Raw genomic sequence first — 113,261 nt, 5'->3', positions numbered from 1 at the left:
AGCTACAAAAAAAGAAAAATAAAAGGAAAAGGAGTAGATACTGAACTAAACAAAGGTATTAAAAAATCCCCACAAATTTTTTATTCATTTATTTATTTACTTATTTATCGTGGTGCTGGGGATCAAATCTAGGGGCTCACACATTCTAGGCAACTACTGTATCATTTAACCACATCCCCAGTACCCTACAAAGTTTTAAATATTCCTAAGAACACTTAACACAATTCTGAAAATGAGCAGCCTGAAGGATTTCCCAAGGAGGCAGTCATTCCACAGAGGTGGTTGGAGCTGGCATGGCAGAGATGTGTAACTGCAGATCATTGGGGACAGGATGAATTATTTACCAAATGGGGTTAGAAAAATTGAATGGGGTTGGGGCTGTAGAGCGCTCGCCTAGCAGGTGTAAGGCCCTGGGTTCGATCCTCAGCACCACATTAAAAATAAATAAATAAAATAGAGGTATTGTGTCCAAAGCTAAAAAATAAATTTAAAAATTTGATAGCTAAGTTCCAATAATAATCATAATGATAACAGCAATAACAGTAATAATAAAAATAATGGACACCACTTATTGACATCTACAAAGTGCTAGAAATTGACTTTTATATATTTATCACAGTTTATTCTCCCGCCATGTATTATCATTTATTAGTCCCATTTAACATACGAGAAAATCAAACTTCAAGAGGACGAAGATGGTGGCTCATGCCTGTAATCCCAGCAGCTCTGGAGGAAGGAAGATCATGGGTTCAAAGTCAGCCTCAGCAAAAGCGAGGCCCTAAGCAACTCAATGAGACCCTGTCTCATAACATACAAAACAGGGCTGCAGATGGCTCAGTGGTTGAGTGCCCCTGAGTTCAATACCCAGTACACCCCTCCCCCCAAATAGAGGACAAAGACGGCTTCTCAAGCTTCCTGAGCACAGTTAGGAGCCCTGATTTCCCTCTCCAGTATAACAGAGCCCCTTCCTGAGAGTTCCTGCCCTTCAGCAGCCCTGGCCAGGACAGAGTCTGCCTCTCCAGAGGCAAAGCCCTCCATCCCAAGCCGGGCCCCCAGACCGGTTACTTCACCCCCACTGACACTGGGGCAGGCAGATCTACCTGATTAGACTTCCTGCTAAAAGCACTGAGGCCTCTTTGTCATTCCCCTAATGAGAAACCAATCACCCGGTCATTAGTGGGTGGAGGTGATGAGGAGTCTGGTGCTGGGGTGGGAGGGCAGGAGATGCTCTTGGTTATCTAGATGATTTATAGCTGCAGTGGCCAGGCTGACCTGGGAAGGGAGCAGAGAAGCAGCAAGACAAAAAGTTAATATCCAGAGAGGAACTTCTAGGAGTGAGGCCCCCAAGCTAAGAGCCTAACATGCTGTTTTCTTTAATCTTCCCAATAAATCTGATGAAGAAGTATTATTACACACCCCCATTTTATAGACACGGAAACTGAGCCTCAAAAAGGTTAAGCATCTTGCCCAAGGCTATAGTACTAATAAATGATGATCTTATTCCAGAGCCCTCTCCAGAACAACCACTCTGCTGTCAGGTGATAGGGGCATTGCAGGTGAGTGCAGGTGAAGGACTAACAAATATCTCGGCTTTAGACTAAGAAGGAAGAGCATTCAAGAAGTGCTGGATTGGCTGGATGCAGTGGCGCATGCCTGTAATCCCAGCGGCTCCAGAAATTGAGGCAAGAGGATCAAGAGTTCAAAGCCAGCCTCAGCAATTTATCGAGGCCCTAAGCAATTCAGTGAGACTTGTCTCTAAATAAAATACAAAAAAGGGGGGGAGGATGGGGATGTAGCCCCATGGTTAAGTGCCCCTGGGTTCAATCCCCAGTTAAAAAAAAAAAAAGAAAGAAAGAGCAGGTCAAATGTGTGCATGAATTTGTAAGAACCCCTGGGATGTTGAGAAAGCTTACCAGAAAAAGGATAATAATAATGACAACTAAATATTCATATTATTTTTTGAGGTAGTGGGGATTGAACTCAGGGGTGATTTACCATTAAGCTACATCCCCAGCCCTTTTTTATTTTTGATTTTGAGACAGGGTCTCACTAAATTGTGCAGACTGGCTTCCAACTTGCCATCCTCCTGCCTCAGCCTCTAGAGTGGCTGGGAATACAGGGATGGACCACTGCACCCAGCAACAATTAAATATTATTGTTTACTATTTTCTAAGTCCCATACTCAGGATTTTCTGTGCATGGTGTCATTTAATTCTCACAACTTTATCAGGTGCTCATCAATTTATGTATTTATTTTGCAGTGCTGGCAATCAAACCCAGGGCCTCATGCAAGCCAGGCATCTTGCCCAAGGCTATAGTGCTAATAAGTGATGGTCTTATTAGCTACCACTGAGCTACACACTGCCCATCAACCCATTTTACAGATGAGGAAACCAAGAGTCTGGAGGTTAAGTTACCTGCCTCAGCTCTTGAAACTGGCAAATGGCAGGTAGAGGGGATTGGCTTGGGAGTAAGAGGAGGAAAGGGTGGTTGCTTACTCTCTACTCTAAGTTGTCAGGATTCTTGGTTTGAAACAACAAAATCCAACTCTGATCACATAAATAGAAGAGGGAATTATTGGGCAATACTGAATTAGCTCATCAAATCACTGGGAAGAAAGGCTGGGAAATTACTTCTGGGAAACTCATAGGAATTCCAGGATCCTGGAATTCTCTGACACTGAAGGCCATCAGCCCTGGTATTGGCACAGTGATTTCTCTTTCCACCGCTGCCTGTTATTCTGGGACACCTGCTTTAGACTCAGGTTTCCTGGCCAAGTGCCTGAACTCCTGTGTGTCCTAGCTGCCAGGAATCTCTACCTCCCAGAGCCCCACCACAGAGGCGCCCCTCCCCAAGATAAGCGACTAAGCCAACAACAGTGATGGAAACAAAAACATTCTTGTCTGTAAGTCTATTGATGTAATGAATGATGTTTATTGATTTCTATGTAGTGAACCAACCTTGCATCCCTGGAATGGACCCCCACTTGATCATGGTACACTATTTTTAAAATGTGTTTTTGAATGCAATTTGTCAAAATTTTATTGAGAATTTTTGCATCTATGTTCATCAGGGCTATTGGTCTGAAATTTTCTTTCCTTCATGTGTCTCTGTCTTGTTTTGATGTCAGGATGATACTAGCCTCATCGAATGAGTTTGCAAGGGTTCCCTCCTTTTCTAGTTCATGGAATAATTTATAATTTGAGGAGTATTGGTATTAATTCTTCTTTGTAGGTCTTATAGAACTTGGTCAAGAATCCATCTCTGGTCCTGGGCTTTTCTTGGTTGGTAGGCTTTTTTTTTTTTAAATATTTTTTAGTTGTTGATGGACCTTTATTTTATTTATTTGTATGTGGTGCTGAGAATTGAACCCAGTGCCTCACACATGCAAGGCAAGCGCTGTACCACTGAGCCACAACCGCAGTCCAGTTAGTAGACTTTTGATAGCATCTTCTATTTCCTTGCTTGAAATTGATCTGTTTAAATTGTATGTGTCCTTCCTCCGGGTTCAGTTTGGGTAGATCATATGCCTCTAGAAATCTGTAGTGCTTTCTACTGTCATGTATAACTGACTAGAACTAATAATAATAATAATAATAATAATAATAATAATAATAATAAAAGAAAACAAAAACATTGACAAAAATATTGACAGGTTCCTAGCCACCCAGGAAGAGGTGTCCTATGTTCATAATTAGACCCTAGTTCAGAGAGCCCATTGCGAGAGAGAGAGAGAGAGAGAGAGAGAGAGAGAGAGAGAGAGAGAGAGACTGCTCAGAAACCTCAGGTCTCCAGTCTTGAAGGAGGATATGGAAATAATGCCTCTCTTTTGTTATCTGTTACATCCAGTTCTATTATCTGAATAGGTGTTTAGGTGTTGACTCCCTCCATTCAGTCTCTCTCTGCAGGTCTCAGGCCCCCTCCTCTCTCCTGGATCCTTATCTCCTAACTGGAGTTTTGTCTTAGTCCACCCTGTTCAAAGGCAGTCAAGCCACAATTCAATAGAACTATGTCACTACTCAGTTTAATAATCTTTCCTTTCTTTTATTGTTTTTTTATTTATTTATTTTTGCTTTGTTTTATTTTTTGTGGAACTGGGAACTGAACCCAGGGCTTTGCACATGCTGGGCAAGCACTCTACCACTGAGCTACCTCCCCCGTGCTGCCCCTCCACCTTTAAATTTTATTTTGAGAGTGGACTTCACTAAATTGCACAGGCTGACCTTGAGATTGCAGTCCTCCTGCCTCAACCTCCAGTGCAGTTGGGATTACAGGTGTGTGCCACCTTGCCTGGCTCTGTTTTTTTAATGACTTTTTGTAGTTCTTAGTTATTTATAGGACAAAAGAAGAGGAAGAAGAAGAAGAAGAAGAAGAAGAAGAAGAAGAAGAAGAAGAAGAAGAAGAGGAGGAGGAGGAGGAGGAGGAGGAGGAGGAGGAGGAGGAGGAGGAGGAGGAGGAGGAGGGGAAAGAAAAAAAGAAAAAGAAAAAAAAGATATTTTGTCATGTCTAGGTACCGTGGCCCATGCCTATAATCCCAGTGGCTCAGGAGGATCCCAAGTTCAAAGCCAGCCTCAGCAACTTAGCAAGGCTCTAAGCAATTTAAGGAAACCCTGTCTCAAAGTAAAAAATAAAAAGGGCTGGGGATGTGGCTTAGTTGTTCAACAGCCCTGGGTTCAATCCCTGCATGCCCCCCCCCAAAAGAAAAGTCATGATGCCAATGATTCCCAGCCTCATCTCCCATCATTTCCTGATTTCCCACTTCATGATTTGGCAGAGTCAATTTCCTGTATTTTCCACATCATCCCTACAGTGGTTTAACCTTCCAGGCCTTGTCACTTGCTGTTCACTCCATTGTCAAAGCCCTTCCACTCACTGTCTGCTTGGTAAATTCCCATCCATCCTTTGAAACCCAGTTCAGGCATAATTTCCCCTGTAAAACCTTTCCTGACCCCTCAGAGTTCATCTTCCTTCCTCTGTATCACTTGCTAACCTTGCACATTCTTTTGATTTCATGCTATTGAGACAATTGACCTTTCCCACTAGGTGGTAAGCTCCAGGAGGGCAGGTACTGTGTTGGTTTTGTTCACAATGACTTCTTCATTACTTAATCCAAGACTTGGCAGATGGTAGGTGTTCCACAAATACAGAACTAAATTGGCCAGAAAAAGCAAGGTCACTGGATGAATTGAAAGAAGAGAGTTTCCAAAAACTGGGGTTTGGGAAGTGGCAAGAGTCAATTTGTAAGTTGAGGCAGAGAGACAAAGGGGAGAGAAGGCATAAATTCCAGGAAGTAGGGAAAGACTAATTTGGACAAAGCCATCTGAGCACATTTATATTTCCCACAAAGGAGCCAGTGTTGAGGGAAAGCTGCAAAACCAAGGGAGGGGCAATTGATGAGGCAGGGTCTCCAGAAGAGATGGAATGGAGGTAGGAGGGAAGAGGAGGTCACCACCCAGAAAACATGCATGGACACCTGGGGAGGCAGGAAGGACACAAAAACCAAAGCTGGATGCTGCCTGGAGAGGGGTTCAGTGAAGGGAGTCCTCAGCCTGCAGCAGAGCAAGAGGCTAATGGGTTTTCTGTTGTCTGTTTTAAGATCCATAAGTGGAAATATTTAATGACTTCCCCATCTCCTGCCAAAGAAAAGTGGATGCTTCAGTGGCTACATGATTATGCACCGTCTAGTCCCTGTCATCATTCTGAGCTCATGTCTTACTCAGCCCAGGTCCCCTGGACACCTTGTACTCACTAGAATCAGCAAACATCCTGCCTCAGAGCCTTTAAACATGTTGTTCTTTCTGCCTGGACTCTGTTCCCCCAAACAGCTATAGTACCTTGCCTTTTGTAGGTCCTTACCCAGATGTCACCTTCTTGGGTGGGCTTTCTGGACCTCCCCTCCCTTCACCCCACATATGCCTACTCAACACTTTCTATCTTTCCTTGTGTCATTTATTTATTTATTTATTCTGCAGCTCTTATTGCTGTTTAATATAGTGCCCCCAGCATACCAGGGATTGAACCCAGGGGTGCTCTATCACTGAGCTACATCCCCAATCCTTTTGATTTTTTTTTTTTTTTTGAGACAGGGTCTCTCGCAGTTGTTTATGCTGGCCTTGAACTTGTGAGCCACCTGCCAGGCCCTCCAGGGTCCCTGGTCACTAGGCTAGCCTAATATGCTGCTAATATACATCTAATAGTACTTATTTACTGCATACGTTATCTATTTTCTTTATTATTTGCTCTCACCACGAGAAAATGACCTCCATGAGGACAGCTTTTGGGCTATTGTATTCACTGGTCTATGCCAGTAACTGCACCAATAAGCAGTCCATAACTTTTTTGTTGAGGCTGGGGACTAGGTCGGTGGTAGATCGCTGGCCTTGCATGCACGGGATGGGATCTTGGGTTCCATTCCACGAAATATTGTTGTTGAGTGACAGCACGTAGGACCAGAGTCTAACACTGAGCGCAAATCTGGATTCCAAATGTCTTCTACACTAAGCCAGAGTCTGAGCTGAAACCCGGAGGGTCGGGGTTGGGGAGGGAGGCTCCCACACTCCCCAGGGAGGCAGCTGGGGATGGGGAGACCTGGGCTTTCTTCCAAGGTGGGAGTTCTGCCCTCCCTCGGGGGAGCAACGCCGGAACTTCCAGAGAAGAGCAGGAATTTCTGAAATCCGGGCCCGGCCGAGCGGTAATAGGCACCTTCGCGCCGCCAGCGGAACCGCCCAGCCCTAAATCACGGCCACCTGCCCTCCTCCCGCCGGCCGGCGCGGGCAGCGCTGCTCCCGGGCATGGGCGGTTCCAGCCGCGGCGCGCACCGGCCGTGCAGGTGCCGCGGAAATGCCTGCCCCGCTGGCCGCTTTGAAGTCGCGCTCGCGCCGCAGCGTCCTACCGGGTGCGGGCGACCCGCCTGCGTCCCCTCCGCGCTTCCAGCCCCCAGTGGGCAGAGGCCTGGGGCGGAGGCGCTTCCCGGGAGCCCGGCCGCCTGTCAAGAGAGTGTGGCCTCAGAATTATGGATTGGAGCCCTGGGTCCTTGATCTGTGCAGGGGAAAGGGATGGGAAGGTGACCTGTGCCCAGCACGGGGACAATGGTGCGGTTCCACATTTTCCTTGCTTTTATGGACGCTTTAAGAGTTCGTGTTAGGGACCAGAGAAGTTTGTCCAACTCACTATTTTTTTCTTACTGTTCCCTTTGAGCCCCATAGATGTCTATTGCAATGGATTTTCCCTCCATGCGATGCAGGGATGGGGATGTTCCAAAGTTAATGAGCAAGAATGAAATTGTGTAATCAAAATTATCCTTAAATAGAACTTAAATTACAGTACACAACAGCATTATATATTTAACCCTGAACAATGTTTTTACACAAGTTAACACTTAATAACTACTGAAATAGATTCTAAAGAGGGAAATGAATACACACACACACACACACACACACACACATTTCCTTTCTATGCATTCAAACTGCTTTGCTGTGGAGGCAGTTTTGAATTCAGTAGCTCTTGGATGGGGTGCAAGGTTTTGCTTGATGCTGTAACCACTACAACCATAATTTGGGGACCATAGCTTTAAGGCAACTATCATGGGGGAATCTAAAAACACTTTTACATGGATGCAGTTTCCTCCCTCCTGTTTTAATATTGAGCTTCATAAAGTTACCTTGAGTTAATACATTGGTTTGTGGTCATCTGCATACAGGTCTAGTGTGTAGTAGGTGTTTAATAAGTGCTTGATCAGACTTAGATGGGATTTCCAGTTTCATGATTATCTTCATATCAGGGATTGTACCATTTATTGAACAGTCAGCAAATATTTCCCCACACCTCCTGCATACCAGGCACAGTGCTAGGAAATTAGAGGTGACCTAGAGGTGGCCCCAGCAACAGCACAGAAGTGCAGTACAATATGCAGCTAAATTCTAGACAGGATTGGGAACCCTGTGGGAGAGGCTCAGGGCTGACTTTACTGAGGAGGAAAGGGCAACAAGCAACTGAGGCTGGTGACTCACTGAAGGCACCTGAACTCGGTCCAGAACTCTGGCAGGCAAAGAGCCCTGAAGACTTCCCTGCAGATGCAGTCAGGGAGCCTCGGGCTGATCCTGTGTCCTTGGGCTTTACCTGGCTGACTGGGCCCTGACTCACCTGCTGGAGGGGTCAGGGGTAGGCATGGGCTGTTCACTTCTGTTCTCTGGTGCTTTCTCTGGGATCCCAGGGGCCATCAGTTCTGCCTGCATGGCTCAAAAGGAGTTAAAGAAATCTCAGGCAGCAAATCTCAATCGCAGCAGGCAGGCATTTGGACCCTCTGGACTTCTGCCTTCCAGTTCACGTTCTCTTCTGTTTGTTTCTGCCCATTGCCCCCTGTCTTTCCAAATTTCCTCTATATTAGTCAAACCCTTTTAAAATTTTCATTCTCAGTTGAAACTACTTAAATCTCTTAAAATTCCTATTTCAAAGGACAGATGCAAAGTCTCTAAAAATGATAGGAGTGGGGGGGATTGGGGTGTTGGTGGGTACTCCCTGAGCTGAACATGGAGGCCAAGCCCAGACGGGTTAAGAACCTGGTCTTGGAATAGGAAACACACCACAGCTCACCCTCTGACTTGGGTCAAGGTCCTTAAGTCTGTTTCCATCTGCATCATAATAATGAACTTTCCATATGGGACTCTTGTGAAGCTAAGATAATATATGTTTAAAAAGCACTTAGTCCAATGCCTAGTCTATGAGAAGCACTCTATCGAATTCAGTACCATTATTATTAAGATTATTATTGCTATGGTTAATTATCACCAAGCAGCATCCTATCCATAGTGGTATGTGAGTTCTAGGATACTGAGTCACTGGAGGAAAAAAGGTGCTAGATGTAGTCTAAGCTTGTTTGTCACCCACTGGTACCCTCCCCTCAGCTCCTGGGCTGCCCCAGGAAGGTTCTTCTCCCTTGAGGCTGCCCTGGAGATCAATGGGCCACCTCCATCCTTCTGTGAAGATGGGGGTTGCTCATGGCTCATCCATCTACTTTTTGGGGCCTACAAGGCTCTTGATTGTAGGTCAAGGTTCTCATAAGTATCCAGGTGAGTTTAAATCCAGAGCTTGAGCTTAGTACCTACCCTCAGGATCAGCTGTATGGGCATGGGATTGGTGCAGTGGTTTAGAGGCACTCTAGGTTTGATTTAGTGCTGTGCTGTCTCCATCTTCAAATTCTTAGTACTTTGGAACAAGGGGCTCCAAATTTTACTTTGCTCTGGACCCAACAAATCACTTAGCTGGTCCTGCCTACACCTTCATAGAGAAGATAACTTCCATGCAAAGGAAAGTGAGGTGCAGAATCAGGGACATGAATGGCACAGGTCACAGTGTGAAGAGCTGTTGGCTTGCAGAGGGTGGGAGGAAGAGATCTCCCACCTCAGGCTTCCTTTCCCACCTGGAAGGTCCAGATCCTCTGCCCTCTGCTGATAACAGGGGCTTTTCTGAGGATTTGGACAAGGCCCTGAGTTCCACAGTGTCTGGGTGAACAGGGCAGTGATTCAGCTCTTTCTAGGGTGGCTTCTAAGGGCTAAAGGATATGGATGAGGGTGAGAGGAGAGGTGGCCATGGAATGTGACAGTAAGGAATCAGATGCCTGGGCTTTGGCCCATGCCCTGCTTCCTACTCTGAGACATACCAAGGCTGACATTCTGCTACTTGAGCTGGATGGGTGGGCATGGGTGCTAAGACACTTGTGGCCCAAGAACTGCATAAAATTCTGCATGAGGAATACAGGTGTATGTATGTTGTGGGGGAGGCTTGAATTAAGAAGAGAAAACCTCTGGTTTTAATGAATTTATTTATTTATTTAATTTGTTTAATTGGTACTGGGTATTGAACCCAGGGACACTTAACCACTAGGCCACATCCCCAGCCCTTTTTTTGTATTTTATTTAGAGACAGGGTCTTGCTTAGAGCCTCACTAAATTTCTGAGGCTGGCTTTGAACTCTGGATCCTTTTGCCTCAGCCCCCTGATCTAGCTAACTATTTTCCCCCCACAATTCCTTTTATTTCATGGGTTTATTTTTCATGTGGTGCTGAGGATGGAATCCAGTGGCTCACACATGCCAGGCAAGTGCTCTACTGCTCAGCCACAACTCCAGCCCTCTAGCTGACTTAATTCCACATAATACTGCTCTTTTGGAAAGAACAAAAGCCAGGAAGTACAAAAAGTCCTTAGGCTACTTCTAGTCTAGTGAACAAGACTGACAATCACACAAGTAAATATATATGGTTTGTTTCCTAGTGCCCTGCACTTTCCCTCTGTGGAGAAATTCAGTTGAAACGATGGGATTGTTGCTGCTGATGTTCTCTGGCACGAATGCAAACTGCATTCTCATCCCCGCTGATGCCACAACAGGCCTTGGCATTCAGGTTATGGCTGGGAATGAGATTTACCTTAAGGAACTCCAAATAACTCCCTATGGATGCCTGAAATTCCACTGGGAGTCTTTCTCTAGGATTAAGCATTTTTCTTTTCTGAGACCCTGTTTAAAATTCAAATCCCTGGTGGTAATAGCAGGAAAGATTTGGTGAGTCCTTAACAGGATAGTACTGTGTCATGAGTAGAACTGTCCCAGGGCCCTGGGCTTCAAAGGATGCCGCTGATTGGTACTACCAGGAGAGCTAGAGGAAAAAGAAGATCTTCACCATCTTCTCTGCTGATTCAGCCCCACTCTTTCTGAAGGAAAGGAAGTCAAAAGGAAGTAGGAGGAGAGTTGAGCCCAATCAAAACCCCAACTCAAAATCCTGACCAACCTCAGCTGGTAGCTGAAAAAGCCTGAAGCTCTACTCAGCTTAGGAAGGGGGACTTAAGACTGTGTCAACTCTGCCCCTTCCTTATTGATCCTCTGGGTTGGTCACGCTTTTCCTCAATGACAGCTCTGTAGTTGTCCATGAGACTTGACAAGAACTTTCAAGATTCTAAAGAACATTCAATCCACCATTGCCACCCTTCTATGGTCTATCAATTCTCCTGCCCAGAATCCACATTGGGGCACTCTATCTGGGGTCAGCGGAAAGAATGTGGATCCCAGTCAACCTAGAGAGACCCCTGGAGTGAGGCACAGCAAGTTCCTGGTGGCGATTGGAGTTCTGCCCCGGGCATGGCCTGGCTTCCCAGCTGGTCCCCGTGTGTGTACAAGAATCTGCATGCTTCCTTCCTTGCTTGCTTCCTTCTCAGTTCCTCCCTCGCCAACCTACCTGGGGGCAGGTAATAAAGCAGGAGGAGGGAGATGGATGGATGGGGAGGGCGGGGAGCCACGTGGTGCCATAAAGCCCAGGTAGAGAGGGCCGTTCAGGGAGTGTCCAGACCACAGGAGCCAACGCTCAGAGGGTGGACTGTCAGCCTCACCTTCCCAGCGCCGAAGCAGCGGGGCCTGGGAAGTGGCCATGCTCCGAGGCTCGCCCGGGCTAGGCCTCAGGGGCCTGAAAGGAGCCGAGGGCTCTGCAGAGGACTTGGGAGGCTCTTGCCCTGAGACTGGGAGGAACTTTGGGGTGCTGAGGGAAAACGGCGCCCCCCGGAGCCAGGGAGAGGCCGGGGAGGCTGCGGGCGGAAAGCGGGCCAGGCCGGTGCGGTCCAAGGCGCGGCGCATGGCCGCCAACGTGCGGGAGCGCAAGCGCATCCTGGACTACAACGAGGCCTTCAACGCGCTGCGGCGGGCGCTGCGGCACGACCTGGGCGGCAAGAGGCTCTCCAAGATCGCCACGCTGCGCAGGGCCATCCACCGCATCACTGCGCTCTCCCTCGTCTTGCGTGCCAGCCCCCCTCCCCGCTGGCCCTGCGGCCACTTGGAGTGTCACAGCCAGATGGCGCGCGCAGGAGGCACTGGGGACGCCCGCTCCAGCCCCGCACGGCCCGCGCCGCAACCCGCAGGGCCTAACCTCGGGCGCCGGGACGCCACAGGCCCCTTCCTGCAGCCGGCGCCGCGCTGCGCCTCTTGCTCGCCACACACGTATATGGGACGGCCCAGGGCGGTGGCCGACGTCCCAGGCTGGGGCCAAGCCTACGGAGGAAACTGGCGCCGATGTCCCGGGTCTCCCTCTGCTGGGCCCCTTCCCTGGTGCCGAGGCTACCTGCGAACAGGCACCGGGTTGGGCTACCAGCACTCCTGAGCCGGACACCAAGGAAAGCTGGGCTGGCAGGATGACTATAAAAGGGAAGACGCCAAAAAATATTGTCCTGGACGGAGCAAAACGGAATGAGCTGAGACCCGTGGAGGAAAGGAGGCTGCTTGGCAGCAGGAAGGAACTCTGGGGGCTGGGGCGTCACCTCCACATCCCAGTCCCTGGTAGCGGCTCTGCGAAAGAAGCAGGATCCTGTTTGGCTTTTAGGTTTGGACTTGTTGAACTCTTCTTGGAAAGTGGCCTTTGCATTCCTGTGCCTCTGAGCCGTTTTCTCTCTCTGCTTTTGGACAGGGGGACTTGTGTGGGAGTATGGGTGGCCACCTGTTTGGGTCTGATGGCACAGTGTCAGGACTCTTCCCCCTGTGGCTGTCTCAGGTCTGATCTGAGAGAGGCAGACAGAAGCAGCCAAATAAAAAGGAAAATTGTCATTTCTGTCTGCTGTCACGACTCCACTGGCTCAATGGGCTAGGATGACAGGAAAGCCTGAGGGATTGGGGGTTACTGAGAAATTTTGGGGCCAGGGACTAAGTTCCACAGATAGACCTCAGCAATGGCTGAGCACAGTGAGGAGTCCAAGGGGAAGGGAGCCATCCAGAGAGGACATTCCTCCTGTGCCACTGGAGGGAATTATCTGGAGAAAGTTAATGGGGAGGTTAAAGATATGATCAGTCTCATCTGTGGACCTCCCTGCAGAACTACCATCTGCAGGGAGCCACAGCAGGGGCTACCATGACGCCAGAGTCTGGCCATTCACAGGGAAGGAAGCTGAGGGCAGGACCAAGGATTGGGGGCCAGGAAGTCCTGCTTATACTCGGAGTGGCAGGTAGAGCTCTCAGGGAATAGTGGGTCAGCACCTCTGTGATGAGGGGTAGGCTTGGAATCCAGGAAAGATTATGGGGAAAGGGTTAGGGAGCCCTTAGGCCAAGGATGCAGAGAGAGTGGGAGGCACAGGAATGTCCCCTCCTGGAAAATTCTGGAAAACTTTGCTATATCTAAGATAGGCTCATGCCTAGCCCAATCAGACCGACAGGGATAATTTTGCAGGTGGTACTTGCAGGGCTAAGGGTCCAATGTGCCAGGGGAGGGCTGAGGACTTTCTGGTCCCTTTGGAGAACTGGGCTCTTGCTGTCTGAGGGGAAGGGTTAAATATAGCCATCTCAAAATGGGGAACCCCACAGAAGCTTGGGAGATGCCCATGGGCACAGACCCAAGGGAGCGTGAGGTTCCTCAGAACAGTTAAGGTGAGGCTCGCTGCTGTAATTAAAAATGTCTTTGCTTTGTGCAAGCCTCAACACTGCTGGCACACTTGGCATCCTATCCCTAGCCACAGGCTTAGGGCTCCTGATTTCACAGTCAGGGATATGGCACAGACCACAGGAAAGCTTTAACCCTGAGTCTAACCAGGAGCCAAGTGTGGGACCTGGGCCCCAATCCTGACCACTGAGCCTGACAGTGACAGACAGTGGAAAGGAAAGAGCTAGACCTGCCTGGGATCTAGTTCTGCTCTGCCATGTCCTTGGCCTCTAGTTTCTCACCTGTGACATCGATAATGATGCCACCTCAGGGTGGCTGTAAGGTGAACATGCTTCATAATGTACAGTTTGGGGCAATTAGAAGGAGTTCACAAAGTGTTACTGTTTGTTTCCTATTATAATCTTATGATGAATCAGCCTGGACAGTGCTTTAGCCTTCTTTTGGCCTTAGGGATTTATTCTCTGGAAACATGATAAAATCACCAGCAAATCCTGCTTTCCTAAATTCCAGGGTTAAAAGAGGGTTCTTTTCCCACACCCAGCAGCCCTCTCTGCCCAGGAATGGTGAGGGTGCCCCCTGCAGGTGAAATAAAAATGTGGCGAGTGAGGGAGTTCATCAGAGGGGCGTGACCACTTGCCTCTCATAGTTTATCAGCTGCATGACCTTGTGTAAATAAATCACCCAACTGATTTCAGTTTGGGGGTTCCCATTTGTATAGTGGACTAAAATAAGTACTTACATCCTAGGCTGTATGGACTAAATGAGACAATGCATTTAAAGCGTGTAGCATAGGGTTCAGCCCACATAATCACTCACTATAATAGTAATTAGAGCATTTTTAGCAGCTTTACAGTTCACTAGGCCTCATATACTCAGTCTCTTTGGCTCTTTTTAGAAGTATGTGCCTTCTTACACCTACACTTTTACACCGGCGGCCTTTGTCACAAGGAACCAGTGCCTGTCATGGTGCTAGCAATGAATGAGACGGAACAGCAAAAACATAGAAATATAAAACCCAGTGTTGTCAGGGACATGGAGAAAGGGGCACATTTTACAGATTTCTCGCTGTACTGTATATTTGTTCCTTTTTTGTAAATATGGAAAGATCATGATAAAAATACATTAAGGAAGCAATCCAAAAGGATTTTTTCCCTTAATTTGCAAAAAAAAAAAAAAGCCATCACAGCAGTCTGGTTCATTATAGTGCAAGGTTTTAAAAAACACATATGCCCAACCATAAAGGCAAACTCTGCTACTTTAACAGAATGAACATAATAGTGAGTTAAAAGGGCAGATCACAAAATGGTCCATGCCCACTAATTATCATGCAGGCAAACATGTAGGTGCCTGCACAGATGGGGAGAGGATTTGGAGAGATAAACATGGTTTTTAATTTTCACTAGATTCTTCTTAACTTTTTTTATGATTATTAGAAGATTTATTAAGCAAGAATAATATATTAATCATCATTGCCAGACTTAATAGGAGATATTAAATTTTAGGTCCAATTTTCCTACCTGGATAAGTTTTTCCTTCCTATCCCTATCAGTTTTGAAAACATAATACCAGAAGAAGAGGGGTCCAATTCCAAACAGAGCTCCTAAGAGTGAGTTCTTGGGAGTGGGTCTGAAATTTGGGTAGATATTTGCTGATCTTGCGTAGGTCCAGCGAATTAAGGCAGGATCTTCGATGAGCCCTTGGCAGTTGGGGTCATTGTACTGAAGCAGATAGTCCCATTTAAGCCGGGCTCTTATGGCCTACCTCTCGGCTTGTGCCTTCCAGGTTTCCGGAGATATGTCTTATCGGGGTCGAGGGTCGGGGTAGAGTGGCCTGACATGAGGGCTTATACTTTGGAAACGACATCTTAGCGCCCTAACGCAACTGAGCCTGCCCTTCTTAACTATTTTTTGAAAATGAAAGATCTGCTGGGTGCAGTGGCACATGCTTGTAATCCCAGTGGCTCAGAAGGCTCAGGCAGGAGGATCATGAGTTCAAAGCCAGCCTCAGCAAAGTTGAGGTCCTAAGCAACTTGGTGAGACCCTCTCTCTCTAAATAAAATACAAAATAGGGCTGGGATGTGGTTCAGTGGTCAAGTGCCCCTGAGTTCAATTCTCGGTAGCCCCTCCCCAAAGTGAAAGATCTGTCCCCTTAGGATAACCCCAGAAAGAAGTAGGTTCATATTTTGTGCAAGGATGTCAAGAATAATGTATCCCCAGTGGGCTCCTTTGGAAGGACTCACTTCACTAGATGTGAAATTTTGGGGTTCTTACTGATGGAAGCTTCATCAGATTAAGTTTTCCTTGCCTTTCATGAATGTGCACATACATGTGTGACCACAGATGTCAGGAGACTTTTGTTGCCTCTAAAGAAGGGGTGACTGGGCCCCAGAAGGCTTCAGTGAGACAAGATATTGGCTCAATGATGCCTACCCTGTCAGTTCTATAGGGCTTCCAGACACCCAATCAGATGCCCAGAGTAAAAAGGGCTGCAGAACAGATAAGAGGAGGCTTTATTTCCTCTTCACCTTGAATTAGGCTGGACCTAACTTGAAACTTCTGAGGTTTCTTTCCTGTTCACCCCACCACCCAAAGCACCCCTAGTATGCAGGCCCACTTCCCCCTCCTCTGTTTGTATCCCTAACCTCTCTCAGCATCTGTCACACTTAGAGCACACAGGATGGGGGTGGGCAGAGGTGGGATCAGTGTCACTGGGGACACACTCTAGGCGCTTGGTTAACATTTCCTGCTTCCTCCAATTCATCCGGTTGGCCTTGATTGTGAGCCAGGCCCTGGTTGAGGGAGCTGGGGTCACCACTGCCTCCTTCAGGCGCCTAACACCGAGTTGGGAATGGGGAAAGAGAGAGGAATTCCTTCCTTTTGTTCCCTGTGTCCACCCCAGAGATCAGTGAGGCCAGCCAGCTGTGAAACAGCAAGAGGCTGACCCAAATGTCTAGCTGGCCCAGGGCTCGTCACTCAGATTCCCAGGCAGGCAGGGAACATGGAGTTGACCAAGGAGTTCAAAGCCCTTCTAAAGGCTGCAGCTGGCCCGGTTTCTGTAGGAAATTTTCCCAGAGTTCCAAGATTTTATGTTAAAAGTCTGAAACTCTAGCCAGGTGTGGTGGTGCACACCTGTAATCCTGGTGGTTTGGGAGACTGAGGCAGGAGTATCACAAAGTTCCAGGCCGGCTTTGGCAACTTAGACCCTGTCTCAAAATGATAAAAAGTAAAGTAAAAATAAATAAATATGGCTTAGTGGTAGAACCCCCTGGGTTTAATCTCTAGTGCCATAAATAAATAAATTAATTTATTTTTTTGAAAGTCTGAAACCCCAATTTTTATGTGGAATGAAGTTTTAAAAAACACTGGTTAAGTCAAAACTTGTGCAGATCAAACCTACTTTGTAGGATTAATATAGTCCATGGGTTTCCATGAACCATTTAGATGGGAACCTACCTGGTTTAACTGCTGGCAGGGTTGGGCTCCAACTCCGGTTATTCCCCTTATCACACAGCCCACTAGGTGGCGCTGCAAGCCAGCATCTTGCACGGGCAGAGCAAGCCTGGTCTTCTAGTGCCCTGACTAAGAAGGAAACGGTAACCAACTCATTCAGGCAACCTTGCTGCCACCAACTAATCTGGATTTTTTTTTTCCTTTGCTTACAGAATTTAAAAGGTTTATTTATGTCTGTTTTTTCTGTCTTCTAGGCTAGACACTGCGTAATAAAAATATATAATGTAAGACACATTTTAATTTTAAATTTTCTACAAGGCACAGTAAATTTTTTTAAAAAGGTAAGACATAGGTGACATTAATTTTAGTAACATTTTACTTAGCCTAATATATCCAGATATTATTATTTCCACATGCAATCAATATAAAAATATGAATGAAATAATTTACATTCTTTTTTCTCTGTTGTCTTCAAAATCACATCTCAATTTGTCTAGTCATATTTCAAGTGCTCAGTAGCCTCATGTAGCCAGAGGCTACTGAATTGAGTTGGGCAGATGGAGGTCCTGCAGAGGACCTGAGTCCCTCTACCCAACAGCCAGCTCCTGGATTGTAACATGAAATTCTGTGTACCTGGATACTGATGGGGACCAGCAATCTCAGGGGCCCAATTTGCTACACTTGGAAGGAGATTTCACAACTGAAAGGCATTGACATATCTGTGGAAACCCTTGGGCAGAGGAACCCAGTTCACTCCTCTGGCTGGGCTACTGGCCTGGGGGTTAAGGGGCTTCCTGAGGTCTGTGATGTAGACACTCCTCCCCTGAGGGGGGCATTTTGCAAATAACAATGCATTTACCTTATTGTGCAAAAATTCTTAATTTAATACAGTTGGATTTATTAAACCTAAAAATTTTACCCTATAACCACAAATATTTTTTCCAAATTTATTATTTTCTAGGGGTCCTTTCAGTTCCCTAGAGCTCGTCTTAGGTCAGCCCTGCATATGGCTCTTCTCCAGGGCTCTCCTTTCTTCCCTCTGGCCGGTTCTCTGTGTGTACATACTTCCCTCCACCTGTCTGACCCAGCCTTTACTGGAAGCAACATTTTTTGTTTTTTGTTTTTTGTTTTTGTACTGGAATTGAATCTAGGGCCTCTTAACCTCCACATCACATCCCCAGCCCCTTTTCATATTTTATTTAGAGACAATGTCTCCCTGAGTTCTTAGGGCCTTGCTAAGTTGCTGAGGCTGCCTTTGAACTAGCCATCCTCCTGCCTCAGTCTCCAGATCCACTGGGATTACAGATGTGCACCACCACACCTGGCTGGAAGCAGCATTTCTGAAACCAGCTTGATATGCAACCCAAAGCCATTTTTTTCCCACTAACATAGTTGGTTTTGTTCCTAGTTTGCCTCATGAACTAGACCAAGGATTGATATCTAACTGAGATACAGTTTGAGATGAGCATCTCTTCCCATGTCTGGGCCTCAGTTTCCAAACTGCAGTACCAACAGATTTGAACTCCACAGTTTCTGAGGCCCTTCCAGCATCATTTCCCATATCATGCATAACCCTAGGATTTTAGATGATTTCATCACCCCCTTCAAACTCTACCCCTGACACACCTCTACCTCTAGTGGCTCCAGATCATCAAAGTAAGGAGAGAGGTCAGGGATTTAGAAAGGAAAAGATACAGAGAATAAAGGAGGCAGAAACAGAGGGAGGGAACATAAAAGGGAACAAAGATGAGAGAGAATCTGGAAAGGCAGCCACAACCAGAGCTGGCATCCGCCTGAGCAGCTGCTGAGCAGCAGGGTCTCTGCCTGCTGCTCTTCACCACCATGGAAAAGTCCTGATGGGCATGAGATGAAGCTACTGTTCCCCCCCCCCCCCGCCCAACCTCTGCTCCAAGCCTTGGTGAGCTGCTTAAAAACCCAGTTAGTGGGTCCTCCGGGGACCACCCTGCTGCTCACATCTCCTTTTCCCTCTTGGAGCGAGGAAGAAGACTTTGGCCTAGAGGTCTCTAAGGGCTGAGGGTCAAGGTCTGGGTGGGATGTGGTAGACCCAGGGCCCAGCATTTCCTACCAGATAGGAGGAAGCACGAGCCTGCTGGGTAGAGAGGCAGGAGGCTCAGTGCCCAGGACGGCTGAAGACATGTCTTTGTGACCCACCTTTGTTTTCCCCATCCAGAGCCCCTGGCCCAGATGAGCAGGTCCTGGGGTTGCAATGGAAACCAGAAGCCAGCCCAAGTCCCTCTGGGCTGGGCTGGGCTGGGCTGAGGCAGAGGCGGGATGCTGCCGGGTAGCTCTCTGGGGAGAGGGGAATTGAAAAGGAAAGGCATCTCCAAGGAGGGTGGAGAGGGAGGGAGGCTGAATGGGCACACACACGCGCACACACACACACACACCACACACACACACAGCCTCCCTGCCTCAGCCTAAGCCTCACTTCAGAGAGGAAGGAGCATTCTTCTCTTTCTTCTGCTTCCCCGCCCATCTGTGCTGTCAGCAAAGTTGGCCTCAAACTTGAGCAGAGCTGAAGGCTGCAGCTCCCTGGGAGCTCTGCAGGGGTGGCGCAGGCCCTGGCCTCTGAACCCAGCTGGCCTTGAGAACCCAGCTGGCTCCTTCTCACCCTCCCAGCACCCAGTTGGCCCTTGGGTCCCTGGGCCACCCTTCTATCCCTGCGCTGGAGGCTCCCACTCTGGGCTGGGGAATGGTGCGCTGAGGTTCCTCTGAAGCCCCTTGTCCAGGCCCTGGAGCTGAAGCAGTCCAAAGCCCAGGCCAACATGGCTAACCCAGGGCAACCTCAGTTTCCCCGGGTGCAGGAGACAGGTTCCACCTCACCTTTGGAACTGCCCGAGATGGAGAAGCTCCTCACCAAGGTAGAGGGCAAGGATGACAAAGCCCTGAATCTGTCCAAGTCCTTCTCGGAGGCTCTGGACTTGGAGAAGAACGGCCACAGCCTGCCCTTCAAGGTGATCTCCGAGGGGCACCGGGAGGCCTCCCTCCCTGGCTCCCTTTCCCGGGCCAGCTCAAGGCGGGCATCCTCTGTCGCCACCACCTCCTTCGCCCAGGACCAAGAAGCCCCCAAAGATTACCTCATCCTTGCCATCGCCTCTTGCTTCTGCCCTGTCTGGCCCCTCAACCTCATCCCCCTCATCTTTTCTATTATGGTAAGTGCTGCTGTTTGTTCAGGGGCAGGGGCTGGACCTTGGGGTTAGCAGGCATGTCCCCAGGCAGGCACCAGACATGCCTGGTGGGATGCCGAGGAAAGAGCCCCAGGGGCTGGGGTCTTGTGGGAAGAAGTCTGCTGGCTCAGCTTCCTACTTCCAGAGAGGCCAGGGGCTGAGAGCTCTTCTTCCATCCTTGCTCCTGGCATTACGGCTTGATTTTGCCCCATTCCTGCCAGGGAAGGGGACTCAGGGAGCTGCCTAGAGCTGAATTCTGTAGGGCAGAGAGTCAGCCAAGTCAGGGGTCTTGCTTATATGGAGGGGGTGGTTGCCCCAAGGAGCCATTCCTGAGCAGCCAGAAGGGGGTCTCAGCCCACCCCCCTCTATGTCCAGGAGAGGAGCCAGGCATCCGGGCCACCTGGGCATTCTACCAGCCTCTGCCAACTCTGGTTTCTAAGAGCTGGTAGTGACTTACGTGCCTGCACTGAGGGCCCCAGGGATTCCCCCAACCCCACCCCAGGGGCACACAAGGAGGGACGAGATGGCTGCCTGCCCTTGGAGCCTTGTGGGCCTCAATGGTTACACAGACTCCAGCATCTGTCTTTAAGGTAGGGGAGGTTGGCCTGGCACAAGAGAAGAATTTGAGAGTCAGAGGGCAAGGACCTGCCTCACCAAGAAGGGGCAAGTGAGCTAGGTCTTTACTTCTGTGGGGTTTAAATTGGCTTAGATTGTTCCCCAGCCAAGTCATTTTGGGTAGAGCTATTTAGGGAGGATCCCACAGAAAATGTCAATAGATGTTGGCAGGTGACCCTGGAGGTTCAGGAAAGAAGGAGGGAGAGTGAGACGCATGTCAATAATGTTTAGAACGAGGTTAGGGGCAAATGGGAGCAAACTCTAGCTCCCAAGGCCGGTCAGGGCCAAAGGACCAGGTGGGGTGACACTGTTTCCCCTGGAGTGACATGCTGCTGCCACATCTATCACCAAGTTCCTAGGAGTTATGGTTACTCTGGATGTCCTCTGAAAAAGACCACATTTCTTCACTAAGGCTCAGTCTCCATCTAGAGGAGGACTTCCCCACCCCCATCAAAAAACAGTAGCACCCCCAGGACATCAGGGGACACTGACAGCATTCTTTTTTTTTTTTTTTGTACCGGGAAGTAACATCCCCAATCCTTTAAAAAAAAAAAAAAAAACAACTTCCTAAGGTGAACTCACTCTCCTCCTGCCTCAGCCTCCCAAGTTGGTGGAGCACCACCGCTCCTGGTGGCATTCTTGAGTATGAGGGATTTGGCATGGGCTCAAGAGGCAGGGCTGGGCAGGGCTCCCTGGTACATCCCCAAGAACTTCCTGTGCTGCTTGCTGCACTTGGGGACTGCTAGGGGACAGAGCCAGGCTCCAGGTGTGCAGCCGGTGGCTCTGGGCAGGGCCAACCTCTTGGTTACAGAGAAAGGTCCCAGTAGGGGAGAGAGACTTTGGAGGGGGAATTCACACAAGGGCTCAGGAGAAAACAGACTCTAGAATCTGTCTCCTGGCATGGGGGCGGGGGTGCAGTGTCCAGGAGCTGCACAGGAGCTGCCCTCCTTAAAGGGAACTGGACCTGAGATGGTAAGAACACTGAACCCACCTCCAGCATTTCTACGTCCTTGTAAGGTTCTTGAGTCAGGTCAGATGGTTGCAGGGCCCAGTGCAAGAAGTCTAGCACTAAACCAGACACCATTTGCCAAGTTGCGGTGACCTGTCATCCAGTGGGAAGAAACATGTAAACAAGTCCTTACAAAATACTGCACGAAGTGCCCCTGCTAGCCATAACCACAAGGGAATTATAGAGTCCTGGACAAGTCTCTCAAGCCTCTTATCCTCAGTTACCTCTCTGAAAAGGGGGTATAACCATAATGCCTGCATTAGGGAGCTACTGGAGGGTAAAGTGGGATGGGCCATTCAAAGTGCATAAGAGCAACACTCAATGCATCCTAAGTGCTATTCCATGGTAATAGTAACTAAGTGGCAGCTGGGAGTCTCCCTGGTGGGGAATGGGAAGCCATTGTAGGTTTTGTTGTTGATGCAGTGCTGGGATCAAACCCAGGGCCTTGTGCATGCTGGGCAAGTGCTCTGCCACTGAGCTACATGCCCTGCCCTTTTATTTAAAAAAATTAAAAAAAAAAACAGTTTCATTGAGATATGTCACATAACATACAATTCACCCATGTAAAGAGTGCAACTCAATGGTGTTTTTAAAAATATTTGTAACTGATACATAAAAACACAAAATTTGATATATTGGGGGGGTGCCATATACTATTTCAATACATGTATACTTTGTACAAACATGTATCATTTCTTTTTTTTTTTTGGTGGAGGGTACTGGGGATTGAACTCAGGGGCAACTCTACCACTGAGCCACAGCCCTAGCCCTTTTTTGTATTTGGTTTAGAGACAGGGTCTCACTGAGTTGCTTAGAGCTTTGCTTTTATTAAGGCTGGCTTTGCACTCACAATCCTCCTGCCTCGGCCTCCCAAGCCACTGGGATTACAGGAATGCATTTATTTATGGTGGTAACTTTCAAAATCCTTTCTTCTAGCGTTTTGGAACATGCTGTGTTATGTTATCGAGAGTCACCCCACTGTACAGTAGCATCCCAGAGCATCTTGCTCTGAACTCTAACTTAGTACCCAGTGATCAGCCTTTTCCCATCCCTACCCACTGCTGTCCCCAGGCTCTTGTAATCACCATTCTACTCTCAGCTTCCGTGAGAGTGACATTTCTAGATTCTGCTCCTTGTCTCTCTGTGCCTGGCTATTTCACTTAACACAATGGCCTCCAATTCAAATGATGCAAATGACAGAATTTCATTGTTTTTCTTAGCTGAATAGTAATTGAGTAGTTTTTAATGTCCTCGAAGATTGTTACAACTTAGCCACAGTCAACTTTAGGATATCATCTCCTAAAGAAGCCCTTTCCGCTCCAGCTGTCTTCCTCCATCCTTCGAACCACCCAGCCCTAAGCCAACACTGATCTTGCTCTCTATAGATTGGCTGATTCCGGGTGCTTTGGGTCAATTGAATCCAAGAATATATGGCCTTTGTGACTGGCATTTTCCGCTTAGCACCATTGGGTCCTTGGGTGGACCCAATGTCCATTCTACAAACCTACACCAACACCGTCCCCTTTGAGCTTCCTCTCTGAGGTAGCATGCTCCACAGCAGGGTCTGGAGCTGAGGTATTGTGGCCAGATTTCCATTTTGCTGGATCTGCCTGGCATAGGGTGAGAGGAGGGGCTGAAGGAGGATGAGCCTGACACAGAGACGAAGAGGCCTGAACCAGGGTCAGGTGCAAGGGCAAAGGGAGCTTCTAGAAACTTTAAGAGTTGGCTACATTACCATTCATTCATTCATTCAACTTGACTTGGAGGGCAGGTTGCTTGTTTCGAGGATACCTCGCCCCTGTCAATACTGGGCCTCTTTATGAACCAGGCACTGTGCTAGGCATTTTGGGAGTAGAAGGCAGATGTAAGTGGATGGCATTTGGGGGTATGGCAGAAGGGTACAAGAGTGTGACAGGGATTGGAGGCAGGCAGGGACTTGTTCCAGGAATTTAAATTTTATTCCCGTGGCTCTAAAGAATGGGTTTTAAGCCGAGGCAAGATGTGGTCAGTTCACATTTTAAAACCAACCCTCAACTGCATTGTGGAAATGGACTACCCGCAGGGAGACCCCATGTCCTAGCAGAGGTGATGAAGGTCTGATTTCAGCCATGGGGTCAGAAGGAAGGACAGTGAGAGGAAAATGTTAGGAGGGAGGAGCCCTGTTTACCTCAGGCTGCTGACCATCCAATTCAAAACTCTCTGCGCCATCTTAGAGAGAGCTCTGAGGCCCACAGCACTTAAGGCAGAGGGAATTGGCCAGAAAAGGGTTAATAAAAGATTCCAGGAGGCAGGAGGAAAGCTAGAAAAGAGGGAGAGAGACCTAGAGCACAGTGAATCTGAAGGAGGAGGTGGACAAAGGCTGTGGAGAGGCCAGGTTCAAAGAGGACAGGAATGTCTTCTGAGCTGGCCATTCATAGACCTCTGGAGAAACTCAGGGGTGCCCCTGGTGATGGAGAGGCCTGGACTAAAGGAGGGGTGGTGATTGATGGGGTGGGGTTCCTGAAGAGAAGAGGCCATGAGTGCCAAGACAGGCAGATATATCAAGAAAGGGAGGTGCTCATGCTCTGCAATCTCCATGTTACCAGGGACATGAAAGGCCAGGGGATTTGCTGAGAAATAGGGGCATGGTGGCAGAGGGAAGGTGACAGACAGGTCAGTGGCTAGAAAGCTTTGCTTGGGTTAGAGACGATGGATGGGGGTTGTCATCAGCCTACAGGGTGGTGTGAGTTTCTCCAGATGTTGGTGTAGGTTTGTAGACATGGACATTAGGTCCACCCAAGGATAAAGATAGTAGAGTGGCCATGAAAGCAGGACCAAGTGGCACAGGTGAAGGAGGTAAGAGTAACTGAGATGACATGACAGAAACAGGGCTGAACAGGGAGCCAGTGAGGCCAGGAAGGTGGTGATAGCTGGACACCAACCTCATGAGACAGCACGCTCTGCAGATGTTAACAAGCTCAAGAGAGGCTATGGGGGTGTGGGTCTCCTTCCATCCCTGGGGTCAAGGACTTGATCCTGCATTTGGGTAACCAGTGGAGGAACTTCATCTGAGTTTGATGGTCTGGTTAATTGTGCACATTTAACAGATGAGGCAGCTGAGCTGTGCAGAGCTGGGCTCATGGTCACACAGCTGGGACAAGGCTCATCAGATGTATGCTGAATTTATTATTCTCTTAAGGCCTCACCTTGCATCTGACTCTGGCGACAGGGATGGTGTGAAACCCTTCGGAAAGCCAAACCTCTCAGCCATTTGTTCAGGGAAAGGAAAATCCCACTTCTTTCTTTCTTCATGCCCCCCCTCCAACTCTCCCTCCATCCTCACTAAATCCAGCAGCATCCTGTGGCTTTGACAGGGGGTCAGTGTGACCCACGGCTGCTCAGTCTCTAGGGCTCTGTCTGAAGAATAATGGTCACAGGTGTCCAGATCCAGCTCTGTTCTGTCCTCCTATGAGCCTCCTAAGGTGGTCAGATTTTTCTTCTGGGTCAGGCTGAGAGGTAGCCATGTTCTTGCATGCCATAGTTCTCCACCTATGAGGGGAGCTAGACCCTGGGCAGTGGGCCTTCAGCCAGCAATAGTGATAGAACCAGCATCCATATCACTCATCCTTCTTTCTTAGCCTGCTTCTTCATTTATAAAATGGACACAATAGGCTGGGTACAGTGCAGCATGCCTGTAACACCAGCAGCTCAGGAGGCCAAGGCCAAGGCCAAGGCAGATCACAAGTTCAAAGCCGGCCTCAGCAAAAGCAAGACACTAAGCAACTCAGTGAGACTCACTGAAAATCAGAGCTGGGGATGTGGCTCAGTGGTTGAGTGCCCCTGAGTTCAATCCCTTGTACCCACCTTTCCCCACTAAAATGGACACTATAATACCATCTACCTCGGGGGGCTTCCGGGAAGATCAAGCAAGCTAATGTATGTGAGGCACTTAGCACAGAGCCTGGCACATAGCAAGCGCTTAATAAGTGCAAGTGGTTGCTGTTGTCATTATTTATTCATTTTTTGATACAGGGGATTAAACCCAAGGGTGCTCCACCACTGAGCTATGTCCCCAGCCCCCTCCATCACATTTTTTAAAAATTTGAGATGGGGTCTGGCTAAGATGTCCAGGCTGGCCTTGAACTTGTGATCTTTCAGCTTCAGCCACTGGAATAACTGGGATTATAAGCATGAACCACCATACCTGGCACTTGCTGTTCGTATTAATATTAAATAAAACTTTGTAATGTCAGAGGAAAGGGCAAATCCCTCATGGATGGGCAATTCTGACTTTAACCAATTTTGGGAGAAGTGTCTCACCCTTCCTCACATCATCTGGGGGAGGCACTGAGGCCTGTCTGTGGTTTTGGTGGAAGTCACCAATGAGCCCTTCCTCTGTGGGTTGTTCCTACAACACGTGGGAGCAAGGCAGAGATCCAGAGTGGCTTTGATGCTTCCTTTCTTGGGCATTGTTGGTAATCTAATGATTCTTCCTGGTGTATTGTAGGCAGAGCCCATTCTTTCACCCCTGTGTTCGTTTATGCATTTATCCATCCACAGTGTAAGTGCGCTGAGCTCAACCAGGGGCATCTGCTGCAAACTCGAGGGGGTCTTAGGCCCAAAGGCACACGCCTGACTGAGATGTGTGGGCTCATGGCTCTGTGGACAAAGGAGAGACTGGGCTTAACATTGCTGAAAAAAAGAAAAGAGATATCTTTCTCTTTAAGACCTTTTCCCCACACCCAAGCAAATGCTCACGTGTCTCTCTCCATGGTCCTGAATCATTACTAAAAGCACAGCTAGTTCTCTGGAAATTCAGGACAGTTCTCATCTCAAATCCTGCTCCTGTCCCCCTTCCTGTCATGCTTACAGATGAGAAGTCCCTGGTAATCATCCAAGGTAGCCCCAGAATCTCTAACGCTGAACTTCTTAAAAATCTCTGAGTCCTTTCTGCATGCTGCCTTCTCTTCCTCCTAATGCTGCCAAGTCTTAAGTTCAGTGACCTGAGCTGACCATCGGGGGAGCTGTAGGTGACATGGGTTAGTGGGTGGGGCCCAAACCCAGATGCCAGGTGTCTTCCCAGGGGGACCCACTGTCCTTATCTCTCTCATGAATCCTTCATTGACTTTGAACTTTCCACTGGTGAAGTTCAGCGGTTAGAAAACAGATTCTCCTCTCATTCTTTGTCTTGGTCCTTTTATTCTTTTCTTTTTTTCCTCAAACATTTACTGAGGACCTACTGGGTCCTGGCCTTAGGTTAGATGTAAGGGATACCAAGATGGAGGCTGCATGGTCCCTGCAAGTGATATGGCCCCAAGAAATAATGACACAGAGTGATAAGAGAAAGAGAGAGTGGTACACGATGCCATGCCATGGGACACCCAAGGAGGGGCCCACTAACTGCGTACCCATGACCACCCAGTAAAGTAGGTACTTCTTCTTTTCTTCATTTCTTCTTCACAATACTAGGTGCTGGGGATTGAATCCAGGGCCTCACACGTGCTAGACACGTGCTCTACCATTGAGCCACATACCCAGACAGTATCTATTTTTTACCCCAAATTTAAAGATAAACATAGAAAAGGAAAGCCATTTGTCCAGGGTTTCATAGTTAATGGTGGAGCTGGGGCAGGTATCCAGGTGGTCAGGATGAGAACCTGGGTTCTTATCCAGTCTACTCAGCTAGGGAGCTGGAGTATATACCTGCTCCTGGTTGGGTCCCTTCCGTGAGTCTTAGGATGAGTTGTAGTTCTGCTCATGCCCCCTTCTCAAGCCAGATCCACCTTTTCTGTCCCCTTACTGGCTGACACTAGTCCATGGTCACAAAGAACCCCAAGGCCCAGAGGCATGATCAGTGCCAGCTTCCTTCCCAGGCCCACCTACACACCTGTGGAGGTGAGAGCTGACCTACCCCTTACATTTGCTCAGTCTCCAGGGACAGGTGAGCTCACTGCTCTGTCCACAGTTCATACCTGGGTGCAAGTCCAGACCTCAGCCTTTCTGCTGCCCTGGACATCATGGTGTGGCACCAGTCACACTCCTCGACCTCATTGCCCTCTCCCTCTTTGCCAGGTCTTTTCCTCTCACATCTTGAAGACTCCCCCTCCCTGGGTCTCATCCTGTTGTAGCTCCTCTGCTATCTCCCTGCTCACCCAAAGCTAAACTTTCAAGACTGTCTCTTCTTGCTGTTGACCTTGCTCATTCCTGCTTGTTTTTTACACGGCTCCATTTGGTTTCCTTCCCACAACTGCTCTGAACCTCTCCCATCAAAGACACCCAAGTCCTCTCATGGTCACTAGCTTCCTCTTCATGTGACTTGACCTCCATGCATGAGAAGCTACCATGGGCCTTTTGAACTTCCATCTCAAACTGCCTGGATGCCACCCTCTCCTCCCCTCTGGTCACTCCTCAGTCCCTGTGACAGGCTTCTTTTCCCCAACACCCTCCTTTACCAGTCAGTGCTCCTCACACAGGACAATAGGCCTGTGGACCTGTCCTCCTCTCCCTGTGTGCTCCCTGGAGCTCATCACACTCCATCCCTGTGCTGATGCTCCCTGAGCTCTGGGCCTCTGGATCCTACTGGATAGACACATTCACAACGTCCAGGCACTCTCACCTGAACAGGGCCCTCCCTGAATGTGTACTCTTCCTCCATCTCAGGAAGAGCATCTCTGTTCACCCATCCCCCAAGCCAGAAGCCTGGGAATGGTTCCAGTGAGCCCCTCTCCACATTTCATCTGACCTTCTCTTTTCACAATATCTCTAATCAGAACTCTTCCCCAGTCCCCTACTTACAATAAATCTGAATTTGTCTTCTTCCCACCTCCACTGTAGCTGGGCAGAACATTCCCGAAATGCAAGTTTGCATCGACATGTTCAAGTCCCCACTTAAAACCCTCCATTAGTTCCCAATGTCCAGACTCCACTATGTACCAGTCAGGGTCCTTATTGATGGGGCCTTTCTCCATCCGTTGCTTTTCTTACCCTGCGTGCATGGCTCTCTATGCTCTGGCTCCATCCCTGCCTTATAGGAGTATTTGGAGGATGAAATTCCCTGAGCATTTAGCATACGCTCAGATGAGGTGAGTATTATTCCAGTAGAGGTGGGAAAATCTTGGTGGGCTTCACATGGCAGGTAGCATTGAAACAGAGCTGGCCCTTGAGGGGTGAGGAGGGTCTAGACCTGGTGCTGTGGGAAAGCAGAAACTCAGGCAGGAGCAGAGGAGGTCAATGATCTCACCTCGTACAGCTCAGAGCAGCTGGGCCCACAGGTTGCAGAAGAGAAGAGTAGATGATTTCAAACAGGAAATGAAGCTAAGCTTAGTTGGATTTTGTTCTGTGGACAATGGGGAGCTACAGAGGATGCTGAGCAAGAGAGATGCCTCTCAGCCTCCATCATCTCGCTGAACTTACATAACAGCTCCTGACTTGCCTCCCTGACCCCCCTCTTATCCCCACAAGATAAAAGGGATCTTTTAGAAAAACTGGTACCCGGTCATCTCATTCCCTGCCCCTGGTCAGATATCCTTCACTGGCTCCCACTGCTTCTGGGACAAACACCCACCTCCTTTGGGTGCTGGCAGAGCCCTACCTGGCCTGGCCCTGCCTCCCTCTATAGCCTCTTTGTCTTACCTCTTTTAGCTCCAGCCAACAGCTGTTTATTAGCATCTACATAGTTGACACCCACATGATTTGCATATGATTTTTTTTCCTGCTGGAACACTTTTCTTCCTTTTGAAAAATAATCTGCTTAATTTTGACTCATCCTTCACAACAGCTCCAGGCTCCTTCCTCCAGAGAGGCTTCCCTGACTCCCCCTTTATAAGTTCTCATAGTACCACGGAGCTCTCCTTTGGAACTCTACCCACAATTATAATTTTGCCTTTCTTTGTGTGACTGTAAAGGAGGCCAGCAGGATGTAAGTCCCATGAGCCTAGGAACTGGGACGGGGAACTCACACTCTTCTGTGTGTCCTGGCAGTCTGGTAAGTGTCTGTGATGTAAAATGGCAGTGGGGAGAGGAGAACGAGGGACAGAGCTTGGGTCCAGGGGATCTTCAGAAGGCTGTTGCTATAGCTCCAGTGAAAGGGGTGCTTAGAACAAGGACAGGTAAAAGGAAGTTAGAGAGGAGAGTGGTGATGGGATTGACTTAGAGGGGGTGACAAATGAGCACGGTGGATAGGCTCAGTGGTAGAGCACTTCTCTAGCATGCACCTCGCCCTGGGCTCCATCCTGGACACTAGAAAAATAAATAAGGATACAAATTAGCAAGCTGGAATGGCAGAGGAGTTGTGACCCACAGGGTGGACTTGAGGCTGCTGCCAATAACTGGGACTTGGGTGAGTGAAAGAAGTCCTACAGGTAAGGAGCAGATGGAGGTAGTTGTCAGACTGTCCTAAAAGTAACTTGGAAGTGCAGAGTTGGGGTGGGGGGAGTTGGTTAGAATTCTGAGAGGTGAAAGGACCTTGGTCTTAAATCAAGGGCACAGAGAGAGGAAAGGTCACATCTCTGAACCTCCGATTTTCCTTTAGGGAAGTGGAGCAGCACGGCTAATCTCTTAGCATGATTTTGAGGCTAAATGAGCTCATTAGCTGCCTGGCACAAAGTAAGAGCTTAATAAGTCACCATTATCATTCCCCTCCCCTCCTCCTCCTCTTCAAGGTACTTAACCACACTTCCATGCTAAACTCAGGGGCCTCTAAGAGTCAAAAAATAAAATAACCAAGTGATTGGCCTGAAGCCCCCAAAGTAGTCACAGTTTGGTGGACTGCTTCCTATGCCTGTTGCCAGAGGGGGCTGGGGCAAGTCCACCAAGTCCAGGAAGAATAGAGGGAATCTAGTAAAGAATCTGAGGTCATCCAGTTATCCCACTCCTCAGTCTATACCCAAAGATTTAAAATCAGCATGTTAGAGTGACTCGGCCACATGGATGCTTATAGCGGCTCAATTCAGAATAGCTAAGCTATGGAACTAACCTAGGTGCTCATCAACAGAAGAATGGATAAAGAAAATGTGGTGTATATACATAATGAAACATTAGCCCTAAAGAAGAATGAAATTGTGGCGTTTGTTGGTGAATGTATGGCACTGGAGACTATCATGCTAAGTGAAATAAGCCAATAAAAACCAAAGGCCGAATGAATGTTCTCTTTGATGCATGAATGCTAACACACAACAAGGAGCAGGGGAAAAGAATAGAAGTTCATGGGATTAGACCAAGGGGAATGAAGGGAAGGGAGGGGAGATGGGAATAGGAAAGACAGAAGAATGAATCGGACATAACTTTCCTATGTTCATATATGAATACACAACCAGTGAAACTCCACATCGTATATAACTGCAAGAATGAGATCCTAATTAGAATAAGTTATATATACTCCAAGTATATGTAATATGTGAAAATACACTCTACTGTCATGTATATCTAAAAAGAACAAACACGTTTAATTAAATCTAGTGATTAGAAAAAGAACCTGAGGTTATGGGGCTAGTCTTGGCCAGCAGAGACCCCTGACTATTCTAGGCAGGAGCACAGGGCCACCCTTGCAGATTCCTGGACATACCTCCTATTGAGGCACCTAGGTCCCCACCTGCATCCACCTGATTTCACCAGATTAACTAGGTTCAAGAAAAACAGCTCACCAAGGAGGAGCAAGTCATAGAAAAGGGCCCTGGTACCCCAATCCTAGCTTTCCAGGACAACCCTGAGACACCTCCCCTTTCTTGCATGGTCTGAAATGTGGGCTTGAAGAAAGATGTGGTCTTTGCTAGGCACAGTGGCTCATGCCTGTAATCCGAGAACCTTAGGAGGCTGAGGCAGGAGGATCAAGAGTTCAAACCCAGGCTCAGCAACTTAGTGAGGCCCTAGGCAACACATTGAGACCCTGTCTCTAAAAAAATACAAAAAAGAGCTGGTGATGTGGCTCAGTAGGTAAGTGCCCCCTGGGTTCAATCTCTGGTATCAAAAAAAAAAAAGGATGTGGTCTTGAGTGGGCAATACCAAGAGGGAAGACAGTCCGTTTTTTCTTTTGTAGTAAGAGGGAGACTCTCAGAATAAAGGAGGCAGGCAGAACCACAGGGGTCCTTGGGGTTCCAATGTGTCTGCAGGACTAAGCCCTGGGCTGAGGTCCAGGGGACTCTGGCTTGTCTGCTCCTGCAAGCTGGCCTGGACCTACCCTCCCAGGCCCTGGGTCTCCACTGTACCATCTGCCTCTACTACCTGCCCTGTCACCATCCTGATCGAAACTGCCCTAAATTTCTTGGTTCTGCTTCCACCTGTTCCCTGCCAGTGAGGGGCGGTCTTGGTTAGGGTCCCCACAAGAGGCCTAAGCCATTTCTCCAGGGGGAACCTTCTTCCTTTCCCTAAGGGGGGCTACTGGAGTGGGTGGCAGTGGGGGATGACGTGTGTCTGGAAGCCCATGTGGAGGCCACCAAGGGCTGCCCAGGTCTACGTGGTTGATGGACGCCCATCCTGAGGCCTCTGCTGTCCTCTCTCTGCAGTCTAGAAGTAGTGTGCAGCAGGGGGACCTGGATGGGGCCCGGAGGCTGGGTCGCCTGGCCCGGCTGCTCAGCATCACCTTCATCATCATGGGGATCATCATTATCATCGTGGCTGTCACCGTCAATTTCGCAGGTGAGGCCCAGATGCATGGAGCAGGGGGAGCCCCTGGGGCAGGGGCAATGGGTGGGTGGGGGGAGAATACAAGCAGGGTGGGGGGCATAGTCTTATCTTCTCATTTCAGAAAAGTGGACCAGTCCCCAGCAGTGACGACTGAGTGGGGATGGGCTTTCTGACTGTCTTCTGCCTGGGCAGTGAATCAATAGAAAAGGGTGTGGAAAGGGCACAGGCTTTGGAGCCCAATGGTCCTGGGACCTGGGCCAGTGTCCTGTCTGGCTGAGCCTCAGTGTTTTTCCTGTATAAAGTGCCAGGAAGAAGCCTCTGGAGTGGAAGCTTTTGTGAGCATCACTTGAGATAATGGATGTGACTCTGCTCTATACTCTGGGCTGGAGCACAAGCCTCCTGGCTCAGACAGCATGGGCAGCTCAGAAGCAAACAATGCACGCACAGAGATCCAGGAAGCAGCAACACTTCTGACCACCCAGAGGTGACCCAGTGAAGTCATTCCAGCCAGGGAACCCTTTTCAAAGGAGACTCTCAGCTGCTCATAAAGCCCATGTAGCTTTGTGAGTTCAGAGCTGCACCTCCCAGAGCTGCCCCATGCCCACACATGTCTCCTGGTTCAGTGATCAAGCAGATCTCTTCTCAACAGATCTTGCTTCTCAAAATGTGTTCCATGGACCAGCAGCAGGGGCATCATCTGGGACCATGTCAGAAATGCCCTACCCCCACCCACCCACTGAATTTTTGTAAGATTTTCAGTCCAATCATCAAATGTGGGAGGCACTGGTCAAGAGTGTGGAGAGATCAACATGGGGTGGAGAGTTTGAGATTCCATGGTGGGACCAGGGACAATGATGGGCTTTCCGGAGAGGGAAGTGTTCAGGTTTTTGGTCAGCCTGCCTGAGTTCAGAATCCAGGGCCTCCACTTTCTCCCTGTGGAAATGGAAGCATGTTCCATAAGCCCTCTGAGGCTCAGTTTACAGCACCAGTGTGAAGGGAGATGGATGTGCAGGTGTGTAAGAGGCAGGAGCATCCGCTTAGTGTCACCTTATGAGGCTTCATTCCTAGGCAGGATCTCTCCTTATGGTGGCAAGATGGAAACCAGCAGGTCTCATAGTGGCCCTAAGAGTGGCATACATTTTAGTCAGTCCAGTAAGGAGAGAAAAAAAGTGCCTCTTTGGGGGGCTGGGGTTATAGCTCAGTGGTACAGCACTTGCCTAGCATGTTTGAGGCACAGGATTCGATTCTCAGCACTGCATTTAAGCAAATTAAAAAAAAAAAAAAGGTCCATCAACAGCAAATATTTTTTTTAAAGTGCCTCTTTTTCTTTCTATCTTTCTTTCTCTCTTTCTTTCTTTTTCTTTCTCTCTCTTTCTCTCTCTCTCTCTCTCTTTCTCTCTCTCTCTCTTTCCTTGGGATTGAATCCAAGGCCATGCACATGCTATGCAACTGCTCTACCACTGAGCTACATCCCCAGCCCTTTTATATGTTTATTTTGAGACAGGGTCTCACTAAGTTGCCCAGGGTCTCACTAAGTTGCCCAGAATGGCCTTGAACTTGCAACCCTCCTGCCTTAACCTCCTGAGTAGCTGTAATTATAGGCGTGTGCAAAAATGACTCTTTGTCGACGATTATAGCAAAAGTCCTAGGGCTGATTCTGATTGGCCCCATTAGTTTTCCCACTAGGAAACTACACTAAATCCTCAACTCTGGGACTTAAAGACCCAATGTTCTGTATTCTCTTCTTTCATACATGTTCTTTTCTTTACAGTTCAGAAGAAATAAAAGTAACCAGGGAGCCATGCAGGCAGAGGAAGACCCTGGTCAGCCACAGAGCTCCAAACCCACACCCTGTACCACAGGAGGACTAGATGGTGACTGCCAAGTGCCCACCTGTCCTCAAGCTCCGAAAGCACAACTTGGAGGGAAACCCCAAGTTACCCCACTGTCAGTCCATATCAGATGGGAAAATCTGGAGAAAGAATGGAAAGAAGAAAGGAAAGAAGGAAAGAAGGAAATTAAATTTACTGTGAAAACTATGAATAATGTGGTTTAATCCCAGCCTTTTCACCCCAAGGCTCTGGGTTTGTTCCTCGTGCCTGCAACTTCCCGGGACCTATGAAGTAGCATAAACTGCCAGAATGAGAAGAAAACCAGCTCCACAAATAAGACCAATTATGTAGAGAAAGCAGCAGCCCAGGCCCTTCCTTCCTTGGACAGGAGCAAAGATGTGGGACTTTACCTTTTATACTTTTCTCAAAAGCACACTTTGCATGCTCTGTGCCACATGCCTGCTGTGACCCCCTACCTATGACTACCTACCACAGGTGAAGTTACCACTTGGCACATGCCCTCGGGCACATGCCCTCGGACACCCCATGGTGCCTTGCCCTGGAAAGAGGCAATGGCCACACACTTAAACCTCCCTTGCAGGGTGGAGGCACTCACAGGGATATTGGTGAAGGCAGGTACAGGGGCAGCAGGACACACTGACCTCTTCCCAAACTTTTCAGCCTCGGAGCCCCTCTGCTGAGGACTCTGGCCCCAGCATGCTTCCCAGGACATCTCAGTGCCTCTTGCTCCCCACCTGTGTTGTAGCCTGGGAGAGCACCAACAGGAACTTCTGGGACCTGACCCAACCTAGGTCAGCCTGTGGGGAGGGCAGGGCTCATCCTGCCGGGGCCTCCTCCATGATCTGGGGTGCAAGCTTGAGAACCTATGCAAAGTGGCTCAGGGGTCTGCATGCCTAACACTCAGGGTCCCCAAGCAGAGTGCCTTGGGTGGGGCCTGGCTTTAGGCTCCCAGCCCAGCCTCATCTGATGCTTTGTTTTTGGCCCAGTGTCCCTAGACATCCACAAGCAGAAAATGCTTTCTCTGTTAAAGTGGTTTGGGGACCACCCTCAGGGGACTTCCCATGAGCTTCCAAGCTGCTAGAGGTATTTGTGCTGCTTGAAAAGGAATGGGCTGGGTTGGATCTAGAGGTCCTAGACAGAGGAAGGGCTTAGTGGAAGGGTCCAGTCTTTGAAGAGTAAGGGGCCCCAGGTTTGGGAGATATACTCACATGCCCAGAGGAAGGGGCTGGACGCCACAGCCTCTGAGTTTGAGGATCTAGAGGGACACCTGAAAAGAGCTGAGTAAGGCCCTCTGCCTCCCCCTGTTCCTTGGCCCTGTGATCTCCCCACATTTCTCCCGGGCAGAGGCTGTGCCCACAGGGGCCTCATCTGCTCCTGGGTGCCCCCTGGCTTCAACTCAGACCTAGAGAGAGATGCCCAGGCTTGCCCACCTTGCCAGGGTTACTACCCTCAATGGGGGGGGGCAGGTTCCCAGACACAGCCTGTTTTGCCTGCATTCGATCAGGACCCACATGCTCCTCTCTGAGGCCTTTGCCTCTCAGAGGCTCCAGGGCAGAGCGGGTAAGCACAGAGACTCTGGCTGATGGAAGGTGCTCTTGGTGCTGTAGCAGCCCTGAACCTTCCAGACAGGGCCTGTGTGACCCCCGGGGAGGGAAGGGAGGCTGGGTGGATCCCTTTGGGATTGTGTGTTCCTACATCAGTTCCTTTGGGGGGAATACACTCCAACCTCTCCCATTCCTGAAGGGGGGACTAGTCTGGTTTGCTTTATGGGCTCTTTGAGACCAAAATAGAGGTATCCCTGTTTGTTGGGTGGCAGGGGGAAGAGGTGTGAACCAGAGTATTCATGTCACTTGGGAGATCAGGACAGGCACACACACACACACACTTTCCTGCTCCAATCCCAGAATAGTCAAGGGCCCTGCTAAGGTGAAGCCACTAGCAGACAGCACCAGGAGTGGCTGAGCTGGAATGTTCTTCCACTCAGGTCAGAGCAGCCTGAGAGTCTTCTAGTGGTACCAGGGTCAAGGGAAGCACAGGGCAGGAGTGAGAGACAACGGAAGGAAGGTCTCTGAAGCCTCTGACCAAGGGCAGCCCGGCATCTCCAGGCTGCGCTGGAAACGGGAGGGACAGTGATCCTGCTATTCCAGCTCCATTATGGGTCCAGCCACCAGATGCATGAACAGGTGGTCCCCTGGCTGGGGCTACCGATCTAGCCTCTCCCTGGAACCCCTCCCCACTGCCATCACCACTCACACCAGTGACTCTGTATTTCTTGGCATGGAAGGAAATAAAGCTGAACACACACGCTCACCCTGCCTGTGTGTGTGTACTGCTGAGGTCCAGGGGTTCCAAACAACCAAGGGGGGAGCAGATCACTCAGCCTGTTGGTTCCCAGTGTTGGGAGTGGCCCCTGGGGACCCTGGGCACACTGGGTCTCCACAGCCATCACAAGGTATTTCTCTAAGGAAATCACCCATCCTTACCAGGCCTCAGTTAAAACTATTGGGTGATGCTGGACCCATCGTTGGCCTCCAGTTGTTCTTTCTGGATATAAAGAAAGCTCTTGGCTGGAGAGAGAGGTCAGGAACCAACTATGGCTGGCTGCAGTCACGTGCTGGGCTCTGCACACAATGATAAATCCCTGTGGCCCTTTTAATGTCCCATGGGGGAGGCCTCTTGGGGAGGTGGGCATGGGCAGAGCCCATGGGAGGCCACAGGGAAGGCAAGGAAGTGCTACCGGCACAGATGGCCAGAGGCTGGGGCACAGCGGAGTGGACCGGGGCATGGGAGCTGGAACCAGCTCACTGGGTTCAAATCCTGCCAGGCTACTTACCAGGAGAGTCCCCTGGGGAAACTCCTTAACCCCTCTGTGCCTCATTAACCTGGAAATGAGAGCATCCAATGGAATACTCCATGTCAAGACTACAGCACACCCTCTTCAGCTGCTGACCCAGACTCGCCCATCTCCTGCCGTTATGACAGAACAGAGGGCTGTGGCTGGTGTTTATGTGGGAACTAAAGATTGGTCCAGGTCATGGGCCTGTTCCCCAGTTCTCTCCCCTCACTGGTCTGTCTGCCTTAGGTTGAGCATGTCCTCAGCCCACCTCATGCCTGTCCATGGAGGAGTGGGCCTTGTGCAAATTTTGTCCCCTAGGGCTCAGGCTTTTTCCTAGTGGTTAGTCTTGAGTTGGCCTCCTCTACTTCCTGAAAGGCACTCCTGAGTGACCAGGAAGCGGCTGTGTGCACACTGATCTCATCTCAGGATTCCATGCAACTCAATTTAACAAGCACAGTCTATGTGCCAGCCTGGGGCCTGCAGTGGTCACGCAGAGATGAATGAGCACGGGCCCTGGCTTTGCAGATCTCTCAACCCAGTGAGAAAGGCCAGCAATTCAGTAGACACCATGAGGGTGTGGGTGGGTACTCACTGGAGCTCTGGCTGGAGCAGCAGGCTTCACCTTGGAGGGGAGAACAGGGGAGGCTTTCTCTAGGGACCCTCAGAATGGGCCCCCTTCATCCATCCTCCACAAACTTTTACTAAGCACCTATTATGCGCCAAACCCTGTACTAGATCCTGGGAACACAAGGATAAAAAAAGAGAGAAGTGAAGCAGGCAGTTAATTATAGTAGCCTTTCCAGGTCTTAAAAAGTATGTGAGTTCTTCCAAGGGAACTGGCCATTTTGATGTCCTTGGCTGCACTGGTCTGGCATGTAACGTATTTCTCTGCAGTTTGCCTAAGTGCTGCCCAGAAGTGACCTTTCCAAAGGCATTTTAAGCACCACCTGAAGATACAAATTAAGATGCAAGGCCACCAGAGTGACACTACCGGCAACACCAGGGTGAATGGGCATCTGCTACCCAGGCCCTATTGATGGTAACCATATCGGTTTATTGCCTGACATGGTGGCCTGAATGTTTCTTTGGCATGATTTGTCAGACAGAACTCAATTTCATAAATTTAAAAGGAGCTGAAGGAAAGACTTGTGTTTTGGAATCAGTAAGGGAAAATTTGGAGCTCTCATGACATAGGAGGCTTCCGACGACAGATGACTGTACTTCTGGTCAAGGGGACTCCAATTCCCCATCTATAAACAGGGTGATGATCCCACAGCTCTGTGGGGACCAAGAACATGAAGGTATGAGAGGACAAGAGCTGGGCACATATGAGGGACATAAATAACGATGACCTGGCACAGCCTGGCAACCCCTCTCATTCCAGAATCTGGAAGGTTCTGGGTTCCCTTAGCCTGATTCTTGAGTCTCAGCCCTCCTCCTCCCTAGCCTCCTTCTCTGATGCACAGGAACCAAGCACCCCAACCCTGTGCCAAACCTTCCATGCATCGGCCATGCAGTCTGGGGCAGGGCCCAGCTCCTCTCTGGGCCTCAGTCTCTCCATGTAAAGTAATGAGCTGATCTAGACCAGGCTTCTCATCCTGGTCACACCTGGGAATCATCTGTGAGCAGTCCACGACCCTGATGTCTGGCAAATCTGGCCTAACTGGGGTATGACCTGTGCATCCAGGTTTTACAAGCTCCCTAGATGTTTCCGTGGGAAATGTGGTCCTGGGATCATTAGCACGGTCCCACAACTGTCAGGGAAGTGGAAGCTGAGGCTGCCCCCTCATACCCTCACCCTACCAATCGAGTGGTTCACATGCACTTTAAAGTTGGACGAGCCTGGTGGAGATGGCTGGAGTGGCCTCCCTCAGCTCTCTGGTTCCTCAGGAGTGGGCCAGCTTTGCCACAGTCTGTTTCAGAAATGGAGAGCCTTGGAGAGATGCTTCTCCATAGGGCCCTTGTCTCCCTTCTGGAAAGAATAACCTTCCTCCCATCCTTCTTCCTCCTTCCTTTATGGGTATAAGATATGGAAAAATGACAAACCCCCAAATAGTGTGGCCTGGAAAGAGGGAGTGAGGAAGAAGACAACACACTGATAACATGGGTCCTTTCCCAGTGACAGCACAATCCCTGGGAAGGAAGCACAAACATCAACCAGTGATAAGACAATCCCCGGGAAGGAGACATCCATCAAGCCTAGAATGGCAGTCTCTGGGGGGAAGCCAAAGCATTGATCCTTTTCCAAATGAATCCTTTCCTAGTGACAGTACAATGGGACCCCGAAGGAAAAGAGATAAGCACTGAACACTGACTCCAGACCCTCTATTCTTCCCCAAATAAAAATACTGTCCAGTAAAACAAATATCAAATTCTTACAAACCTGTTTCCGGAGTGCTCAAACTGACACGCTCTATCAGTAATTAAATCACTTCTCAGTGTAACACATATAACCACAGATTCCTCCTGGGGACAGTGGCTCATTTTCCATCAGGAAAGTGGGTCCACCAAGGGCACGACTCCACCACTGAAGAAAGGCCGTGCTGATCCATGAAGTTTGCACCGGGCTCCGTCATTTTGTGCTAACAATGAATATACTGTGTAAAATGAGGAAATCTTGGAAATCTTGTTTCTACCACCTTGCTTGCTTGAGAAACAGAGAAGGGCAAGAGAAACTCCAGATAAACTTGGGAGGCCTCACAGCAGCATAGGCTTGCACCTCATTTTTTAAAGTGTTGCCAGTAAGGTTGCAGCCTGGGATGGGAGGGTCAGAGTGGGTGTACCCCAAAATTGAGGCTCCTGAGGGATGGTGGGACTTTCTGGAACCTGCCCAGGGATAAAGGAAAGTCAAGTGGGTGTCTTAGCTGCTTGGATGGAAACTTCTACTGACAACCAAAATGAACATCTTGGGCACTTGTGCTAGCTCTCTCTCTCTCTCTCTCTCTCTCTCTCTCTCTCTCTGTACCAAAGATTGAACCCAGGGTGCTTAACCACTGAGCCACATCCTAACTCCTTTTTATTTTCTATTTTAAGACAGGATCTCACTAGATTGCTTAGGGCCTTGCTAAGTTGCTGAGGCTGGCTTTGAATTCGCGATCCTCCTGCCTCAGCCTCCTGAGCTGCTGAGTTTACAAGCAATGCCACCATGCCTGGCTACATCCTGGGTTCTCTTGAGTGTCCAACCCCAATCTCCAAGCTTAGAAGAAGAGGAAGAAGAAAGGTACCCTGAGAAACAATGCTGTCTCCAGCACCCTTGTCCTGGACAGGATTTCCATTCCCAGGGTTGGTTCAGGTGCATAGGATGCCCCCGTGCATTCCCAGGGGGCCTCAGGTGCATATGGCCCCGGTGAGCAGAAGAAGGATGGAAACTGAAGAAAGTCTCCCCTTCCTGGGGGTCCTTGAAGCTTAGCACCCAGCCTGGTGTGCTGAAGGCAGCTAGACTGCAGAGGCCCTGGGCACCACCCGACAGGACACAGCCCCATGGCTTCTCTGCTGGGGGAGGGTTGGGGAGCTGCAGTAGAGCTGTTGGGCTGGAAGCTGGGCCCTGGCAAGGCTTCTGCCTCCTGCATTATTGATCTACTGCCTGGTCGTGGGTGTGAATAATTCATCAGGACAAGGAAGCACCCGAGTTTTGCAAACTGGAGGCATCCCGGCTTGGCTCTCAGTGTTTACTCCTCTTTGCTTAATGGGTTTCCCAGAGAGAGGCTGAACTGAACCGCAGGTTACTCCTCCTGCCCACAGGACAGGCCTGGGAATGGCCTCCAGGTTTGGAATTGCAAGAAACTTGGTCTAAGCCAAGTTGGAGCTGCCTGCAGCCCCTGGACCAGGGAGCCCTGTCCTCACACGTCTCTGAACCTCTACTTCCTCCTTGGTCCACCAGGGACAATACTATGAGGTGGGCTGAGCTGCACATCCTCTTCACCTGCAGCCCACGTTCAGTTAACACGAGCTGTTGTGGATGTGATTTATAATATATGATGGCTTCTTTCATTGTGGCTGAGGGCTCAGGAAAGAGGAGGTTGCTGGATAGCTGATGGGTGGGGACAGCTGTGGTCAGAGATTCAGGATAGTGGGTGCCAATGGGGGTATCCCCAGCCAGGGCTCTTCTGGGTGGGGCGGCAGGAAGAAGCAGGGGTAGAGATGGAAGGATATCAAAGAATCATCCAGAATCCTATAATGATTTTTATCCCTGATCAGACTTCTCCAAACTACAATCCCAGGGGCCTCTAAGCAGGCTAGGGAGGGAGGATCCCCAGGTCATTGCAGCAGTAGGCGGGTGGGTTGGGTTCCAGGCACCGGGGTACACCAACTCAGCCCTAATGCATTGAGGATCTTGAGCTCCCTTCTGTTTAATGGTTCCATTGACGCATGTGTATTAAGGGTAGTGTAGAATGTAGGATCCTCAGGCTAAACTTAGGCATGGAAGAGATGTTAACCTCTTTATATAGAATCAAATTTAATTTCTCCTAGGTCTCCAGATGGCAGAAACTTTAGTTCAGTCAGTTCAGACCCCTTTATCTGCTTCCTAGTGTGAGAAACACAGACAACGGCCTGAGAGACAATGGCCTGAGAGACAATGGTACAGAGAAAGCAAGACTCTAACGACCCCTCCCCCTCCCTCTCCCCTCCCCCTCCCCTTCCCTCCCCCTTCTCCTTCCCTCCCCCCCTCTCCTCTTCCTCCTCCTCCTCCTCCTCCCCCTCCTTCTTCTTCCAGTTGTAGGTGGACCTTTATTTTATTTATTCATTTTTATGTGGTGCTGAGGATGGAACCCAGTGCCTCACACATGCTAGGCAAGCGCTGTACTGAGCTACAGCCCCAGCCCATCTTGCAAGGTCAGGTGCCTGCTGGTTAGCCACACCCAGAGCAGTTACCATCAGCATTTTCCTCCCTGTGCACAAGGTCCCTCCCCAGGGTTCCTCACTGGCTCAGAGCTGTGGGGCAGACATGGTTCCTGACCATTGCCCATGTTTTGCAGTCTCCTATTGGGTTATTTTAAAATCCACACTTTTAGTTGTCCCCACCTCCCTTCGTGGTGGGGACATCTTCCTGCCTTGAGTGCCTTTTGGCACGTACACAGCTCATCTCTGTTGGTCAGGCCGGCCACTTCCCTCTCACCTCCTGCAAGTCAGGAGGCTGTGAATTATTTTTACGCTCTGGTATTAACTACATGTAACTTCCCCTCTGCTCTCCCCTCCAGCTGCCTCTCTTACATCCCAATTTTACATTTAAGGCTACCTACTGTATTCTGAAAATGGACCACCAGATTTTCTATTTCTCATACTGGGGGGTTGGGGCAGGCTAAGGTGACTGTAGTCTCGTCCTCACTGTTGTCATGGAGATATCCTCATTCCATTGTTCTGGGTCCCTGTGGATGGTTGTTGAGTTGACCTTCAGTCTCCTATTGATGCTCTGGCCCCTCATACAGAGGCTGAGGCAAGTTCAAGGGCAGCCTGGGCAGCTTAGTGAGACCCCATCTCAACATAAAATTTAGAAAAGGGCTGTGCATGCAGCTCAGTGATAGAGCACTCCTGGGTTCAACCCAGTCCTTCAAAATGATGATAATAATAGTGAGAGAGGGATGGGCTGATAAAGATGAGGAATATTCACGTCTTTTCTGGGAATAGGTGGAGATCTCTCAGGAACTCGTCCACCTCCTTTCATGGACTGGCATTTCTGGTCAAGGTAGTGGCCGGGTGTCTTTTTTTGTTTTTGGTGCTGGGGATTGAACTCGGGGGCACTCAACCGTTGAACCACATCCTCAGCCCTGTATCGTATTTTATTTAGAGACAGGGTCTCACTGAGTTGCTTAGGGCCTCGCTTTTGCTGAGGCTGGCTTTGAACTCATGATCCTCTTGTCTCAGCCTCCCAAGGTACTAGGATTACAGGCGTGTGCCACCGAGTGGCAGGTGTCATAAGGGGAGGAGAAAAGCTAGGCAAGTCAAGTTCCAGTTCCAGACAAAGCATTTCTCAAATGATCCACTTGTCTACATGCAGAGCAGAGTAGAAATCTGGTGCAAAGTTTAAGGCAGCAAAAGAGACACAGATGCCAAGCCTCTTCACCCCGTTCCCGTCACCCATGGGACATCTGCAGGCCCGAGCAAGAGTCAGTGTTTTCAGCCAAAGTGAACTTCAAGTCCCTGGGCACCTGTCATCACCATAACTCACAAGCCAGAAGTGTCATCCACAGCAAAGTTCGTGGGAGGCTAAAAATGTACTGACCAGCTGTGTGACCTCCAAATTAGTGATTTTAACAACATTTATGAGCAAGTTAATTTGAAGGGTTCATTTAGGATTTTCTCTGGTAACAGCAGGTGTTGGAAGCACCTGTGAGAAGCGGTAATGGGGGGACCTAATACAGGTAAGGGAATCAGGAGCACTCTCCTGGAGGAAGTGACGGTGACACCAGGTTCTGAGGAAAACTTCCAGGTGTGGAAGGAGTGAAGGTGTTGAGTTGGGGCTAGTCAATGGCTGGCATGGGTCAGGTCAAGGTGGAACAGTGCTGGGCTCCCCTTATAGCCACCAGGGAGGCCAGTTAGGGAGCCTGGCTCACACCCAGTGCTTAATCTCTTAGTATAGGGGGTTGGTGACAGTGATGGGGTTGACTGATGGCTCATTTCCGATGATAAAAACCATTTAAAGAAGAAGGAAGAATAGCCAGGCATGGCGGCTCACACCTGTAATCCCAGCTTAAAATGAGGAAGAAGAGGAGGAGGAGGAGGAGTATTCAGATCATCCATGTCTACATTGGAAACAAACATGGACCCTCATTCAGTCCAGTTCTACAAGCTCACACTGAAAGTTGCCACATGCCAGGTCATGATGGGCACAGGCAGGAGCGGTGTGACATGTAGCTCTGGCCTTGAGGAGCTTTTGAGGTCTTCAGGGAGTCATGTGATGAACCCAGCCTAATTCCCTCTTAAGATTGGGAGCCATCTGGTCACAAAGTCATGAAAAGTTAATTTCTTTTTTTTACTATAAATTACTGTGATTTCTAAACTTGCTTGGAATGCCTGCCGATGCCTTGAACTCACCCATGCCTGGCTTTCCCTGACCAGATAACAACCCTCTCTGAAACTCCAGTGGCGCCTCATAAATTCTGGTGTTGGGATCTAAATTTACTCCCTAACTTGAAATGTTGAACCATTTAGACCATTAACCTCCTACCTGCCTTTGTATTATGCTTGTCAAAATCCTGTTATCTGTAAGTTCTCAAGACACTCCCATTTTGCAACTTTTTGTGCTATAAAACCATGCTCCTAGAGAACTTGGGTACTGTCCTCTAACTCAAGGATTTTGGGAGAGACAGTCCTGGCTGGAATTACAAGCTTGCTTTAATTTGATTTAAAATTGGAGTCGGTGGTCTTTTCTTTGTGTTGTGGCTTAACAGCATGGGGAGCCGACCATCTGCTGGGTCTGTAGTGACCACTCCAACAGGGGGACAAGGAGGTAGGCCTTAGTCCTGTGACTGGGAAAAGGGTCCTGTCATCCAATAGGTCAGAAAAACACTGAATTATGGGCTGGGGCTGTAGCTCATTGGTAGAGCACCCACCTCGCACATGTGAGGAACTGGGTTCTAAGCATCACGTAAAAATAAATAAAGATTTTTAAAAAAAAGACTGAATTAAATCAAACTAGACTTGACTGGAAGACTTCTCAGAGCCTTTGGGATGAAGGACACCATGAATCCCAAGAAAGAGTAGATATTCAGTATTTCCAAAATTGAATGGGCTGCCAAGCTCTTTCTTTGAAATTTTCTTCTAAATCTGCTTTAGATTTCCTGACCCAACCATTTCTCTGTGTTATTTAAAACCCTTAAACATCCTTTTTAAAAGGCTGTGTAACACGTATAATTCATAACCTATTTTCTTATCTGCTCCCTCCCCTTTCTGGGGATGTAAGTGTCCAGTTTTTCTCCCTTCAGTTGTTTTTCTATAATTTAAAACAGGGCTTAAGCATTAAAGGGAGCAAATTCTGAAGGTGTTTCTGAGCAGGTCTTGCTGCTGCTGCTGCTTGGCCGGGCTCCCAGATCTCCCAAGCCAGACAACAGCCAGAGCCTCCCCATAGGGGCACCTGGCGAGGTCGCCATGGCAACCACAGGAGGGAGGAAGGGAAGATGCTCGAGGGATGGGGACTAGACAAGGAAGCCCAGGCCTTGAGGTTGACCAGACTAGACTGTTGGGAGACCTTTGGGGGATGATGGCCTTTACTGTCTTCATGTCTCTGGGGAGCACCAGGCTACCAAGGGTCAGAATCAGAAGGATTCTTCTTCCCAGGAGCCAGCTGGATCAAAGCTCAGGCTGAGAAGTAGCTTAGCTTCAGGCTGATCAGCCTTCATTCCTGCCTTGGTGTGAGCCCACATCTCCAAAGCTTCTTTAATTCTTTTTTATTGGATGGAAATTTTTTCTTCTAGAAATTTCTCAATTTGGTTTGAATTGTAGGTTCCTCCAGGAAGTTGTAACAAGGATCTCTTTATATATTGGATTCCTCAGAGGAAGAAGTTTCTAGGTGAGAACACAGCAGGCCCTGGCCTTGCACTCCCAGCAATGCAGCTTGTAGAGGGACTGTGGTGCAAGGACCCCTGTTCCCAGAGGCCCCTATCTGATGGTGGAGCCCTCACCTTGACTCTCAGACAGCCGCCCAATTCTGTAGAGCATCTCCTCTCCACGGAAATTGTCTGTGTGCCCAGGGCCATTGTGAGATTCATTCTTCAATTTACAAAACGGGGGTGCTGGGGGTGTGGCTCCGTGATAGAGCACTTGCCTAGCATGCACAAAACCCTGGGTTCAACCCCCAGTACTGCAAACAAACAAAACTACATAAAAACCAGGCAACTTATATATGCCAAACTGCACACAGTGGCCAGGTGGATGGGCAGGAGGATTGAGGAGGTGATAAAGGCTGCCTTTGGGTTTTTATTTCATAACCCTTGTATCATTGGAAACTTCCAATGAACTTTATCCCTGTATTACTTTTATAATTCATAATTTAATTAAAAATAGGAATTTATGAGGGAGGAAAAATTATTCCCTTTAATCCATTAGCTGAAACAATCAATGTGAATATCTGAGCGTTTGTCTTCCAGGCTTTTAAGGAGGGATTTGTTTTGAATATAGAGCAGCAGCCACTTTATAACGAAAGGGCTCAGCTAAGTGCTCTTTGCACAGCAGCCGGACTTTGCTTTTAAGTCACAGACCTCTTCCGTTTTCCTGGGGCCCACCCTCTGCAGATGCACCAGCCTCGCCAGACCAAACAGTCTGGAACCCAAGGTGGGGATGCAGCAGGCGTGGTCAAAGGGGCTGGAGGCCCTTGGAAGCTACTCTTGGAGCTTGGCCTGACTGAGCCAGAATCCTGAAAAGCTCCCGCCCTGTGCATTGTCCCAGGGAGTGTCCCAGGGGTCACATCTTCCTGACCTTTGCTTTGGATTCAATTCTGGCTCTGGGTCCTCACCTGAGAACTGGACTTCGGTCAGGCCCTGATTGCCAGTCTCCTCTGAGTCCCACTCAATTGTCTTTCTTTGCTGTAATCCTAACTGTGCCCTCTTGGGACCCCAGCTGCAGGCAGGGCTGCTTGGTCTAGTGGGGACACCGGGCTCTTCAGATCCTCTTCCTTCCTCTATGGAAGTGGAAGCCCCTTTCCCTGTTGCTGAGCCATTCTGCGGACCTGTGGCTGTGCCAAGATGTCCATTTAAGGGGCAATTGAATGCTGGGAAGTGTGTTCTGGGACTGAACCTGGATCTGAGAAAAAGCCAATGTGATTTGTTTTCACCACTAAAACCAGATCCCACGGTCCTCCCACACTCATCCATCTGTTGGGGGCTTTGGGAGGCCTAGCTCCCTCCAGGTGGTTGGCAAGTCAAGAACTTCTAGGGTCCCAAGACATTCCCTGGGGAGGGGAACACAGTTCCAGGCTGCCCTCTAGGGGAAACTGAACTCAAGCACAATGAACTCGTGTTTTGATCATGACCTCTGGGAGCTGCTCCTGGGCTGGTTAAACAGGCACCCAAGGCGATTAGCACGTGGCTCCCTGCACAGCGGGTTTAATTATGAGCATGACTTAATGATAATAAAATGTGGGGCAAATAGAGGGGGAAAAAATCTGCCCCCCCCAGTGGCCTCCACAGCTCTTCCAACTGGGTAGGGTCCCCTCTCCCTCCTGGGTGATTTTTCCCCAGGGCTGGGTGTTTTGTTTCTTCCCTAATTTCATTTGCATTACATCATTGATACCAACTCACTGTGGCAAAATTGGAAAATGTAAAAGGCATAAAAAAAAAAAAATCTTCCCCCACTTCATAGCCTCGCCACTTCCTCTCTCTCTCTCTCTAAGCAGCTTACAGTTAGTTATGGCACTTGCCGCCATCTGAACTCATCTTATTGACTTCTTTATTTCCTTGTTGACTGTTTCTCCCCACCACACCCCTAAGTCCTATGAGAGCAGGGACCTCGTCTGTCTGTGCCCAGGCTGTGAGCCCAGGAGAGGGCCTGACCACAGCAGCCGCCCTCCTGCATGGCTGATGGATGAGCGCTCAGGTGAGGCTACCTGTTTCTAGCTCTTCCCTATCCCGAATTCTACACCCCAAATGTAACAAATTGTTTCAGGTCAGGTGTGGCTCAGGGAGGCTCTGGATGCCAGAAGGCACAGAGAAGGTGGATCCCATGAAGATGACCTGAGAGTCACATGCCTACCCTGAGTACTCCTGAGAGGGGCAGAGTGAGGGAGGAGGAAGGGCTCCTGTCAGATCCCTACTGTGGGGGACTGTATCCTCAAAACCCTTTATTTTATTTTATTTTATTTTATTTTGTCCAGGAATCAGAGAGGTTCATTGACTTGCTCAAGATCTTGCAGCTGTTCCTCAGTGGAGTTAGGACAGGAAGTCCAGATGCAATAATAATAAGAGAGCCATCTTTTAGAAAAACCTATCAAATCAGAATCAGGGGTTACATTTTCAGAAGGGTTTCAATTGAAAAGAAGCTCCGAGGCACGTCTCAGGGGATTTCAATGCCCTTTGCCTTTGGATGTTCTTCTGTCAAAAGCCTTCGTCTGTGTGTTAAGGAAATGGATTTCATAAGAGTGAATTCACCAGGGAGGTCTGGCAACCTGGTTAACTGAGGCAAAGGTCACGGGAGTTTATAAAGGGTGACCCCTCCTTGAGACTTCTGCTGTCTGACTGGTTTCATATGAATTGGCCTTTATCCATCAGAATGTAAAACTCTATGTTTGTTAAACATCTTTTAGAAAATTGTGAAACCATTGTGGGGAGGGTAGGAGATGGTAGTAGTTCTTCACTGACACAGGTTTACCACCTCCTTTAAACTAGATTCCACGTGTCCTTGCAAATTAAAAATGTACCACCCTGCCTCTCTTATTCCTTGTTCTTTCAAAGCTACAAATTGTCTCAGAGCAGCTTTTGCAATGATCCTTGCAGTCTGCACCCTCCCCACAGCAAGTTTACAAGTGGGATCCCACAAAGAGACTCCCGGGTTCTAGTTTAAATTCTGCAGGTCTTTCAGTGCCCCCACCTGGGCTCTTCCCAGGACAACCCTGGTGCTATCCTGTCTGCTCACCTACAGCTGCGGTCACCAGCACTCCCCAGCCAGGACTCTGCTGGGAACTCAACACAATAGTCCAAACCATCATTTTATGATTTTGGTGCCCGTGACCACTGAGCTAGGCCCCCAGCCCAATTTTAATGAAAAGTCTAAGGGCTCCCATTTCTGGATTCCTATTCATGTTCTGGGAAGTTCGCTTCTTAAAGTTTCTTCAAGCTTAGTCCTAGCCTGATTTTGGCACTGAGTGTTCCTCTCACATCAAGGGCAACGTCCCAGCTACCCAAGGAGCCTCTCCAAAGAGTCCAGTGTAGCAGCAGGCTGTTCCTGCTTTGCTCAGAGGTATCTCCCCCGGGCAGGTGCAGGGAAGCCTGCGCACTGAAGGTTCATTCTTTGGAGGAGGCGAGGTCCTCAGGGGTAAAAAAATCCACTTCCCTAGAGTTTTCTCTCTGCTAGCAGAAGGAGGGATTCAGTGATGCAAACATTAAGAAAACCCTGGGCTGGGGACTGGCTGGGCATGTGACTGGAGAGGAGACAGAAGAGTTACCCCCACTACATACAGCTAGAGAATGGGAGACAGGCAGACCACAGAGGAGTGGAATCCATAGCAGGTAGCAGATTTTCATTTTCACCAATGGTTTCTCATTCTCAATGCTAATCATCTGGGGAAACTCTTGGTGCCACTCTCAGAAGCTCAGTTTTGCTTTAACAGATTCCAAAGTAACATTTATTGAACATGTACAATGTATCACTTCCTTTCCCAGGTCTTTTGAGCTTCATGAGAACCTAAAAATAGGGATTAGTGTCCTCATTTTACAGATGAGAAACCAAAGCCTTATAACTGTTGGAGTTGGACAACAAAAATTGATTTCTTGCCAGGCACAGGGGTGCATACCTGTAACCCCAGAGGTTTAGGAGGCTGAGACAGGAGGATCAAGAGTTCAAAGCCAGCCTCAGCAAAAGCAAGGTGCTAAGCAACTCAGTGAGACCCTGTCTTTAAAGAAAATACAAATTAGGGCTGGGGATGTAGCTCAGTGATTGAGTGCCCCTGAGTTCAATCCCCGATACTTCCCCCACTCCCTCCCAACAAAACAAAGTTTCCCAGCTTCAAGTCCTGTCCACACAGAACTCACCTCTCATTCCTGCCCCTTAGCTGCCTTTATCATAGCTGATTAATTTTTTTTGTAGTTATAGATGGACTGAATGCCTTTATTTGTTTTATTTTTATGTGGTGCTGACGATCGAACCCAGTGCCTCACGCATGCTAGGCAAGCGCTCTACCACTGAGCTACAGCCCCAGCCCTACCATTGCCTTTGTTGATGTACTTATGAGCATTAACTCACATAACCCTACCAACATCATCAGGCCATAATTATGACATAATCACAGCAGCCACTTTATTATCCCTTTTATAGAGAAGGAATTGACCATTAGCGAGACCAAGAGAAAACTGTGAAAATCATATCTATGATTCTGGGTCTGATGCTCCCTCCTTCAAAACTGGATACCTACCCAGAATGCCAGGCATGCTTATCTCTCTTCTCCAGCTATTCAGGTGCCTCCAAGCTCCAAGTCCAAGGCAAGGCCTGCTTGCCCCCAAGGAGCAAATACTGTCACTCAGAGCAAGATGCTTTTTGCCTGATGTGAACACAGTCCTGTTTAGCTCTGGGATATGCTTCTGGGCATTAAAAGCTCAGCCCTGAAAGGGATCCTTTAGGCAATGTCTGCTGTTTCTGTGGCTCATCAGCCATCTGGAAAGGTAGATGAAGCTTCAGTGAAAGGCTGAGTTTTCCATCTATTCTTTTGGAGAGAGGCAGAATACTCCTTCCTTCACATATCAGCATTTTTTTTTTGTACCAGGGATTGAACTTAAGGGCACTTACCCACTGAGCCACATCCCCAGACCTTTTAAATTTTTTATTTAGAGACAAGGTCTCACTAGGTTGTGTACAGCCTCTTTCTCTCAGTTGCTGGGGCTGGTTTTGAACCTGCGATCCTCCTGCCTCAGCCTCCCAAACTTCTGGGATTACAGGCATGTGTCACTGTACCTGGCTCATATCAGCATTTTTGGATTAACTTCTTGTGACTCTGGCACAGCCAGGCGAGAAGTGATGACCCTTTGAGAGCAGCTTGTGGCCTGGAGATATTCAGCACCAAGGTCAGCGCCACATGTGCAGCTGAAAGCCAAACAGCTATAAAGCAGAGATTCTTCAACACTGGCTGTGTGTGTGTGTGTGTGTGTGTGTATTTTAGCATCCTGGCTCCACTCTAATTGGATCAGAAGTTCTGGGAATAAGTTCCAGCACTCTTCCCAGTATGTTTTAAATGCCAAAATTAAGCAGGTGATTGTAATATGCAACAAAGATTAGGGAAAACCTCAGTAATGAATCCAAACAGGAAGTGGAGTGTCCCAAATATAGGCAGCACCAGGGGACCATGAGACGATGAGTTTAAAACGCAACTTGAGGGAGAGGTCATTTAGTTCTGCCTGTTCCGTTCTGCCTCCATGACACAATTCCTGGCCCACTCTAAATGGGTGAATGCTGATCTCTCCGACCTGGGGCCATCCTGACCTCTCTTCTTAGGACGTCCAGAAGTTCAGGAAGCAATTAAATATCCCTCTTGGCAAACTGGAGAGCACCACTGGGTCTTCAACCCATAAAACAGTCCCCAAACCATGACTCAGAAAGAAATCCTGAGGTTGTAGACTTAGTAGTCTGGGAATTGGCAGAATGTATCCTGCTTTCAAGATTTTAGAAAAGAAAACCAAGTGTTGTTTGGTTATTTATAATGAGATAAAAATAAGAAATTACTGTATAGTTAAAAAAAACACAGGGTATTGGTTATATTTGAACAGTTAATCAGGGGTTGGGCATCTGCATGATGAAATTCAATGTGGCCACTGCAAAGCCTATTGAATATGAAGATTAATGACATGGGAAGTTGTGCCTGTGTGTAGTGGCATCCCCTTTCTCCACAGAAAAGTCTTAACTGGGCCTCTCCAGAAATCTTCACCATGGAAGATTTTAGGACTGTCAGCAAAAGAGTCTCTGCAAAAGAGTTCATTGTAGATAAACTTCCTATTTTCATGTTGCCCTGTCTTACGTGGCCACTGGCCGGGAAGATACCAGCACTCCCCCTTACTAGTTTTTCACAAACGTATCCAGTATAGTAGTTTGTAGAAATGTGTAAACAAGGCCTCTGGCCTTGAGCTGGCTTCACAGATATGTCTATATTTTAAAGATAAGTTACCAATTGGGCTCCATGGTAACAGCTGGCAGGGGGAGGAAAGAAAGGGGAGAAGAAGCTCTCCCCTTCTCAGGTGTTGTCCTTGAAGGGTTAATTTGCCCAGAACAGTGAAAGAAAAAGCTGCTTTTATGTGAACTTCTGCAGACTGTGAACTTCTGAGCCCCTCCCCTTACATGCTGGGTATAAAACTCTGATGAAACTACCTGAACTCGGGGTTCAGAGGATTGATTGATTACAGCAAAATCTGTGCCCTTTGAACCTGGCTGCAGCCAAATAAAACTGTTTCCTGCTATGTTCTGTGCCTTACCTTGTCTGTCCCTAAAACATGTGCATAACATGAAAAAATCTGGTCACAAGACAGTATACACCATATTATCTCCCAGTTTTACATAAAACATTCATGTGTTTAGACATTTTTTATTTTTTGGTACTGGGGATTGAACCCAGGGGCACGTAACCACTGAGGCACATCCCCAGTCATTGTTTATATTTTATTTAGAGTTATAGTCTCACCCACCAAGTTGCTTAGGGCCTCACTAAGTGAGTGGCTTTGAGCTCACTATCCTCCTGTCTCAGCCTCCCAAACCACTGGGATTATAGGCATGCACTACTGTGCCTGGCTAGACATGTAAAAATGAATAATACACAGAGTAATAACAGCCATCGTGGAATGCTGGGGGAATAGAACATTTTTATTTTCCTGTGTGATCCATATTTTCTACAATAAACACATGTTAATTTTGCTGTTAAAAAATACTTACTTAAAAAAGCTCATATACTGAACTTTGCCATTTTCAGCAGGGAGTTCTAGGCTGAAATATATACAATTTCCTGTCAATGACATTCAAATTATGACAGCAATATACTTCCCTGGGATAAAGAACTTTTTTTCTAGTATTGTATTGCTGGGGAATAAATTCAGGGCTTTGCATATGCTAGGCAAGCCCTCTACCACTGAACTATATCCCCAGTCCTTTTTATTTTGAGACAGTCTTGTTAAGTTGCCTAGACTGGGCCTCGAACTTACAATCCTCCTGCCTCAGCCTCTTGAGTAGCTGGGATTTTGAGTGTGCACCATACACCCAGTCAAGAACTTCTTTAAGGAAAATGCAAGTGTTTACTTAGAATTAAACATCAATTTGGTAGAACGCTGCCTAGCCAATGAATTTTAATTTATGTGAAATTTGTATGAACTGATTAATGGGTTGGATCCCAGAGCAAGACCAGAATAAAGTCACTAAGAAGTCTTGGAAGAGAAAGCATTTCTTGTTAGTCTCCATTGCTTTCTTAAAAGGACATGAACTTGGACGAGGTGCTTACCTGCCTAGGGTCTACAATACCTACAAGCCTACATCACATCCCAGGTGGGAAGCAGAAAGCAGACTGTGAGAAAGAAAATTAATCAAACCTTTGATCCAAGACAGGCTGGGAGAGCCCTTTTTAGATTCTCTTCATGGGTCACCTTCAGTAGAAAAGGGGCAAGAAGTCAGAAAGCTGCTACAGTGTCCACTTAAATAGAAACCCCCAGTTCTGCTTGTCTTAGTGGAGCCATAGCCCAGACGTCATCATTGCCAACTGGGTGCCACCAGAAATGATTGACTATGATATGATGAGAAACGCTCACAGGTCCATTAATGGTTCGGTGCTCCAATTTCCTACCAGCGTGGAATTTCTGAAGTGCTCTTGGCTAAACAGAACAGTCTCTATCTATCCATTAAGAAATATGCTTTCAATACTGATGTTTTCAAAGTGGCTACTTCGCTTTTTAAAGATGTAATTGAAATGATTGTAAAATGCAGTCTCTGCAGAGTGAAAGATCAAGAGTCCTCCCCACCTAGGACCTGCAGTCTGCTTGTTCTTTTCATCAGGCAACTGCTCATGACACTTTCTTGAATATCTTTCCCCATATTTGACACCCTAAAACAAACTGCTTATTAAAATGGGAGAAGTATTTGAACCAATATTTCACCAAAAAGATAATGCAGATGACAAACACACTCGTGGAAAGATGATCAACATCCTTCATCATTAGGGAAATGCAGATGCAAACCACACAAGAGGTCACTGCGCATCTAATTCAGTGGCTGAAACTCAGAAGACTTACACCAAATGTTGGTTGGGCTATGAACTGGGACTCGCGTAGACTCAATTGCAAAATCAAATACTTAGGAGAATACTTGGCATTTTCTTACAAAGTTAAAAACACATTTGCCAAATGATCCAGTTATTCTTGTAGACATTTACCAAAGAGAAAAGGAAAAGTGTCTATACCTAGACTTGTGCAGGAACATTCAGAGCAGCTTCACTTGTCATGGCTCCCAAATGGAATCAACCCAAGAGGGCAACAGCAGAGAAGCAGATGAGAAAATTGTATCCCATTCACACGATGGGACGCCATTCAGCAGTAAAACAGAATGGAGTCTTGGGATACAAACAACATGCTTGAATATCAAAATAGTAAAGATAAGTGAAAGAAGCCAGATTCCCTCACCTTGGAAAAGTACATATTCTATGATTCTACTTGTATACTACACTAGGAGCTGGGTGCAGTGGCCCATGCCTTTCATCCCAGTGGCTTGGGAGGCTAAGATAGGAGGATCTTGAGTTCAAAGTCAGCCTCAGTGACTTAGCAAGGCCCTAAACAACTTAGCAAGTCCCTGTCTCTAAATAAAATATAAAAAAGGCTGGAGATATGGCCCCTGAGTTCAATCCTCAGTATCAAAACAAACAAACAAACAAAAACTCTAGAAAATTCAAACTAATTTATTGTGACAGAAAGCAGAGCCGTGGTTACTTGGGAAGAGTGGGTGGGAAAGGGCTGGAGGGAAGTTTTTTTTTTTAAGTTGTAGTTGGACATAATACCTTTATTTTATTTATTTTTATGTGGTGCTGAGGATTGAACCCAGTGCCTTACACATGCTAGGTGAGCGCGCTACCACTGAGCCACAACCCCAGCCCAAGTTAGGTTATTTAAAGTCTTTTCATTTATAATTAATGTGCCATTAACATCCGTATAGATACATCTTTTTACCTCTATGAGATTCGTAGAGGTGGAGTCACTTGATCAGGGGTTATGTTCATTTACGACTTCGATAGTTGCTACACAATTGTCCTATGTCTCTCACTGGTTCAAGTCTCACCTCTCTGAAATGGAAAGGATAATTTCTATATAGGCTGCCAAGCAGCAACCTGAATTCCACGAAAGGGACCTCGTTGAAGATCACTCTTTCACGAGTTGATAGTGCAGTCTGGTTTGCAATTACTCTTTGCTTCCGAAGTTTTCTTTGGTAATAGGGATATCTTGAAATGGGTGTGGATACTTGGGGGTATTGCAGTGCCCTCTTTACCTGACCCATCACCAGACAAGAAAACGGAAAGTTTAGGTGTGTACCACAGGGAGGGGTAGTTAATGAAGAGGTGAGAACTTGTGACAACATTCAATCCCAGGTTGCTGTGCTTTAGTTCAGGGCAACTGGATCCTTCCATTTATCTCATTCTCCCTTTTCAATATATATTGAGCACATACTATGTTCATTGTGTGGGGGGATATAAAGAGGAACTAGGACAGCCCCTGCTCACAATGCCCTCATGGGGAGACAGGGAGGTGCCTACTGAATGTAACGGGATGAAATGTTCTGATAGAGTTGAGGGAGCACAAAGGAAATCAGGAGGCAGAGGGGAGGGGAGAGCCAGAGAGTCTTCCCAGAGGAAGAGGAATGGGTTGAATATTTGTGGTTCTCCCTTCAATGTTCACATATTGAAATCCTAACCTCCAACATGATAGTATTAGGAGGTGAGGGCTTGGAGAGGCAACTGGGTTAGATGTGTGGGGCTCCATGAATGGAACAGACAAGAAACTTGCTTTCTGTGTCATTTGTCAGGTGAGTATACAAGAGCTGTCTGCAAACCAGGAAGTGTGGGTCCTCACTAGATACTGTATCTGCCAGCACCTTGAACTACCCAGCCTGTGAGAAATGAATTGTTGTTTAGCCCAGTCTAAAATAATTTGTCCTAGCAGTTCAAACTAAAAAGATACGTGGATCTTAGTCAAAATCGAGGTGAAATTCACATAATATACAATTAATCATTTAAAATGTATAATTCTCTGGCACTTAGTATAGTCACGGAGTTGTGCAACTACCACCTCTGTGATTCCCAAACATTTACTACCCAAAAAAGAAAACCCTATGCTCATTAAACAGTTTCTTCTGATATTAAATTTTAAAACAAGCAGGAAGCATTTCACAGGCAGGCTTCGAAAGAAGATCCTTCCAGAAAGAGCAAGTTTACAAGTCTTGGGACATTAAGTCACCTGGAATGGTGAGAATTGTGTATGTCGTGGGGGTGAAGGAGAGATGGACAAGGCAGCATAAAAGACAGGGCAAGCATAGTGGAGACCAGATGTCCCACAGGCAGCATACACTGGTCGAGGGTGTTAAGGAGGAACCAGGACTCATTTGAATCATCTCCATTCCCAGAGGGACACTGCCAACTTTAACATGAATTCAGTTTGAGCCACGATTTCTCAACCTTGGCATTACTGACATTTTGGGCTGGATAATCCTTTACTGCAGGGGCTGTCTTTGTGCACTATAGGATATTTACAGCTTTTCTGGCCTCCACCTACTAAATACTAGTAGCATCTTCTCCACCTCTCCCCATTCTGACAATCCAAGATGTCTCCAGACATTGTCAAATGCCCCTAGGCTCCAGGTGAGACCACTGGAAGAATTCTGACCCAGTACTCCCCAGTTCTAAGGGAGAGATTTAATCATATGGTTCAATCAGAGGCACCCCCTCTGAGCTCTGGGGAGACAGCAGGATATAGGGCAGGACCATCTATAAAGGCACTGGACTCTGAGCTCATGAAGACAAGAGAATTAGTGTTAACACTCTGTAGCATTTAAAAACAATTCCTTCCTCCATTCACTTGACACACTTGATGCCTACTATGTGTGAGGAACTGAGGACGCCATCACTGTTGAGTTAGTGGAGGAATTAATTAGCAGCCTTTTCCTTCTATGCCCACCAAGGAGAGGCCAACATTCTAAAAACACAGTGGGTTCTCCTGTGTGGTGGGGGAGAGGAGGAAGGTGGGAAGATGAGGGAGATGTTGAGCTTCCTGTGAGATGGCAAGTGGTGGGGAGGAGAGGCCACCCGATTGTACTGACTGCCCTTGCCCTCCCAGTGCCCCTGTGGGTGGCAGCACCTTGGGGGAAATGGCTATGGGATGGGAAAAAGATCTCTAGGTCCAAGGGTGGCAGAGAATGGGAGGGTCTGGAGATTTCAAAGGACTGCATGGCTCAGTGAGCGTCTGTGGGATCCAGTGTGAATCTGAGTTCTGCTCCAAATAGTCTGGGACTGTGAAAGACTCTTGGGAGCTTTGCACAACCCAAGAGGCAAAGGGAAGTAGATTCAAGTATGAACAAGGTTGACTTTTTTTTTTTGCAAGCCCAGTAGGGTAGGGGCTCTGAATAAGATTTAAATGACTAAAGAGCTATAGTCATTTAATTCCTATACATGATATAGAGGTGAAGGCAATAGTACCCTGGCTCTCAGGGATTTGACGTCTGATTGAAAACTTCCCCAGCCCTCACTGCCCATCATTCTTTGAGGACATTCTGAGTAATTCTGTACCATCATTATCTTTTGATTTGATCTCCACAACTGCATAAAGGTGCTAGAGTCCATTTTGTAGATAGGAAAACAGAATGGTTTAGCAACTTGCCCATGGCCTAAAAGTATCCAGCACTAGAATATAGGATGCCCAACTCTGTAAGTCTTGTTCTTTCCAGTGCACCAAGCAGCCCTGCTTATAGATGGGAAAATGGTTGGGCCAAGGGCAGCCGACTGCTATCAGAAGGACCTTGTGATTCTGAACAAGCATTTCATCTGTTACAGGGTTTGTGTCCTCATTTGTAAAAGGAGAAAGCTACTTCAGTAGGCAAAGAGGACTTCATGTGTTTTGTATTAAACAAAGTGGTAGGCAGACATTTTTTTGGCTAACTCTTTGACAGCACACTGCCCTAGATATTAGGGAGCCACCCATAACTGGTACAGTGATGACAGGTTATTTAGGAAGTTAGGTTAATTCACTATGTGTGGGGGTGATGTCAGGTGGGAGGTTAGAGAGGCAGGGTATCCACTCACAGTGGCTGCAACATAGGTAATGAAGAATCCATTTACGTAGGATTCATCTTGTGGGACAGGCAGTGGGGGACAGGGAGAGAAATAGGGAGAGAAATAGGACGAGGTTGAAAAACACAAAGTACTACATTCAGAGATAACTTGTCACTTTCAGGGAAATGATTGTTTAAACTACATGTTCCTTGCATTGGATTAAAAGTAACTATATTTATTTGATCCTCCTGCAACCAATTTCCATAAAAGAGTAGATATTAAAAAAAATTTTAAAAGAAATGGACTAGTTAAATGATTGCTTCTTAAAAGCTTTCTCTCTCAAAGGAGGGACACTGAACACTGTAGATCAGGATAATAATAAAGACCATTGTCAGGGGGCAAGAACACCTTCAAGTAATAGCTAGTATTCCTCTAAGCAGGAAGTTAGACTTCTCAGCACCCAGTGTTTTCAGCTTTTAAGTATCTTTGTAAGATTAATAGTACAAGAGTTTTGCAAGCAAAGCAGTCTGCTGAACTGGAAAATCTTAGCTAAGGCGAGCTGACAGAAAGCATCAGGCTTTGCAAAGTGTATTCTTTTCTGCTCCAACTCAGCCACGCAAATTTGTATCTTCAAGAAGGAATAAAATAGGGTTGGGGCTGTGGTTCAGGGGTAGTGCACTTACCTGGCATGTGTGAGGCACTGGGTTCGATTCTCAGCACCACATATAAATAAATGAAATAAACATCTATCAACAACTAAAAAGCATTAAAAAAAAAAAAGAAGGAATAAAATATTTTTCTCCTGGCTTTTGCTTTAGAGAAACAAGAAAAAAATGTCCTAATGGGAAACATCTTCAGCGAGTTTTCCAGCCACATGTTCATTTACTTCTAGGCATTTCTGGTATCAGACAGAAATGCCACAGAGCCTTTTATAAGAAAAGGGCAGATGAGTGCTGGGCACAGTAGCGCGTGCTTGTGATCTCAGCAGCTTGCAAGGTTGAGGCAGGAGGATCATGAGTTCAAAGCCAGCCTTAACAACTCAGTGAGACCCTAAGCAACTTAGTAAGACGCCGTCTCTAAATAAAAAATAAAGGGCTGAAGATGTGGCTCAGTGGTTAAGCACCCCTGGGTTCAAACCCTGGTACCAAAGACAGATAAAAAAGGAGTGGCAGCCCTTCAGAAGTACTGCACTTAAAAGGAAAGGCATCAACTGAGGTGGTGACTGTTCTGAGTCAGGCCTGGCCTCTGTGCTCTCTAGGAATAATTCAGGTATGAACAGGTGGGTGGGAAATTTGGTCCAAGTTAAAGCCACTTAAAAAAAATTGTCTATGGGGCTTAGGAACACACACCTGTACTCCAGTCATTAGTGGTATAGCACCCCTGAGTACTGTGGGAAAAATTGGTGGATTGTTCATGATTTTTTTTTTTTGGGTACCAGGGATTGAACCCAGGGGTACTTAACCACTGAGCCACATCCCCAGCCTCCTCACCCCCTTTTTTGAGACCCCCTTAGCCTCCCCAAATTGCTTAGGGCTAAATTGCGGAGGTTGGCTTTGAACTTGCAATCCTCCTGCCTCAGCCTCCTGAGCTGCTAGGATTACAGGTGTGTACCACCGTATCTGGCCACATGATTTTTGAACACTGGGTAATAGTATGTTAGCACCTTTTTTGTTTTATCATGGGCTTTAAGACATCATGAAAAATACTTGTCAATACCAAAGATTTCATAATCACCAGTCCCAAACTGCCTCTGTGGTTATTGTTCTAATACAAACAACTGTAGGCACAACCATTTAGATATTTAATTTATTATTAAATTACATAACAAAGCTTCTTCTATACAGTCAGAAAATGCACATTTAGATGAGAACAAAAATTAAGTACAAATACAATAAAATTGGTTCCAAGAAGCTATTTTAAAAGCAAAAAATTAGAAAGTGCATTTGGAAAAGAATAGATTTTAAAAAATCTGTATTGGCATTTTTCATGAGAAAACATCTTCCATCATAGTAAAGTGTAATTGGAATTGATTTCCCCCTCTCAAGGAGCAAACAGGATGGAAATGGATGAAATAATTTGATACTAACATCAGATCTTAGGTTAGATACAAAGAAAATGAGAAAGATCCCTTAAGACATGGCTCAGTTTTGTCTCAGCTTCTTACCCAATAAACATTCTTAAAATTTACTTGTTCCTTCCTCATTTTCTTTCTCCCTATGAAACTTTAGGGTATATAGATTTATTAAGGAATAAACAAGATTAGTTTGTTAAGATGATGAAAAGTTATGCATCATTTTGGAGACCAGGCTACATAACTTCTGGTCTAAAAGGAGAATGAAACAGTCATTGTAATCTGAGCAGAATCCATTTGTTCTTTAGTTATTTTTGCCACCAAACTCAGGGTAACACTGGACATGGTCAGTTATCCTCAACAGCTTACTTTAATATTACAAGTTAGAAAACGCAAATCAATTTCCAGAAATTATATCTAGCTAACGAGGAAACACAAGTTCCTAAAAGTCATTTCCATCGAGTTGGGATCATTAACAGTGAAACATAAAATTCATGGGTGGGGGAATGAAAATGTAAGGTGCGTCAATTTCACAGGGGCTGAGTTTTGTATCAAAAGGCCTAGTAAATGTCTTTTTATTCTCTTCAGATGTGTTTACAGCCAAAATGAGAGAACTAAGTAAATATTATTTGGCTCCAGGTACAGAAAGTACCCTCAAGGTGTCTCCTCATCTGTTTCCTTTCTCAGGAGTTTACCCCCACGTTTGGTCTGAGTATGGGGCAGTATGGAAAAAGCCATTATCTTAGAAAGTGAATTTTAGTAAAAGAAAAAAGGAATAGTGGAGAAGGAAAGCCCTTTTCAACATTGGAAAAATTAAAAAGTGAGCAATGCAGGTTACAGGGAGTCCTCCAGCATCATTAAATAATAACAAAAAGAATGTGGACATTTCCAGGATGGATAATCCGTAGTACTTGGGTATCTGAGCTTGAACTTGAACTTGAGCAATAAGTTAAATATTTTCACTAAGGTCATCAATATACATTAAAAAAAATCTTAAGAAATATGCCATTCTGAACCAGGCACAGTGGCATATGCTTATAATTCCAATTTCTCAGGAGGCCAAGGCAGGAGGACTGCAAGTATGAGACAAGTCTGGGGAACTTAGCAAAACCCCATCTTTTTAAAAAAGGAAAGAAAAGAAATAAAAGAAAAATACACTGAACATTTTTGCCTTTTTGTTGCTATTATTTTTCACATTTTTTAATGAAATGAAGTTTTGAACGGTTAGTAAAAAGATCCAAAATGGAAAGACTTATACAAGACAATGGCCAAAGGGGCAAAACTTTACTAAGAGGCAACATTTCACTGGGACCGGAAATAGGAAATTCCTTCTGACCTCACCTGGGCTTGACTGGCTTTAATAAGTAACTAGCTGTTGGCTCCTGACTCTAGCAACTGCCCTGTAAGGAAGACAGCGAAAAGGGGGAGAAAAGCAAGATGACTTAAAAAAAAAGAAAGAAAGAAAAGTTTAAATGGCATAAGACTGAAATTCAAATCAGCAGTTTCAGGATCCAAATTAAGATCCTTTCTACAAGAAACACATCTCCATTTCCTTTCTGCAAACGAAGGCAGGAACTGAAGGGGAAGGCAAGAGCACTCTTCTATCCATGTACTCACTCTCCTAGCTACCTGGGGCACCTCACTATGGGTGACAGCACTGGAAGGTTAGTCAGACCCATCTGACACCAACATCTACACCAAACTTTTTCAACTTCCTTGGAAGAACTAGTTTCTTTATTTTCATAAAGAAAATAATCGACATAATTCTTTTACTTCGTATAAGCACAACCGTCCTGGAAAGGCTCCTCAGCCATCAGCTGCAGCAAGCTAGATTAGCTGTGTCTTACTTTTACTCTCACACAATCAACTTTAATGAATGAACCAAGTAATCAGACCAGTAAAAAAGACTGGTAGCATAATTAAATAAATAACTTTATTTATGATACTTCAGATTTTATAAATGCCAACTATATAGCAACCAAGGTCCCACAAATTCTAACTGAGGCACAACCACCAATCAAGGCCCTTTGAAAAATCAAAGATAATAGTTTCAGGGGAGAGAAGTTTTGTTTTCCCAAAAGAGAGTTTAACAAATGAACTTACTTCCCCGATCCTTTAGGTTCACAATGGGAAAACTTAACTTTCTTTTAAGGGCATCCCCAGTCAATGAACTGATCAGTCAACCCATATTTATAAAAATAAACCCCATAGTTAAGAAAAATATATCAAATGCCCTTCATACCCAGAATGTAATAAAACTTTGACACCAGAATGATAAATCTCTCAGCCAGTCCGATGTTAAGTCTACCCATGAGGCAGTTCATCAAGTCCACCTGAACAGCAGCATATACACACCATAGCGAAGAATGACAAGCTAATGTCCTCCTTCCCTGTGGCACAGTCTGAAGATGATATAAACATCATGGTAAATTTCAATGGGGAAGAGCAGCAGCCTTCTCTCGGTAAGGAGTGTATATGTTAGAAGTCTTTAAACTACCTGGTAGTTCAGTAAGATACGTAATGAATTTATAGAAACTGAGAAATGGTTAATCTGGGAAAGAATTCTGGTGAGTAGTTTACATTTCTGTCACTGTCCAGGGATGGTAATAGAAGATAGGTGCAGTTAGACAGATTCTGTCACAGGCACCTTTGACAGTGAAATCATTCTCTGGATGTCTGGAAAAGCTTAAGAGATTTGGAATGAATAGATTTTCACAGAACACAGAATTCCTGACACATCAGGCAGTAGTTGTTAAACTTTTGCTCCTAAGTTGTGGAGCATTTACAAAAGGATTATCTGGATAGTGACTTCTGAATGTCTTTTTGTATTTTGTTTGTCGAATAAATCTCACTGAAAATTGAGCAGTGCCCCTGCCTCCAGTTACCAGTGTTAATGCTGACATAATAGGGAAAAATTGGGGGTGTTACAGACATTGGCTATTAGTTTCTCTCTTTCATCATGGTAGAATTAAGGTTTCATTATTTTATAGTAGTAGTTGTAGATTTCATTATCTTGTAGTGGAAGAAAAAAACCCAAAAAAGTAAAGCAATTTACTTAAAAAAAAAAAAAAAAAAAAAGGTCTGTCATTCTCAATGTTTTTCCAGCAATATAGTCAGTGTACTCAGAATTTTAAAAAAGAAAACACAAAAGCTTTTTTGCTGTGTTCTCCATTTCAGACAACCTCAAACATGCTGTTGTTGGCTTATCAGCATCTCAAAAGAGTCTGTGAAAAAATGGAGTTTTCCTTGAATATATATAAAAAAAAACTGGGGACAGAGATAGGAATCTATAGCCCAGATTATCAAGGAAAGACTTGTGATTTCTCATCTTGAGTGTTAGATAAAAGAACAAGAATTATTTTTATTCACAACCTAATCAGGTGGCTGAAAGAAAAGCAGTCTTTGGACGCAGAGAAACCTGGCATTTTGAAGAATCCAGCCGTAAGATCTGGCTTGTCCTCAGGATTCAGCACTGTCACTTGAAGCACGGAAGTTCTGTTTTTGATTGGTTTACTTACCTCGTAGGGAGACAAAAGCAACTAAATCTCCCCTTCTTTTTTTTTTTTTTAAACTAAAAAATGGGGAAATGTGTCTTAGAAAAGATAGCACAGAAAAATCTGTGGCTTTAGTACGACCTGACCATGTCACAGAGCCATACTATTAGTTTGAATTCATCTGGTGGTCAGATTAATTGTCAGGATGGTCAACTTCTTCCTACTTTTCCTTATTCCAGATCAGGGCGTGAAAGTGGTGGTCGTCAAGAGTCCATGGAGATGTCCATCAATGGAAAGCATACAGCAGCAATAGGATGGTGCAGACACCAATCACACCACCTAGGATGAGGGAGTCTCGCCGCTTCCTAAGATTGATCCTCTGGATCAGGCTGTTCACAGCAGGAAAACGATCTTTGGGAAATCTTTATTAAGGTCATATTTGAAAGAAGTCTCTTTGCTGAAAAGTCACAGGAATTAAAAGAATAGCCATGAGTGGAGTCCAGAAAGAAGAAATGATGAGAGGAAACAAGGGGGAATCATACTCAGGGAGACTTTAGCAAACACATATTCCAAAAATGAAATAAAGGCGCTAAGCACCTCAGTGAGACCCTGTCTCTAAATAAAATAGAAAATAGGAGCGGGGAAGTGGCTCAGTGGTCGAGTGCCCTGGAGTTCAATCCCTGGTACCAACAACAATAACAAAAGGTCGGGGGAGTACAGTACTGCCAGTCTTATATCTAACATACAAATGAGAATAATAAAAAGAAAGAAAATAATGATGACTGTTCTCGTATACAATGGGATTACTGCCAAGCTTCAGGTCAGGGTGGGAGCTAGTATGGAGGAGCTACCACCTCCCCTCCCTCATCCCACTCCCCACTTTTTCTCTCTCCTGTTGCACCCCGCTGTCTTCTTTCAGGAGATTGGGAAGTTCTGCTTGTGGATTTTGAAGAAAACCTGATCCTTTCTCCATAGAGAAATAACTATTCTTGCATTCAAGCAGCTGATTGAAGCCAATCTTGGGGTCTATATAATTAGGTATTGGTAAATTATTTAAAATTTACTTTACAGCAATATAGGCAGAAAATGGGTTAAAATGCTCTTGTCTATTTAGAGAACATTAAGAAAGATGAGAAATTTTCAATTTGGGGGGTTTTATAATAGTTATAATTATATTTTACTTAGTATTTCAACTTATCGTCATACTCTTACTTGTTTGTATGTTGTTGACCAAAGCGCCCAAACTGTTTTGTATTTCTGGCAATGGTTTCTGACAATACAGAGGAATCCTCTTTGTTTATCAGAGGTATTATATCAAGTTCAGGAAAACCAATGACACAACCCACCAAGGATACTAGAGATCTGGAATAATCCCCGCTCCTTGAGAGTCTTTACTGTGTTTTTCTGTAACAAAATGACTCTGATCATGGATTACATTTGTGTACATATATAGTCTACATGCTATATGATCATGTCTTCTAATCCTGAAATTTCTTCAGTGTATACTATAGGCATTAATGTATTTTTGAATTAAAGAAAAAATACAATTGGAAGAAATGGTTTTAAAGATGTATAAAAGGAAACATGTACTGAAGTCATAAAATCTTTTTTACAAGGTAAAAAATTTCAGAGAGAAAAATGCTTAATTTTTTTTTTTTAGTTAAATAATGATAAACAAATCCATTGAGATTATGGTAAATTTTTGATTTCAGGAAACTATCTATAGTAGACATAGTTTTTCCCAGTTTACCTTTAGAAATCACCCCTCTTTCCTATAATAATCTAGTTCAGTGCATGTAATAAGGTGGGGCTGACCCTGCCCTCTGCCATCAAGAGTACATATAATGTTGGGTGCAGTGGCACACGCCTGTAATCCCAGCGGCTCAGGAGGCTGTGAGGGAGGAGGATCATGGGTTCAAAGCCAGCCTCAGCAATAGCGAGGCGCTAAGCAACTCAGTGAGATCCTGTCTCTAAATAAAATACAAAATAGGGCTGGAGAAGGGGCTCAGTGGTCAAATGCCCCCGAGTTCAATCCCTGGTACCACCACCAAAAACAACAAAAGTCAGATGAGTGCATACAAACTCAGAATTGGTAAGACAATCCCTTCCCTTGGCCAATGACTGGGTTAGGAAAGGGCAGTAATTCAAGCTGGGGCAACCACAGTCCTCATTGGGACTTTTGTGACAGCTGTTAGAAAGGACATTATTTTCCCCAATCTTTTGATTTGGTGTTAAGAGTCATCTCTATCATCATAGGGAAATGCCTGCCTGAGAGTAATTTTATCCATTATATTAGGAGGCTAAGGAGGACTTAAATAAACCCAACTACAAAAAATCCTGGCATATTAACAGAAGAAGGCTGAGTTATGAGAGGAGAAGGGAAGGTAAAAAAAAGAGAGAAAATAAAATCTGAGCTTGTGAATCCAGCATGTCTGAAACCAAACTCTATCTCTGGAATTTATAGTTAATAATTTATAGTTAATTCCCCTCTTTTCTCTTTAAGTCAGTCTGAATTAGGTTTCTGTTGCTACTCTACGGTGTCCTGACAACTCACGCCATTTTGTTTGATTGTTTTTTTGCTATTCTAGAATGAAGTATAAAATTCCTGGGTTGCTCATCTGTACCAGACACTATTCTGGGCTGTGGGATACTTTATTGTCTTAAGAGAACTTAGGGTCCAATAGAGAAAAAAGACATTCAGACTAGAGAAGAAGGCATGAAGAACAATGGGGACAAATTCTAATGGACAATTTAGACAGGTTTTAGTGAGTATTACAAGTAATCCAACTATCCAACCTCCACTTCCATTTAAAAGTTTCAGTGGTTTCACCCAAAACAAACTTACTTATTGACAACCAAGTTCATCGTTTAAGAAGGACACTAGGGCTGAGTGTGGTAGCTCATGCCTATAATCCCAGCAACTCAAGAAGTGGACATAGGAAGATCTGAAGCTCGAGGCCAGCCTTGGTAACTTAGCAAGGCCCTAAGTAACTTAGTGATACCTGGTCTCAATATAAAAAATAAGGGCTGGGGATATGGCTCTATGGTAAAATGCCCCTGGGTTCAATCTCTAGTACCCCCCAACCCCCCCAAAAAAGGACACCAGGATTTCACGGAAAATGCAATGGGAACTTAAAATTTGAATCTCTAATTTGTTCTTTACTAACTGTAGACCTGAGCCAAGCTACTTTTCTAAGCCTAATTCTTCATTTGCAAAACAATAATAATTTCTGCATTTTCTCTTTTATGCTGATGATAAAATAAAATAATGCATGTAACAGTATATAGCATCATATAAATAATAAACAATTTTGAATGTGCAGTTTATGCTAGGGTAACAAGAAAAAAATCCAATGAAGATTGGAAAGTAACAATAAACTCTAAGATATCCTTTTCCTTAAGCAAATAAGTATTCATGATCTTAAATAGGTAGAAGTGACCTTGAATTATCTAGGACTAGAATATACTCAACCTTTGAAAATTACAGGTCTTCTCCACAATTTTTGGAAAAGAAAGATTTTTTTCCCTAAGGCTTGTCTTCTCTGAGAGTAAGTAAAGCACTTCTAAGTGGTAGGCTTCTCAGTTTCCCTACTGGGCTTCTTGGAAGTATAATTAACAATCTGAATTTAAATTGGGAAACTGAATAATTTAAGAAGTAGAGGTCACAATAAATAAGTTGGGCACTTATCCTGGAATTCAACTTGTGCATGCAGAGTCACAACACTTCTATCAGCAGTTACAACTCATCTGAGTATATGGCTATCTTCTTCTAAGCATCTAACACTGACTCATTCTCCAAACTGGATTAAAAAAATATAATTTATGATGTTTAGATAATAATAGTGTATATTATGGAGTCCTACCATAGATTCAGTACATTTAAATGTAAAGATAATTTTGTGAACAATTTTAAAATTCAGGTTTTTTTCCCCCTAAATTTACTAGCACTAAACCCAGGTGATACTTTCAGCATGAACTTTCACAAATTAGAACTTATTTGTCCTATGTAATTACTGAGAGGCTCTATTGATGTCAGTTACCTCCCACTGCCCACCTGCAAAAAAAAAAGAATAGGTATACTCTTCCGTCCACCCCACAAAGCAGAGTTCAAACTTTCAAAAAGGATACTGGCCAAAGTGTTCATTTTGCTGTGAATTGACTTTAACATTCCTCTCTGTGAAGTCATATTTTCTTTCGTTGCCATAGCAATGCTTTAAGGAGGGAAAAAAGAAACAATTAAATTGGCATTTAATGTTACTGTGCATAGATTCATCACACCCCTAACAGTGAATAGGAAACTTTGGTGAACAACATCATCACTCAAAGCAGCAAGTGGGAAAAGCACTTCCCCAAACCACTTTCCATTGTCCTTTTTCTGAATGACCCCACTGCAATCCAATGATGTCTTTTTGTGTAAGGCAGCAAGTCATTTCTTCAAAGTAACAAATGAAGTAAGATATTAACAAATCACATAAAGCTTCTTAAAATAGTTTTGAATGGATCCAACTGCTAAAATATTCTTAATCAGGAAAAACTGTTGAGAGGGAAGCAGAGAATTACAACCATAAAATAGAACTCAAAGCACATATTTATATACAACCAGCCCTCAAGTTATGCACAAATTATTTCCAAATTCTACTTGAGAAACACTAGGCAGACTTTGGGACATACAAGCAACATTATGCTGGGTTTCACACCAGCTGACAAAGGTCACAGATTGACTATGACTGAAAGAAGGGCAAAAGCCACTCTTTGTAAATTGTATCTCTTCCACGTGACTACTTTGATGTACTATTTAAAAGAATCCGAGTTAAGCTGGGTGTGGTGGTGCATGCCTGTGATCCCAGCAACTCAGGAGGCTGAAACAGGAAGATCAAGAGTTCAAAGCCAGCCTCAAGCAAAAGCAAGGTGCTAAGCAACTCAGTGAGACCCTGTCTCTAAAAAAAAAAAAAATACAAAATGGCCTGGGGATGGAGCTCAGTGGTTGACTACCCTGAGTTCAATTCCTAGTACAAAAAAAAAAAAATCAAAGTTAATATTTTTTCGCTAGCACTTCCAGGATTACTTTTCTGTCTTATATGCATGCACATTAGAATTCTAGAGGGCAAGGTGGGTATCCATTTCGATATGTAATACACAGGTGAATGCTTTAGATACTGACATTATCAAAAGCTATAGGAAATGGAATACTGTGAAGCAATTCTGAAAATATCCGAAACATTAAAAAACAGAAAGTAAAAAAGAACAAAGACTGAGATTCTGGGAAGATGGCAGAGTACAAATTCCTGATCCCATCTCCTATCCATCTTCCTCCATGAAATACACTAAAACAAAAGCAGACATGCTAGGAAGAGTCCATCTCGGGCCCCAAGTTGCCTTGAGATCTCCAGGGCAGAAAGCCAGGTGGAGGGCGATACTTTCTCAAGTGAGGAGAGAACTAAGGAAGCAATGGCAGGGAAACCTAGATTTTTCTTCGATCCTTGTACAAAGACTCAGGTTTCTTTGCTTCTTAAGGAACCTAGACAGTAAAGACTACAGTTCTGCACATACAGGGGCTGCAGGGATGGACTGAATTGCTCCTAGTTCCTGTATGTTGAGAGCCACAGCCGAAGGGGCCCCAGCAAACTTCCAGCTGCCAGCAAACTTCCAGCTGCCGGCTGACGATTGGCTCACAGCAGCCCCAACAACATCTAGCTGATTGGCTCCTCTGCGGTGATGCTCATTGGACTGTTTCCCTGCCCTTTCAGACCACGGAGCTGCTCATTGGGGGACTTTTTTGGCTCCGCCCACGTGACCCAGCCAATCGGCCTCAAGAGCAGGAGGATTGTGGGAGGTGGGGAGAAGCTTGTGGGGGAGAGAGAGGCTTGGGGAAAGCCGGTGGTGGCAGTTGAGGCTCTGAGGGTTTTTTCCTGAGAGACTATTTTGTTTGTCGTGTGTGGTTCTAAAAATAAAGTTAGTTTCTTTTGACAAGTGGCTCCTGATTGTGCCCAGCCAGACTGCGGCATTTGGTGGCTCGCACGGGGAGCGACTGAGGGTAAGTGAAACTGCTGGCCCCTGAGGGCAGGGCGAGAGGATGGGTAGCCATTTTAAGATTCCTCTTTTATTTTGCTTCACTTTTGTTTTAAGTTGCCTGTCCCTGGAGATGAGTGAGACGGAAGAAAAACCGCTCACATCTGAGGAAAAACTATTTACGTCTGAGGAACAGATAGGGAGAAAGGACGGATGCACATGTCAGGAGGATAGAAAGGCTATAATGACTTTTTGTTGTTCCCTTTTTATTTCATTCTGTCTCGGTTTTGTTTGGCGTCATGTTCAAGTTGTTAATGGATTCGACCAAGCTTACAGTGAAGGGTGCTTGAGGACCATAGGTTGTTACAGCCTCTTTTAGCTGCTTCACTGTTTTGAAATTTAAAACTTGGTAAAATCGCTGCCCTCCTGCCTCAAATACAGGGCATGTTAATATTTGAGACCTTGTCTCAGGATCCCAACTATCAACTGCGGGGGTTGGGGGCCTCCCAGCATATGGAGGTGGCGCTGTTGGTTGGACACTTACACCCTCTGGTGATAGAAAGGTGTTAGTAGCAGTCTCCTGTTGTAACTTTCCCCCTGATGGCTTTTTCTGTTTTACACTTTCTTTCTCTGTCTGACTAGCTTGAGAGGCCTTCTCTTTTACTTGAATCTTTTCCTCTGTCTGACTAACTTGAGAGACCTTCTCTTTTACTTGAATCATTATGTCTTCTCCTTCCTCTACCATTGTCTGAACTGAAGGCTTTGGACTAAGCAAACAAGATACGAATGTCCACAATGGCAATGTGCCAACTGGCAGAGTCCCTGGGCTTTTCTTTTCTATTCTTTTTAAATCTTCACCATGATGGTTCCATTGTGATATATTCAACAACTCCTCCTTAAAAAGCCATGGGCTACATTTTTGTATTGTATCAACGTATGCCCTGACTGCTCTTGATTTTACTGGGATGCCTCCTTCCTCTAACAATTTACTTAACACTCTTTCAGTTTGTTTTTTACTAATTTCTGATCCCATATTTCTACTATAATACAACCCAACAAGATGACGCCAAACAAATGTTAATGTTTTGCTGATCAGTTCTATTTTTTGACTATAGAGTTTTTAAGCATTGCAATGGAGATTTCACCTGTAAAAAGTTATAAGGCCTTTACTATAATGTTATGTGTTGTATGTATTATATTATGTGTGCACACTTGTGTTTTGTGTTATATGTTTGAATGTATGTATGTCCATATATCATATATGATGAGCGCTCATGATAAAATGGATCCAAATATTTTTTTTTCACGTGATTTATATGGTTTAATTTAAATTGGGTAAACAACTGTTGAGGATTGTTTTAATATGTAAACAAAAAAGAAGGTTAACAGATCTGTTTACTTTCACCTTTCCTTTTCATTATATTTAATAATTCTCTTAAAGATAATGTAAATTGTTAAGAAAATTGTTTTCTTTTAGTGCCTTCTGTAGTGTTACATAATTTTTTCTTTAGCCATTATTGCCAGAATTCCTATCTTCATCCCAGTGCCGGTGAAGACAATGTAAATTGTTAAGAAAATTGTTTTCTTTTAGTGCCTTCTGGAATGTTACATAATTTTTTCTTTAGCCATTATTGCCAGAATTCCTATCTTCATCCCAGTGCTGGTGAAGTGAAAGATAAAACCAATCTACAGCTTCTACAATAGCCATCACTGAACTGCTTGCAGAACTTGCCTGGACACATTGTGAGCTCACCTGTATGCATTGTGAACTATCTGTTGGTACAGCGAATTGTGGTAGTGCTGGAGTATTTTTGCTGATGGTGTCACCGGTGGTACAATTTAGGAGCCCTCAATTGGCTTAATGTCATGGCATTTTGCATCCTCCTCTACTAGTGATGGTCTAAAATTTGGGGGCCAACAGAGGTGAGGCAAAGAACCTCACCCCCCCACAGGTGCAAAGGCCTATCCACAAGTATGGCTGTATGCTGGACCGGTAGTCAGTGACGGGTATGATCCAATTGCAGTGGTACCAACCTAAGACAGGAGGCTGACGCCTAGAGGTCAGTTCATCCGATGACGGGTAAGGACCATATGTTGAATTGGACTGCCTAACAGGCACGGTCCCTAATCCACATGCTTGTTGTTTAAACAGAGAGGGGGAGATGTTGAGAGCCACAGCCGAAGGGGCCCCAGCAAACTTCCAGCTGCCAGCAAACTTCCAGCTGCCGGCTGACGATTGGCTCACAGCAGCCCCAACAACATCTAGCTGATTGGCTCCTCTGCGGTGATGCTCATTGGACTGTTTCCCTGCCCTTTCAGACCACGGAGCTGCTCATTGGGGGACTTTTTTGGCTCCGCCCACGTGACCCAGCCAATCGGCCTCAAGAGCAGGAGGATTGTGGGAGGTGGGGAGAAGCTTGTGGGGGAGAGAGAGGCTTGGGGAAAGCCGGTGGTGGCAGTTGAGGCTCTGAGGGTTTTTTCCTGAGAGACTATTTTGTTTGTCGTGTGTGGTTCTAAAAATAAAGTTAGTTTCTTTTGACAAGTGGCTCCTGATTGTGCCCAGCCAGACTGCGGCACCTGTAGTTGGGAAAGCAGTGCTATCCACAGAGACAGACTTATAAGCAGACAGCATACAGCCTAACAGCTGGTGAGATGCTCAGCCCTAAGGGATATACTGCTAAGCCTTCCATCACCAGCTGGATGCCACTGCTTAGGTCTCTAATGGCCTGGTCTATCCAAGAGCTGATGAACACATTTTTAGGCAGTGGAACCAAGTGAAACCTCAGAGAATAGACTACCAGGTGTCTTTTTTTTTTTTTTCTTTTCTGTACCAGGGATTGAACCCAGGGGAGTTTAACCACTGAGCAATATCCCCAGGCTTTTTTATTTTTATTTTATTTTTTAGTTGTAGATGGACACAATACCTTATTTACTTATATGTTTTTTTTTAATGAGGTGATGAGGATCGAACACAGTGCCTCAAACATGTTAGGCAAGTGCTCTATTACTGAGCCATAATCCTCAGCCTCTTGAGTCGCTGGGATTACAGGTATGTGCTACCACACCTGTCTACCAGGTATCTTATTAAAGTGAGATACTAGAGGGAGTACTCTACACAAATGACATATGAACCAAAACTTTAATTTCAAGATTAGAGAAGGCAAAAAACAAACAAAACTGTGTAAAGAGATTTACTGAAGTATTTTAGAATAGTAAAAAAACCCAACAAACACACTAAAACATCCCATCAAAGCCAGTGACCTCAGGGAACAAAAAACCAGCAGAAGCCTCCCAAAATGTTGGTCAGTAAATGGTCATTGAAGAAAAGAAAGGAAATGAGAATTAGTAACAGGCAAATAAGAGAGATATATAGGGGGATGATGGGGAGAGTGAAGCCAGGCGCAGGGGTGCATTGCCTCTAATCCCAGCGGCTCAGGAGGCTGAGGCAGGAAGATTGAGAGTTCAAAGCCTGCTTCAGCAACGACGGAGAGGCACTAAGCAACTCAGTGAGACCCTGTCTCTAAATAAAATACAAAATAGGGCTGGGGATGTGGTTCAGTAGTTGAGTGCCCCCGAGTTCAATCCCTGGTATCCAAAAAACCCCCCAAAAGTGAAACAATCTGTGAAAGATGCTGCTGAGATGAACCAGAAAGACATCTCCAGGATTCTGGCCAAGGAAATGATCCTGTCAAGGCTGTGAGCAAGCTCTATGAATGCAAAGTGCATTCAGACTCAGTATTCATAGGGATGAAGAACCAGCTGATGGTTCTGTAAGTGCCAGTCCCCCTCAGAAGAGCAGAGAAGTGATGAAAGTCATGCAAAGTCTCATGAAGATTCCAGAAATCCAAGCCACCGTGTGGCACTATCCAAAAAGACAATGAAGGCTAGGTTCATAGGAGAGATATCAGAGAACACTTTTGAAAGCACTGATGAGCCAGGCACAGTGGTGAATGCTTGTATCCCAGCAACCTGGGAGGCTGAGACAGGAGGATGACAAGTTAAAGACCAGCCTCAGCATTTTATTTTTATTGTTTTGGTACCAGGGATTGAACTCAGGGTCACTCAAATCACTGAGCCACATCCCCAGCCCTATTTTGTATTTTATTTTGAGATAGGGTCTCACTGAGTTGCTTAGTAGCTTGCTGTTGCCAACCTCAGCAACTTAGCGAAGCCCTGAGTAACTTAGCGAGATCCTGTCTCAAAAAATAAAAACGGATGTGGCTCAAGCGGTAGTGGGCTCGACTGGCATGTGTGCGGCCCGGGTTCGATCCTCAGCACCACATACAAACAAAGATGTTGTGTCTGCCGAAAACTGAAAAATAAATATTTAAAAAATTCTCTCTCTCTCTCGAAAAATAAAATACATTAATAAGTATTAATGTTGTTTAAAAAATAAAAATAAAAACGGCTGGGAATGTGGCTAAATGGTAAAGCTCCTCTGGGTTCAATCCCTGGTATCAAAAGGGGGAAAAAAAGAAAATAAAGCAAGCACAGATGATCAGGAAAAAAATGAAAGAAGCTAAAATGAAAACTGCAAAAAATCTGTTTGAAATTACAGTAAGGGCCTTCAAACCTATATTGAGTATTCTTAGGTCAACCTCTGAATCATATATCTATTATTGAAATTGGGACTATCACTATCTCCCATGCACTTTGACTTGCAAGTGGATAGAAATTAAAAAATAATTTCCACAAAGCACTTTGCATTCCTTGGAGAATGAATATTATCATCATATATTAAGTGATTACCTTGTAGAATATGCATGACTTCCAGTATCACATAAAGTATATGTAGACATACTTTCCCATCTCATTCCATAATTTGGAGTTGAGTGAAATCTAGGCTATTATATCAAGGGTCAAATACTTAAGAGGTGAAATATAAGCTCCGAAATAATATATAATGCTTTTAAAATAATAAATCATTGATGTCCTTACTGGAACTTCAACATTCTCACTTGTTCTGTGAACTAAATTCAGTTAATAATTTTTCAATAATAAATAATACTAGTTATAAATTCAAAGATAAATTTATGAATTTTAAAATGTTAGTTCTTTTTAATAAATCAATGACAATATCTATATTCAGTTGTACAACAGTTTAAATATGTATCTCCAAAAAGAAAAGGTAAATTTTGACATATGGACTGTAGAAAAATAATTACTTTAACTTAAATTTTATATTACCTACATGTAATCATAACTAACTTTATATTCAGTGATAACTATCATATTTTAAAATAACAGATAATATTAAAATGAAAGATGAAGTAGCATTGTTTTAACTATAAAACTAATAGTAGCAGGGATTCAATGGTTCTCAAGTGTTCCTATCCATTGAGGAACTCCAAATTTTTATACTCATGTTACCAACCCTTAAATAGGCCAGCTCTAAACTAAAAACTTAATTAAGGTACCCCTGTCCTAGAAGATCAGGCAGAAAGAAAGAGAGAAAAAAAGGAAGAAAAAAGGAAAAGAAATACAGGGAAATTTTAAGTAAAGAAATCTGGGTAAAATGCAGTCAGACTTCATGTGCTGATAAAAGAGAAGGTGTTACAAGAGAAATATTTCAGTTGACAAGTAGGTAATTTTGTGAAAACTCTGTTCAGATTGAAGACACAGTGCATACAATTTATATAAAACTTCAAGAATATGATTAAAGCATATTATAATAAGAGATGATAATGTATTAATATTATTAAATAATGATAGTAACATAAAAAGTAAGAATTCAAGAGTCCCTATTGATATAATACTTAAGAAATGAATATTGAAATATTTAGGAATAAAGAGGCATCATGCCTGCAACTTAGAAAATAAACTGTAAAAGAGAATTTGGGAAAATGTTAATGTCTGGGGAATGTTGGTAAATGGTATATGAAATCTGCTGTATTCTGGAACTTTCCTGAAATTTGAAATGATATCAAAATAATAGGTAAAAAAAAGATTAGTATTTAACACAGGTACCACTTGTAGATTACCTACAGCCAGGCACAGTACAAGGCATTTTTCTCATATTATTAATCTTTATACCAATCTCTCAGGGCAGGTATTATATCAATCTTTGATTTTAAACAGATAACAAAATAAATGGAAATAAAAATTAAAATGGCCAGTTTGGTCAAGAGAGTAAAACTTCTCTGGCCTCTTGTCAGGCTGTAATTTGTGTCAGAAACAAGAAGTTATTCTTTCTTTAACTTCCAGATACAGAATGCTATTTGGAAAGAATAGTTTCCAATCCTGGGACTTCTGCTGACTTGCCAGCTAACCCCTTTATAACAGGCCCCAACAGCTAACTAATACTTCAGTGTATGAACAAACCCTCAGCACCAAACAATTCATTCAAAACAATTATGTGTGCTGGGGTTGTAGCTCAGTGGTAGAGTGCTTGCCTAGCACATGTGAGGCACTAGGTTCAATCCTCAGCATCACATAAAAATAAATAAATAAAATAAAGGTATTGTGTTCATCTACAACTAAAAATAAATAAATAATAAAAACAATTTATGTAATTAATAGGGTTGATGAAAAAATTGTTCAGGGGCTAGAGTGTAGCTAAAAACTTATTTAAGGTACCCCTGTCCTAGAAGATCAGGCAGAAAGAGAAATAAAAGGAAGAAAAAAAGGAAAATAAATACAGGGAAACTTTAAGTACAGAAATCTGGGCAAAATGTGGTCAGACAAAGGTGAATGAAGGGGGCTGGGGATGTGGCTCAAGCGGTAGCGCGCTCGCCTGGCATGCGTGCGGCCCGGGTTCAATCCTCAGCACCACATACAAACAAAGATGACATGTCCACCGAAAACTAAAAAATAAATATTGAAATTCTCTCTCTCTCTCTCTCTTAAAAAAAAAAAAAAGGTGAATGAAGGGAAGAGAGGGGGAATGGAAATAGGAAAGACAGTAGAATGGATCTGACATATCTTTCCTTTGTGCATCTATTAATACATGCACATCATGTGCTGAGAAAGGGAAGGAGTTATAAAGAAAATATTTCAGTTGACAAGTAGATAATTTCATGAAAACCCTGTTCAGATTAGGTAGTAGAGTACTTGCTTAGCATGTGCAAGGTCCTAGGTTCCATATGTAGAACCGTATAAAAAACAACAAAAGTTCAAAACAAGTTAAACTTGAACATTATTTCTTTGTTTTTCCTTTAAAAATCCAGTCCTCTTTTCCTTTGATGGAACACTTGTTTGGTTTCTAATTGAACCGGTGTTACCAATTTGCAAATCTACCCTGTGCCCAAATAAAAGCTGCTTTTGCTTTTATTTTAACCTCATTTATGATTTCTTGGTTTACAAAAGTTCCAAGAAGTTAAAGCAACTTATCTAAGAACAGAAATCAATTAGCATGGCTAGGTTTCAAACCAAATCATACTCCAAAGTTTAAATTCTTTCTACAAGGTGGAAAGTATAACAATGGTTTATATACAGCATTTGCTCTACATTTGTATCCTCAACATTATCTATTAGTTATATGATGATGGGCAAACTACTTAGTTTCTTGTTTGTTCTGGATACAGTGTCTGTATCATGGGCTATTTGAGAGGATTAAATAAAACGTGCATGCAAAGCACTTTAGAGCAGGATCAGAGCCCATAAAAAGAATACAAATGTTTATGGTTGGGGCTGGGTTGTGGCTCAGTGGTAGACTGCTTGCCTAGTACATGTGAGGCATTGGGTTCGATCCTCAGCACCACATAAAAAATAAGTAAAATAAAGGCACTGTGTCCAACTACAGCTAAAAAATAATTTAGAAAAATGTTTATAGTTGTCATGTACTTTATTCTACCTTTTCCTGAAAAGCAGTGCTTCACACACTGCTTAATTCTAAAGCATAGAAACCATATCTAGTCATTACTTTTTTACTATCATAAAATATATAAAAATTTCAAACTTAAGACAATCAATTCAAACTAACAAATGTTTCTTAATTTAAGCAAGAAACTAGTTCAATGGTATTATAGATAATATTAAATATTACTGCAGTAGATTTTCTATACCTGCTGTAACAGAAACCATGGTTATTTAAGTGGTAAAAAAGATTATGTTCAAGATTGTTTTCTATTAAAAATGAAAATAAAAATATTAAGTATGAATTAACTGGAAAAATAACCTATGTTAAATAGCCTAATTCCAATAATTATGGAAATAAATGTTTTGGGCTTCAAATGTCTCTTTAAGGGAAGGTCACAGTATACACATTACTATCTAGTAAAATTCTCATCTTTAAGGAGGATGACTTGACTTTCACTTTAGTTAGTAGAGTTAACTTCATCTGTTCATTAAATGTTATGTGCAAACAAACACCAACAAAGTAAAACAAAAAAATTATTCCTACCTTATTGTTTCTTCTATCAGACGATCTGAGCTAAAAAAAAAAAAAGAAAGAAAGAAATTCAAATCCTGGAATTATTAAATAAATACATATTTAAAACTTGTACTTAATTTTTCTACATTTGTAGATCAACTTTTCAGCCGTATGTAAAAATACCTAGATTTTTTTAAAAGTATCTGAAGAAAATTCTAGACTCTGAAATTAACTTACCCACGTGGATATAATGTATATTTTACTTTTATTAGCTTAAATATTTTTCCACAGTAGATACCTGTTTGTTAAAGTCAGAACAATTTTTGTGTGTGGGGATTGAACCCAGGGGTGCTCTAGTACCGAGCTATATCCTCAGTCCTTTTAAATTTATTTTTTATGTTTTTATTTTGAGACAGTGTCTTGCTAAGTTACTGAGGTTGGTCTAGATCCCCTACCTCAGTCTCCTGAGTCACTGGGATTACAAGCATGCATGTCCAAGCCTGGCTAAATCAGAACAATTTTAATGACAGCATAAAGAAATAGAAGTTCTTTAGTCTAGATAACTCCAAATCGTCACCACCATCTATCCAAAACTTAACAATTACAACCAACTGTTCAGACAGGATAAACAAATACAGTTCTGATGCCTGTAAGAGCAACAGGGGCTTAAAAAGGCTGCCTCTGCTAAAAGCAGTGCCCTTTACTTAGACCTGCTGATGCCTATTGGGTAACTAAAAACAGGACAGAACTTGGCATCTGTGCCTTCATTTTATATTTGTTTTCAGGTTCCTGGTCAGCTCTGCATGTAGGAATGTGAAACATTTAAGAAGCATTCATCCAAATAAGACTTATTAGTCCTAAAATTAATTAACCTATCATATCCCCCTTGATGACTAAGATGAGATTTTCAGGGACTACCAGCTTTTATGGCATCAGACCCTTAGACAGGTACCTAGAAGTTTCTTGTCCCCTTCCTGGATGGACCACGGGTCTGATAAACATCCCCAGCAACAAAGTGGAACTAACACCCTTCAGGCAATAAAGAACTCCAGAGTCACTTCACAGAACCAGAACTGAGAGAATGATCATCTAGACCATAGTCTGATCAAGATTGCTTAATTAGGTTGTGGGTCAGTAGTGGAGTACCTGCCTAGCATGTGTGAGACACTGAGTTCAATTCTCAGTACCACAACAACTAAAAATTATATATATGCTGTTTAATTATGCACACCTCTTGCTTCCTACCCCAATTCTTCCTCTATTTAAACTCAGGGCTGAGATGCTGGACCTCACTTTGTCTTCCAATGTAGTGACTAAAGTTCTTTTCTTGCTTTTCACCATTATCTTTTCTGTTTTTGTTTTTTTTTGGAGGGGGGGGCAAGTGGTTGGACATGGTTTGTTGGGACCCCAGAGTCAGGCCTCTGGCCTAGGACTCCAGTAACATATATAGTAATTATTTACATCTTAAAGTTCCTTCCATTTTTGGGAAAGAGTTGTTTTGGAAACTGAACCAAGCCTCAGCTTACTAAACTTCAGAATGTAAGAATGTGACTAAAGCAAATATATATCTGTAATCTGTATGCTTTTATGCATCACACACTGAAAAGAAAGAAAAACAAAAAAAAGTAATATTAGGGAGGAATTTATAGGTAGCTTAGTTTGGTAGAGGTGCAACTTTATAGTGGAAAGTAGGAAAACAAACTTTCAAATGAGGTCTATATTCATTTGGCACAGTGCAAGATACACAATGGGCATGCAAATACTGCATGTTTTTTCCCCAGCTACTCTTTCCTAAAGAATTTTTAAGTATATTCTCTAAAATAATAAGTTAAAGCTTAATTATAAAATGGAATAGGAAACTCAAGTTACTGCATGAATAAAGGAACCAAGATGGGCTTTAAAATGTCATAAATAGCCAGGCGTGGTACTGGTTTGGGAGGCTGCTGAGGCAGGAAGATTGCAAGTTCAACGCCAGCCCCAGCAACCTAGCAAGGCCCTAAGCAACTAAGTGAGACCCTGTCTCAAAAAACATTAAAAGAGCTGGGTGGGAATGTGGCTCAGTGGTTAAATGCTCCTGGGTTCAACATCTGGTACCAGCAAAAAAAAAAAAAAAAAAAAAAAAACCCTAAATACCTTGTAAAACTCCTGTGATTAAAAATTTTAAAAATTACAAAGGGTGGTTAAAAGCCAGACTGTGTGCTGTATGGCAGTTTAAATGCTGGTTCTCCCACTTATTAGTTGATATTAGGCAGGTTTCTCTGTGCCTCAATTTGCTTATCTGTAAAGTGGCAATATTAATAAACCCTATTTATTCAGAGAATTAAAAGAGTTCATATATGTAATGATTATATCAGTATGTGGCATGTAGTAAGCACTGAGTGTTTTTTGGCTCATTATGGTAATTTCTCAATAACTACAGATTAATTCTAAATCCAAGCATAAAGTCGATACAAATTTCCATATAATTTCCTATTCTGATGAAATCTATGCATTTATTCTTTTACAAATCTGTACAAAACTTCCCCTGAAGGGTACTGGGTCACACAGTGGCTACAAAAATAAGGCCACCACTATAGACCTTAAATGGAGACAGGCAACACACAGACCAAGAGTTGTCCTGGCAGAATGGCGAAAATAGAGTGATTAACTTAGGTTAATAACTCCTTGTTCAACACAAAGGTTTGACTGAATGTCCTCATCAGGGCCTCTTAGTATATTAAAAGGCATAAAAAATAAGATATTTCAAAATACAGACAGTATAATACAAAAATAAGAATTCTATTGCCAAGCTCAACAAGCTAGTTTTGTGCTAATAGCCTCAATGAAGATAAAAATCAATGAAATAGACTTTTAAATTAAGTGTGTGAGAGCAATCTATTAATTTGCTAATTTTGTTAAGAATAATAACAGTTAATTCTTATAACTGCTTATAAGGAGCCATGTCCTCTCCTAAATGACTGTTTTAACTTAATCCTCATAACAGCCCTAGGAGACTGATTCTACCATTCTCTTCATTTACAAATAAGGAAATTGAGGCCTAGAGACAGGAAATCACAGTTATGGGGCGCAGCCAGGATTCAAACTGAAGCAGATTGACTTCTGAGCTTTGGCTTTTGCTGTTTCAGTAAAAGACACTTCTCTCTCCCTCTCTCCTTCTCCACAATCAGTCCCAGTTTTTCCCTACTTCTAAAGTATCTCTCATTTCTACTCTAGCAAGAATCACACAAAGACCTTGCTAAGAGGATGAAAAGAAACTTAGAGAAAATATTTGCAAACCACAGGTGACCAAAGATTAGTAACTTAGAATATTATGGTTAAAATAAAAACAATTCACGTAGAAAATGGGTAAAAGACATGAAGACATTTCACTGAATGGGACATGCAAACAGCAAGCACACAGAAAGCTGTTCTATAACATTAGCCATTAGGGCGATGCAAACTACAATGAGGTATCACTACACACTTGTCACAATAGCTAAAATAAAAAAATAGGTGAGATCACCAAATGTTGATGGGGATGTGTAAAACTGGATCATTCATATATTACTAATGGAACTGTAAAATGTATGCAGTCACTCTGAAAAACAGTTTTATAGTTTAGAAACTAGCTTAAAAAACTAAACATGCAACAAACATTGTGACCCAAAAAAACAAACTCCTGGGTATTAATCTGAGAAATGAAAACTTACGTTTACACAAAAACTGACACGGATATTTATAGCAACTTTATTCATAAGAGTCAAAAGCAAGAAACAACCTAGATGTCCTTCAATGGATGAATAGATACTCAAACCATAGTACATCCATACCATGAAATACTACCCAGTAATAAAAAAGGGGATGGGAGGGGATGGGGTAGAGGGTAGAGGGTAGAGGGCTTGCCTAGTACAAGTGAGATTCGATCCTCAGCTTTACATAAAAATAAATAAAATAAAGGTATTGTGTCCATCTACAACTAAAAAAAATATTTTTAAAAAGGTGGAGGGGAGGCCATTAATACAAGTGACAACCTGGATCAATACCTAGAAAATTATGCTGAATGAAAAGTCAATCTTAGGGCTGGGGATGTGGCTCAAGCGGTAGCGCGCTCGCTTGGCATGCGTGCGGCCCGGGTTTGATCCTCAGCACCACATACAAAAAAAGATGTTGTGTCCGCCGATAACTAAAAAATAAATATTAAAAATTCTAAAAAAAAAGAAAAAAGAAAAGTCAATCTTATTACTCCAGAGGCTGAGGCATAAGGATCACTTGAGACCAGCCTGGACAACATAGCAAGACTCCAATAAAACAAAAACAAAAACAAAAAAAAGCAATCTTGAAAGGTTACGAACTGTATGATTCCACACATATATAACATTCTTGAAATGACAAAATTATAGTAATGAAGAATAATGCTTGTCAAAGCCTAATGAGGATGGTAGAAGGAGGAAGGGAAATAAGTACTTATGTTTATAAAGGGCAAATAAGGGATCCTTGTAATAAAAGAAGTGCTTCATATTTTGATTATATCAATGTCAATATCTGGGTTGTAATACTGTATTATAATTTTACAAGATGCTACCACTGGAGGAAACTGTTAAAGAATATATGGGATTTCCCTGTATTATTTCTTACAATTGCATGCAAATCCATAGTCAAAATAAGAAATTAAAAATTCAAAAGCAAAAGTACTGAACAAAGTATCAAACAACAACCATAAAAACTCAATGCCAATTAGATAAAATACAAAGCTACATACCTTAAGTAGCATACAATGTGAAGCAGCATTTAGAAAAACTTAAAAACTATTCTGTGGAAATACATTTCTACCTAACTCAGTGAATGCCTGGAAAGAAATGTAAAAATACAAAGCCAAGTATTTAGCACCAATCACCAGAAAGCCAGCAAGATACACTTCATTATCTGCTTTCTACAGATTTGAAGGTTTAATAATATTTCTCTTGAACCTGTTCTCAACCATAAAGTCAGAGCTAAAGTTTGGTAACTAATAAACTAGCCTAACTACTGTAGTTAGAAAATAAACAAATTAATTTTGCATTCAAAGAATGTTCCTGAAAAAAGTAAGGTTGAAATGACTACTAAGGACAGCTTTCGGGCTGGGGATGTGGCTCAAGCGGTAGCGCGCTTGCCTGGCATGCGTGCAGCCCGGGTTCGATCCTCAGCACCACATACAAACAAAGATGCCGTGTCCACCGAAAACTAAAAAATAAATATTAAAATCTCTCTCTCTTTAAAAAAAAAAAAGGACAGCTTTCTACATTGTTATATGTAAAGGAAACTCTTTGAGGTTCTTGTGGCATACAAATATAACCCTTGTTTTATGTGTAAATACTTTCCTTAAGAGGTAGCTTTCTGCAAATGACATTTTGGCTAATTTAAATAATATTTTAAAGATAATAAAGCCATTTTGTATTTACATGAATCAAATAAAAAGTTTTATAAAGCAAAAATTATGTCTATTTTCTGTATACAAAATCTGATTTTCATATAGGTTTTCTTAAAAGGATACATTGAAACAGATTTGACAATTTATACTCAAATATAGTAACTTTATAGCACCATCTGAACTACAAAGAAAACAGTGTTTACTGCATTAACCTAAAAAAAGAAAACAACCCAAGGAAAACTAAAATTCTACCAGCAAATATCCTGCCCCACAGAGGAAGGATTTTTTTTCTCCTTTCAAATCTCCTTAAATATTAATCATCTTTCTTTTAGTCCTAAAATATACTGTAAAGCATATTTCAAAATAACATACTCTAATATTCAGGAGTCATTCTCAGACTGATTTGTGTTTTATAGGAAGAAGATACACTATCCTAACCACGCATCATGCATGCAGCACACTAGAGTTAAAATAGTCATACATAAGAATTTCACAGATGACAGAAGGCCAGTGATTTTTAAACTTATTCTCAACTGTCCCAAATCTTCAAGTCCTTATTCATTTGGCTAAGACCAAATAAGCTGAATAAACCCCATTCATTAGAAAGCACCCTGGACTTTGTAGGGATACAATTCAACAACAGAGTGGCTCCATAAAGATGGCATAATCCAGTAAAAATTGAATTTAAAATTGCTTTCCTTTGGGATATAAAAAAGACACAATCAAGAGGCATTATCCTTCTTAAAACAGTATTTCATAACAGCCCAGAAGCATTCTGTAAAGTTATCTAGAGCCTGTAATTAAGGAACAAGTTTCTCTCAAGACCAATTTAAACAAGCTGAAAACAATGAGCTAAATTTCATCACCAATTACTGCACTGAGGAATTACTAAAGCCACATTTAAATAATTTTATTTTTTAAAAAATTATTCATTCCCCCCAAAACTCCAGAAAAATGCATGTTGTAAGAGTAAAAATGTGATTATAAGCATATATTGTAAAGCAATTTAAACCAACAAAATGTAAGAACTTGGTGAAATTACTTTAGATAACATCTAATTAGAATTCTTTTAAAAGGGCAGGTGAATAAGTAAATAGACATGTAAATGAGCAAGCAAGGAAATATGAAAACAAACATAATAAATAAATAAAATTTAAGAACCAATCCCTCTGTAAGCTGCAGTAATTGATAATCTGCAGTAACTGACCAATCAGATCATCTATTTCATGCACTGTGGTGCTGTAGTCTCATTCAGTTAACCAAAGAGACTTTTAGGTCTATGTCTTTTTTATTTCTATGTAAATTTCTCTTAAAATATGCTGAGGGGTGTGGATATTGCTTAGTGCTTAGTTCAATCCTCAACACCATGGGGGGTGGAAACTAACAATCAATTAAGATACAGAAGGCTATATATATGCTGTTTTAATGCTAATATATTTTTATTTTACACATAACATTTGGAAAATACAGAAAAACAAAGATGAAAGTAGAAACTATCTGTAATTTCTTTACCAATTACATTAATAGATGGGCATATTTTCCTACAGTCTAAGTAAACAAAGGAATATCTTTACTAGCTATTATCAGGGTTAATGTAGCATAGGAAATCTGTCCTATAAACCCATGAAGTTACCTAGTGACAAAAAGTTAAGCACCTGACTCAGAATTCTACCCAGTTGAAAAAGAGAAAAAAGAAAAATGAAGGTAAATCATTAGCAGAGAGATCTTGGAAAGCCACTTCTTACTTTTCTTTTTTAACAAACTTATTTTTCAGAATTAGTTGTAGGTTTACAGAAATGTTAAGCAAAAAGTACAGAGGGTACAGAGTTCCCATACACCCATTCTCTCTCACCTATTATCAACATCTTGCATTAGGGTACATTTGTTATAACTGATGAATATATTATTGGTATGTTATTAACAAAAGTCCCTGGTTTGCATTAGTGTTCACTTTTGTACTCAACAATTCTATGGGTTTTGACAACTGCCTATTATCATGTATCCACTATTACAGTATTATATACAATAGTTTAACTGGCTAAATATCTATGTTCCACCTATTCATTTTTTCCTCCCCTTCCCATCCCAAACCCCTTGCAATTGCTAATCTTTTGCTTTTTCCAGAATCTTATAAACAATTAGCTGGAATTCTATAAAATGTGATCTTTTCAGATTGGCTTCTTTTTAAAAAAATATTTATTTTTTTAGTTTTAGGTGGACACAATATCTTTATTTTACATTTATCTGGTGCTGAGGTTAAAACCCAGTGCCTCATGCATGGTAGGCAAGTACTCTACCACTGAGCCACAACCCCGGCCACAGATTGGCTTCTTTTATGTATTTTAAAGTTCCAAGTCTTTTTGGCACTTGATAGCTTACTTTTAAACAATACTATATAGATGTGCTACAATTTGTTTTTCCATTCACTTATGAATAAAGTTGCTACAAATACTCATGTGCAAGTGTTTGCAGGTGTAAGTTTCCAACTCATTTGATGATTAGGAGCATGACTGCTGAAATGTTATGAAAATACTATATTCAACTCTTTGAATTAACCCAGGGCCTTGTGCAACTTAATCTACATCACCAGCCCTTTAGCTTATTTTGAGACAGGGTCTCACTAAATTGACCAGGTTGGCCTTGAACTTGTGATCCTCTGGCTTCAGCCTCCCAAGTAGCTGGGATTGCAGGTGTGGACCACCATGCCTAGCTTATATTCAGCTTTTAAGAAAATGCCAAACTATCTTCTAAAGTGTTTGTACCATTTTATATTCCCACCAGTAATGAGAGTTTCTATTGCTCCACATCCTGGTCAGCATTTGGTATTATCAGTATTTTTTATTTTAGCCCTTCATTTCGTTTGTTTCTGAAACCTCTTTAAAAAAGTAAGAGTTCCTTAATGTATCATTCAGTACAAGCTATCTCCTCCACATAAATGAAAATGGAACTATACTTTTTCTTTTGACTTGGAACTTGGGTTCTGGGGAAAACCAAACTTGGCTATATGAACTCAACTCATGAAATTGTCATAAGGCTCAAAAGAGATAATGTAAACAAAAACAACTTGTAAATTATATAAACTTATTACAGATATACCCTTGATCAAGATCAAGGCACTTAAATACCTCACAGCCACGTCCCCTTGGACATCTCTTAATTTTCATAATAAATGACTTACATGTATTTCAAAGTCCAGCTCATAAGTCCTGTCATTGTGAAGTCTCCTCAATCCCAACTAGACTCTAAATTGAATTCCTCTTTACACTATAATGTTACACTCTCTTAACTCTACTCTTTATTAGTTCATTCAGGAAAATAACAAGTATTTAAGGTACGCCAGACACTGTGTTATGAGCTGGAATAAAAATAAGTTAGTAAAGCTTACAAAGTTTTTTTCACATACATTATCTCATTTAACTCTTTTAAAAATGAAATGTCTCACAGATTATCATACTTATTTGTTTACAATTTCGCTAACCAAAATGAGCTTGCAGGAGTAAAGACTAAGTCTGATTTGGGGCCGGGGATGTGGCTCAAGCAGTAGCGTGCTTGCCTGGCATGCGTGCGGCCCAGGTTCGATCCTCAGCACCACATACAAACAAAGATGTTGTGTCCGCCGAAAACTAAAAAAATAAATATTAAAATTCTCTCTCTCTTTAAAAAAAAAAAAAAGACTAACTCTGATTCATCTTTGATTCCCCAGAGTTTAGCATAGTATCCAGCACACAGTAGACTGTAAATGCTTGATAAATGCATGAATAAATGAGGAACTGTCATTTCTTGCATTAATAAAATATCAAACAGGGTTAATACTGAAATAACCCTCATAAGTTTCCAGAGGAGGAAGAGAAAATTCTGGGGAGAGAAAATTCCTGTGACCAGAGCACCTTCAACCCAGGTCTTATTGTTTAACAAAGCTATGTGCTAACTGAAGATTCTGTAGGAAAGTTCCTAATTAGGTCATTCTGCTTAGCCATCTATTTAAATATGGCAGGCAACTGTATCACCTGAGACAAATGAAGCTATGTATGATATGTCATCTTAAAACATCCCATAAGTGGAATGATAGCCTTTTTATTCGGGGAGGGGGGGGTGCATACTGGGAATTGAACCCAAGGGTATCTTAACTACTGAGCCACATCCCCAGCCTTTTTGAGACAGGGTCTCAGTAAGTTGCTGAGGGCCTCACTAAGTTGCTGAGGCTGGCCTCAAACTTGTGATCCTCCTGCCACAGCCTCCTGAGTCACTGGGATTGTAGGTATGTGCCACCAGGCCTGGCAGAATGATAGATATTTGATAAAATAATCATATGCTACCACTTCTCATAAGCTACAAGTCCAATTCTCTTGACCCTTAGTATAGATGAGAGGTATATCAAGATATTTTCATATTTCAAAGTTTGTGGCTAATAATATTACATATGATTTCTGCCATATAATTCCCATTTTTCTACTTCAGAGCAATTGCTGCCTGAGGGCCACTTCACTTTCATTACCTTTTTTTTTTTTTTTGGATCTGAGGATTAAACTTGGGATGCTTAACCACTGAGCCACATTCCCAGCTCTTTTTTGAGATAGTGTCTCAGTAAGTTGCTTAGGGTCTTCCTAAATTGCAGAGGCTGGCCTTGAACTCATGATCCTCCTGCCTCAGTCTCCCAAGTTACTGAGATTACAGATGTGCACCAACACACCCAGCTTTGAAATGATGTTTTCTCCTTGAGAATGTAATATTTCACAAAGAATATGTACATGTATACATAAATCACTTTATGGTAATTACCAAGTAAATAACAATAAGCAGCAAAAATGAAGCTAAACGTAAAGGTGAAGTGTAAATACTGCTGTCCAAATGGGTGAGGCTCACACATTAGCCAAGCAACTTCATCCTCAATACCATCTCCACAGCATATAACTTACAAGTTTATATCTCAACAAAACTATATATCATGAATCATTAGGGTCCAAAAACAATTAAAAAAATTAGTGTCAAATCCTTGAAGACCAGGAGTCTATCATATTATTCCATTCGGATGTTATATGTGATCATTACTTAATTAGAAATTGGATAATTTTAATCTACATAGAACTATACAAAAAACTTTTGAGATAAAAATCACTACTTATAAAGGTGACTTAAGTATGACCACAGTCATCTTATTTTTCAAATTCAGTCATGGTCCATTGATACATAGAATTTCATTTCATGATCCATAGAATTTCATTTCACTAAGACTATTCTAGCATCAAAAAATACTTCAAATTGTATTTAAGAAATGCATATTGAGAATATAAAAGGATTTCCAATCTCTTTCTCCTTTAGTATTTACTTTCCTTAATCTTATAACATTCATTATGTTCTGCTTATAAACAATGCCTCACAGTTTACACAGCCCTTGCACAATTATCATCATAGCAATCTCATGAAGCAGATATAATCAAAATCATCCTGAGGGGCAGTGCAGTACTGCAGAAGCAATACAATTAGAGTCCCTGGGCTTGAATTCCAACTTTTAAAGCTGTGTGACCTCGGGGACATCTGGCTAAAATTTTAAGAGAAACAAAAAGTAAAACCATTTTTAATGTTTTTAAAATGCCGACCTAAAATATTTCTGAAAACACAACTTTGAATCATGCAAATAACAAGGCTGGTAAACTTTAAAAATTCAAAATATCAAAAGTTTAAATATAGACTAACAAATAAGGTAAAAATAAAGGTAAATCTCCACCTGGAATTGTGATAATTCTTTACTCATTCATGGACTTATTTACGCCACAGAGTACAATTAAAATACAAACATAATTACTAGATGCATTCTCAGATAATAATCCTATCTGCTAAAAAGTCAAATGAAAACAAGGTAACAATTCTCAACTATAAAAGATTCTGTTTACTAGAATGGTTCTTCATTAAAAAATTCTTTGCTTTTTTTTGGGGGTGGGGGTACCCAGGATTGAACTCAGGGGCACTCAACCATGGAGCCACATCCCCAGCCCTATTTTGTACTTTATTTAGAGACAGTGCCTCGCTGTTGCTGAGGCTGGCTTTGAACTCTTGATCCTACAGCTTCAGCCTCCCAAGCTGCTGAAGCCAGATTTAAAGACGGGTAGTTAGGAAAATGGGGTCTAATATCGAGTAAGGTAAAGAAAATGGAGGCCATTATCAAGAATGGAGTCTAAGAAAACAGAGCAGCACTTGGGGAAATTGAAATGTTAATGTCCCCAAGGCCTGGAACCCATCAACTGTTAACGAAACAGCTCCCAGCAAACAGGGAAATGCTAATCAAACCACCCCAGGCCCTTCCTGCCCAGATTACTCCTACAGCCCACCTATCTCCCACCTTTTGGCCTTCCTACCTGCATTCTATCACTGCAAGATAAAGGGAAACAAAGGACAAGATCTCCCCCTTCCACGGATTCCGCCTTTCAGGTCCCCTTCTTCCTCCAGGGAGAAGTTTTTACTGCTGTCTTTAATAAAGCCTTCCACTTTCCACTCTCCACTAGTCTCGGCGTGCTTCTCTGGTGTTACACTTCAGCACTCGGTGAAAACAAGGACTCGTTACCGGTAAACAGCGGTAACACTGCTGGGATTACAGGTATGAGCTACTGCGCCCAGCTCTACATTTTAAGAGTGCTTTTAGTTTATCAAATGACAGCACTAAAGCTGTTCACCCTTACAATTGTGTAACACTGGGGGAGAAGCACCTACCATTTAATTTTAAAGATGAAGGAAAAAAGAAAAGAGAGTGGCCAGGTCACTTGCTCTCAGAGAGGTGAAAAACTGGTCTTTCAATTCTCAGTAACATTATGCCATACTGGTTCCTTAGTACAATGAAAATAAAATGTTAAAGAAGGGAAGGCAGTATGATGTGGGACAACTATGGAAATGGGTTAGAAAATGTGCATTTAGTAAGAGCTATACCATTAAATAGTTATGAGACCTTGACCTACATCTTTCCTGAATCTTGTTTCCTCATTTATAAATAAGAGATGCTTTTATTATTATTTTATTGTATATATGAATTTAAATTTTTAAAAGGTATTTTATGGGGAATTATTTTGCAAAACAAAAAATTGGTTACATTGGTAATTTCCCCTTTAGTCCTTAAAATCAAATTTTATATATTTAGCATCTAAATCAATCCTTGTTATAATATGTATTCAATAAACACTTGGAACATTAGTGGATGAATGAAAAAGTGTTCTACAGTGGGGCATACATATATATCCATATGCATATTGAATCTAAATTAATATCTTCTGTTTATATCTGTTTATTAATACAACAAATAAATACTAAGTATTTATAATATAATAGGAACTGGAGACCCAGGAATGCCAATAACTAGACTCATGAAGCTTACATTCAAGGAAGGTCAGGTGCTAAAAAAATTAAAAGAACAAATGATTACAGATTTTCTTTGGGGGATACAAAGTGCTTTGTTAAATAACAGCAAGGCTGAAGTTTAAGAAGACTTTGGAATTTTTCAGAATGGATGTATGCACACGTGCCAATTATGAGGGCAAGTTATTACAGAGAAAGGACAGAAAAGAAAATTTTAATCAATTTGAATTTATTTTTTTTAGAGAGAGAGAGAATTTTTTAATATTTATTTTTCAGTTTTCGGTGGACACAACATCTTTATTTTATTTTTATGTGGTGCTGAGGATGGAACCCAGCGCCCAGCGCATGCCAGGCAAGCGCGTTACCGCTTGAGCCACATCCCCAGCCCTTCAATTTGAATTTATTGATCATAAATTTATAATTTAACTCCTCTCACTTTGCCCAGTAGTGTTTGACTGCGGTAGGGCAGGCACAGGAATTTAGGCTGTTGGATTATCCAGCAATATCTCTATTAATATGATGAAAAGACAGAAGAAAAAGGGAATTTATGAATTGATGAGTGTATGGTATATCAGGCTCAAATGTGATGACTCTCTGTGACAATGGGATCCTGGCATGGTTAAAATGCAGATATCAAAGTGGTTGATCAAGAGTCTAATACCTGCACACTTTGCAAATCTCCCTTTTGTCTACAAAGGATGCATCGTGGTACCATTGTTTTTTTTTTTTATACATTTTCATTAATTCAAGAAAATCATCTAAATGTAATAAGATCTCACTGTCTATTTTTTAATAAATAACATACAAACTCAAAAAAAAAAAAAGTAAGGGAGGGCCTATTTCAAAAAAGAGTTAGAAGAGGACTGTTTGAGGAGATGACAAGTGAGTTTAGACCATAAAGATGAATAAGTTATATGTAAAATTAACAGAGGAGTGTATTCTAAGAAGATTAAGTAGCATAAATGCAAATAGGCTAAAAAGGGAAAGGGTTTGATGTCTTGGAGAAAGGAACCAAAGAGTATGGCTGGTACCTAGTAGGCAAAAGGAGAGAGTGGCTGGATGAAGTAACAGAAAGAGGGCAATGAGGTTAGAGATTAAGGCAGCAGGTTGATATAGGGCCCTAAAGACCCATAAAAAATTCTTAATTCACTCATGGAAAAATGGAGGGAGGAAGGTAGTATTAAAGTAAAAGCTCATTTCAATAAACATTAGAAAAAGAGATTTTACTTAACCATACTATTTCAAAGCATAAAGCTTATAGTATAGAAGAGTAAAGTAAATTTAAATTGATGTAACCAATATACTATTTCAAAGTATAAAGCTTATAGTATAGAAGAGTAAAGTAAATTTAAATTGATGTAACCAATTGGCTAATAACTACCCTGGAGCCCTGAACATGCCACACTCTCTTCTGATAACAGATTTTCCAATCATCTAGCCACAAGGATGAATTTGTGACTCGGGTAAAACCAATTATAGTAAGTCACCTACTGGCCAGGGATAAATCCAAGCAACTCAGTCCTACAGCTACAAAAAAACAAAAACAAAAACAAAACCCTAAATATTTAATTTAAAAATCTTGTCACAAAGAAAACCTCCAAGCTAGGATAAATTCACTGAAAAATTCTAATACACATTTAAGAAAGAAATAACAAGCCTGAATAAACTCTTTCAGAAAATAATAAAAAGGGACACTTCTTAAATCATTTAATGGGGCCAATATTATTCATATAATACAACCAAAGACATCTTAAGGACAGAAAACTACAGACATTTCTCACAATAATGCAGAAATCCCAAACAAAATAAATCCAGCAAAATAACAGAAAGGATAATCAATATATCATGATCAAGTGGGGGTTGTTTTAGGAATGCAAGATTGTTTTACTATTTAAAAATAATCAACATAATTCACAATATTACAGCAATAAAGGATAAGAACAATCTCTTCAATAGATGCAAAAAGAAAGACACACAAAGATAAAGAAATTAATTCAGCCCCATTCATGATAAAATTTTTAGCAACAAAAGCATGGAAGTACTCTCCTCAAAAGCAATAACAACACCTAGCACACAAATCTTACTTTCTGAATACCATAAACCAAGTCTGCTTAGAGAAGTAGTTGATTACAAGCCAGGCATGGTGGCACATGCCTATAATCCCAGCAACTCAGGAAGTTAAGGCAGAAGGATTCCAAGTTCAAAACCAGCTTCCACAATATAGCAAGACCCCCATCTCAAAATAAAAAGGACTGGGGATATAGCTCAGTGGTAAAGTGCCCAGTTGACTCCAGAGTTGAGGCAAGTAAAATTTAATACAGGCCATGAATATTTCATGATGCCAGAAAGTAAAAGAAGTACTCAAAGAAATGAGCAATGTTAAATGTCAGAAACTAACCTGAAGGAACTTCCAATGACAAAATATAGAACAATTCAAGCAACGAAGTAATTCTAGTCCTGGATTAAAACTCATAGTTATTTGTGAATATAACCTGGTATAAATAATTAAATAAACAAAATAAATGGCAGAGAAGAGAGAGCTCTTCTTACAAAATTATAATTAATAAGTATAAAAAGGACCCATAGAAATAGAAAATCACCAATAAGCAAACACCACAGTTGTAAATGGGAATATAAGATTCATGAATGAATTTTAAAACTAGTGGGAAATATTTGAGGAGAAAGATCATTTGTGTTGTCTCCAAGTTTTGTCTGTCTCTACTGACTCACCTATCTAGATGAGGTCTACTTATGCTGACCAGGCTGGCCATAAACTCACTATCCTTTGGCCCTCAACCTCTTGAGTACCTGGGATTATAGGGGTGCTCCACCATGCCCAGCTTCAAATAATCCTTTTAAAAGTAAACTACCACATTTTTTTTTAACTGTTTAATTTCTTTTTGAGGAAATAAATATAGAAACACTAATGCAATCTAACTATTAGTTTCTACTGCTTAAATATGCTATCCCTTAATTACTCTGAACCACAAGAACATATTAGTATAGTTTTGGACACAATGCAAAATTCTTTTTACAGTGGTCTTTACCAAATGTTTATGACAAAGCTATTACTATAAACATACTCTAGGAGACAGTGCCCCCTTGTGCCAATCAATGATATTCATAAATTAAGGAAGAACAACCAATGATTAGTTCTAACACTAAAAGCATGGAATTCCTAAAGAAAGCCTTGATTGGCTGGGAGTGTAGTCACTGGCGGAGTACTTGCCTATGTTCAATAAATAAATAGATAGATAGATAAAAGACCCTGATCTTTCTGTGTGTTGTTTTTGGTTTGTTTTGTTCTGAGACAGGGTCACACTATATTGCTGGTCTGGTTTCAAACTTGGAGGCTGAAATGATCCTCCTGCCTTAAGTCAACTGAGTAGCTGGAGTTATGGGTATGCACCACCATGCTTGGCTCTTTCTGTGTTTTGATTTTAACAGTTTATATTTAAAGTGGTGATCTTTAAAGACAAATGAATTGAACAATACCTAAATTTCATATAACATTTATGGCATTCAGTAGCAAATATCTTCATAACTTTTAGCACTATTATGGATACAAGCTACTCAAGTGCTTATAGGCTGAGTTCAGAGATAAGTATTTTTTTCTAATCCTTAAGTTCCACCACAAAATATAAACAGCAAAACAAAAAGAGAAAACCTAATCTACTTCAGAGAAAAATAGATGACACAAAAACAGACTATGGTGACTTGCTTTAAAATAAGCATATAGTTCATCCAAGTTTTTGATATTTTCTTCTGATATCTTGGACAACAAAACTTTTCTTTTAAATTTGATATATGGCCTAATTACCTTTTATAAAGCTTCTTCAATACGTAAGTGATAACAGACCATTAAAACATAATCATCATTTTTACTATAGGTATATACAGTGTGTACACATATATAGATTATGCAGACACAGAAACAGTTTACTATGTACATGTGTGTACATTCATTTATTATAGACAAAAGTATTAAAGTACTAGACTTATTACATTAAGATAATAAAAAACATAACAAGTAACAAGTGAAGTAAAATATTCAACAGCACAGTATCTTCCTAATAATTGGAACGACCACAATTCCTTTTTTTCCTCTTTTTTTGTGGTGCTGGGAATTAACTCAGGGCCTTGTGTATACCAGGCAAGCACTCTGCCACTGAGTAACAGCCCCAGTCCACAACTCTCATTTCTACTGAGCACTGTCATTAGGAAAATTAAATGAATTATCATCAATAAAGCACTTTCTATGATAACATCATAAAATGTTTCTTGCATAAGTGAATTAATAAACATAGGAAATTACACATAAGTTACATTCAATAATACCTACTTCCTAAGGTGGTCATGTTCTTTCAGAAATAGTTCAGTTCTTCTGTTGTTTACTCCAGATCCACTTTTATATGACCTAGAACAACATAAAGAAAACTTAAGAACATTTTTGGAAAACACTATAAAAATCAGATTAAGTGACTGACCCTATTGAGATCAAAAGTGAACAAACTGTGCCTCTTCATTGTTTTGAATAATTAAAACTTTTTTCATTTCCCTCTAAGAATGCTATTGTAAATATAAATGCTTCTCTAAGACCTAAGAGTTTACTATGCTTTTCATTAAAATAACCCAATATTCTTTGTCAACAACAAAAAATGTTATTTTTTCCTTTCTTTGTCTATATCCTCAATTTCTCCAAGGGGATGTAAAACAATGGACTGATTAGAACATGGTATGTGGAGCGGAAAGCATTAAAACAGAAATTTTTCTTCAAAACAGTGTGTACCGGGCTTGGAATATAGCTCACATGGTAGAGTGCTTGCCTGGCATGCACAAGGCCCTGGGTTCAATCCCCAGCACCACACAACAACAACAACAACAAAAAAACAGTAGATGTCATCATCAACTAAGCCTAAGGACCAATGAAATGAAGTATTCAGTAAAGTGCCAAATTTGGTATACTTAAAGATTTCTAACTTAGTTAAATTTTACAAAAAATGTCTTATCATTAACACTCTCATTTTTCTGTGTTCCACTAAAAATAAAGTATTGAATTTTTAAAAATTCAAGAAACTGCACAAATGTTGCTCTAAGACAAAAGAGGGTCATGCTGCTAAAACTGAGGTACTGGCTGAGAGGCAGCACTACTATACAAAGTACAACAGAAAAACACCAGGACAATGATACAGCCAACAACATATTGGACTTAGATAACTGATTACTTAGATTTAATAGTCAATTAACCTTAGACAAGACTCGTAACACCTAGCTTTATAAAATGAGACTAATAATTTCTATCTTTATCAAAAAATTATTTGAAAGCAAAAAGAGAATACATGGAAAAGTATTATGTAAACTGCAAAAAACTACAAAAGTCTCAGGTATTGTTATTATACCTCATCTCACTAATCATATTATGCCTTGTGTTATACTATTTTAAATAACGTACCTTATTCCCCTCTAGCACCTAGATTATAAACAGGGCCAAGCTGGTCTTTTCATTTCTACCATCTATTGTGGCTACATAATGTCTTACTTATAGTTGGTGCTCAGGAAACAGTTTAATGAATTGGCTGCACATACTTTTATCATCATTTTTCAAAACTAAGTCATTATAGAGGGTTGCAGTCTAGTCACTCCTACAAAGTATGGAAGTGCTGTTTATACATTAAAGGCCACTCTCTACCGTGGTTCTCATTGTATTCCTCAAAATGCATATGAAGTCAACTGTATAGAAACTAAACAAAAGACCCAAGGGACAAAAATATTATGATTGTCACAGTAGTATAACAAAATAAGAGAGCTTTAGGAAAATGTTTCTTAGAGTACACATAACACATACCAAATTGTGATAAGTGTATATCATTGTTTATGAAACAGCATAAATTTATCACAATGAGACAATGATAGGTATCATTAGATGGTTCAAAATAGGAAAGTCTTCAGCTTCAATTAGATGGCCACAGAACTAGACTTGATGGTCAGTCAAGTTCATTTCTGAAAAGTTATTCGAGAATACCTAAGAAAAGCAGGCTGGGGGATGTGGCTCAATAGTAGAGCTTGTGAAGCATGAGCAAGGGCCTGGGTTCAATCCCCAGTACCACAGAAAAAAAAAAAAAAGTATGAAACGGTACAATATATCATCAAGGATGAGGTGAAGGAATGGAAGAAAAGAAAAAAATCTTTAAACTTATGGACTGAGATAAGCATAAAAATGTTTGAAGTCCTTAAATAATTTAATGTAAAATGATGAGTTTGTATTAAATCTGGAAAAAAACAAATATTTCAGAATTTCAGGGAAATAAAGGTTACATTAATAGCTACCTGAATATAAAATTGTTGGGAAAAGGGAGAGGAGCAGGAGATAGATATTCATCAAGGGCAACATGGAGAACTTCAGTTACGTTATTATTCTTAGGGTAGATATAAAAGGTCAGAGAAGATCTCATGAAGATGTCATGTAAATTAGACTTTGAATAAAGACAGGAAATTCAAGGTTGGCAGGAGATAATGGTAAAACTAGGGAACCAGGAGATAAGACTGGCAAAGTAATCAGGATCAGAATGTAGCAGTCTGTTCCAAAAATGTTGAAATGATAATTAGAAACCCTGAAATCTAAATCCTGACTGCAATTAACTACAATTATATTCTAAATCTTCATAAGTACTCTACAAAATAATATAAAAGGTAACTTACTCAATATCTTTTCGTACTGATCCCATGAGATTCTCCCTTTCCCGTATTGCCATAAAGTTTGCTTTGGTTTTATGAAATTCATGTGTATAATCCTGCAATAAATCAACATCTAGTCTCAACATAAGTCATGTCATCATACTGTAAATTTCTAAACATTATTTTTCCATTCTATCGTCTAGTACCTTGTCTTATGAGGTATAATTATGAATAAAAATAAAATCCTAAGTAAAATGATTTCAAGTGGTTTAGGATAGAATTTTTGAGAGTTTTGTTTATTTATTTAAACTCAATAAACCTAGTAATAGGCTTATTTCTAAATTTCCTTTTTTCTTTTCTTTTCTTTCTTTCCTTTTTCTTTTTTGCAGTGCTGGGGATCACACCCAGGTCCTTCATCATGCTAGACAAACACTTCACCATTGAGCTATACCCCTCAGCCCAAATCCTCTCCTTTTGATGCTCCCACTGAATTTTAATTCCAAAATAAATTAAATGAAGAACAAAAATCAAAAGAACTGCAAGGAACAAAATAATCTTTAAAACATTTTATTTTTATACTACTGTATTTTTAAAAGGCATTAAAGAATATTATTTTTTTAATTCAGAAAAGTACATAAATAAAATGAACCATCTCCCAGAAGGCCTCTATTGACTAATCTTTTAAAAACAAATAAAACACATGAATATGGGGAGAATAGTAAAAGAACAGGGTTTAAAAAAAATCCTGTTCCACCATTCATAACTATTATCATCCCTTTCTTGTGTTTTCTTCCAAGAAACATGTTTCTACATATTCAATTTTGTCTGTTATTTCTTTCTCCCCGCGCCCCCCCCACGCCAGCATAGGGGATTGAACCTGCAGGCACTCACTGTGAAGCTATGTACCCAGCCCTTTTTAATCTTTTAAAATTTTAAACATGGGTGTGGTGCTGCATACCTGTAATTCTAGGGGCTCAGGAGGCTGAGGCAGGAGGATTGCAAGTTGAATGCCAGCCTCAGCAGAAAGGCCCTAAGCAAATCAGTGAGACCCTGTCTCTAAATAAAATACATAAAAGGGTTGGGGATACGGCTCAGTGGTTAAGCACACATGGGTTCAATGCTGATATCAAAATTAATTAATTAGATTATATTAATAAATTGAAACAGGGTCTTGCTAAGTCGCTGAGACTGGCCCTAACCTTGCACTCCCCTTGTCTTAGTCTCTCAAGTTGCTGGGATTACAGGTGTGCAACACTGTGCCTGGCTTGCATTCATATTTTGCTAAAGAAATCATACTATACATTCTGATGCACACTCTATTTTTTATAGATCATAAAATGTCAAGCAATCTTTCCATACCAGCAAATGGAAATCTACATTACTTTCTTCCTTTATTTTTACTTTTATTTCTGGTGGTGTACAAGACTGAACCCAGGGTTTCATGCATGATAGGCAGGTGTTTGGTAGATACATCCTAAATGTATCTACAACCTACATCACTCTTTTTAATAGTTGCATAGAATATTATGACTCTATCATAATTTAATAAATTCACTACTGATAAACATTCTAGTTGTTTTCATTATTTTCTATTAAAAATGCTGCAATAGGGGCTAGGAATGTACTCAGTGTGGTAGGGTACTAACCTACCTGTATGTGAGGCACCGGGTTCAATTGTCAGCACAATATATACAAACACACACACACAAAAGCTGCAATAATCATTCCTGTACATATATTTTGTTGAATAGATGGGCAGACATATGATTGTAATCCCAGTTACTTGGGAGGCTGAAGCAGGAGAATGACAAGTTCAAGTCCAGCCTGGGCAATTTATTGAGAGCCTGTCTCAAAATAAAATTAAAAAGAAAAAAAAAAAAAAAAGCTGGGAATGAAGCTCAGTGGTAGAACACTTGCCTAGCATGTGCCAGATCCTGGATTCAATACCTAGTACTGGGGGAAAAAAATTCTGATAGAGCTAAATTGCCTACTAGAAAGACTGCACCAATTTACCGACCCACCAATGACTTATGAGTGCCTATTCTTCAACATGCTTGCCAATCATGGGTTATAAATATTTGAATATTTGTTAATCCGATAGGTGAAAAAAAAATCTCATTTTGATTTGCATATTTATTTGGGAATATGACCCGAACATCTTTTGGTTTCAGCCTGTGTGTGTGTGTGTGTGTGTGTGTGTGTGTTGCCAAGGACTGAATTCAGGCCCAAGAGCATGCTAGGCTCTATCAGTGAGCTATACCCACAATCCTCAGCCACTCATTTAAGTGAGCAAATTTATATTCTTTGACTATTTTCCTAAGTTGTCATTTTTCTTCTTTTTTGGGGTGCCAGGGGTTGAACCCAGGGGTGCTTAACTACTGAGCTACATCTCCATCCCTTTTTATTTTGAGACAGGGTCTTGCTAAGTTGCTTAGGGCCTCAATGAATTGTTGAAGCTGACCTAGAACTGAGGCTGCTGTCTCAGCCTCCCCAGCTGCTGGAATTACAAGGATGTACCAGCATGCTTGACTTAAGTTGTCTTTTTTCTATTTCTATTATTTCTCTTAGTATTAAGAAAATTAGTTATTTTCTACAGTTTCTGGTATTTGCCCTTACTTAGAAAACCCTCTACTGCTCCAAAATTTATAAATTTCAACCATGCTTTATTCTGAAATTTTATGGTTTCATTTTCTGTTTTACTTTCCTTTTGCATTGCTGGGGACTAAGCCCAGTGCCTTGCACATGCTTATTTTTCTACATATAATCCTTGGTCCATCTAGAATTTATTCTGGTTGTGAGGGCTGAGGTAGAAATTGAGGTGGTTATCTTCCAACCCCCAAACAGTCAATTGTTATAGTTCCATTTATTTTATAATTTCTTTGTCCTGATATAAAACACCCACTTTTATCAGAAGCTACATTTCCATGCATATATAGAACTCTATATATGAACTCTATTTTGTTCTATTAGTACATATGTTTTTTCTTCTAGAATCAAACTGTCTTAACTATTCTAACTTTTTAATAAGTTTTAGTATCTGGTAAAATTAGCCACTGCTTATCTTTATTTTTAGAAGATAAACTTTATTGAGCTTTACTTTTCTTAGTTATTCTTGTATGTGTATGATTCCAAATGAACTTTTGGGTCATTATGTCATGAAAAGAATGAAACAAACATGAAAAAACCCTGCTACTTCCATTGGGATGACATTCAATTTATACGGCGATTTAGAGGGAAATTTTCCCATCCAAAAGCAAAATAATTCTTTCCTCTGCTTACATTTTCTTCTATGTCCCTCAGTATACAAGTTATACATAAAGAATTTTATAGTTTCATCATTATATATACAGGTTTTTTTGTGTGTTTGTGTTCATTTTTTTTTTTTGGGGGGGGAGGTGGTGGTGGTGCTGGGAATTGACTGCAGCCCCTTCCATTATATTTCTAATAGGTGACTCTATGTAGAAAAACTGCTTGGTTTTATATACTAATTTTATAGTCTATCATTTTTTTTTAATCTACCATCTTACTGAATTAAATGTTTCTAACATTTTTCAGTTAATTTTCTTGGTTATAGAGACATATAATCTTATCCTATCACAAGAAAGGAATTTTGTCTCTTATTTTCTAATATTGATTTCAGATTTCTTTTTACTAATTGCCTACCCAAACTTCTAAAACAATATTACACATTTGTGGTGCACATAGGTATACTTGTTTTGTTTTTATCTACAGTGCTTTACCATTAACTCCAATGCTGATTTTTAATCTGAGAGTCACATTTCTGCATTAGGTGAACAATTTTTCTATTCCTATTGTTTTGTGTAAGATGCTGGGGAGCAAACCCAAGGGCCTTATGCATGCTAAGCACACACTCTACCACTGAGCTACACTCTAGTTCTATTCTGGTTTTTAAAAAGAGTTTTTAAAATTAGAAATGGTAGCTGAATTTTATCAATATTTACAATGTTTGGCTGGATGTGGTGGTGAATGCCTCTAATTAATCCTAGGAATTTGGGAAAGAAACTGAATCAGGAAGACAGCAAGTTCAAGGCCAGCGTCAGAAACTTAACAAGACCTTATCTCAAAAGAAAAAATGAAAAAGGGCTGAGGATGCAGTTGAATAGTAGAGTGTCTATGGGGTCAATCCCCAGTACTGGGGGAGGGAAAAAAAAAGCCCTTCTTTCAAGTACTACATTTTTAATACCCCCATATAAGTCTTTGCATTTATTTGCTTTTATTGAATACTTCTAACATTTTCCCAACCAATACACTATTTATAGTAAATTACTCTCCCTTCCATATTATCTTGAAAGCCTGATAAAAGTGTAATCTAAATCACCATATTATTGTTGATGCATGAATATTGGCTATTTTCTGTTACAGCTAGCTGACAGGTCTTCTGGAAGTGTATGTACCAAGTGATAAGCATTCAACTTCATCAGGAAAAAGCAAGATATATTAAGTATTTCCCAAATTTTACACTACTGACCAAAAAAGAAAAAAAATAAATAAAAAATGAATTTCTATATAGTATATCATTTATCTTCTCAGAAGAATTTTCTCTTTATTCTTTTAAAAACATATGTACCTACCCTATTAAATGATTAAAAAACAAATCAAACAAAACTCTTGTGATAATGTAAAAAATTTCAAGCTCAATATATTACCTGTAATATGTCTCTATGTCGCTGTAACGTATGCATGAGTGCTGCATTCAAGGAGGGGACACCTGCACTGTTGGTATATTCTGCCATTTTATCATTTACCCCTGTAAGCTAAAAAGAAAAAATACATTTAAAACAAAATTTAGAAAGCACTATATGCAGCGAAAAGCAAATTATTTCTATATATATATATGTATGCCCTTTTGACTGATAGCAAAACAAAACCCATTCAGCATTTTCCACCAAGTAATTCACAGAGGCTAAAATAATACCCATTTTGGGGATGGCTGTCATCAAATTCAAGTGGCATGGGGAGGAACACATCTTAAATGAATGTATGATTTCAATAAATACGTCTGCAACAATTTAACATAGTACCATACATAACAAGTGCACAATTAATTAACAGAAAGCACTTACCCTTGCCAAAAGTTGTTCAATCTCAATTGCCATTGTCTCAAACATTCTGTCTTGGCTTGATCCATTTAAAAGGGGTGTTGTGTCAGAACTAAAGAAAAGTTCAATTAAAAGAATCCATTACTCAATTCTAGTCCTTTAAAACATACCTAATAAGGTAATTATTTTTTATGGATTTTTTTAACTTTATTTTATTTATTTATTTTTATTTGGAGCTGAGGATTGAACTCAGTGCCTCACATGTACAAGGCAAGTGCTCTACTACTAAGCCACAATCCCTACCCAAGGTAATTATTCTTAAAGAGGTCAAAAACAGGGCTGGAGTTGTAGCTCAGTGGTACAGCGCTTACCTAGCACATGTGAGGCACTGGGTTTGATCCTCAGTACCACATAAAAATAAATAAATAAAATAAAGGTATTGTGTCCATCTACAACTATAAATAATAATAATAAATATTTTAAAAAGAGGTCAAACAGGGCTGGGGCTGTAGCTCAGTGGCAGAGCTCTTGCCTAGCATGTGTGAGGCATTGGGTTTGATCCTTAGCACCACATAAAAATAAATAAAATAAAAGCATTCTGTCCATCTACAACTATTAAAAAAAAAGAGGTCAAGCATACTCCTGAAACATTCCCTCTATTTCTTTAAAGTTATGATATTTATAGTTTTCCTATAAAGATCACCATATGTCCTACAATATTAAATTCAGCATAAAAATAATAAAATATAAAATTTTCCAAGCTTTAATAATCTACTCTTAATAATGGAAAGAAATTCCAAATGCTTGTTTACTGTCTCCCAAGTGGTAGAAATTAAGCTATGGCAGCACTCAATTAAAAATTTTTAAAAATATTTGCTTTTTTTATTTTTAGTTACAGGTGGACACAATATCTTTATTTTTATATTTTTATGTGGTGCTGAGGATCGAACCCAGAGCCTCACACATGTTAGGCGAGCACTCTACCTCTTGAGCCACAACCTCATCCCCCCAATTAAATTTTTAATTTGATTATGTGAAAGAAAACTGTAGAACTGTTGAATTTCTTATAAGAGAAGTCATTGAAATGTATTATGTATTATGCTATGAGGCTTGAGAAATAATCTTTTAAGTTTTTACCTTCCAAAATTATGGTTTCCTAGGCCTTACATTCTCTCTCTCTTTTTTTCTTTTTTGTACTAGGGATTGAACCCAGGGGTACTTAATCACTGAGCCACATCCATAGCTCTTTTTATTTTTTATTTTGAGATAGGGTCTTGATAAGTTGCTTAGGGCCTCACTAAGTCACTAAGGCTGGCCTAGAACTTGAGATTCTCCTGCTTCAGCTTCCCAAGATGCTGGGATTACAAGGGTGTGCCCCATGCCCAGAGGTCTCTTATTTTCTTGACTCTTGCCAAGAAAAAATAAGATTGAGATTTAAATGATCCAGAATGAATAACTAGCTATTGAATAATCAGGAACTAGCTTTCAGCCTATAGAATGCCATGTCTGGCATATTTATGCACTAATCCTCTACATTTCCACTGGTTACATGCAATCATTTAATTTTATTTTGCAAAAATGTATTCAACTATCTCTTTATATCTGAATAGTCAGTCAAAATCTAACTTTAAGTGAAATATATGTTTGAAAGGCTCAAATTCTAAAATTGCATGTCCTGAAAGTTTCTTTTGCCTCTTTTTGAAAAATCACTATCTTTCATTAGGTCCCCAATTTTTACCGTATGGGCAGATTAATACAAATTGGAAATACTCTGGACACAGAAAAATGCCCAGGCATTGACTATGCTCTCCAATCTTACTGAAGACTTTGTCCTACCTAACAGTGCTTGGCTATGGCAAATAAAACAGATTACATCATTATTTCAACATTCAAAAAGTCCCTTAGGTACAGAAAATAGTTAATAAGCATTTTAATTTTAAGATGTTTAACTAGGTCTAAAGTTTTTATTACTTCTTGGAATATTCTAATTTATTTGCCCTAAAACATGATATCAAAATATCTAATTTTTTTTTTTTGGAGTTAGTACCAGGGATTGAACTCAGGGGCACTTGAACTACATCCCAGCCTTTTTGTATTTTATTTAGAGACAGAGTCTCACTGAGTTGCCTAGCACCTTGATTTTTGCTGAGTCTGGTTTTGAACTCACAATCCTCTAGCCTCAGCCTCTGAAGCCACTGGGATTACAGTGTACAGGGCTCTAATTCTTTATAATGTGTCAGAGCCAAGCCAAGAGGTTTAATCTCCTAGGATGTGCTCAAGAAAAATGCTCTGTATACTATTAATATAGGTCCTCCCCTATCAGATAAATAAAAAGGAACAATGGGCCAATAGAAAGTTAGGTTTAGGGAAGAAACTGCCTCTGGCTTATTCATATATCTTTGCCTATCTCCTGGACATGGTAGATGCTCATTAAATTATTCATGGAATGAATGAATGACACCAATCTCTTGCTACTGGTTATTTCATATTCACTATTCTCAGGACTGTATTTGAGTCCAGGGAAATGGTCAAGAAAAATTCCACATTGCTGAGTTTAATTATTGTGACATGTAGCATGTACATTAGATTTTGATGCTCACAACCTTAGGATTTTTATTTAAAGGGGCAGTTAAGCCAAAGTAATTCTACAAAGTTAGTCCCAATTTGTAGTAGAATTTCTTTGGGAATGTTTTGAGGATAATTTTTCCTTTAAAGGAGGTTAACAAAAGTATGATACTTAAGAAGAACAGAAAACACAGAAAAAGCATGGGTATGGCAAATAAAACATAGTATCTTTAAAAAAAAATTTTTTTTAGTTGTAGATGGACATAATACCTTTATTTTATTTATTTATTTTTTACATGTGTTGCTGAGGACTGAAACCAGTGACTCCCATGTGCTAAGGAAGTGATCTGCCACTGAGCTACAACTCCATCCCCAAACAGTATCTTTAAACAAAGACGAGTTTTAAAATTGTACACTTGCTACTGGTTATTTCATATTCACTATTCTCAGGACTGTATTTGAGACTTAAATTCCATAAAAATGTCTTCCAACCATATAATAAATTTACTTATAAAAAAGAACATTTCTGGGGCTGGGGCTCAGTGGTAGCACACATGCCTGGCATGTGTGAGACACTGGGTTCGATTCTCAGCATTGCATATAAATAAATAAAATAAAAGTCTATCAACAACTAAAAAAAATTTTTAAAAAAAGAACATTTCTCATTCTCATTATTTGCTAAATGCAGTGAAGGTCAGCCCAGAGCAATGCACTGCAATGAAGTGCATGTGACATGCTACCAACTTATTTTGAGGTCCCAGAGTCAATTGCTACCTTTGCAACCTAGGTGCCCTTACTAAAAAGAAATAACACTCTTGCTACAACATTAACATGAGCCTTTAGTTGAAATGTGCATAATGTAGTAGGTGGGCTATTTTAGAGTGTAGTGGGCTCTAGAGATAGAAAGATATAGGTTCAAATTCAAGTTAGGTTTTTGTTGTTTGTATTTTTTTAACTGAAAAATATCCCACCTACCACCAATCTTTGAAAAAGGCATGAAAATAAGAGTTAATCAACAACAACTCTGCCACCAACTATTTCATTGCTAGGGTATATAGAAACATTCTACATTAAAAAAAGAAAAAGAAAATATTCCCAGTATTTATATAAAGCTCTTAGAACAGTACTTAAAATATGATGAACACTCTTGTCAGCTATTAAAATTATTATCGGGGGCTGGGGTTGTGGCTTCGTGGTAGAGCTCGCCTAGCACAGGTGAGGCACTGGGTTCAATCCTAAGCACTACATAAAAATAAATGACTAAAAATAAAGGCATTATGTCTACATACAACTAAAAAAATTTTTTTAAAATTATTATTAATTAACAAAAATTAGAGCTGGGTGCAATGGTGCACGCCTATAATCCTAGTGGCTCACGAGGCTGAGGCAGGAGGATTGAGAGTTCAACACCAGCCTCAACAACTGTGAGACGCTAAACAACTCAGTGAGACCCCGTCTCTAAATAAAATACAAAATAGGGCTGGAGATGTGGCTCAGTGGTAGAGTGCCCCTGAGTTCATTCCCCCGTACAAAAACAAAAACAACAAAAATTTAGAAACAACGTCTATCTATTGAATGTTAAACCCTGGTACAGTCATTCAGTGTAGTACTACATAGAGTAAATGAAAATACCAGTTAAATGTATCCAGTTGAATCTCAAAGGTAATGTTAAACAAAAAAGTTGCAAAATAATTATTGAGGTATATTATGAATATCCTAAGAATAAACACATGTAATAAAAATACACATATGGTAAGATATACACACATACATATGAGAATGGGATGCCATCAGGGGCTTCAGATGAATCCGTTACGGTCATTTCTTAAAATGGGAGACAGATACATACGAGTCCTTTACATCATTCTTTACACTTTTCTAGGTGTCTTAGATATTTCCTAGTATTTTTGTGAAACAAGTAGATGACTTTAAGTGAGCATAAGATTCCAATAAAAGAATATACTTTCCGTAAGTTCAACATAGTAATATGCTAGTTTCTCAAGAAAGTACCAAAAACAAAAATAGCTTTGATGATTAATAGTGAGGATACACTGTACTAGATTTACTACAAAAGTATAAACACCAAAAGAGCAGTATGTATAGTTTGCATTTGAGTATTTTCTCAGATCCTTTTAGCAATTAGAAAACAAAAGATACCATGTGGGCAAATTAGCCATATTTCTGTATACTGGTTGAGCTAGGAACTCCTCTTTCTTTCTCTCTTTTTTGGTGGTATTGGGGATGAAACCCAGGGCCAGGCACATGCTAGGCAAGCACTCTACTCCAAGCTACATTCCCAGCCCCACAACTCTTATTTTTCATCTTGTTTGTTTGTTTTGTTTTTTGTGGTGCTGGGGGCTGAAACCAGAGCCTAATACATGTTAGGTAAGTGCTCTGCCATTGAGCTACTTCTCCAGCCCTGGGACTCTTATTTTTGATACAGACTCATTCTTAAACTCTAGTAGTTTCCTCCTGAGACCATAACAAACTTTGCCTAAGGATCGCAAATAAATGGAAGTTTCAGGAATTAGAAAAAATTGTAATAAGTCACTAAAAAATAAAATAATTGTGGTAAAGAAAATAAAACATCAATAATTTGCCAATAAGCAAGTTATAAAAGTTATATATTTTAGTGTTTTTTTTTTAATTCTCTAAAAACATTATATAATTTAAGGCATAAGAGACAGAATCTGGTAGTACCTATACCTGTCGCGTCTTCCATCTCGTGTGCTGCTGTGACTGTAACTCGTACATAGTTTACTGAAGGAAACTAGTTTCAGGTCAAGTTCATTTTCCAACTGTCGAGCCTGTTTCCTGAGATCTTTAACAAAATTATAAAAGCAAATAATTAGACCCAAAGATTCTATCAGTAAGCATGAAAATCACAAGACTATTCTGAAGAAAGCAAACTATAAATGATCATTATTAATCTTTGATCCAGTTCCTTCCCATAAAGAAAAGTGTTAAGGAAACCAAAGACTTACCCAAGAAAGTAAATTAATCATTAATTTAAATTTCAGATGGGACAGAAAGGGAAGTAGCAGTGGGAGAGGCAAACATTCAGCTTTATTCCAAAGACAGCTAGATGACAAATGTTCTAAACATTCCTAACATTTCTACAGCAGTAACTAAAATTCTGTAATTCAGGGCTGGGGATGTAGCTTAGTGGCAGAGTGCTTGCCTAGCATGCACAAGGCCCTGAGTTTATTCCCCAACACAGCAATAAAACAAAAATAAAATAGAAGAGACTACAAATCACAAAGAAAATGAATGTTTTATGATCAGGATCACATCAATTTACTAGCTAACTTTATATGAGAAAGAAGCTATCATTTTTGATAAGAAGTTTGCTATCTTTTTATGTTGTAAAGCTTTGTCAAGCTTATGAAATTCTTTTCTTAATAGTAAAATACTTAGCAATTGAACATAAAGAAAAATATTGCAATTAATAAAAATTGTCTTTTCATAAACTTACTGAAAAATTTCAGAGGTGAAACTAACCATGTGCTACTAACAAGGTCAAATATGAATATGACAGGGCAAAAAAACACATATTTTAAAAGCAGAAGCAAGCAAGCAGAGAAATTGGTATAGTAGTTTAGCATTTTAAGGGGCTGAGTGTGAGAAGCTACATCTGGAAATCCACACATCTATATCTGAGTACTCTTCTCATGATGAAGTACTCTTATTCATGAAGATTAAAATAAAAGGATTGAAATATAGGAAATATGGTATAAGAATGTCTCAGTGATAAGGAATACAAAACAGTATTTCAAATACTTTGCAACCAGAAGTAGGAAGCAGAGTAAGATAGTAGAACATATTTTCCCAGACAAAATCCCAGTTTGAATCTTGGCTGTTACTCGTTGGCACTAAGATTTATTTGCAAGCTACTTAATCTATAAATATTTTTAAAAACCTCTATCTTCAGGAAATTTTTATGCATTAGAAAAAGCAAAAGCTTAAAGCCATGGACCACAGTATTTTGTCAATAATGAACTGCTATCATTATTATAGCATGGTGCTTCAAAAAAGCACAGCCTGATGACTAGTATTAAAGATACCAGGAAACACTTGTACATAATTTAAAAATATTTTCTAGCTAGTACACACATTTCATATGGGCAATTCAAACTATAAGTATGCTCCTCTTTTAGTAATTGTCTTTTCTAACAGAAACATCAAGTAAAACCACTTTGAAAATAAGACAAGTATGTACAAACATAAAATTCAGTTTCTTAGATCAACTTGCTGACGGTGACATTGTCATGGTTTCCAGAGGCTTCGATGGGTAGGTAACAAGAGGACGCAGCTCAAAAGGGTAAGAGGGATTTGGAAAGCAGTTTCTATGTTCCAGCAAGGAAAGAGGCACTTGAAAGAAAAAATTGAGACTTCTTCCATCTTTGCTGTTCATCATGGTCCAGGAATGAATTTTATAGGACCTCACTTGATTGGACCATATATTCAGGAATTAAATAAATGCACTTGTCAATCACAGTAAGTTTTTTAGTTTCTTTCTTTCTTTTTTTTTTTTTTCCCCCTGGAAGAGGTACAACGAAGTACAACTCACAGTTTCTCCCAACTTCCTCTTTAACAAAACCAATCCTAGACTCCAGGACAGAAGGTAAAGTTACTTTCTGTCTTCAAACACCCAATCCTCGAAATCTCAGCCTGAACCTGCCACCCAGACCCAGCAGGAGATATTCAGCTCAAAAATCCCCGGATGGACCAGAGTAAGTTCCTCCTTTTCTCTTTTCCCACTCAGTTTTCCAACAGTGACATCAACTCCAAAGCGCTCACAACTCCAGTCTCCCTTGGCTCTGGATTTTCTAGCTGAACACTCGTCTTCACTCAGAGTTTGAACCCAAAGCTCCGTGGTCCGAGCTTCACTACCCCTTGCCCATTGCTACCTGGCGACTCCGGCCCCTCTTTCTCTCCAACCTCGCTCTGTCCACTCTGCTCAACCCCAATCCCTGGTCTCGTTCACACCGTCGGGTCAGGCCAGCCCCCTCCCTCAGATCATTCGGTTTCCTCGGTCCCCAGGGCTCCCACTACGCAATTCCTCTTCTCAGCTCGGCCGCTCCTAAAGCCTGGCTCTTTCCTCTGCTACCTCTCCCAAGATCTAGCCACAGTCAGCCCTTCTGCCTCTAGCGGGACCCACCCGGAGGCCTCGCCCTCACCTTCCCAGTAATTGCTGGTTCCTGCCGCCATCTTTGTTGTCCAACGTCAGACGGGATAGGAGAGTAGAGGCGATGCGGGCCAGAGAGTCACCTCTGCCCCTTCTTCCGCCCTGAGCGCCAGGGCCGATGGGATACTCGAACATCCACAAACACTGCCACCTGGTGGGTCAATTTGTTATCTTACAGCTTTTGAGTCGCAAGACGAAAACTTGGGCTTTTAAGCTCCAGGAATGCTGGTCCCCTCATGCTGGGACCCGTTTGGGCGCATCAAATCTTTATCATCTCCTTGGTTTTGATTTATCCCTTCTCTCAACAGGTGCCTGCACGACTGAGAGGAGAGTCATCCTCAGACAGAACTCCCTCACCTTCCCAGCCAGCCTCTTAGGAAGCCAGAGGTTCTTCCTCATCCTACCTCCGCCGGTGCTCCATCTCCCAGTCTCTCTGTGCCTTTCTCCACTGGCCCCAGTCCTCTGTGTCTGTGATAGTTGGAGTTCCAGCCTTCTTCCCTTTTTGCAGCCAGCAAATCTAGAAAGTGTATGCTGGTTCCATATGCTCTCGTTCTGACCTCTCAACCTGTTAAAATCACTGTCCAAACCCACCCTCTATAAATATATAAATTATCACAGAACACTGGAGTTGATACTTTACCAGTTCTGGTGAAGTTGTAGTCATTTTACCTCTTGTGATGTCACTCTCATTTATAATTGTCTTTAATATTTCCTCTACCTGTGCAGTGAGAACCACGTCAGTCATTTTTGCTTCAACTGTCAAACATACAGAATCCAAGAGAAAACCCTATTCTATTTCCCCATATTGTAGTCATTTTACCCCTCCTTCCCTCCGTCCCTCCCTCCTTCCCTCCTTCCTTCCTTTTCTAAGATTCCTTCTCTTCTAAGATTTCCTTTCTGTTGCAAGAACTTCCTTCAGCCATTTTTTTTTAAAAGAGAAGGTCAGTGAGTATAAATTTATTCATTTTTTAAAAAAATGAGAATGTTGATTTCTCTTTCATATAAAATCTGGAGTTCTTTCCGTTTTTCCCACAGCATTTGAATAAAAAATGTGCCAATTTTTCTGGCCACCACATCTGATGAGAAATTGGCTATCGTTTGAATTGATTTTGCCATCTTTTCTCTCTCCATTCTTGATTGTTCTTTTTCTTTAGTTTAAAAAACTTGAGTATCGTGTCTCTGTGTAGATTTCCTGAAGTTTTTCGGTTTGGGATTGTTCATGTTCTCGAATCTTCTGCCCAACTTAGGAAAATATCAGAAATTATTTCTTCAAAAATTTTCTGCCCCATGCTTTTTCTCCTCTTTCTTCCCTGGGATTCTGATGACACAACTGCTAGATCTCTTGATAAAGTCCCACAAATCCCTGAGATTCTGCTAATTTTTTTTTTCAATCTATCTTTCTGTTGTTCAGATGGAAGGTTATCTACTATTCCATCTTTAGGTCACTGACAGACAAATATGTCTTTCTCTGGCCCTTCCATTCTACTACTGAGTCCATGTGCTTAGTTTATTTCAATTATTATACTTTTCAGATCTAAATTTCCATTCAGTTCCTTATTATATCTTCTGTTTCTTTGCCAAGACTGTTTCCTTGGTGAAAGTGTGTGTATGTGTTGCTAGGGATCAAAACCAGGGCCTGGTATGTTCTATCACTGAGCTATATCCCTAGCCCTTTTAAAAAAACAAAAAATAAATTTGAGACAGGCTCTCCCTAAGTTGCTCAGACCAGTCATCCTGTTTCAGGCTCTGAAATAGCAGAGATTATTAGCAATGTGCCAACCATGCCTGTCAGTGAGACTTAAAAAAAAATTTTTTTTTGTCCTAAGTTGTTTATAATTGTTCTCTAAAATGCTTCCCCCCCCCACCCCCAGTACTGTAGATTGAACCCAGGGCTGGTATATGCTAGGCAAGAACTCTACCATTGAGCCACATCCCCAGCCCTTTTTATTTATTTATTTATTTGAGAGGGAGAGAGAGAGAGAGAGAGAATTTTTTTTAATATTTATTTTTTAGTTTTCTGTGGACACAACATCTTTATTTTATTTTTATGTGGTGCTGAGAATCGAACCCAGCGTCCCGCACAAGCCAGGTGAGCGCGCTACAGCTTGAGCCACATCCCCAGCCCCCTTTTTACTTTTTAAGACACAATTTCACTAAGTTGTTCAGTCTGGCTTCCAACTTGCAATTCTCCTGCCTCAGTCTCCTAAGTAAAGTAGCTGGGTTGCTTGGCTAGTGCTTCAGAGTACTTTTACACTATTTTAAAATCCATGTCGGATAAATCCAACATATCTATCATCTTGATGTTGGGGTCTGTTGATTGATTGATTGTGTTTTTTCACTCAGTTGAAATTTTCTGGATTTTTGACATGAGTTTTTTTTTTTTTTTAATTATATCCCATATAATCCTGTATTTTATATGCTATGTTTTAGGTTTTATGAGACTGGATCTTATTTAAATCTTCCATTTTAGTAGATTTCCTCCTACACTGTGCCAGTGGGAGAGGCTGGGAACTGCCTTGGTTCTTCGAGGGGGGGCGGGGGCTGGAAGTTCAGGTGCTCCCTTGGCCTTCATTGACATCCCAGGTATGGAGAAAGCCTTGTTACTGCTTCCCATGTGGTCCCCACTGACATCACAGCAGGGATCCTCATTATTACTGTGCAGCAGTGAAAGTCCCAGACCCCTATTTTGCCTTCTTAGAGACCACTATGTGTGGATGTGGGGGGGGCACTTCATTACTGCAAGGTGAGGATGCCTGTCTAGCCCCTCCCCCTCAGCCTTTGCTGGCCAGGGGTTGAAATGGGTCTTGGTTTGTTCTGTAGCATTTGTCGGGAGTAGCACAATTATCGTCTAACAATATTCTGTCTTGCTAGGCTACTTGTTTCTTGGTCTTTCCCTGGAGAGAAAAGCTTTCCTTTGGATTTTTCTTGTCTGCACCTTTTAGCATCTTTGGATATCCAGACTCTCTAGCACATATCATAGGATACATGACGCAAAGAGAAAAGCCAGGTTTCTACCTTGTTTTTTAGATCCTGAGGTTCCTAGTTGGTCTGGTCTGCCTTTTTTCCACATTTCTGAATATATACATAATGTATAAACATTTTGCTGGATTTCATGAGAGGAATGGGGGAATAATTCTATCCCATCTTGTCTAGAACTGAAATTCTCCTTTTAAATTTTTAATAAATTTTAATTCTCTGCTAACATTTTTCATCTTCTATTTTCTTAAATTTATTCATCACTATTATTTTTATACGTGGTGCTGAGGATCGAACCTGGGCGGCACGCATAGCCA

At 42.3% G+C, this 113,261-nt stretch overlaps 3 protein-coding genes and 1 pseudogene across 8 annotated transcripts; 2 read left to right on the top strand and 2 right to left on the bottom strand.

Annotated features, from left to right (window-relative positions):
* The first annotated feature begins 11,338 nt into the window (after nucleotides 1-11,338).
* Nucleotides 11,339-12,579, top strand: Bhlha9 (basic helix-loop-helix family member a9). The gene has a single exon (XM_046446787.2). It carries the CDS (start codon nucleotides 11,417-11,419, stop codon nucleotides 12,137-12,139), a length of 723 nt encoding a protein of 240 aa, XP_046302743.1. The 5' UTR covers nucleotides 11,339-11,416; the 3' UTR covers nucleotides 12,140-12,579.
* Nucleotides 12,580-14,861: 2,282 nt separating this feature from the next.
* Nucleotides 14,862-15,268, bottom strand: LOC124094332 (NADH dehydrogenase [ubiquinone] 1 beta subcomplex subunit 4-like; annotated as a pseudogene).
* Nucleotides 15,269-19,256: 3,988 nt separating this feature from the next.
* Trarg1 (trafficking regulator of GLUT4 (SLC2A4) 1) lies at nucleotides 19,257-36,428 on the top strand. Its single transcript, XM_046446786.2, has 3 exons — nucleotides 19,257-20,027; nucleotides 32,145-32,277; nucleotides 34,037-36,428. Exons 1-3 carry the CDS (start codon nucleotides 19,641-19,643, stop codon nucleotides 34,048-34,050), a joined length of 534 nt encoding a protein of 177 aa, XP_046302742.1. The 5' UTR covers nucleotides 19,257-19,640; the 3' UTR covers nucleotides 34,051-36,428.
* Nucleotides 36,429-47,963: 11,535 nt separating this feature from the next.
* On the bottom strand, nucleotides 47,964-110,082 carry Gosr1 (golgi SNAP receptor complex member 1). Of its 6 annotated transcripts, none has more exons than XM_046446993.2 (10): nucleotides 109,961-110,082; nucleotides 107,481-107,601; nucleotides 102,240-102,327; nucleotides 101,823-101,930; nucleotides 97,180-97,271; nucleotides 94,823-94,897; nucleotides 77,784-77,813; nucleotides 67,562-67,644; nucleotides 64,646-64,724; nucleotides 61,853-63,890 (listed from the first exon to the last, which is right to left on the bottom strand). In XM_046446993.2, exons 1-10 carry the CDS (start codon nucleotides 109,989-109,991, stop codon nucleotides 63,827-63,829), a joined length of 771 nt encoding a protein of 256 aa, XP_046302949.1. In that variant the 5' UTR covers nucleotides 109,992-110,082; the 3' UTR covers nucleotides 61,853-63,826. The 6 variants fall into 6 exon arrangements, with proteins under 6 accessions (XP_046302954.1, XP_046302953.1, XP_046302949.1 ...); XM_046446994.2 differs by having other exon boundaries at nucleotides 107,487-107,601; XM_046446998.2 differs by lacking the exons at nucleotides 61,853-63,890; nucleotides 64,646-64,724 and adding an exon at nucleotides 47,964-47,992.
* Between the last annotated feature and the right edge of the window lie 3,179 nt (nucleotides 110,083-113,261).

The sequence above is a fragment of the Marmota monax genome, unplaced genomic scaffold, assembly GCF_021218885.2.
Source record: "Marmota monax isolate L192 unplaced genomic scaffold, Marmota_monax_Labrador192_F-V1.1 WCK01_AAM20220418_F8-fsc00138, whole genome shotgun sequence".
Lineage (NCBI taxonomy): Eukaryota > Metazoa > Chordata > Mammalia > Rodentia > Sciuridae > Marmota > Marmota monax.
The sequence above is the reverse complement of the archived record's forward strand: the minus strand, read 5'-3'. Positions and strand labels throughout refer to the sequence as shown.

Bases quoted from the DNA above. Each gene is read 5' to 3' on its own strand.
- Bhlha9 (XM_046446787.2), top strand. From the start codon at position 11,417: ATGCTCCGAGGCTCGCCCGGGCTAGGCCTCAGGGGCCTGAAAGGAGCC.
- Trarg1 (XM_046446786.2), top strand. From the start codon at position 19,641: ATGGCTAACCCAGGGCAACCTCAGTTTCCCCGGGTGCAGGAGACAGGT. The intron at 20,028-32,144 runs GTAAGTGCTGCT...CTCTCTCTGCAG, and splicing joins CCCTCATCTTTTCTATTATG to TCTAGAAGTAGTGTGCAGCA.
- Gosr1 (XM_046446993.2), bottom strand. From the start codon at position 109,991: ATGGCGGCAGGAACCAGCAATTACTGGGAAG. The intron at 77,814-94,822 runs GTAGGTATTATT...TTTTTTTTTTAG, and splicing joins GAACATGACCACCTTAGGAA to CTCAGATCGTCTGATAGAAG. The intron at 63,891-64,645 runs GTAAGAGTATGA...GTGACTTTTCAG, and splicing joins GGTCAACAACATACAAACAA to CAAAGAGACTTCTTTCAAAT.